This window comes from Salmo salar, chromosome ssa21 (genome assembly GCF_905237065.1).
Source record: "Salmo salar chromosome ssa21, Ssal_v3.1, whole genome shotgun sequence".
NCBI lineage: Eukaryota > Metazoa > Chordata > Actinopteri > Salmoniformes > Salmonidae > Salmo > Salmo salar.
The window spans coordinates 30,092,501-30,227,500 of NC_059462.1; the positions used below are offsets into that span (position 1 = coordinate 30,092,501).

The window sequence follows — 135,000 nt, forward strand, 5'->3', positions numbered from 1 at the left end:
CTGTGTGTTCCCCTGGGTGAGAGATATATCCATGTCTCCTCTAACCCTGTTAGGTAATGCACATACGGAAGCTGCTGGCCAAAATGGAGCGACCCAACGGGCTCTATCCCAACTATCTGAACCCTCGCACCGGTCGCTGGGGACAACGTAAGTACCTCGTCTCTCTCAACTTCAGATAATAACACTGACGTGTGTGTGGGTTGAGCTCAATTCACAATTTTGGAATTGACTCCCATTCAGCTCATGAGTTCAAATTTGAATTGAATTGGCCACACCCCACAGGATGTAGAATTTGAGTGACAGGAAGTAGAATTTAATTCAGTGCAATTCAAAGAAATTCCACTCAGCCATAGAACATGAGAGTTTCATTGAATCAGACCGGTCACACTTCCAGCTACCAAAACATATATAACTTTTCTCTAGAAACAATGTTCATATACTTTTTTAACTTTGTGCTTAGAATAGCCAATTATATTTCCACCAACCATTTCATTTGGCCTGAGGGTGAACTTGAGGTTTAAACTATTGCATTCTGGGGAATGTAGTATTTTCCCCATGTTGAACAATATGTATTAACTTATAATATTTGCATATAGGTTTTCATTTTAAGAGATGGTCCTGAAAATAAATAGTTTAAACAATATTTTATATGCATGTATATAACAACATGTTTTATGTACAAGATGTATATTTGTATAGACTACACCTAATATAAAATAGAAGAAGCGTTTGAATTTCGTTTAAGTTTACTGAATTCAATTCTATTTCCTTTCATTCAAATGCAGGTGCAATGGGTGCTAGGTTATGTAAATGAATGTGTGTGAGTAGTGTGTTGTTTTTTTCTTTAATAAATATGTATAATTAGAAGCTGTTGGCAGGCGGCCTCTTAACTAACTCTGTTTATTATCCTGAATGAGAGAGAGGTTTAATTACTGTCTCTGCCTCTCACTGCTCAACCTGACCCCCCCTCCCCCACACACACACACACACACACACACACACACACACACACACACAGAGCCCTACAGTGTCTACCCCTCTCCAATGTTGTTTGCGTCGTTTTTTGTTATTTCTCTCAATCTCTCCATCCCTCCATATGAGAATGAATTATTCATTGCAACTTCTCTCTCTCTTTTGCCAGGGGAATGCCAATTTTGCATAGAAAACATTTGACTTTGTGTCTGTGAGTCTCTTCAGCTCATCTCTCTCTCTCTCTCTGCACACTTTACTGCGAGTGTGTGTCTTTGCAGGAGACGGAAGGAGGATTGTCAGTCAAAATAATGAGCAGTGTGTGACTATGGATAATCACTAAGTAATCGTGTGCCATAAAGCTATACCTCTGTGTGTGAGACATGTGAATGTATGCGTTGTAGCCATATAGAAAGTGCCAGTGTAATATCAAAGAGATGTCTGTAGGTATTTGAAACCGACCCATAGAGAGAGTGACAGACATAAAGACAGACATACGAGTAGTGTTATCGTCATAAAGTCCCAGCTGTCAACTACTATAAAACTGTCTGTTCCAGCCGCACATTTGTTAGCATTAGCTCTCCCCTGACTAACATAACACACCGCTGAAACATCTGCTGAAGAGATGCCCATCTCACCACTACACGCCTCTCCCCAGTGCTGGACATGCTACAAGCCCAGCCAGCACATTTCACACAGCATTCATTTACCATTAGCCATAAGCATTTAGGCATTAGCACAAGCACTAGCTGTGGACTAGGACCACTAATGGCTCTAGCCCCACTGCTCTCAATGACTCCCTTGGCATTGGTTAGCATCGTTAGCTTCACTGTTGGTTAACACTGCTGAGTCATAAGCTGGCTAGCTCTGTTAGCGTCAGAGCATGGCTTTAGCCAGAGGGAGGCAACTACACAATAGTAAGTCATTGCTGGCTAACAAATGAAGCTAAACAGGGTCAGGCCTCATGGGGAAAACACAATAGTCCTTCTCGTGTCTTTACTCGACTTAAACTCTACCACATTGTTTTATACTGCGGATTCATGACTCAGGGTAGTCTGTGAGAGATTGTGCGTGCGTGCGTTTCGTGCGCGCGGGCCTACCCATCTGTGTCCTCTCACTGAGTGAGAGTTGGCACAGCCTCCAGCTCACTGTAATGTGGTGTCACTGTAACTAGGCCAGCTATAAAGGCTGAATCAACTTCTACTGGGACATTGGGGACATTAAGGAGTACATCAGAGAGAGAGTAAACAACCACAATCTTCTCTGCCATCACACTGTAAGGGGGACAAAGCGTCTCCATGTCGTTTTTTTCTGTAAATTAAAAACCCCTCTCTGAAGAATAGTACTGGCTCTGGTTAGGGTTTGGAAGAAAACATCCAATGAATAAATTATCATCTTCCCCCTTTTTGTCCCTCCAACTTTATTATTTTTCTCTCCCTCACTTTGTCCCTTTTTTCCCACCCTCTCATCTTTCTCCCGCATCCCTCTCTTTCTCCTCCTCTCTCTCTCTCCCCCCTTGTAGACCATACATCAGTAGGAGGTCTGGGGGACAGTTTCTATGAGTACCTGCTGAAGGCCTGGCTCATGTCAGACAAGACAGACACAGAGGCCCGCAAGACCTACGACGACGCCATTGAGGTACGCACCACCCTTACCTGGTCTCCATGGAGACAAGCCACCTTTTAAATGGTCTCCATGGAGATGGATCACCTTTACCTGGTCTCCATTAAGATGGCTTTGATTGACATACACACAGCTGTGTTTCAACTATCCTACCCTGAATTAGCAACTACCTTGCTCTATATCCTTATGACCAGATAGTTAGGATTGCTCCTCAACTCCTCAAAGTACTTTAACTGCAGTGTACTGGGCTCCATCTTTGCATTTTAATCAGTGAGCGATTTAACAGGAAGTAGATGCCTGGACTCTGTTGCCAGTTATTGACGTTGATTGATCAAGTACATTATGTGCCAGGGAAGAGGATGGATAGAAGATTCTGCTGCTGCTCTCAAGGACTGAAGCTGAGGACACTTAAACAGCTTTGTTCCTGTTCCCTCTACTGTGAGAGGGACTAACTACCTGTCCTCTATATTTCTCTCTCTCCTCCCTAAACCTACACACACCTACTCCTTCTACCATCACCACCACCCACACATCCTGCTCCCTAAACCTACACACACCTACTCCTTCTACCATCACCACAACCCACACAACCTGCTCCCTAAACCTACACACACCTACTCCTTCTACCATCACCACCACCCACACACCCTTCTCCCCAAACCCACACACACCTACTCCTTCTACCATCACCACAACCCACACACCCTGCTCCCTAAACCCACACACACCTACTCCTTCTACCATCACCACAACCCACACACCCTGCTCCCTAAACCCACACACACCTACTCCTTCTACCATCACCACCACACCCTGCTCCCTAAACCCACACACACCTACTCCTTCTACCATCACCACCACCCACACACCCTGCTCCCTAAACCCACACACACCTACTCCTTCTACCATCACCACCACCCACACACCCTGCTCCCTAAACCCACACACACCTACTCCTTCTACCATCACCACCACCCACACACCCTGCTCCCTAAACCCACACACACCTACTCCTTCTACCATCACCACCACACCCTGCTCCCTAAACCCACACACACCTACTCCTTTTACCATCACCACAACCCACACACCCTGCTCCCTAAACCCACACACACCTACTCCTTCTACCATCACCACCACCCACACACCCTGCTCCCTAAACCCACACACACCTACTCCTTCTACCATCACCACCACCCACACACTCTGCTCCCTAAACCCACACACACCTACTCCTTCTACCATCACCACCACCCACACACCCTGCTCCCTAAACCCACACACACCTACTCCTTCTACCATCACCACCCATATCCTTTCCGCATCTCCTTCCAGGCCATCGAGCGCCACCTGATCCGTAAGTCCAACGGCGGCCTGACGTTTATCGGGGAGTGGAAGAATGGCCACCTGGAGAGGAAGATGGGTCACCTGACCTGCTTCGCCGGGGGGATGTTCGCTCTGGGAGCCGACGGCTCACCTGACGACAAGGCTGGACACTACCTACAGCTGGGGGCTGAGATCGCACACACCTGCCACGAGTCCTACGACCGCACTGGTGAGATGGAGAAACACACACCTAAACTTATAGGGATATCAAATGAAGTTTAGGGATAAATGGTAACTTATTATAGGGTGGTTTGGTTGCCATGGATTTTAGTTGTCGCCAAATGAATATAAGCATGATGGTGAATCAGATTTTGTGTGAGCTTAAAATAATGATGTTGTTTTTTTTTTAAGCAAGGTTACCTGATCTTCCTGAAAGTGAAGTTTTAAAGTGATGATATTTCCTAGTTTTATCCGGCGGTCTCTTTTTATGAACTTGTGTTCTGTTCCCACACACAGTGACAAGGCGTGCAGAACAAATCTGTCTGCTTCTTGATCACCGAAATCGCTTCCCATTACATTCTAACTCCAAACATTTCATTGGCAGGAAATGTGTTGTGTACTTATTGCTCAACCAGGAAAATCAATGGATATAGAATCTATTTTGTATATATATCTATCCATCTCCCTCCCTCCCTCTCTCCATAGTGTTGAAGCTGGGCCCAGAGGCCTTTAAGTTTGACAGTGGTCTTGAAGCAGTGGCGGTGCGTCAGAATGAGAAATACTACATCCTGAGGCCAGAGGTCATCGAGACCTACTGGTACATGTGGAGGTTCACCCACGACCCCAAGTACAGGCAGTGGGGCTGGGAGGCAGCACAGGTGAGCCACTGGAAAATCACTCACTAGCAATTACTACTACCATATGTGACCGACCGGCTTGATCCAGTCTTATGTAGCAAAATTTGAAATGGTGTTTTTTACATTGAATAAAAGTAGAGACTCAGAGCTAGAAAATGAAATATCATACACTACAGTTGAGGAATACTGGTAAAGTCATTCTGCTTTGGAAGTTGATTAACTTGTAACCTCACTTTTGAGCAAATGGTCCTTGAATATTTTGGTTAATCTACTGGAATGCTCTTCTTTGTCTTCACCCATTCAGAATCGTTCACACCCTCTTAAGCCTTATCCCCACCCATCTCTTTAAGGATTCACATGTGAGGCCATGTACTAAGCAACCAAAGATTTCAAGACTAAAGACTGGTTTATACTACATCTATCGACAGTTGTCGCAGTGACATCATGAACATTCTACTGTCGTCCAACATCAAACTTGTCGTTATGAAAAAGTATGAACACAAAAACTACAGGCTGCATGACATCAGCAGCCTGGTGGTCCAAAACAGCATAACTAGTGTATTTTAACACCAATAAACCCCCACACCATCACACCTCCTCCTTCGTGCTTCACGGTGGGAACCACACATGCGGAGATCATCTGTTCACCTACTCTGCATCTCACAAAGACACAGTGGTTGGAACCAAAAATCTCAATTTTGAACTCAGACCAAAGGACAGATTTCCACCGGTCTAATGTCCATTGCTCGTGTTTCTTGGCCCAAGCAAGTCTCTTCTTCTTATTGGTGTCCTTTAGTAGTGGTTTCTTTGCAGCAATTCGACCATGAAGGCCTGATTCACACAGTCTCCTCTGAACAGTTGATGTTGAGATGTGTCTGTTGCTTGAACTCTGTGAAGCATTTATTTGGGCTGCAATTTCTGAGGCTGGTAACTCTAATGAACTTATCCTCTGCAGCAGAGGTCACTCTGGGTCTTCCTTTTTTTGTGGCGGTCCTCATGAGAGCCAGTTTTATCATAGCACTTGATAGTTTTTGCGACTGCACTTGAACGAACTTTCAAAGTTCTTTACATTTTCCAGATTGACTGACCTTCATGTCTTAAAGTAATGATGGACTGTCGTTTCTCTTTTCTTATTTGAGCTGTTCTTGACATAATATGGACTTGGTCTTTTACCAAATAGGGCTATATTCTGTATACCAACCCTATCTTGTCACAACACAACTGATTGGCTCAAACGCATGAAGAAGGAAAGAAATTCCACAAATTAACTTTTAACAAGGAACACCTATTAATTTAAATGCATTCCAGGTGACTACCTCATGAAGCTGGTTGAGTGTGCAAAGCTGTCATCAAGGCAAAGGGTGGCTACTTTGAAGAATCTCAAATCTATTTTGATTTGTTTTACACTTTTTTAAGTTATTACATTATTTCATAGTTTTGATGTCTTCACTATTCTTCTACAATGTAGAAAATAGTTTTTTTGAATGAGTAGGTGTGCACAAACTTTTGACTAGTACTGGATTTCAGTCTAGCAAACCAGGCAACTAAAAGCAACTTTCTAAACAATTTTTTGGTTAGTTTCTAGCTTGTTAGCTAACTAGCTAATGTTAAGTATGCTGGCTAGCCAGTTCAAATAATTACCATATCATATAGCTGACAATGTCTTCACTTTAGCTCATTTGTCTTCATTATTACAGGAAAATAAACTCACAACAAGATCATTATTTACAAGTTAATGGCGAGCCAATTATAGAAACTAACTTACGGTTGTGAGTGTGATGTAATAAAAGCAGGGCGTTCATATGTAGAATTTTAGAACTTGGACACTGTCTCATTGGCCTAACGTTATATCCTAACTTGACTTTGGTGCAGGTCATGTTCCTTCACATTACCATCTCTGGTAAACACATACTATATCAAATAAAATCAAAGTTAACTTGTCACATGCACAGGATACAGAAGGTGTAGTGAAATGGTTACTTGCACAGTGGAGTCTTTTGTTTTAGAGATGTAGCTAGCTAGCTAGCTAAACCATAATCCCACCGCATAACGTTACTACCCTGCATGAATCTGCAGGTAGCTAACCAACCAGGTTCAATGTTAGCTAGCTAGCTAACATTAGGCTATAAATAGCAATGCAAATGGCTCTGAGATTCAAATAATATTACTACACAGATTATACACATGACGTTAGCTAGCGAGCCAGTCAGCTAAATTTAGCTAGCGAGCCAGCAGGCTAAGCAGAAACTTAGTCTAGCTAGCTACATTTTCAGATATTCTGTCTTACCCGTATACATGGATGGACACTTCTCCCTCTCTGTCACGGATGCCATGGTTGCCCTTAGTTTGAAGATGTAATCTGGAGACAGGTGTTTTATATAACAGCCTTCTGTGTGTTCTCTTTTCGACTCCCTCTTCATATTTGCAATCAAACGCCAGAATTTTCTCCATCTCTTTTGCTATTGTACTCTAATGCCACCGGGTATTCCACTGATTTGAAAACTCGATCCTCCAGAAAGTGGAGAGCAACACTTTTGCAGTTCTCCTACGTGATATCTTTCAAAAAAGCCGCGTTAGAAAGGATTACCTACACATACTGACCAGCTCATGTTATAGACAGACGCATGCTACATGGCAGACCAATCCAAACTCATCGTCTTTTTCTGTGGCTAAATCAACTAGACTCGAAATGTAACAATTGTATTTGTATTTACAGATGACATACAAGTTTGTTATTAAGGCACATGAAAGTTCACATGTTCCAGAAGGCCTTTCTAGCCAAAAAAACACCTTTTGATTTAAAAAAAATCTTACGTTCAAATGCCTCTCCTGTGAGATAGTCACGTGCAACATACGCCTAGTTTCCTGAAACTAGTCACACGTTTCCATTATGCGTTTACCTATCCATCCATGCCCAATCCCTTATGAACCTGTAGCACCTAGCAGTACCTTCTCTGCTTGTCAGACGACTCAAACTGAATACTTCCGCTGCTCTATGTTCGCTACATACTTCAGTCTGAGACTGCCATCGTTGAAGTCATTTGTGGTAATGTCAAAATTAGGGGTGTTGTACAAACAAAAGTTAACAGCAACTGGATCATCTCTAACCAATCAGAGTAATCAAAGCCAATGACACATTTTGAAAAGGCCACTTTACCCACGTGTGTTCTGGCTCTGGCCCAACCCATCGGTTTCTAGGACCAATCATAATGGTTAGAATGTGTTTGTGTTCTAGAACTTGTCGGGGAGATACTCAGATCCAAACTAATTGCAGAGAAGAAACTAACGTCCGTGGGCCTGGCGTAACGTTTGGCCGGAGCAAGGAGTTTGGGTAGCCAGGCAACTTCTCTGCATCAGTGTAGATCTGAAAGAATTGGATAAGTGCGTCGACCCATTGCAACTGTAAAAGGAGAGCGGATCAGTGTGTGATCACACAACAGACTAATGCTACTTGAGAAAGGAGCATTTACTGTTCTCATCTTTTTTCTCTCTCCAGTTATCATCCTGTTTTTTTCATATCTGTTCCCTACTGAGGCTTTTATTTTCAAAGGTCAAATTGAAACACTCTTCTGCCTCCTTTCTCTCAATCCTCCTCTCAACCACTTTCACTCTGCTCTCTCGTTCTCTCTTTCTCTGGCTTCCCTCCACTCCCCCTCTCCCCCTCCTTGCCACCACTCACCCATCGCATCTCTCTCCCTCTTTTCTTCTGTCCGTCTTTCTTCCCTTCTCCTTATCTCCTCCTTTTCCTCCTCTCTATCTATTCCTGTGTGTGGAGTGTGTGCGCTGCCCTCTGGCTTTTGGTAATGTGTGTTTGTGTTGGTGCTCTTGAGAGCTGTTGTGGGTCTGAATGCAGCCTCCCTCAGCCTGAGTGATTGAGTGGAGATGGAGGGAGTGCACTTCTTAATTCTTCCACTACTGCTCCTCTGCACCAGACACTCCTCTTCCTTCCCTCTCCTCCTCTCTCTTACTCTTTCATTTTCACTTGCTCTCATTTTCTATTTGCTCTGTCTCTTTCTGCCTTCATCTTCTTTCTCTCTTTTGAACAGAACCTTAGCTTTGCTTTTCTTTGTGTCTATGGCACTCTCTCCCTCGCGCTCTGTTGCTTTCACCCTCTGTCATGCCCCTTTCTCTCCTTCTCTACCTCTCATAAAAAGCACCAGACAGGTTCTACACAGATTTTGATCTCCCTACCTTTCTCTTGTGCTACACTCTGCTCCTGGACGATCAGCTCATGTTTGATCACACACACACACACACACACACATTTTCCGTAACTACATGGAGTAGAAAACCTGGGCATGCCCCCTGGGATTTTTTGTTGTTGCAGAATGAGCTCTATTTTGGTGGCCTCTAGTACCTTCTAATGCCTTGATTCCATCCAAAATACACAGTTAAATTATTGAATACTTTACCTCCCAGATTGGTAATATTGCGTAGAAAGACATGACTTTACAATTAAAATTACTGAAAATGTATGAATTCAGTGTTTTAGTTTTGCATATTGTTGTGGCATAGGCCTATATAATCAGGACTATTTTCTCAGTAAGATAAACTTTTTTAACATTAAACCTCTCTTCTCTTGAGATTAAAGTCATATTTACAGTTTTGCTGCAAGATATAAATTGCCACATTGATGTTTGTTATTCAAATTATGCTCTGTGGACACTTAGGGTAAAGAAACCAATGTGTCATTTTGTAATTTGGGTGAATTATCCCTTTAACAGCTTGGCCTGTCAATCAATCACTGTGGGTAGGGTTGTCAGAGGAGGGGGCAGGATGTTTGTGAGTCACAGAGTTGGTAAGGTTTCAGACCTGTCAATCAAACACTGTGGGTGGGAATTTGAAGGAAGGCAGTAGATTAGTAATCTAGTCAGAAAAACAAGTCTAATCTACTAGCGGTGTAACGGTGCAGGTATTTGTACCAAACTGTTTGCTATGGGGACCTCGGTTCGGTCCACACTGTGAGCCCAAAATAATACAATACATAAATGTTAGAATAATTTGTATGTGTTAGAATATTGACTAAAGTGTTCCACTCTGAAATTGTAGGATAGTTGTGAAATGTTTGAGAATCATGAGAAGATAAAACCAGGATGTGGGTAGATCTGTTAGTATTGTAATACTATGATGTTATATTCTTTAGTAGGGATGTAAACAGAGTGAAGTTGTAGAGTAGATAATAGAAAATCATTAGAGGGTTTCAAACCAAGAGGGTCCCAACGGGGGAGGGGAGGTGAAAGCCTTGAAGAATGTGACAACATTTATGTTTCTTTGTGGTTAGTGGAAAAGTACTGGTTGTTTGAGCAGGGAGTGGTCTAAAGATAGGAATGTGTATGTGTATGTTAAAAGGACTGGGTCCTCATTTTAGACTTTAGAGCTCTCATGAATAAAGATCTGTGAACCTTTTTTATAAAATCTGAGACTTTGCCCAGTTATTAGTGAACCCAGGGTCTTACAAACCTCGGTGAATTGGTTAAAGATTAAATGCATTATTGGAATTGAAAATTCCCTTAACAATAAAACAAATATTTACAAAATAAAAACACTACACCTATATGCCATGTATTCGCTGCCTTATAGGCCTATGCCTCTTGAGTAAATCTGGGATGATGAAAAAAAAAAAAAATAATTCTGCCTATTCCGTTAAAACAACTCGAGTCTTTGCACATGTTGTAATCAAAATTCTAATCTTATTTGGTGCATTTCAAACTGTCCTTTTGTGAGGCGCAACCAGGAACTAGTTCTGTACGATGGCGAGTGGTGGATAAACCAGAATTGGAGGATCCTCCATCATTGTTTGGGAACATTTTGGCTTCCAACTAGATTACAACGGCGATGGACAGAGTTGTGGATAAAACGTTAACATTATGTCGCCACACTCAACGAGAATAGCCTATGCAGCTGCCAACACCTAAAATATTTTGACACATTTACACTAACATCACCCCAGTATACTGGAGCAAGATGGAAACGCAAAGAAACAACACCACAACATCGCCTCTCCTCTGCATTTAAGCAGCCTTAGGCAACTGATTCTAACCAGGGCAAAGAAATTATGAAAGCGATAGGTAGGCTATCTTTATATATACAGTACCGATCAAACGTTTGGACACACCTACTCATTCAAGGGTTTGTCTTTATTTGTACTATTTTCTACATTGTACAATAATAGTGAAGACATCAAAACTATGAAATAACACGCATGGAATCATGTAGTAACCAAAAAAGTGTTTAACAAATCAAATATATATTTTGATTCTTCGAAGTAGCCACCCTTTGCCTTGATGACAGCGTTGCACACTCTTGGCATTCTCTCAACCAGCTTCACCTGGAATGCTTTTCCAACAGTCTTGAAGGAGTTCCCACAAATTCTAAGCACTTGTCTGCTTTTCCTTCACTCTGCGGTCCATCTCAATTGGGTGGAGGTCGGGTGATTGTGGAGGTCGGGTGATTGTGGAGGTCGGGTGATTGTGGAGGTCGGGTGATTGTGGAGGTCGGGTGATTGTGGTCTGAATACTTTCCGTGTGTGTATGTATATATGTGTGTATATATATATATATGTATTAGTCAGCAGCAGGTCACAGTGAAATCAATATCAGGCACTGAGCAGGCTGTTTCTGAGTGGGTGGGGAGGGTGAGGGCTGGAGAGTGAGTAGTGGGGAGGGCCGGAGGGGTTGGGTTTGTGTTGAGAGCACTGGTTGAGAGAGCTCTGCAGGGGGCTGCTGAGTCTCGTGAGTGAGATGAGAGAGCAGCACAAGCACACATCGTGACAACCTTTTACCAGTTGTAGGTAGGCTATTTAGATTGTCATTATAGAGACATCTATTTCCAACCATTTTTCTATAAAACATATTAACGCATTAGAACTGATGCACATCAAGAAATGACGGAGACAAAGCACTGGAAACCCACTTTAGGTGCACTAGAGCACTTTAGATATATTTGCTTGGGGGTGGTTTTAAGTAAACGGTATTCTAATGTCGACTTTGATTATGGCAAACCATATCAAGCGAAGGGTTTTACGCATGCTCAGTTCTTGGGTCTCGAGCTCTGCGTGAGAGGAAATTTGAAATGAAAAGTTATGGATATCCCTCGTGTGCTTCTGTTATGGGGGGAAAGTCCACAATGAAACTGACATTAAATGTGGAGAATGATACATTTGCATCTGTTGGCTATCAAGTAGCCTATTAATTTCTATGCCATTGTAGGCTTCTGTAGCCTACCATTTGATACACTAAATATGTTGTAATTACAATATCGCTGGAGTCGTTGCAAATCAGTTTGTGCCACTTGTGTAGGCTACCTGGAACTGGCAAGTGGATTTAATAAATAGCCTAGAAATTCTGTTTATTGTTGTTGAAGCCTTGTCTTAGTATGCTATTATTAATGGCCATGTTTAGTTAATTAAATTGGAAGTTATCAATTGTGATCATGGTCACAGCTCTATCACAAATGTATCATTCTCCACATTTAATGTCAGTTTCGTTGTGGACTTTTCCCTGAAATGAGATTTAGGCCTATCAGGGGCTATTTAAGCTACCTGCATCTAGCTCAGAAAAAGTTGAATTACAATCATAAACCCAGATTGTAGTCAGTAGCCTATGCCTTTTGAAATGACAAGTCAATCTTGCAAATAGGCCATTTATAATGGTTTTAGTCTTGATATCTGGCACATAATAACAGCACAATTGCCAGAAAATAGGCTAACATTTTTCAGTGTTTCTTGAACAGATATTTCGAGATCCTCTGTCCAACTTTAATCACTCAAACTATCCTATCGGATTTATTTGTAGTTATGCAAATGCACAAACATTTTATTTACAATCATTGGATTGTTTAATAAGGGCAAATATATATTTTCTCTTGCTACATATTCAAATTCCTTTAACCAGTGGTGTATTGTACTTAAGAAAAAATACGTTTTGGTACTACTTACGTAGTTTTTTTGGGTATCTGTACTTTACTATGTATATTTTTGACTACTTTGACTTTTACTTCACTACATTCCTAAAGAAAAGAATGTACTTTTTACTCCATACATTTTCCCTGACACCTAAAAGTACTCGTTACATTTTGAATGCTTAGCAGGACATGAAAATGGTCCAATTCACACACTTATCAAGAGAACATCCCTGGTCATCCCTACTGCCTCTGATCGGGCGGACTCACTAAACACACATGCTTCATTTGTAAATGATGTCTGAGTGCTGGAGTGTGCCTCTGGCTTGCCGTAAATAAAATAAAAACAAGAAAATGGTGCCATCTGGTTTGCTTAATATAAGGAATTTGATATGATTTGTAATTTGACTTTTGATACTTAAGTATATTTTTGCTATTACATTTACTTTTGATACTTAAGTATATTTAAAACCAATACTTTCAGACTTTTTTACTCAGTAGAATTTTAAATTGGTGACTTTCACTTTTACTTGAGTCATTTTCTATTAAGGTAGCTTTACTTTTACTCAAGATTGACAATTGGGTACTTTTTTCACCACTGCCTTTAACCTCACGTTAAGCTCGCAATAATTTATATTTTTATGGAAAACCGAATTTTGCCTCTACGTCATTACAAGCTAGGTTGATATTCTCTCGATAATGTTATGGAAAAATGGTTTATTGAATAAATGTGGCAACTCCTTGCTTGCTGCGCACCCCAAAAAAATGGGCTAGTTTTCAGGCTTTGTGGACAGGTTTTGAATGGTCATTGGACTAGAAATTTCAGTTAGACCTGGCAACCCTGCTGACAAGTCACTTTAGCGGTCACTGGGAAGTCTCAACATGGGCTTTGAATCTTAGGAAAGTAAAAACAAGATGTTTGGACATATAACTAGATTTATGAATAGCAAAGGGATATAGGAGATTGACTTTATTAAGTCAGTTTGACACCTTTTGTAAACTGGTCAACACTGCTGTTTGGTCATCAATCAAACCACAGTAAATAGCCGATGTGCACCGGCTCCGCAGCTGGCTATAGCATAAGCCTATGAAACATACGAAAGAAAATAAATGAATGTGCCACAGAACAATAATTATGTTGATTTCAACTCATCTTTACCACTTACATGGAATAAGTAAATTCACTCACAGGAGACGATGAAGAAGCATCATGCTCACCTTCTTCTGTGAAAATAAATTTGATTGCAGCCAACCACAGCGCACAAAAATAAGAGGTACCGGGAGGTGGGACAGACAGCAGACTGACCAACCAGCAATGTTTCCTTGTCATCCCTCACTTTGTGACTGACAGGCGCATGTCTTATCAAATCAAAAGTGTATTTGTCACATGCACCGAATACAACAAGTTTAGACCTTACATTGAGATGCTTACTTACAAGCTCTTAACCAACAAAGCAGTTTTAAGAAACATAAATGTTAAGTAAAAATAGATATGTAAAAAAAACTATACTAATTAAAGAGCAGCAGTAAAATAACAGTAGCGGGGCTATATACTGGGGGTACAGAGTCAATGTGCGGGGGCACCGGTTAGTCGAGATAATATGTACATGTAGGTAGAGTTAAAGTGACTATGCTTAGATAATAAACCGAGAGTAAGCAGTGTAAAAGAGGGGGGCAATGCAAATAGTCTGGATAGCCATTTGATTAGCTGTTCAGGAGTCCTATGGCTTGGGGGTAGAAGCTGTTAAGAAGCCTTTTGGACCTAGACTTGAAGGTCCGGTACCGCTTCCCGTGCGGTAGTTGAGAGTGGCTGGAGTATTTGACAATTTTTTCTAACAACGCCTGTTATAGAGGTCCTGGATGGCAGGAAGCTTGGCCCCAGTGATGTACTGGGCCGTACGCACTACCCTCTGTAGTGCCTTGCGGTCAGAGGCCGAGCAGTTGCTATACCAGGCAGTGATGCAACCCGTCAGGATGCTCTCGATGGTGCAACTGTAGAACTTTTTGAGGATCTGAGGACCCATGCCAAATCTTTTCAGTCTCCTGAGGGGGAATAGGCTTTGTTGTGCCCTCTTCACGACTGTCTTGGTGTGTTTGGACCATGAGTTTGGTGATGTGGACACCAAGGAACTTGAAGCGCTCAACCTGCTCCACTACAGCCCCGTCAATGAGAATGGGGGCGTGCTCTGTCCTCCTTTTCCTGTAGTTTACAATCATCTCCTTTGTTTTGATCACGTTGAGGGAGAGGTTGTTATCTTGGCACCACACGGCCAGGTCTCTGACCTCCTCCCTATAGTCTGTCTCGTTGTCGGTGATCAGGCCTACCACTGTTGTGTCATCGGCAAACTTGATGATGGTGTTGGAGTCGTGCCTGGCCATGCAGTCATGAGTGAACAGGGAGTACAGGAGGGGACTGAGCACGCACCCCCGAGGGGCCCCTTGTTGAAGATCAGTGCGGCGGATGTGTTGTTACCTACCCTTACCACCTGGGGGCGGCCCATCAGGAAGTCCAGAATCCAGTTGCAGAGGGAGGTGTTTAATCCCAGGGTCCTTAGCTTAGTGATCACTAGAAGATGCATATCGTTCGTTCTAGCAGGAGACACCTATGTGGACTTTTCTGACTAGCGAATTAAACCGTGAAACGTAAATGAAAAGAAGCCTAGTTCATTTATGAAATGAAAAAAGTAGTCGGATGACAATTAGTCTGTTATCGGCTGTCTAGCCGACAGACAGCGCTCATGGAAAACACTGACTCACACACATACACACATACTCTTTTACCTTAGACTCTGGGTAGTAGCTCCTAGGCACCTTACCTTTCTAATTCCTAAACGTGACCATTAGTGAAATAAAATCTTAGATCAGTGTCTAGGGGATCCTTCATCCAACTTCCTATGAGCGTGTGTGAGTCATTTGTTTTGAGGTTAGTTGTGCCCAGCTGTTGTAGTGCACAGCCCTCAGAAATGAGCCCAGCAGAGAGAAGCTGTGTATACACACACACACACACACACACACACACACACACACACACACACACACACACACACATAGCCTTCTTCTCCAGGTAGAAGAGAAACAGACACAAACAATGCTTTATTAGCCCAGATGGTACTAGGAGTGGAGTCTAGTTCAGGTGTGCATGTATGGATGGATAATTTTGGTGTGTGTGTGTGTGTGTGTGTATAGGTGGTCTAGCCCAGTCCCGAAGTACAGATGGAGGTCTGGGACGCTGCAGTGTGTCTTCAGAAGGACACACATCGGATGCAGTGTTCCATGAAAAATATAAGAGTTCCAACCAATGTTCCTTCGAAGATGCGCGCGGGTGCGCAGCTCCCCTGAAGCACAAGATTAAACTTCACTCAACGTGGGAACTGTGGGAATTGTGATCGAATCAACGCAATATTAGCCACTTTCACTGCAACATACCGAAACAAAACTAACGATGCAAGAGATTTTGTTGTAGGCAGAACGCATCAGAGTAGGATTCTATTGCATTGACAGGCACGACTCTACACAGACCGGTCGGCCTATATGCAAATAGACCATTGCCACATATGGATATGTGCCATTCACTTTGAACTGGACTGTTTTTACAGCATGAGCGGTCGTGAGTAGATGCGCTTGTTTTGAGATCAAAGCAAGAGCTGCATGTAGTGACTTGTGCACATTTGTTAATATCCTTTGCTGGTTGGTGAGTTATTAGTCCAGTAATAGCTCATTTGTAGTCAGCAATAGGGGAGATTTGCTTCCTACAAGAGCACACAGCGTTAACATTTCTAGCCACCTTTGAAAAGCAAGTCAGGTAAAGAGCTTTTTTTGTCTTGAAGGGGCAGTGTTGCATTTTGAGACGGGCTTAAATAAGCTAAGTCACCAATAGGCAGAGGGTAGCAGCATTTGTCTGATTCTCTGTAATAACGGTATGGGAATAATAATGCATTTTATTTTATAAAGTGGTTTCTTGCATCAAAAATCGGTCACCTCGTCTGAAGGACAAGTGGATAAACAGGTTAATGGCATGTTTTTTTCAATTGAAATGTAGGCCTACATTGAACACCACACATTTGCTGCTGCTGTAGGCTCAATGATAGAACAGCTACTTCAATGTAAAAATGTTATACGATGCATTTTCTCCATTGTTTTTGATGGTAGGCCTACATTATCATTTAATAGCCACAGTAGCCTACTTGATCACTGTTAAAACTAACTCAAAGCAGTACAGCCTGTGTTCACAGTAAACACGCGCCTGAAGTTGCAGAGTATTTTCACAACGCTCAAGTTTGCGCTCAGCAGACCTGAAAGTTGCTCAGTAATTAAAAACATTTGTGGGAACATTGGTTCCTACTCCTTCAGAGGGATTCTGCTGACAGCTACTGACTAATAGAGGGACATTTAATAGAGAATGAGACAAGGACAGATTCAGAGTGAGAGAGAGGAGCAAACTCATCGTACTCTGTTTTGATCCACCATATTTTACACTTCCTTGAATTACGTGATAAGACGCAGAGGAGTGAAGAACAAGAGATTAAAAAGAAGATCGATAAAATCTGTCTGGACACTTTAAAATAGAAATACCCTGTGCCTTGTGAAGTCACAGACCCAGACATTAACTTCAAATCTAAATTAAAGGCATTGATTATATAGACTGGCGTGGTGATGGATAGAAAATGTCTCCTCCAACCTTCCCTTAAACAAAAAACGGCAATGGAATAAACATCTACCCATATCCTGACTTAACTCTTTAAACTTGTGGTATTGGCCTATATGGGTAGGGTTAAATTGAAATGTTTCTTACAGAAGAAATATGAAAGGCATATGCATAATCATGGTAGCAATTAAAAGGGAGCAGTTTCGATATTATGGAGAAAAAATATTAGAATAAAGGTGGACACAACCGTTCACCTGACACAATCCTAACATTACACTGTTGATTGGATGTGCTTTTTACATTTACTGTACTTTTCGCCCCATTTGTTGACAAAAATCTGTTAATACTCTGGATATATTCGTAAAATGATAGGGGCAGGTGAATTTTTTAAAATTTACATTTTTATTTCACCTTTATTTAATTTAACAAGGTAGGCCAGTTGAGAACAAGTTCTCATTTACAACTGCGACCTGGCCAAGATAAAGCAAAGCAGTGCAGATGATGATGTGCAAGTAGAAATACTGGGGTGCAAAAGAGCAAGAGGATAAGTAACAATATGGGGATGAGGTAGTTGGGTGTGCTATCTACAGATTGGCTGTGTACAGGTACAGTGATCGGTAAGCTGCTCTGACAGCTGATGCTTAAAGTTAGAGAGGGAGATATAAGACTCCAGCTTCAGTGATTTTTGCAATTCGTTCCAGTCATTGGCAGCAGAGAACTGGAAGGAAAGGCGGTGAAATATACCTTCTGGGGCGCTTGCTACGGGTGGGTGTTGCTAGGGTGACCAGTGAGCTGAGATAAGGCAGGGCTTTACCTAGCAAAGACTTATAGATGACCTGGAGCCAGTGGGTTTGGCGACGAATATGTAGTGAGGGCCAGCCAACTAGAGCATACAGGTCGCAGTGGTGGGTAGTATATGGGGCTTTGGTAACCAAACGGATGGCACTGAGTAGAGTGTTGGAGGCTATATTGTAAATGACATCTCCGAAGTCAAGGGTCGGTAGGATAGTCAGTTTTACGAGGGTATGTTTGGCAGCATGAGTGAAGGAGGCTTTGTTGCGAAATTCGGAAGCCAATTCTAGATTTAAATTTGGATTGGAGATGCTTAATGTGAGTCTGGAAGGAGAGTTTACAGTCTCGAAACCTAGGTATTTGTAGTTGTCCACATATTCTAAGTCAGAACCGTCCAGAGTAGTGATGCTTGTCGGGCAGGAGGGTGCGGGCAGCAATCGGTTGAAGAGCATGCACTTAATTTTACTAGCATTTAAAAGCAGTTGGAGGCCACGGAAGGAGTGTTGTAGAGCATTGACGCTCGTTTGGAGGTTTGTTAGCACAGTGTCCAAAGAAGGGCCAAATGTATACAGAATGGTGTTGTCTGCGTAGAGGTGGATCAGAGAATCACCAGCAGGAAGTACGACATCATTGATATATACAGAGAAAAGAGTCGGCCCGAGAATTGAACCCTGTAGCACCCACATAGAGACTGCCAGAGGTACGCACAACAGGCCCTCCGATTTGACACACTGAACTCTGTCTGAGTAGTAGTTGGTGAACCAGGCGACGCAGTCATTTGAGAAGCCAAGGCTATTGAATCTGCCGATAAGAATGCGGTGATTGACAGCCTTGGCCAGGTTGATGAAGACGGCTGCACAGTACTCTTTTAGCGGTTATGATATCGTTTAGGACCTTGAGCGTGGCTGAGGTGCACCCATGACCAGCTCGGAAACCAGATTGCATAGTGGAGAAGGTACGGTTGGATTCGAAATGGTCGGTGATCTGTTTGTTAACTTGGCTTTCGAAGATTTTAGAAAGGCAGGGCAGGATGGATATAGGTCTATAACAGTTTGGGTCTAGAGTGTCTCCCCCTTTGAAGAGGGGGATGACCGCGGCAGCTTTCCAATCTTTGGGGATCTCAGACGATACGAAAGAGAGGTTGAATAGGCTAGTAATAGGGGTTTCAACAATTTCGGCGGATAGTTTTAGAAAGAGAAGGTCCAGATTGTCTAGCCCAGGTGATTTGTAGGGATCCAGATATTGCCGCTCTTTCAGAACATCAGCTGTCTGGATTTGGGTGAAGGAGAAGCGTGGGTGGGGCTTGGGCATGTTGCTGCAGGGGGTGCTGAGATTTTGGCTGGGGTAGGGGTAGCCAGGTGGAAAGCATGGCCAGCCGTAGAAAAATGCTTATTGAAATGATCGATTATCGTAGCTTTATCGGTGATGACAGTGTTTCCTATCCTCAGTGCAGTGGGCAGCTGGGAGGAGGTGCTCTTATTCTCCATGGACTTTACAGTGTCCCAAAACTTTATGGAATTACTGCTACAGGATGCAAATTTCTGTAGCAATATACTGACTGAGTATAATGGTTCCTGACTTCCCTGAAAAGTTGCATATCGCGGGGACTATACGATGCTAATGCAGTACGCCACAGGATGTTTTTGTGCTGGTCAAGAGCAGTCAAGTCTTGGGTGAACTAAGGCTATATCTGTTCTTCGTTCTACATGTTTTGAATGGGGCATGCTTATTTAAGATGGTGAGGAAAGCACTTTTAAAGAGCAACCAGGCATCCTCTACTGACGGAATGAGGTCAATATCCTTCCAGGATATCCGGGCCAGGTCGATTAGAAAGGCCTGCTCGCTGAAGTGTTTTAGGGAGCGTTTGACAGTGATGAGGGGTGGTCGTTTGACCATGGACCCATGCAATGAGGTAGTGATCGCTAAGATCCTGGTTGAAGACAGCAGAAGTGTATTTAGTGGGCAAGTTGGTCAGGATGATATCTAAGAGGGTTCCCATGGTTACGGATTTAGGGTTGTACCTGGTAGGTTCCTTGATAATTTGTGTGAGATTGAGGGCATCTAGCTTAGATTGTAGGATGGCCGGGGTGTTAAGCATGTCCCAGTTTAGGTCACTTAACAGTATGAACTCTGAAGATAGATGGGGGTAATCAATTCACATATGGTGTCCAGGTCACAACTGGGGGCTGAAGGGGGTCTATAACAAGCGGCAACGGTGAGAGACTTTTTAAAAGTAGATGCTCGAATTGTTTGGGCACAGACCTGGATAGTATGACAGAACTCTGCAGGCTATCTCTGCAGTAGATTGCAACTCCACCCCCTTTGGCAGTTCTATCTTGTCAGAAAATGTTATAGTTAGCGCATGGGAATTTCAGGATTTTTGGTGGCCTTCCTAAGCCAGGATTCAGACACGGCTAGGACATCCGGGTTGGCGGAGTGTGCTAAAGCAGTGAATAAAACAAACTTAGGGAGCAGACTTCTAATGTTAACATGCACGAAACCAAGGCTTTTACGGTTACAGAAGTCAACAAATGAGAGCGCCTGGGGAATGGGAGTGGTGCTTGGGGCAGCGTGGGTTAACCTCTACATCACCAGAAGAACAGAGTAGGATAAGGGTACGGCTTAAAGCTATAAGAACTGGTCATCTAGTGCATTCGGAACAGAGAGTAAAAGGAGCAGATTTCTGGGCGCGGAAGAATAGATTCAAGGCATAATGTACAGACACGGGTATGGTAGGATGTGAGTACAGTGGATGTAAACCTAGGCATTGAGTGACGATGAAAGAGGTTTTGTCTCTAGAGGAACAATTTAAGCAAGGTGATGTCATCGCATGTGTGGGGGGGTTGGAACAAAAGGGCTAGCTAAGGCATATTGAGCAGGGCTGGAGGATCTACAGTGATATAAGACAGTCACTAACCAAAACAACAATAGACAAGGCATATTGACATTAGGGAGAGGCATGTGTAGCCGAATGATCATAGGGTCCAGTGAGTAGCTAGGCGAGCTGGAGATACGGCAATTCAGACAGCTAGCAGGCCGGGGCTAGCAGGATAGCAGATGGGCCTCCGGGGGACGTCGCAACGGAAGAGCCTTTTATGTCGGCAGACCAGTAGTGATGCATCGGCGGGGCTCCGTGTCAGCAGTAAAAGGGTCCAGGCCAATTGGCAAAATAGGTATTGTAGCCCAAGAATTGGCTGATGGACTTCTTCAGCTAGCTGGGAGATGGGCTTAGCTCCAGGCTAGCTCCAGGCTAACTGGTGCTTGCTTCGGGACAGAGATGTTAGCCAGGAGTAGCCACTCGGATAGCAGCTAGCTAACTGCAATGATCTGGTGTAAAGCTTCAGAGCTTGCGGGGGGAATTCGGAGAAATGGTAGAGAAAAATCAGTCCGATATGCTCTGGGTTTATATTGCGCTGTGCAGACTGGCAGGTATTGACCGGGCTGAGGCTGGCTGATGTCCTAGTTAATGGTGACCGCTAGCTGTGGCTAACTGACTACTAGCTAGTAGCTACTTAGCTGGCTTGCTTCTGATGGGGGTTCCGGTTCTAAAGTGTAGAAAATAGCAGATCCGTACCACATTGGGTGAGGCGGGTTGCAGGAGAATTTGTTCAGTCCGTAGAAGGAAATTGAGATTAAAAATATATACGAAGAAAACGATATATACACGGGATGGGACAAGACAAAACAGACGTCTGACTGCTACGCCATCTTGGAACATAAGACAGAGTTTGAGTCAGTGGACTAACTGGTGTCTCCAAGTGGCCACACACCTCTCCAAAGTGGGCACAGTTCCTAAGTCATTTCATTGCACTTTTATGACTCAAAGAAGAGTACAGTCTTTGTGTTTTCACAAGGCAATTCAGAGAAATTGTAGTTTTGGTGCCCATAGAAAGGAGTCAACAGTGCATTCAGGTACATGTTCCACAGCTAATTTTCTTCACAATAGACAAACATTAGGCTCATTCTGTTCAGAACAACCCAGGGTATGACGCCATGTCATCTTTTAACTGTGCATCAAACATAGTGATCATAAACGTTGACACTGTTTCTGACATGAGTTTTATGATATGGAAATGTGAAATGCACATTTGGACCCATGAGTTCATTGCTTGCTTGTATGACATCAAAAATCTAAATACATTGTCATCTTAATTTACAGCGTTTCCCTCACTCAGACAACAAAACGTGCAAATGCTGCCCAATTAGCTGCAGGGATGGGGGCAACTTCTTGTCGTGTGCGGTGCTCAAGTTCGGAACGTTTGTCAGTCAAAACCCATACAGCGCTGTGAAGCACAGAGCCTGATGTAATTTATAGCATGTTACTGTACAGCCATTGTGTTCCAATTTAGGCACTTATCAGTGCCAAATCTGCCATTTTCAACCCATATATAGGTTAGAGTGTAAAGGGCTAATGTATGGTGATTAACAGTGCTGCTCTGTCACCCCCTCCAGGCTATAGATAAGTACTGCAGGGTCAGCGGGGGGTTCTCCGGGGTCAAGGACGTCTACTCATCCAACCCAACCTACGACGACGTTCAGCAGAGCTTCTTCCTGGCCGAGACGCTCAAGTAAGTCCTCAGCCATTTTGAATCAAGACTGCCCACCCAATAGCTCTCGGGTTGGCCAGCCCCTGTTCTAGGGTGATATTACACTGGTTGTTGTTTTAGGATGAGGTGGAGTGGATGGGGCAGCTCCCCTGTGTCCTGTTCATTCACTTCCAATTAGTTTGAGATGGGGATGCACTGGAACTGTGTGCTCTACTACCCTCTGCTGGTGACTGTTTATTGCTGTTCACATTGTCTCACCTGTACCATACAAATAGCACTGATGAACAGAATAGAGCAGCTGAATATTGTCTGCTCTCTCCCTCCTCCTTGTCTTTCTACCTCGCCCTCCCTCTATCTTGTCCAGGTATCTGTACCTGTTGTTCTCCAGTGATGACCTGATGCCTTTGGAGAGCTGGGTGTTCAACACGGAGGCCCACCCTCTGCCGGTACTGCACCTGGCCAACCTCACCCTCCCAGGGAGCCAGGCCCAGCGGTAGAGACCAAGGGTCCTCCAGGGGACCAATGCCTCCCTGCCTCCATCTCTCCCTCTCACTACTACAGACTGCAGAAGGAGAGAGCTCAGACCATTGTAGAGTGGAGGGGACTGGAACAATAGCCTCTCTCTCGCTCCCTTTCTTATTCTTTAATTCTCTCGCTCTCACTTTCTATAGCTCTCTCTGGCTCTCTGCTGATCAGAAGGACGGTGGGTGCGTTCAGCTTTTGTGGTTGCCCTCGTAATGTGACTTTTTTGTCAGGAGGCTTGATTTGTTTTGACCAAACTGTCTCATAACGGACGCACACAGGGGCGAGAGAGGGTGTATGGAGTCTGAACGAACAAACAGACACTCTTCTCTGAAGGGATATGTAGATCCCAGACAGAGTCAGACTGACAGTAAAACTGAAGACTATGCGATCAGTGGGGTTTGTTGATTGTTTTTTTTTTTTTCATTCTATCTTTTGGACGCTGATTGGCGGGGACACAACAATGTGACCCTCCTGGTCCGTCTGCCATTTTCTGTTTACTGTCTTGACCTGGAACTGTATCAGTGTTGCTTTGTGGATAGGAGCAACGGCTTAATGCGTCCCCCTCTGGCACCTTTCTAAAGTGGGCCGGTGAAATGGAATTGATATCCCTTGCGTTCTCTATGCTACATTCTGCCATTTCTGTTCTTTCTCTCTGTTTATCATTCTCTCTTTCCATCTCTCATCATTAGCAGGTGACATACTGTAGCTTAGCCTGGCCTCAAATCATTTTGTTGCTGCTATTCAACCGATGCTGCTTCTCTCTCTCCTCTCAACCTTGTCTTATCACTCCATTCCACCTCCATCTTCTCTTTCTTGTCATATTTCTTCACTTCTCCAGTCACTCCTCTCGCCTGGTCAATTTCTGTTCCTGTCTTTCCATAAATCACTAACACTCCACAGGCAAATTGGACAGGTCTTGATTTGGCCGTGATTCTTGTCTGCTGATAAAATGGCCCCCGTGGATAAATTGTTATGCACTTTGTTGTTTGGATTACCGAGAGGGAAAAGGGAGTGGAGTTACAGCACTGTAGGAGCTGAAGACACAAAGCCCTCCATTTATTATCTCTGTGTCTTTGACTCCTTTTAAAATGACTGACATGGAGCCATATTGTTGCTCTAACACTACTATAGCCTGGAGTTTTTCCCGTTCAGGAACAACTCCCCACCCTACTGATAGGGTTCTACCTAAACATATTAGGACTTGGGCTCCATCACCTGTGCAGTGAGTATGTTGAATGTTATGCCATTCATTCTCTATGGGCTGTGTTCTTAATGGACCTTTTGTGTTTCATATGAATGTTGTTTCTGCAACAGTAGATGGAACAGAAGGAACTCTGCTGTGTTCAGTGAGGAATCTGTGATTGGTGCATTGGAGTGGATGGGGATATACTTTAGGTTTAGGGAACTGAAGGTAACACTGGGAAATAGAAATGTACCCTGGAAGAAATACCATTTTTGTTGGAAGTATCAATTAATTTAAAGCCTTATCAAGAGTTGCTATGTGTGATGCCTTTGGCCAATACTTTTTTTATTTATTTTTATTTTACAAAATGTTATTCATACACAAGCTCATACACCACAAGCTCATACACCAGTCTGCTAGAAACCCAGCTGTCGCTCTAGCAGACCCATGATGATGAAGGAATAGTGATGATGATAATGTTGGGATTGGGCTGATTACAGAACCACTCACCTTGCCAATCAATAAAGCCATACTATATTTGTGTTGCTGCTTAGCTAATTGGTTGGTTTCAGTCACAATTTCTCATGTCTTGAGTACCACCTCCTGTACAACACTTGTCTCACTCTATTCCTTTTTCCTCTGTCACACCCTTTCTACTCATTCCTATCCCTCCAGCTTCTATTCCTCTCTTTCTCCCCTGCTATTGCTCCCTCTGTCCCCATCTGTCAGCAGCTCAGTGTCTCCCTCCTCGTGGTGGTGGCAGTAGCAGCAGCCTACTGGGGTAGAATGGTATGAAGTATGTTTATCACCTCCACCTCACTCTCTGACATCCTCACTCTGACATCATCACTGCTTCCTGTCTGGGGAGAAAGCCCAGGCGTTCTTTGGCACTGTCAGTCGCCGGGAGGATGTTGATTTTGAAAAAAGTGTTCCGTATTTGTATTTTTACTGAACAAAAAAAGACCTGTAAATATGTTTAAAATGAGACAATAAAGATGTTATGAAAAGTGAACAGAATAACTAAAATGGTGTCTTGGTAATGTGTGTTTCCTGTTGTTCGCTCTGTTTCCTTATCTAATGCATTTACTTGCAGGATTTAGCTTGCGGTGCTCAGCACCTTTTTACCATACCTTTTTATAGAATGTTTATAGAAGGTGAAGTCAAGTCTTCTCTTTCAGCTCCTGTCCTGAGGGGGGCAGTCTTGCTTAATATCCAAAATACAAACATCAATTCAACAGCTAGTAAGGCTTAACAATAACGTTTCATTGATTTCAAAGATTTTAAGATTCTATTCGAGACTTTGAACACCCAAACTGTGATCGGACACTTGGCAGGGATGATTTGTGTTATAATCCCAGTATCTAAAGACTAAAGTTTACTGTGCTGTCCCTCATATGTGGTACTGCCTGGGATGGGAATTACCGGAATTGCAAAGAGGATTCCTGCGCACTTTATCTTTGCATGTGTCGTTGATTGTCTGTTTACGTTTCAATCTAGGACCTTTCTGCCCCAGTCAGTCTGCTGTGCCCTGCTCTCCATAATGTTATCTGAGTATGAAGCCGTTAACAGTTACAGGGAGCAGCAGGTCATAGTCCTGGCATGGAGCCTCTGCCCACAACACCACAGCATGGCACACTACGCTCTCTCCCTGTCATAACGCTGTTAATAGAAGACAAAACAGCATGTCAGTGCAGAGATATTATTTTTTCACAGTTTTGTGTTTTGTTTCTGTTCATCTAAGTGATTTGATCAGTTCAGTAATGTTTCTTCCATCTGTCCAAATTGGGATGGCGGCCTCTCCTGCTCGCATCCACCCCTCATTTCTCAGTCTGTCATCAGTTGGCGTGACAATGGGCTGACAGGTCAGGATGGCTAGGCAGAGAGCAGGGCCTGACCCTTGGACATCCATCTGACCTGAGGAGAACCCTTGTGTCATATGGTTTCCAGATAACGATCTTCAGACATACAGGCCGCATCTTAATAGTCTAAAATGGCTTCCTCTTCATCTGCACGGATCTGAAATCACAGGATAGGTGAAAGCACTATGGTGTTTGCATACTGGTGATTTTCTTCCACCTTTCCAGGTCTTTCAGATCACTGCAGTTCAAGGAAAATAGATAAATAGAAGAAACAAGCCACTTAAGACTTGAGATGCACTGATGTACTGGTCCAGATGGCCAGAAAGAGAACTGGCAATAATGCAGCATAGCAAAACACATGAGTAAATTTAAGCCTTGTCTGTTTCTAGAAAGCCTTTCAATTACATTATAAGGATATATCTGACTGTGCTCTTGAAGAAGGGACTAGTTGGATGTGGGTAATAAAGAAGCTTAGGAAAATATTTGGGCATAGATTTCTATTGCTGGTTATGTGTGCACTGGTTGCTCCTCTAAATGTCATTATTAGTTGACTTCAAAAGTTTATGTTGTATATGAACTGGCAAAATGTCCTGTTCCTGTTGGCTCATTCATCTGCACACACCCTGGAGTGGAACAGAGTTGAGTGTATATGTGTGTGTAGAGGAACAGGACAGGTGTGTCGAAGATGCAACTCTGCCAAGGTTACAGTGATCTGAATGGGTAAATACAGACTTGATGTCCCAAGCAAATAACTTTCACTTTTCACATACACAGTACCAAGGATTCGAGGCTCTTAGCTAGACAATGAAGCCTTGAAATAATGATGAAGATCCCTACTATCCCGGCCCTTATGGAGTGGCAGCACAAGAGCTGATTTCCGTACCTTTGGAATATTTCTTGGTAACAATGTTAAATAAAAATGTGGGTTATTGAGCCAACAATAATGGCCGCTGCACGCGTAAGCAGACTAGGATCCAATTGGTCGGCCCCTGTGGATTTCTTGTCTATTGCTAGCACAGCATCCAGGACTTATTTTTATGTAAATAGCCTAAAAGAAAAGCTTAGACTATAATTTCTCTGATCATTCAGCGCGTTTCCCCTATCATTATCCAGCCCAATATCATTGTGAATAGACTTAGAAGCATTTCACTGTAAGGTCTACACCTGTTGTATTCGGCGCATGTGACAAATAAAATTTGACTTGATTTGAAGTTATTTCAAAGAGATAGCCCGCTGAAATAAAATGGTGATTAAATGCATCAATGATATCATTTTTTTCCGTAATGAGGTCAGTGTCTGAATTAATTTGTCGTGGCAGAGAGGAGGAAGTAGAACCCTTCAGGGATCAGGGATAGCTGAAATACAATCCAAGGTCACAAAAATAAAGATAATGTCAAAAAGCCTGTTCACTGAAGTTCCTCTTTGTGATGACACGGGGCTTAGATTTTTGTATTCTCACATCTCTAACACAAACATCTGGGCAATGGTCACTCATGTCATGGGCAAATACACCAGCAGAAACTGGTGTATTCGTTAAAATAAGATCAATCAGATTTGACTTTGAAGGATCTCTAGGGTTGGGCCGTGTAGGCTTAGTCACCAGCTGGGTTAGATTTAGATCATTACACATGTTTTTTAGATTGTCTGAAGCCTGCATTTCCCAATCATAATTTAGGTCGCCCAGGATAAATTCTGATTTAGTAAAAGAAGACAACAAACTAGTTAACTGCTTGAGTGCACCAAGGTTAGCTGAGGGAAGACAGTAGACCCCTATAACAGTTATGGTACATTTTTCCCCAGACAAAGTCTTAAAGATAGTAGCTCAAATTCTTTGTCAAGGGAAATGGATTTCAGTAAAGAGACAGAGAAATTATTTTTTATAAAAATGGCCATTCCACCACCTCTACCCTGTCTGTCAGCTCTGAACACATGATAACCCTCAATATTAATATCAGAGTACAGAATGATTCAAGCTTCAGTCAATACCAGAATAGCCAGATTTGTCTGCATAGCCCAGATCTTTTTAACGATTTTTAAAGTCACATGGAAACTCCAACTCAAACAAGCTACGTTCAATAGGTGGTTGCAGGCCCTGTCTGATGGTTGATATTGATATAGTTGGTATGGCTATAAGATTGCATAGAACTGCACCATTTGGTCTATCCTTATTAGCAATAGAGGAAGGATAAGAAATTGGAATTACTTTTCCAAGGTTAACACCATAGGGCCTGAGGCCGCAGCCAATGTCAAAATTAGGAACACTCAGAGTAACCAATGATGGAATGATATAAACTGACTTACATGGGCTTTGGATGCTATCATGCAACAACCCAAGCCCTCTCCGTGCTTTGAAAACCGAGGGGATATTCAAGTTTAAGGAATTCATATTTGAACTAAAAGCACTGTGTGAGCAGACCACAGTGGGCTTCTCTTTTGAGCTAACAATAGGATATCTAAGGGTGCAGTTCAAACGAATGGGTACAAGGTTACAACTGACAACACCCCTGGCAGTATAGACAACAGTACGACGAGAAAACTTAGAGTGGATGGGAGATATTACCTGAGTGGGACATGGTCTGTCTCTGAGCCAATATCTTAACGCAGCCTTGAAATATGAAGAGAGGGTCCAGGCTCCTAGATGGTTTGGGTGGAGTCCATCATCTCTGTAGGGACGGCACGCAGCCTGGGAGACAGTGCTGTCAGGCATCATTCAGGGCTTAAATGCCCCGCATACACTTTAGATGATGTTTCAATACACCCAGTCACTACAAAGACACAGGTGTCCTTCCTAACTCAGTTGCCGGAGAGGAAGGAAACCGCACAGGGATTTCACCATGAGACCAATGGTGACTTTAAAACTGTTGCAGAGTTTATTGGCTGTGATAGGAGAAAATTGAGGATGGATCAACAACATTGTAGTTACTCCACAATACTAACCCAATTGACAGAGTGAAAAGAAGGAAGCTTGTACAGAATAAAAATATTCAAAAATATGCTATGCAATTAACTTTTTGTCCTGAATATAAAGTGTTACGTTTGGGGCAAATCCAATACAACACATTACTGAGTATCACTCTGCATATTTTCAAGCATAGTGGTGGCTGCATAATTTTATGGATATGCCTGTAATTGTTAAAACCTCTCTGGGATAGGTGGGACGCTAGCGGGACACGCTATTCAACAGCCAATGAAATAGCATGGCGCGAAATACAAAACAGCAAAAATCTCATAATTTCATTTTCTCAAACAATCAACTATTTTACACCATTTTAAAGATAAGACTCTTGTTAATCTAACCACATTGTCCGATTTCAAAAAGGCTTTACTGCGAAAGCATAAAATTACATTATGTTGGGACATAAACTTCACAAGAAAAACCACACAGCCATTTTCCGAGCAAAGACATGCATCACAAAAACCAAAAGTACAGCTAAAATATTCACTAACCTTTGATGATCTTCATCAGATGGCACTCATAGGACTTCATGTTATAAAATACATGTATGTTTTGCTCGATAAAGTTCATATTTATATCCAAAAACAGCATTTTACATTGGCGCGTGATGTTCAGAAAATGTATTCCCACCAAAACCGCCGGTGAATGAGCACATCAATTTACAAAAATACTCATCATAAACGTTGATAAAATTTACAACAGTTATTGAAAGAATTATAGATATACTTCTCCTTAATGCAACCGCTGTGTCAGATTTTAAAATAGCTTTACGGAGAAAGCACATTTTTCAATATTCTGAGTACAGACCTCAGCCATCAAAGCAAGCTATACAGATACCCGCCAAGTTCTGGGATCAACTAAACTCAGAATTAGTATTATAAATATTCTCTTATCTTTGCTGATCTTCGTCAGAATGCACTCCGAGGACTCCTACTTCCACAATAAATGTTTGTTTTGTTCGAAATACTCCATATTTATGTCCAAATTCCTCCGTTTTGTTCGTGCGTTCAGTTCACTATCCAAAGGCATAACGCGCGAGCGTAAATCAGGACACGAAAAGTCAAAATGTTCCATTACCGGTCATAGAAACATGTCAAACGTTGTTTATAATCAATCCTTAGGGTCTTTTTAACATAAATGTCGATAATATTCCAACCGGACAATAGCGTATTCATTCAAGAAGAAAAAGAAGGCACTGCGCATTCACGGGCTCGCGCATACCCAAGCCCTTTGTCCATAGGCAGTCCACTCATTGACTGAGCTACTATTCTCTGCCCAGTAACAGGAGAAGGAGGAAACAAGTTTCTAAAGGCTGTTGACAGCCTTAGGAAGTGCAACGTGACCCCACAGACACTGTAGTTTCGATAGGGATTCAAAAGAAGAACTACAATTCTCAGATTTCCCACTTCCTGGTTGGATTTTTCTCCAGTTTTTGCCTGCCATATGAGTTCTGTTATACTCACAGACATCATTCAAACCGTTTTAGAAACTTCAGAGTGTTTTCTATCCAAATCTAATAATAATATGCAAATATTTGACTCTGGGCCCGAGAATTAGGTAGTTTACTCTGGGCATGCTTTTCATCCGAAATCGAAAATACTGCCCCCTATACCCTAAAAAGTTAAGGACTCAGGAGTTTTTCAGGATCTAAAAGAAACGGAATGGAGCTAAGCACAGGCAAAATCCTAGAGGAAAACCTGGTTCAGTCTGCTTTCCACCAGACACTGGGAGATGAATTCCCCTTTCAGCAGGATAATAACCTAAAACACAAGGCCAAATCTACACTGGAGTTGCTTACCAAGAAGAAATTTAATGTTCCTGAGTAGCCAAGTTACTTTTTTCACTTAAATTTACTTGAAAATATATGTCAAAACCTGAAAAAGGTTGTCTAGCAATGAACAACAACCAATTTGACAGAGCTTGAAGAATTGTGAAAATAATAATGGTAAAATGTGCACAATCCAGGTGTGGAAAGCTCTTAGAGACCCAGAAACACTCACAGCTGTAATTGCTCCTAAAGGTGCTTCTACAAAATATTGACTATGGGGTGTGAATACTTAAGTTTGAATACAAAGGTTTGTACACACCTACTCATTCCAGAGTTTTTCTTTATTTTTACTATGTTCTACATTGTAGAGTAAAAATGAAGACATCAAAACTATGAAATAATAATATGGAATCATGTAGTAACCAAAAAAGTACTTAAAAGTGTTCAACTTTTATATTTTAGATTCTTCAAAGTAGCCACCCTTTGCCTTGATAGCATTGCACACTCTTGGCATTCTCTCAACCAGCTTCATGAGGTTGTCACATGGAATGCATTTCAATTAACAGGTGTGGAATTTCTTTCCTTCTTATTGTGTTTGAGCCAATCAGTTGTGTTGTGACAAGGTAGGGTTGGTATACAGAAGATAGCCCTATTTTGTAAAAGACCAAGTACTGTATGTAAATGATATGTTTCTGTATTTTATTTTCAATTCATTTGCAAAAATTCTAAAAACATATTTTCACCTTGTCATTATGGGGTATTGTGTGTAGATGGGTGAAAGAAAACATCAATTTAATCACTTTTGAATTTGGGCTGTAACACAACAAAATGTGGAACAAGTCAAGGGGTTTGAATACTTTCTGAAGGCACTGTATGCCTTTAGTTTTCCATGTGGACCAATTCATCAGTGTATTCTGAAACGCTATCCAATGATTGTTCAATAGTGTTGTGTTTTTTGGGAGTGACATTGGTTCTTGTAGAATCTGTTTCATTTTCCTTCATATTGATATATTTTTCTGAACTATCAAGTTCTTAATGTTCTTAGCTTTACAGTATCCTTTGAAAAAATACACATGAAAAGATTCTAGCAGTGAGCATGTGCATCTTCAATATTTACCCATATATCCTCTTTAGTTCATTTAACACTATGTCTCAAGTAAAAGCCTTGGGTGCCCATTTGATACAATTTAAAGTCCAGGAGTTTAAACTCACCTTCAGACTTAAGGAGATATAAAACTTCCCTTTTTATTTTGTGAGTTTTATTTGCCCATATAAAGTCTGTTATGGCAGAGTGTACCTTTTAAAGAATGTCTTCAGTGGGGTAATTGGTACTACCGAGAATAAATACAAAAACTTTGGGAGCCATGCCATTCTGAAGAGGTTTATTCTACCTGTAAGATTTATGGGAAGACAGTACCATTTAAATAGATCTGCTTTCATATTGTTGAGTAATGGGATAAAGTTATCTTTATATGTTTGTTGTCACTTATTAAGCTTCCTAAGTATTTGATCTTTTTTTGTGGTCCACTTAAAGGATTTCTGTAGATCATTAATATTATTTTTATTTTTCCTATTGCCATTATTGCATTTTTTCCAGAAAAATTTTAGATATTTTGGAATATTCCGATTTTTTTTTTTTTGCAAGTGTCACGGGCTGGCTCGAGGAACAGGAGAGGTAGAGTCAGGTGCAGGAGACAGAGAGAGTTCGTGACCACACTTCTTTATTGGAAGCACTGTACGTGGTCGACAAAGTATAGGGGCGCAGCCCTGAAAGATTCTGCGGTGGTGTACACAAACAAAATAAACCACTGGCAGAAGGAAAAACTCAGTACACGTTCTTTTCGAACGCAAAAAACCCGGACAAGCAACACAATCACGTACAACCACATACATCCTACGCTAACCTAAATAACCCCCCCTTACTAATGACTAACCCAAAACAGGTGCGTGCCTACCTAGACCTAACCAAACGAAAGTGAAACAAAAAGGGATCGATGGTAGCTAGTAGGCCGGCGACGACGACCGCCGAGCTCCGCCCGGCCGAGGAGGGGCGCCACCATCCGTCACTGTCGTGACAGCAAGGGTGGCATTGAGTTTTCAATATTGGTCAAGATTATCAGGAGATCATCTGCAATTAAGTTTATATTTGTATTAAATGTATTATTTCAGCTGGAAAGTTGAAGGCGTCCAAAGTTTTGAATTGGAAACTACAGGCATTATTTATAAATTAATATTGTGTTTTTTAGCGTATTGTATTATACTGAAACATGTTATTGTATTTGTTTGTAAATGTCTATTTTTAATAACCTTTGTTTGGTTCATATGTATTAAGACTTTTGCCGTTCTGTTGCTTATGAGCTTTGTTATTATTTGATTCTCACAATTTATTAAACTTATGGGTCTGTAATCAGCAGGGTGCTCTCCAGAATTTTCTGGTTTTAATATAACTGAAATAACTGTTTGATACATGAACTAGGAAGTACTGAATTGAGTGACGTGTGTGTTGTCATTTGTGTAAATAGGGGTGCTACTTTGTCGCAAAATGTTAAATAAAATTCTATGGGAAAGCTATCTGTACCTGCTGTTTTTCTCACCATAAATGTTTTAACAGTGTCTAATATTTCTTTGGGTGATTTCCATTTTTAGTGATGATTTATTTTGTCTGCTGATAGTTGCTTCAGGGTTGTTGAGTCTAAGAAGACTGTAGGATCAGTACAACTGTTTAATTGATATCGATTTTCATAGAAGCTTTAAAAATAGTCATTAATAACGTTGTTATTTCTAATTAAAGCATTTGTATCTTTATCTTTTAAAATTATAACTGGTTTGGCGTGTATTCATTTTGTAAGGGCTGCGAGACGTTTACCAGGTTTATTTGCCATTAAATAGTATGCTTTATTTGAGTTTAACCTGTAGTTGTTGGCTCTCTTAAAAGTAAAAGATCATATTCCTGCTAAAGTTCAGACATTTTATAGCTTGTAAAGATTTTTTACAGGCTTTTTCTAAGATAGTGATTTATTTATTTATTTATTTTTATTTTTATTTCAAATTCAAATGTAATTTTTGATCGAGTATGAGATGATAATTTCCTTAATGCCGCCTTAAATGCATCAAAAATTATGTCTGGGCTGGCTTTTCTCTGTCTACATTTGTAATGGTAAAGGTTGTTATTTGCGTACAATGCATTTGGAAAGTATTCAAACCCCTTGACTTTTTCCACATTTGAACTACAGCCTTATTCTAAAATGGATGAAAAGTTTTTTTTCCCTCAATCTACACACAATACCCCATAAAGACAAAGCAAAAACAGGCTTTTAGACATTTTTGCAAATGTATTACAAATAAAAAACTGAAATATTACATATTCATAAGTATTCAAACCCTTTAGTCAGTACTTTGTTGAAGCACCTTTGGCAGCGATTTCAGCCTTGAGTCTTCAAGGGTATGACGCTACAAGCATGGCACACTTGTATTTGGGGAGTTTCTCCCATTCATCTCTGCAGATCCTCTCAAGTTCTGTCAGGTTGGACGAGGAGCTTTGCTGCACAGCTATTTTCAGGTCTCTCCAGAGATGTTCGATTGGGTTCAAGTCTGGGCTCTGGCTGGGCCACTCAAGGACATTCAGAGACTTGTCCTGAAGCCACTCCTGCATTGTCTTGGCTGTGTGCTTAGGGTCATTGTCCTGTTGGAAGGTGAACCTTCGCCCCAGTCTGAGGTCCATGAGAAGGTTTTCATCAAGGATCTCTCTGTACTTTGCTCTGTTCATCTTTCCCTCGATCCTGACTAATCTCCTAGTCCCTGCCGCTGAAAAACATCCCCACAGCATGATGCTGCCACCACCATGCTTCACCGTAGGGATGGTGCCAGGTTTCCTCCAGACGTGACACTTGACATTCAGGCCAAATAGTTCAATCTTGGTTTCATCAGACCAGAGAATCTTGTTTCTCATGGTCTGAGAGTCTTTAGGTGCCTTTTGGCAAACTTCAAGCGGGCTGTCATGTGCCTTTTAATGAGGAGTGGTTTCCGTCTGGCCACTCTACCATAAAGGCCTGATTGGTGGAGTGTTGCAGAGATGTTTGTCCTTAGGGAAAGGTTCTCCCATCTCCACAGATGAACTCTGGAGCTCTATCAGAGTGACCATCAGGTTCTTGGTCACCTCCCTGATCAAGGCCCTTCTCCCCCGGTTGCTCAGTTTGGACGGGCGGACAGTTCTAGGAAGAGTTTTAGTGGTTCTAAACTTCTTCCATCTAAGAATGATGGAGCCCACTGTATTCTTAGGGACATTCAATGCTCCAGAAAAGTTCCCTTCTCCAGATCTGTGCCTCGACACAATCCTGTCTCGGAGCTCTACAGACAATTTCTTTGACCTCATGGCTTGGTTTTTGCTCTGACATGCACTGTCAACTGTGGGACCTTATATAGACAGGTGTGCGCCTTTCCAAATCATGTCCAATCAATTGAATTTACCACAGGTGGACCCCAATCAAGTTGTAGATCAATGGAAACAGGATGCACCTGAGCTTAATTTTGAGTCTCATAGCAAAGGTTCTGAATACTTATATAAATAAGTTATTTCTGTTTTTTTATTTTAATACATTTATAAAAAAATCTAAAAAACTGTTTTCACTTTGTCTTTATGGGGTATTGCGTACAGATTGTTTAGATTTTTTTATCCATTTAAGAATAAGGCTGTACTGTAACAAAATGTGGAAAAAGTGAAGGGGTCTGAATACTTAACTAATGCACTGTATATATTACATTTAGGGTATTCTGTCACTAAGTGCATTTTCTGTTGGTGTAATTAAGCATGATACAGGAGAATGAGCCGATATCACTATGTCATAGATTTTTTTAACCCAGTAAATTGTTGAGTGCATTTTTGGAAATAAAAATGTAGACAATTATTGAATAGCTTTTCTTACTTTGAGAAAAAAAGGAGTAGTCTTTTGTAGTTGGGAATAGTAATCTCCAGGTTTCTTGTAAATTATTTGTAGATATGACCTTTTTCAGCTTCTTTGGAGGCTCCTTGAATTTGCCTTTTTTTATTACTATGTCTGTCTAACTTGCCGAATGTGTGATTTAGGTTGCCTGCTAAAATAATAGTTCCTGTCTGGATTTGATCTAATATAGCTTGAATTATATCTAAAAACACCAAAATTGCCCCTGGGGCGATATACAATGAAATCAATGTGTATTTTTGCATTATGTAAATTACAATTTAACATTAGAAAACTGAATTTTTGGTCTGTGTGCTGGGCTATAAGGGAAAAGGTGTATTGTTATTTATCAGGATACCTACCCGTCTGCTGTTACTACAGTAGCTAGCAGCATAGGCCTCTCCAACCCAGTTCTTCTTTAAATATTCAATTTCTCCTTTTTTGAAATGTAACTCTTGCAGGAAACCACATCTGCTGACAATCTCTTTAAATGTTCAAGAACAATATGTTTTCTTTTGACATCATGGAGCCTGTGCACATTCCATGTAATTGGATTTTGTTGGTCTTTACTTGTATAGAATCAAAGTTAACCTTGTCTGTTCCATCTATTGTTGAAGAACCAGATAAAACATTTTAGCAGACATGTCACATAAGACTGTGGACGTTCCATGTAATGGGAGAGTCATAGTATTGTTCATATATTTTTTTAAGATCACACTGACTATCACCGGTTTCACTCAATGCAATGCCCCCAGCTTGTTCAGAGGATGGAGGATAGTGCTCCTCTCTCTGTTGCAATACCACTGAATGGAAAACATACTATTGCGCTACATCAAGTATGTGCAACTCCAGTCCTTGGGGGCCTGATTGGTGTCACACTTTTGCCTCAGACACTGCGCTGTTACTGTATAGACATGTTTACAATTAATATTATTTATGCCTAGTAATGTCTTCCATCATTAACATGTGGGCTGTCTAAAACATGTTAAGTGTTTTAGTGTCTGAGAGATATTTGGGAAACACTGATGGATTGGGCATGTAGTTCCTGCTGTGTTTATGTTATTAGTCATCCTAGTGTTTCATCTGGCCTCAGTCTCCTACAAAAGCGTCTGGTTATGTTAGGAAAGGGGATCCAAAATGAAGGAGAGCAGGAGGGAGAGAGGGATATAGTGAGAAAATGTGGTAGAAAAGAACAGGGATAAGATGGATGGGAGATGGAGGCAAAGGGTATATGGGCAGGGAGAAAGAAACGGAAGGGATAAAGATCAAGGATGGAGCATCTTTCTCTCATGTGGAAAAACTGACCCTCTCTCTTTTAAACAGCTTGGTGAGGTTACTGGAAAACGAGATAATCCAATAGGTCTAGTAACACACAGACGCGTCCCCATAAAGTTGGTAACACTCAAATGAAGTCCCCATAAAGTTGGTAACACTCAAATGAAGTCCCCATAAAGTTGGTAACACTCAAATGAAGTCCCCATAAAGTTGGTAACACTCAAATGAAGTCCCCATAAAGTTGGTAACACTCAAATGAAGTCCCCATAAAGTTGGTAACACTCAAATGAAGTCCCCATAAAGTTGGTAACACTCAAATGAAGTCCCCATAAAGTTGGTAACACTCAAATGAAGTCCCCATAAGGCGAAAGTTTATGGGTCCATGTTTGCTTTGTGATTATCATTTAGAAAGTGTCAACCTCTGCTCTCCCAAATTAAGAGTCGGGACTGGGGACTGATCCCTTTTCAGTTGTGGCTTAAGTTAGGTTAAAACGGGTTTTGCTAGAAAGTCTGATTTTCTTTACCTCATGGGTCAGAAAAATAACTTCAAAATATTTACATGGGTCCCTCCCAATGCAACGGGGATTGGAAACCACTGTCATCGCAGACAAATGAACATTGAGGCTCGCGTTAGGTGACTTTTCACACCAGTGATAACAAGAGGATCCTTTCAGTAAAAGACAACATTCACCCACAAACGGATGCACCACTTTCAAGTCAGCCCCTTCCCAACAGACCAATGCACCTCTTTCAACTCAGACCCCTCACTTTCATTCAACACCCCATTAAGTTCAGTTCAGGGGGAAGCCTTACAGCCTACACTCAGCTCAGCCCTGCAATTGCACAGCACTGTAAGTATGTTGACCCCTGGATTACCTCATGGCTCTGTAACCTCAGCCTCTGCACTTTCTTAACTTGGCTCCGTCTTCATGGAGAGTGACAGACACATTTATTTTCAGCTGTGCTCTATTAAACAGTAATTGCTGAGCAAGGAGAGGGTCTATAGCAGTCAGAAGGCACTTCAGCGGAGCCTGATGAACATGTTGTCTCTGACCTAGTCAGTGTTAAATGTCACTGAGGGATCCCACTACAGAATGTCCTATACTGTATGTTCCATTAGAAAACCAAGAGAGTAGTATTATTAACACATAGAATTAGTTAGTTCCAGAATCCAAATCAACTAATTCAAAATACAGCACTTCTTCTCAGGTCGAGCTTTATTTGAAAGCACTTTATCTCAATGCACTGTACTTAGAGAAGATGAAAGTGAAAATGCCTGCCCTCTTCAACAAGACCCGTTCTGAATCCGTAGCCCATAACCCGCCGGCTTTAGATCTGAAACGCAGCCCAGGGCTTTTTCCGTTATGCAGATTGGAATCCTCAGGAAGAGGCTCCCTGCATCACGCCTGTGTGTCTGTGGGAGGATCCTCTCCAGAGGGCTACCTGAAGATGTTTTTTTTTTTACTGCCACTGAGAATCAATAGGACCTGGGGGTTGCTGATGATGTCAGAGGAAGTGCTGAGTTATCAATGTGATACTGCATGAGTCATGCTGCAGAGAGACAACATTTGCATGGACATCGGCAAACGTACTGGAGTGTTTAATGTGTTAATGGCAGGTGTGTGTGTGTGTGTGTGTGTGTGTGTGTGTGTGTGTGTGTGTGTGTGTGTGTGTGTGTGTGTGTGTGTGTGTGTGTGTGTGTGTGTGTGTGTGTGTGTGTGTGTGTGTGTGTGTGTGTGTGTGTGTGTGTGTGTGTATATACTTACTGGTTTGATTCCCACCGTAATAAAGAGTGTGTGTACTGTGCAGCAGAGTGTTTGTGTGGGTTTAATTGCTGCTGTGCGTGTCTGTTCATGTGTGTACATGCATGCGTGTGTTTAATGTGTTAATGGCCCCTGCCTACCCATCCGTGGCATGGACAGTGAGTCACATCCCCTTGGCACAGGACCCAACAGCAGCAGGTGGCACTGCTTCTACCTCTCAGCACTGTTTCTATCGCTCAGCACTGTTTCTATCTCTCAACACTGTTTCTATCTCTCAGCACTGTTTCTACCTCTCAGCACTGTTTCTACCTCTCAGCACTGTTTCTATCTCTCAACACTGTTTCTATCTCTCAGCACTGTTTCTACCTCTCAGCACTGTTTCTATCTCTCAACACTGTTTCTATCTCTCAACACTGTTTCTATCTCTCAGCACTGTTTCTATCTCTCAGCACTGTTTCTACCTCTCAGCACTGTTTCTACCTCTCAACACTGTTTCTACCTCTCAACACTGTTTCTATCTCTCAGCACTGTTTCTACCTCTCAGCACTGTTTCTACCTCTCAGCACTGTTTCTATCTCTCAACACTGTTTCTATCTCTCAGCACTGTTTCTATCTCTCAGCACTGTTTCTACCTCTCAGCACTGTTTCTATCTCTCAACACTGTTTCTATCTCTCAGGACTGTTTCTATCTCTCAGCACTGTTTCTACCTCTCAGCACTGTTTCTACCTCTCAACACTGTTTCTACCTCTCAACACTGTTTCTACCTCTCAACACTGTTTCTATCTCTCAGCACTGTTTCTACCTCTCAGCACTGTTTCTACCTCCCACTGTTTCTACCTCTCAGCACTGTTTCTATCACTCAGCACTGTTTCTACCTCTCAGCACTGTTTCTGCCTCTCAGCACTGTTTCTACCTTTCAGCACTGTTTCTACCTCAACACACACTCACGTCTCTTGCCCCACACAAACCTCTTGCTATACACACAATCCTCTCATCACACACTCCTGCTACATACACTCCTCATGCCATACACACACATTCACACATTCATCCTGCTACACACACTCCTGCACTGCTTGTATGTGTATGTGTAGGGCTCCCAATTGGGGCAGCGGTCTAAGGCACTGCATCTCAGTGCTAGAGGCGTCACTACAGACCCTGGTTCGATTCCAGGCTGAATCACAACCAGCCGTGGTTGGGAGTCCCATAGGGCGGCGCACAATTGTCCCAGTGTCGTCTGGGTTAGGCCGTCATTGTAAATAAGAATTTGTTCTTAACTGACTTTCCTAATTAAATAAAGGTGTGTGTGTGTGTGTGTGTGTGTGTGTGTGTGTGTGTGTGTGTGTGTGTGTGTGTGTGTGTGTGTGTGTGTGTGTGTGTGTGTGTGTGTGTGTGTGTGTGTGTGTGTGTGTGTGTGTGTGTGTGTGTGTGTGTGGTCCCAAGTGAAAAGAACCCAGTGCAAAATTGATGTGAAACTCCAGAGAGAAAAGAAACACAAATCTTCTTAAGCTGCGGGGAACAACACTGTTACTTACAGCACCTCACCCTCAAGCTGCTGCACAATGTGAAGATCCTGCTTCAGAGAAACTACACTTTAAGAAACCACTTAGCACTGCCAGTACCTGCAGAGAAAGTGTGTAGATGTAGGCCTACTGTATAGTAGAATTAATTTTCCTATTGGGCAACAATTCAAATCAAATTGTTAGAAGATAAGAAAGAAAAACAGAGGAATAGACAGTAGGATATCTTATTAGTCACTTTGTGTTACCACTTCTTCCAGTAACAAAGAGATAAATGCGTCAGTGTGTGTGCAACCCATGCATTACTGAAATGTACTGTAGTCATACCATAGACGTGTAATGATAGTGTACATCTATTTTTGTATTTTTTCAGTTGAGTCTTTCCCTTAGTCTTTCCTTCAGTTGAGTCTTTCTCTTAGTCTTTCCTTCAGTTGAGTCTTTCCCTTAGTCTTTCCTTCAGTTGAGTCTTTCCCTTAGTCTTTCCTTCAGTTGAGTCTTTCCCTTAGTCTTTCCTTCAGTTGAGTCTTTCCCTTAGTCTTTCCTTCAGTTGAGTCTTTCTCTTAGTCTTTCCTTCAGTTGAGTCTTTCTCTTAGTCTTTCCTTCAGTTGAGTCTTTCCCTTAGTCTTTCCTTCAGTTGAGTCTTTCCCTTAGTCTTTCCTTCAGTTGAGTCTTTCCCTTAGTCTTTCCTTCAGTTGAGTCTTTCCCTTAGTCTTTCCTTCAGTTGAGTCTTTCCCTTAGTCTTTCCTTCAGTTGAGTCTTTCTCTTAGTCTTTCCTTCAGTTGAGTCTTTCCCTTAGTCTTTCCTTCAGTTGAGTCTTTCCCTTAGTCTTTCCTTCAGTTGAGTCTTTCTCTTAGTCTTTCCTTCAGTTGAGTCTTTCTCTTAGTCTTTCCTTCAGTTGAGTCTTTCTCTTAGTCTTTCCTTCAGTTGAGTCTTTCTCTTAGTCTTTCCTTCAGTTGAGTCTTTCCCTTAGTCTTTCCTTCAGTTGAGTCTTTCTCTTAGTCTTTCCTTCAGTTGAGTCTTTCTCTTAGTCTTTCCTCAGTTGAGTCTTTTCCTTAAATGTTTTTGTACAGTTCATGTGCCACGTTTGACTGTGTGTAATAGCTCTGTTCTGTTCTGTCGTGAGTCACTCCTACTGTCAAACAGATTTCAGTATAATATGCAGCGTGGCTGTGAGCCCTTGGCTGCCGTCTTCAGCACATAATCGCCTCATTCGCTTTCTTTGGAAATTTCTCTCAGTTGTAACATTAATGCTTTGGCAAAATGTACTCAATGTTTGTCTCTTCTCTCTCTCTCTTCCTCTATCTGTCTCTCTCTATATATATTTTCTCTCATTCCCTCTGTCCCCCCTGAAACTCCTTGTAAGAGAGAGGAAAAGAGAGGAAGAGAGGGCGAGAGAGAGAGAGAGAGAGAGAGAGAGAGCGAGAGAGAGAGAGAGAGACGGGAATTCCCCTGGTTTCACATCTCATGGCCCATCAGTTCTCCTTCTGACTGTTGGCTGTGAGTCTGCAGATTCACCAGATGAGGGGGACTGTTCTACTCCATTGACTAATGTTCTACTGCGTTTCCCACCCCGAAGGTTAACCCCTGCATCAGCCCAATCTCACCCACACACACACACACACAACTGAAAACCAAGTTTATTATTTGTTTCCTTACGTTGAATTTCCCCTCCCCTGTCACACATTATGATGTATCAAAACCAAAAGTTCTATGGAAAGTGCATCATGAGATCAGTATGTTAAGTTGGAACCTACCCTGAAGCAGGCTCCTACATACAGCTTTTCTCAGAGGTCTTTCTATTGACCTAGAAGGGCCAATAGCTATCCAGCTGCAGCTTGAGGTCACGTTTCCTGCAAAACACAACAGGCTGTTCTTTGTGGCTTAAAGTTGAACCTGCCCTTTTCACAGGATTCCAACTCTTCCATGAAAAATTAAAGGATGCAGCTGTTAATTTTTTTGATATATGCTGTTTTCAAAATACATAGTTACCAGTTATGAAAAAGTAAGTTTGGTGGCTAGGCTTGCAGCGTTGGGGGAGGGGGGGGGGGGGGGTAGATTATGCAGAAGAACAAGCTATATTTGAAAGCCCATACAGAGCTTTCGGAAAGTATTTAGACTCCTTGACTTTTTCCACATGTTGTTGCGTTACAGCCTTATTCTAATGTGGATTCAAATGTTTATTTTTTTTCTCATAATTTTTCTGATCTACACACTATACCCCATAATGGCAGAGAAAAAACTGTTTTTGTAGAAATGTTTGCAAATGTATTACAAATAAAAAAAATTAAATACACATTTACATAAGAATTAAGACCATTTACTCAGTACTTTGTTGAAGCACCTTTGGCAGCAATTACAGCCTCCAGTCTTCTTGGGTATGACGCTACAAGCTTGGCACACCTGTATTTGGGGAGTTTCTTTCATTCTTCTCTGCAGATCCTCTCAAGCTCTGTCAGGTTGGACGAGGAGCTTTGCTGCACAGCTATTTTCAGGTCTCTCCAGAGATGTTCGCTAGGGTTCAAGTCCGGGCTCTGGCTGGGCCCCTCAAGGACATTCAGAAACTTGTCCAGAAGACACTCCTGTGTTGTCTTGGCTGTGTGCTTAGGGTCGTTGTCCCTTTGGAAGGTGAACCTTCGCCGCAGTCTGAGGTCTTGAGCGCTCTGGAGCAGGTTTTCATCAAGGATCTCTCTGTACTTTGCTCCGTTCATCTTTCCCTCAATCTTGACTAGTCTCCCAGTCCCTGCCGCTGAAAAACATCCCCACAGCATGATGCTGCCACCACCATGGTTCACCTTAGGGATGGTGCCAGGTTTCCTCCAGACGTGACGCTTGGCATCCGGCTAAAGAGTTCAATCTTGGATTCATCAGACTAAAGACTCTTGTTTCTCATGGTCTGAGAGTCCTTTAGGTGCCTTTTGGCAAACTCCAAGCGGGCTGTCATGTGCCTTTTACTGAGGAGTGTCTTCTGTCTGGCCACTCTACCATAAAGGCCTGATTGGTGGAGTGCTGCAGAGATGGTTGTCCTTCTGGAAGGTTCTCCCATCTGTACAGAGGAACTCTGGAGCTCTGTCAGAGTGACCATCGGGTTCTTGGTCACCTCCCTGACCAAGGACCTTCCCCCCGAACGTCTTCCATTTAAGAATGATGGAGGCCACTGTGTTCTTGGGGACCTTTAATGCTGCATACATTTTTTGGTACCCTTCCCCAGATCTGTGCCTCAACACAATCCTGTCTCAGCGCTCTACGGACAATTCCTTTGACCTCATGGCTTGGTTTTTGCTCTGACATACACTGCCAACTGTGGGACCTTATATAGACAGGTGTGCCTTTCCAAATCATGTCCAATCTATTGAATTTACCACAGGTGGACTCCAATCAAGTTGTAGAAACGTCTCAAGGATGATCAATGGAAACAGGATGCACCTGAGCTCAATTTCGAGTCTCATAGCAAAGGGTCTGAATACTTATGTAAATAAGGTATTTCTAAAAACCTGTTTTCGCTTTGTCATTATGGGATATTGTGCGTAGATTGATGAGGAAAACGATGTATTTAATCCATTTTAGTATAAGGCTGTAACTTTTCAAATAGATTACCAAAGCAACAAGGTTTGAGAGTCTTCACTAATTGCAAATCCATGCCCTGCTAATCATTTCCGTAAAACATAACAGTTCAAAAAGCAAAAACTGAGTTGTGTTTAGGAGATTAGATTGCAGCAAAAGTATCACATCTCTGTTAAATGTGTTAAATTTGTTTGTCAACCGGGAAACCACATCATCCAATGACAGCATTCGAATGAAGGCAGGCAGCAGACGCTTCTGGTAACCTGGCAACACAAAAACCTCTCTAGCCAATCAATGGCTTCGCTCAGCGCATTAATATAATGAAATAGAAAGACAAGCTATCTAGTTGTTAGAAAATTCCAAGTCTGTCAGTGCTGTAGAATTAAGAAGTTCGATTAAAGGTAAATATTTTGTATTCACATTTTTATTGACTCATCTGAATCTCGTTAGGTTTTTGTGAATAGGGAACGTGTTTTAAAGTGCTGGGCTGGGGATGGTGTAGTGCGACGTGGAGGGCTGTTCAGCCAGTTGCTCTTCGGCATATAAGAAGAAGGCGTTTGTTTTAGTAGATGCGCACTTACAGGCACTGACATTTTAGTGTAAGTCTCACGAGTGGATTTATGGATGTGTCTGCACGTTTCCTCCGCTAACATTTTCTAATTGTGCAATTTGAATGCCTTGAGAGGATACCTTCATAACCGTATGTATAATTTTCATATCAGCTCATTCTGTGTGCACTTTTGACTACAACCCTTTTCATCTAGGTAGTTGATGCGATTTACCAAACGTTTTGATTTGCCTGTTTGTGAGATGTAAACTTTAGCTAGGCTCGCCAGCAGTTCACTTCTTACCTGTTTAAAAAAAGCAAGCAAACAAAAAACAATTTTGGTTTAGGTATCAATTTTACACGCTGTAGTTTCCTATCTTGTGTAACCCTTTCGCGTCGTTTGCTGTGGCCATCTAACGAATTGGTGAAATGCTTTTTAGAAATAGTTACTGTACTTGCACGAACTTGTTCTGTCGGCTTCCACATTCAACCAGTTTTCACGGGCGCGTGCTGTAAAATGTGGAATTAGCCAGTTAGCTAGGCCGATTTAATTGAAGTGTTGCTGTTATTCATGCATGTGTTATTTCCCCAAATGTAAATGTTTCACACATGTATAACAAAAAAATAATCTTCCCCCTTGAAATGAAATGTTAAGTTGTTAGGTAGCTAGTTAAAATATTTATATTTTTTTAAGTATTGTTTGATTAGGAAAAAAATAAATAATTTAGAGCACGATGTTTGTGACATCCAAATGATTGCTCTCGAGCACCTTTCTATTTTACTCTGCAGCATAGTTCTCGATTGAAAACGTTCTCACTCTGTTCTAGAAGTTCAGGAGGCATCATAGTAGCTAGTGATCAAAGGCTGGAATTCCAGTGCATTCTGTTTTGGCATCTCCTCACAGACATGCCATGCATGTTCTGTGGGGTCAGAAACGACTGTTATTTTTGGTACTCATAAACTAATATTTAATTTGTTTCTGTCCTAGTTAATTTAAAGACAATTAGAAGATGGCTAACAAGGCAGAGTCCACAATGAGCACTACCACTAGTGAGAGTGTGTCCCACAGTGTGCTGAGCTGGGACCAGGTGAGCCGTCTCAATGAGGTCCTGACAGCAGTGGTGCCGGTCCACGGCCGAGGGAACTTCCCAACCCTGGAGGTGCGGCTGAAAGACATTGTTCAGATGGTGCGCACCCGTCTGGAGCTAAGGGGAATTAAAGTGAAAGATGTTCGTCTGAACGGCTCTACAGCCAGCCATGTGCTGGTGCAGGACATTGGCTGGAGCTACAAGGACCTGGACATCATCTTCAGGGTGGACCTGCCCCTGGAGTCAGGGTTCCAGTTGGTCAAAGATGTGGTGCTGGGCACTCTGCTAGACTTCCTCCCTGAGGGGGTGAACAAGGAGAAGATCACCCCCATGACCCTAAAGGAGGTTTATGTTCAGAAGCTGGTCAAGGTGTATACAGAGCAGGACCGCTGGAGCCTCATCTCCCTCTCCAACAACAACGGGCGCAACGTGGAGCTGAAGTTTGTGGACTCTATCCGCCGGCAGTTTGAGTTCAGCGTGGATTCGTTCCAGATCGTGTTGGACTCGCTGCTCTCCTTTTACGACTTCTCGCCGGAGAACCCTATGTCTAGCCACTTCCACCCCACTGTGGTGGGTGAGAGCGTGTACGGGGACTTTGGCGCGTCTCTGGACCACCTCATGAACAAACTGATCGCCACCAAGCGGCCGGAGGAGATCCGTGGCGGTGGCCTTCTCAAGTACTGCAACCTACTGGTGAGAGCCTTCCGACCCACCTCGGAGGAGGAGTTCAAGGGCCTGGAGCGTTATATGTGCTCCCGCTTCTTCATCGACTTCCCCGATATTGGTGAGCAGCAACGGAAGCTGGAGGCCTACCTGCAGAGCCACTTTGTGGGTGAGGAAAAGAGCAAGTATGACTACCTCATGATCCTGCGGCGCGTGGTCAACGAGAGCACGGTGTGCCTCATGGGCCACGAGAGGCGGCAGACCCTCAACCTCATCTCGCTGACTGCCTTCAGGGTGCTGGCTGAGCAGAACGCCATCCCAGACGCCTCCAGTGTCACCTGCTACTACCAGCCGGCGCCCTACGTCCGAGACCACAACTTCAGCAACTACTACGTTGCCTCGTGTAACCAGAATATTCCAACATGGCTGCCATGTAACTGAGAGACCCATATAACACGAAGACTGCTGCTTTGAGAAAAGGGGGGGGGAAAGTCAGATGTGCCAAAAAAATAGAAATTAGGCCATAACTGGCATTTCGCTCTGTAGTCATAAAGGATATATTTAAATGGCCAAGTGTTTTAGTTTTGATTTTGGTCTCCCTACTCCTTTCTCATTCCTTATCTACAGAGGTGTCAAGATCATTGGATCCAAAGTGATATTTTTTTAAGTGTTATTTTGATTATATTTTTTTGCCTTTTCTCAGATTGTAATGTTTTTGTTTGTTTCCCCTAATGAGAAAATTGGTTTCAAATTAACGTCCTGATTCAAGAATGAGTGTTCTACTTGGTGCCCACATGTTAAGTGTATTTGGTCCATCTTCAAAGAAAGGGAAACAAATATTTAGAAGTTTATTTGGGTTTTGCTCCTGTGTGTATTGAAGAAAAAAAAGAGAAAAAAAACGTAGACAATTGTCGTTAAAAAAAAAGATATAAAAAGTGTGTAAAAAAATTAAAAAAAAATATGGTTAACTAAAGAGATGTGAAGCACAAGGTGTAAAAGGTAATCCTGAGATGACATCAATGTTTAGTTCACTGATGAGCAGTATGGGTTTGCTCATCAGTGTTTTGAGGAATTTTCTATTAGTGAGATGAGATGACTGTCCCCATCTTTAGAAGGCATCCAAGTTAAAAGGGAGGCAGAGGAATGGCTCATTTTGTTTTTAAATCAAAGGTGTAAAAAAGGAAAGGTAATCTGACCGACTATCACTAGCACAGTGCTGCCAGGTTGCCTGTGCTGTGTAGACTTTGTAGAGAAAAATGTGTTTTATTTTTTGCTGTGACTAGCCTCCTTCCTAAATCTGTTCAGCCAATACTATGTATAAACAATTGTTCATACTATGTAGGGTGCATCTCAATAGTGTTAAGTGGCTTCCTCTCCTTAGTATCCTCTCCTCCATGCAACAGGTCAAATAGAAATGTAGACTGCCTATCCAAACCTTTCACCTGTTTGTGGTAATGCTTGAAAGGAGCCTAGCAAAGGAAGCCATGACTGAGTATTGAAACGCGCACCATACAGTAACTCTTTGGGCCTTTTTGCTCACCGATCGTGGCTAATGTATGTTGTGGGGAGTTGCTTTTCTTTTAAACCTCTTCCAAAACATTGGTGCAGCAGTGACCACTCGGATGTCAGAGTTTACGGTCCATGTGGTGGGGTCTGTACTGTAAGCTCATTCGGAGAACAGGACAGGGCCTTCACCTCCCTCTTTCTGGAGTCTAGTCTGAGAGTCAGGGAGAGACTGTCCTTTCCCTTAAAAGGAGCCCCACTTGGCGAGGCCCTGGAACCCCTTGCAGGCCTTCCTTTGCAGGCAGTGGCCTGAAATGGGATCCCAGTCTGGTGCAAGCCAGCCAATAGCTGTAACGGCAGCCAATAATTAAAGTGGGGAGGGAGTGTAAGGTAGAGGGTGGCGGGGTTGTGCCAGTGTGTGACGGCAACCTTATGCGTGGGGGCTGACTCACTTCCCTCCACCCCCTAAGGGTTTGCAGGGGGCAGATGTGAACCCTTTTCTGGTCATGGGAGGCTAGTGGAGCACTGCTGCCTGCCTGGCACATTCAACGAAATGTAAGTGTCTGGAATTCCGTTCCCATTTTGGACCTCACGTGTCTTGATTTACGTGGCAGAAGTTGTACTCTGATCTGACAGGCATCCGAGTACCCCCTCCCACCCTAATTAAACTTTTTAAAACCCATTTAGAAATTGCACCCCCCCCCATCTCCCTTTCTACTGACCTGACAATTTTAATTTCCAGTCTAGTGAGCCAACTGTTCGCCTTAAGTATTTCTGTCCAACCAAACCCAGGGACTTATTTTTGGACCTAGAAGGCAACACGGCTTTCACTGATGGATGAGCAGCAGTGACTCAACCGTTTGCCCTCCTGCCCCCCCCCACCACCACCACCTGGGGTTGGCTCTCCAACACAGAAATGCTAAATTGCTCTTGAACTCCCTGTGTAAGTGCCAGCAGCCTGCTCCCTGTCCCTCTACTCTGCTTACACTCCCTAGGTGCCAGCTGCTGCTCGATCAACTTGTGCAAACTAACATGCACATCCAGATAAGAGCTAGGATGTGGTTATCTGCCCCGTTCACAGGCCTGGGGAAGGGGGGTCGGCATGGTCTCTTGAGCGGGTCACACCCATGGGTCGGGGCACGTTGAGCTGGCTCAGCAGCCCAAACTAAACGTGGACACTGCTTTTAGTCCAAGGGCCACCCACTAATAAAGGCTTCAGAAAAGGCATTACGTGACCCAGGAAACAAAACTGCAAAGTTTCAACATCATCATGTAGACAATTATATGAACACATTCATTAAATATTATAAATCAATGGTACAATTTCAATCAGCTCATTATGATTAATTTCCCCCAGCAACAGAGGTTGCCATGTTAGTAGTTACACACTTTCTGTTGTCCATGCTTGCAGAAAGCAATGTACGGACCTGAGGAATCACGAAATAATACGAGAAACTCTTCTTTATGTAGCTGTTGGGACCTTGAATGTTTTGAGAGCTGTGTTGGCTTGCAAATGTGCTGTCTTTAGTTTGGCTGGCAGGCAAAAGCAATGATGGCCCTTGTAAGCTGTATATCTTACATTAACTGAGAACCACTGTACATCTTACATTAACTGAGAACCACTGTACATGGTTAAAACACATTTCCTAGTTTTGCGGTTCATCTGGATCAGTGAAGGACCGGTAACATGCTGCTTGAGCCTATGCAAGGACAAACACTGAACTCATGAATAGTTCTGTGTGCAACAAAAGTAACCAACATGCTTTTTATTATTTTTAATTTGTTTTTTTATAAATAACAAATGAATGCAAGTTTTGAACCGGTGTTCATATTCATAACATTATCTACGTAATGTTTTTTTTTTTAATTTTGCCATCTTGTGTGCTGGGTCACGGAACAGCAATTTATTTTGTGGGTGGCAATGGGACAATTTTAACCTGGGCTAGCTTCAGCTTAGCCACCATGTGGGCACATTCGGTGTGGACCAAAGTCTGAACCAGCAACTAAGCACTTAAGTGCCTTTACATTTGGTGGGATATTTTTTTTTTGTGGGTGGGAGAAGAGAGAATTAGTTAAGAGCTGAATAGTTGCTACTAGTTACCCTCAAATTGTTTGTCATTTGCGTTTGGTTGAATTCTATTTTGCGTTTATGGTTTGAGACACCGCCATTGAATTATGTATGTAGACTTTTTTTTTATTTTTTTTTTTTTTGTGTTTTTCTTCCTAAGCCCAACCCCCAAACCATACTTTGAAACTTTAGCTGTCTAGTCATTCCAGTAATTATTTGTCATGCTCTGTCTGCATTTCTTTATTTTTTTGCCCCCACCTCCCTCCCCTTCAATTTATCCAAACCAAAGCCACACCCGCAGCTAGTGCAATGACAAGCCATACCTAATAACTGTCTGACGTCAAATGACTTGTACACCCCACTCAATGGAAGCACTTTAGAGGCCTTGTCTTACTCCATACCCAGCTAGCGGAGAGTGTACATAAGCTATGGAGGAGACTGTATGTTGGAGGTGAGCTGGTTCTCAGGGAGGTTAAATGTGTTTGAAGGGCTGTTTCAGACTTTTGAAGGCTGGGGTGTAAAGTTTTTGAACCTTGGAACGTTTTTGTTTTTGAATTGTGCTCCCATCTTGGCCACCAGATTCCTATACTTGGTATTTGTCTCCCTCTCTGGTGTATGTTAGAGAAGACTTCTCATCTGTCTCTGCGCTGAGACCATTTTTAATTTGTGAAAGCTTGTTGCGTTTGGAGCCCATGGTCTTTAATCTTGGTTCTGATGAGTCACTGTTTTTCCCCACAACATTACTTCATAATTCAGGTGAATTATTCAGGTGGAGAGGAGCTGTCAGTCATTCCCACAAATGTTTACCACCATGCAAAGTGATGACTCAATTGATCTTTGAGCCAGAACCAGTAGCTCTCCAGAACCAGGGTTGTAGACCCACTGATATTGAATTTGTGTAAATTCTGTGTCTGTGTCCCTTACCCTGCCTGAATGTGTTATGGTTATTGTGGTCTCTGTCTCTATCCTAACTGGGAATGTGTGCCTATTTATCAATTGTAAACCGAGATGAGTGTTATGTATGATCCCCTAGATAAGAATGGGTGTGACCAGGCTTGGCTATATAATATATTGCTGCCCGTATTTGGGGTCGTATGTTTCATGGATAGTGCAATGGATGTTTCCCCCATTTTTTAAAATTTTATTTTTATTTTTATTATTTGTCCTATTTTTGCCCCTCTTTTGTCTGCTGTAATTCCATGTGATTTTTGTGTTATGGTCCCCTCCATTGTCAATTGTCTGGATTTTGGGGGGGTTTGGGTGTTTTTTGTTTTGTTTTGTTTTTTCCTAAAAGAGCAAGTCTTATCTTTTTGGAAAGTGACGATCCCTTTTTGAAGCTCTTTGCTATTTTTGCATTAAGAGTTGTGGAATTTTACAGCAGATATGTTTTTTTGTGTGTACGAGGATGCCTGTGTGGATGTGAGTTAAGTTAAAAAATATGAAATTCTTGCACATTTTATTTTTTGAAATGGTTAATGGCAAAGAGCTGTCAGCTTTCTGATTATGACATTGATGATATCATTATACTATTTCATTTCAGCACTTTTACCTTTTAGTTTTCCTTTTGGATAGAAATGTACATCAGGAAAATGTGTTTGAAGAGGGGAAAAACAACATTTAAATAAAGTATTGAATCCCAAATGTTGTCAGAGTAATGGTGTTGCTATTCTGTTAATTCTTACCATTTTTAAATGTGTTTAGGTTTTAAAACATTTGGTTGCAGGTGTGTCAGTGGGTACATTGTGTGCATGGCTTTGCCTTAGTGAGCACTAGTACAATAGTTAAGCTAATTTGTTCCTCAACTTAATGTGTAGTAAATCTGTCTTAAACTTTTTTTTATTAGACTAAAGCAACTTGGTCAATAACCTCAAGCCTGTTTTTATTTATTTCTAATTTCGATCACAATAAGGAAATGGTTACAAACACTCAGTTCAGCAATTACAGGCTTAGGACTTATTCCCAACTCATTTTGATGCGGTCTGTTCCATGTAATGAAAATATTGACCCTGCCAAGTTTTCTAATGGGTGGTACATTGTTTTCCCAACATGCTGCATTGGACCACTTGGAAGCATCGGGGCCAATGGCTAACTATCCATTAGAATTCACTTCACTGTTCTATCTGAGAGCAGATCAGACAAAAATCTGGATGCTGGTGAGATTTTGGTATTCTAGTGCTTTCATACCTTGAAGTGTAAACCTGATCAATCACACACTTACCTTTTTTTTTAGGTTGAAGAACTGGGTAAAAAGTGTTCAAACTATCTATCCATACGTAATGCTGGAAACCTCAAGCGTAGACACTGAATCACACCCTGCTGCCATTAATAAAAAGGTGACTTATCTGCTGGGAATTACTCATGGTGTAACTTAAGTGATGCTGCTGTGTCCCCCGCACAATCTCTTAACCACTTTTTCCACTGCCGTCAATGTGCAGTCATTGCTGTTAACCCAATGCACTCGCACTGTCTTTCTGTATAATTTAAACTGTCTTCCTCTGACTTTATTGAATTGATGGCATAACCGTCTCCCGTACATCATTCAAGTCTAGGTTGAAAACGAAAGGTGACCGGGAATCTGCCATTCGGGCTCCTAGACTTTAGAATGGTCAGCCAGAGGACATCAGGCTTGCAGATTCAGTGCCTCTTAATTCCCTGCTGGACACTTTTATTTTTTTATTTTTTATAAATATGCTTTTAATGTATGATCTTAATTACTAATCTTTTTATTCTCCCACCTGTCTTTGCTTCTTTATAATGTGATGCGCTTTGTTACTTGTATTGAAAGCTCTATGCAAATAGTTAAATGTAACTCAGACTCCACTTGCATATGATATCTATCAATATGCTGATGGCACTGTGACATCCCTGCCGTGCGATCTGAGCAATACAGAATAGACTTACTTAGCCATTAAAGCCATGTGGGGGACCGATGTTTTTTTTTTTTTTTTTTTTAAATGGCCTCTACTGTCACTGAATTCCAAAGCACACTTCTGTCAGATGTGGCCCTTTCTGGGTGTAGATCGTGGCTTCTCACTCTCTCCTACATCCAGGTACTGTTATCTCAGGTCGTAAATTCCTGGCGGAGACTCTCCCGCTTTTCATGCAGAGAGAGCGACCACAGAGTGAACAAGGGATTTCACTTGGCTCCTAAATCCCCAAAATGGGAGTTTTAAACTATGTCCACCTTTGAGTGTGTGGGAAAGGTCCGTGGACACTTAAGGGACAGTTATGTTGAGTGTGTTTCATTTTGTGACCTCATGAAGGACAGGAAACACACAACTATATCTCTGAATGTGTACATTTCTCAATTTTGCATCTAATTCCTGTATAAAATGAATGAGTAAAGATGAAAATATTTGTTAAATAATGTGATGTTAACCTTTAATTTTGAGAGAATTATATTCCAGGTAAAGTTTAACTAGTCAGCGGCCACGCCCCCAGACATGATCTGGCGTCATAGAACCGCCTTTTCTATTGTTACGAATAAAACCCCCTCCTAAGGAAATCCTCTTCAGACCACGCATACCTCGGTGTAAGCTGAGGTGGCACAGATTTGAGTACCAAGACTAATCAAACCCACAGCGGGAGCTGTGATTGCAAATAGTTGAGTACCAAAACTATACTACGTGGAGCATTGGTTACACGGCTGGAAATTGTTAAACTTTGAGACTATCAATCCCTACAGCATAAGAGCAAATCTTCGATATGAAGTACTAGTCTGCAGCTAGAAATTACGTAAATCGAGGACGAGAATACAGACAACCGCCGAAACATCTATTCTATGAGAACATTTCTGAATGGTACTCTGAAGTATCCATTCTAACCAAGAAATACTTTGATCTTCAGGGAAACAGAAAGACAGACTCGAACTGACTCTCCAGCAGACGGACTGACAATTCCAACAGAAAAGACAATATATGGGCGTAAATATATTGATTGCAATTATTCCCGAATGAGTGAGCGTTCATGTGCAAAGGATTAGCATTTCAATGAATACAATTATCCACTGTGTAGTGAAGCCATTTTGTCTTTCCCACTTCTTTCTCAGTCCACACCCCCTTCCCTTTGTCCACCAAGCCGTCATATTGGTTTAGCCCACTAGGGGATCTTCCCTATCATTGTTAGTAACCAATATCTACTGTTTGTTTGTTTATGCATTTCTGTGATTATTTAGTTAGTAAATAAATGATTAAGCCAATTGATGTACGGATGATTTATAGTAAAGTCTGGGTTTGTGCAGATAACCAACAGTTTACGACATTCAGATGAGACTGACGTGAAGTAAAGAATAATTCATTAATAAAAGACCAATTGATCAGATATTAAAATATCTGAAGTTTTATATTTGGAAAATTATAACTTTGTAATCTGAAGATTTTCCGTGGTGCCCCGACTTCCTCATTAATTAAATTTACATGATTAGTTTAATCACGTAATAATAATTAGAGAATTGATTTGGTAAAATAACAGTCTTCACCTTTAATGATGCCAAAGACATGACACTTCACTCTGTCGGTGTCCTCAGTATAACAGCATGCTCTAAAGGCTTCCTCGGCTACAGGATGGTAAATCTCTCGTTTCCTGTGGGCATCAGTGGCCACATGGAGGGTGGGCACAATGCATCCCTCCCAGGTCCCTGTCCAGCCCAATAGACAATCACCATCTGAAACCCACACACAAAAACAGCCCAGTGTATGGCCAGGCCAAACAATGCTTGATTTCTGGAATACTGCAGATAGAAATATGCAGAGAGACAATGAAAATGCAGCATGCAGCAGAATGCTTAGAGAGGGAGGAAAGGGGCGAGAGAGACCCCATCGGGACAAGGCCACAATGAACCCGACTGTCCTCTCTCACACACACATACCGTTGTGGTAATTTATCCTAAAAGATACAGAAGGGTTCCCCAACTGGTGTCCGGTGGGTGGTTTTATTTGGCCCCCCCAAATTTTCTGAGCAAAAAATACATACTTAAAATGTTTTCAAATATTACAATTTTACTGTTGAACATAAGACTTTAAAAACACCAGGAAATCCGTTTCAAATTATTTTAATTTTAGAAATCTGTCCCCAAGTATTCCCATAAAGATGTGATCGTATACAAATGTAAGCAAATTTTGAAATGAATGTTTTAGTCAAATATCAGTTCGGGCTTCTGTGGTCAATTTGACTTTTTAAAATTATGTTCCGTCCCCCAGACCATCCGCTCAAGAAAATCGGCCCACAGCTGAATCAAGTTGATGATCTCTACAATATCTCCCCCTTCTCTGCTCTACTTGGTTTGTATCTGAGGTCTCTGGGCCAAATGCCACTAATTAGCTCTGTGGTTGATTAAGGTTGATGTAACTCACATGTACAACCCAAAAATGTGTTGATCAAGGTGATCTATAGCACCGATCACATCTGTTTTAAAGGGTGTGATGACATGACTGATTGTGTGTTTGTTGTGCTTGATACAGACTGGGACCACATGTTAGTGAACCCTCCACTCCTGGGCCTGTCCACATAGTAGGCTGAAAGTCAGGAGAAGTTCAGAGAAGGGGGAAGAGTTTCTAGGTAACACAGCCTCAGCTCCACAAGCAGTGCTGGGGGCAATGTAATACCTAGTCAATTTTACAACTGAATGCATTCAACTGAAATGTGTTGTCTTCTCTATAAAGCAGTGTAAAACAGAGATCCACTCAGTGTGTTAGTGTGTGTAAAACGGGGAAGAAATAAAACGTGACACCTCATCGCAATGAGTCCTGGGTCAGCATGACTGTGCAACACCCTGAGGCATCCTCCTGACTCTGCAGGCCTGAGTCATGGCATGTGGCGCTAACTTCTGAGAAATGTAGCAGTTTGAGCAAACTGTCCCTCCCGTTCAGGAAATAGATAAGCTGCACAAACATCCCCCATTTCCCCCCAGCAACAGCCCTAAAGCAAGGAGTGCCATTTATAACAGGAGACATACTCAAGGTCCTGAGAAAGAGGTGTGGGGAGGGGGGGTTCGCCGGAGGCAGATACCAATGTGGTTGAAACGGAGAGAGCAAAACAGAGAGTGAGAGAATAGAGTGGCCTGCATGCACTACTGCATGTTTCCGGTGGAGACATTTCTCAGAAGCACCTCTATATCACCATTTGACCCCCTTCCCTAACTTCCAGTTATGTGTGTGAACTTCCAGTTATGAAATATTGAAATCAGATTAGATACTTTTGAAAAACTAGATATTACTTATTGGATTACTTTGAAATCCAGAAAAGATGCAAAAAATACATTGACACCTTTGTGTTTTCTCAATGGAATTCAATTCAGCATTGAAAAAAGGTGCAAGTTTAAGTTTGTTCCACCTGAGTGAGTCTGACCACAAGACAGAGACCACTGATAACACACAATGCTTTTGATGGATCCTTTGTCTTCTAATGCCACTTAAGGGAAAAGTAATCCAAAAGTAACAAAGTAATCAGATTACGTTACTGAGTTTGGATAATCCAAAAGTTACATTTTCGGACAGGTAACTAGTAACTGTAATGGATTACATTTAGAAAGTAACCTACCCAACCCTGAAACTCAGCATATGTCGGCTCAATCGGAAATGACTTAATATCTATTGCCCAATCTGTAACACTTCAACGATACAGATTGAATAGAGCCCTAAAACCATAATAATTTGGAGAGACTGTATTAATAATGTAGGCATTAGCTGTGCAGCTCCCAGAGGGCAATTCTAGGAGACTCCAGGATTGACCCTTTTGACTCATAACATACTGTTTTCATCTGCTGTTGCCTAGTCAGTTTATCCCTACCTATAGTATGAGTACATATCTACCTCAATTACTTCGTACCTCTGCACATCGCCTCAGTACTGGTACCCAGTGTAGCCTTAGGCTACATGTTTTACAATCACATGCAGGGTCACTCGTAGGTCTTATGTGTTCTGTGTACTAAATAAGTGTGGTTTGATGGTGATCTGTTCAGACTATTTTCCTAAGTGTGTGTAACTGTAATTAATTACTGATATGGACAGTATATATATATATATATATATATATATATATATATAAAAATCAATCAATCAATCATCTGGAAGTCAGGTTTCTGTGGAGGAGTCTGCATTAATTCCACACCAAAGGAAGAGATGTAAGATGTATTGAACTCAAGCACATGGTGATCATTGACAACCTTAATCATCCACATAAGAGTGCCCATTGGGACTGAAGTCCTTTACTACTCAACAGCTACATAGAAAATGAAATGGGCAGCACTCCAAAGGAAGCCTTCTTCATCCTCCAGTGTATCAAAATCAGTGGAACTGAAAGCCAGAAACAGAACACACTAAAAGAGCGTGTCTCTCTTAATCGCTGTTGGTGTAGCAGTGTTGATCCTTCTGCCTAACCTCTCTCTCACCCATTCCTCTGTGGAGAGCAGAGCGAAAGGTGGCCAGGTGTGTGTGTTGCTTTGTCCACCACACCATTGTACCCAACTAATCCCTCCTTCACAACAGGAAGTCCGTGAATGATGGATTTACCCCGCTCTTCATCCCATCCCATCCCTCGCTCATTTCAGCTTTGTCCAGAGTTTTAATCCGGCTTTGATTAATAAATGGATAACAAAAAAAAAGACAAGATAAAGGTGATGGATGGATGGAGGGTTAGGGACAGGGCAGGTGGAGGGAAAGGGGAAAGGGAGAAAAGAGGAAAATAGAGTAGCACGGACAGGTTTTAGTCAGTGAGACCACTTCACAGCTTCCTGGAAGACAAGTGTAATGGAAAAAACGATTCTGTGTGAAACACCTGCTGTTTATCCCTCCACTGCTTATCTGTTGTTTTCTCCCGCCCTTACAGTAATGTTGGGCCATGGCACAGATGTTTCCATATGTTCAACGTGGACTTTAATCATTACAATTCATATATTAGAGTACAGTATGTTCATACATGTACATATTCTCAAACTGGATTAGACTAAACAACAACCCTACACTGAAAAAACAATCATGGCAAAGTCTTTTGAATTTTCCTTGTGATTAATGTGATTTGTTAGTGAGCTTACAAGTTAGGGTGAGATAAGAAGGAAGTGGTAATAAAAGTTCACAAAAACAATGTAAAACAAAAACACACCCTCACAATATCGGTAAGCAGCAGATACAATTTCAAACAGCACAAGGTCAGCATAAATCAGAATGGTACGACTGTTTATTTGCATGTCTTTACCTCAAAATGAAAAACTCTACATCATTAACATGGCACGGAATGTATTGGGATGCAGCTCAAATCTCTGATTACATCTTCTCTCTAATAGACCACTAAAACAACACTAACTACAGCTGATACATGTCTCAGGAAAGCTTGTGCGGTAATTGACAGAAGAGCAAGGCTGGCATACAGTGAAAACAATCACAACGTAATAGAGGAGGTAACAAAGGAGAAATCAAGTTAAACATACTTATAAAGAAACTGACCGCATGGTAAAATTAAACATACTTATAAAGAAACTGACCACATGGTAAAATTAAACATACTTATAAAGAAACTGACCACATGGTAAAATTAAACATACTTATAAAGAAACTGACCACATGGTAAAATTAAACATACTTATAAAGAAACTGACCACATGGTAAAATTAAACATACTTATAAAGAAACTGACCACATGGTAAAATTAAACATACTTATAAAGAAACTGACCACATGGTAAAATTAAACATACTTATAAAGAAACTGACCACATGGTAAAATTAAACATACTTATGAAGAAACTGACCGCATGGTAAAATTAAACATACTTATAAAGAAACTGACCACATGGTAAAATTAAACATACTTATGAAGAAACTGACCGCATGGTGAACACAATCATTAGTTCATTTTGGTATTCAGAAATCCAAAATCATGCATTGACGTCACTAGGAGATTTGTGCAAAATAAATTCTAGATACAAGATGTTTAAAGTTAGGAATGCAATAATAGTGCAGCATCCTAACATCTGACGTATAACTTTAACTGTGATAATGGGGATTGGAAGATGCAGCATCCCATGGTATAAATTCAATGTAAAGAAAAATAGGAACCGTTTGGTTCTTCATGAAAAAAAAACATTCTTACACACAGTACTGCGCTAAGTACACTCCAGAAACAAACTATCTGCCTGTGTTTTCAAAAGAATGCTAGTATTTCATATTTTATCAAACGCTCTTAATCAGTTCAACAATTAACTTCTATGGTATTTAATGAATGTTCTTTGACAGAAGCAGTAGAACTGTGTTTATGGTTTCATTGTTTCAAGTGACACACACACACACACACACACACACACACACACACACACACACACCTCTGCCATTAACACATTAAACACTACAGTACGTTTACCTAAAAACAGATTCACATTTAAACAGCTTGTGAACATATACAACCTCCAAAACCTACCACTCGGTGAAGTTTTGCAAAAATAAAAAATGTGAAACATAACATGAGCGATATCACTCTCACGCACACAGGAGGGCAGGTTTTTAAGATAGGCCAGCGGAGTGTCCTGGGATAGGTTGGCGAGTTCACACAGGCTTCGTCACAAAGAGATCCATCCTTCTATCCGTCTGTCATTTGATTGCATCACACTGCTAAAAAAACATAATCTTAGGTTCATCAGTATCCAGGTTTTTCAGTGTCAGCATCCGGTATACTGTCCTTGTGAGGTCCCAGACAAAGCCCACTAAGGCCCTGGGTGGCTTATAGTCTGGTCAGGGAGCTAAACCACAGAGGTCCTGCTGGTCAGAACATGGAAGTGGAGCCAGTCATGTGACTGTAGATGTAGTTATGCTGCGTTCATTACCAAGTGTGAAAGTGTTAATTACCAGTTGAATGCACTCACATGCTTTGAACTCAAGTCTTAATGAATATATTCTTTCTACAGCTTATCAGTGTACACCCCATATATTCACCTTGTTGATGATGCTTATTATGCATTATGGTTGACCAAAAGATTACATGTAACAAACATTTCATTAAATTGGAAACAATTAAATATATACAGTACCAGTCAAGAATTTGGACACACCTACTCATTCAAGGGTTTTTCTACATTTGTACTATTTTCTACATAATAGAATAATAGTGAAGACAAACTATGAAATAACAAATGGAATCGGGTAGTAACCAAAGAAAGTGTTAAACAAATCAAAACAGATGCTATTTTAGATTCTTCAAAGTAGCCACCCTTTGCCTTGATAACAACTTTGCACACTTTTGGCATTCTTTCAACCAGCTTCACCTGGAATGCTTTTCCAACAGTCTTGAAGGAGTTCCCACATATGCTGAGCACTTGTTGGCTGCTTTTCCTTCACTCTGCAGTCCAACTCATCCCAAACCATCTCAATTGGGTTGAGGTCGGGTGATTGTGGAGGCCAGGTCGTCTGATGCAGCACACCATCACTCCCCTTGGTCAAATAGCCCTTACACAGCCTGGAGGTGTGTTGGGTCATTGTCCTGTTGAAAAACAAATGATAGTCCCACTAAGTGCAAACCAGATGGGATGGCGTATCGCTGCAGAATGCTGTGGTAGCCATGCTGGTTAAGTGTGCCTTGAATTCTAAATAAATCACCGACAGTGTCACCAGCAAAGCACCATCACACCTCCTCCTCCTCCATGGTTCACGGTGGGAAATACACATGTGGAGATCACCCGTTCACCTACTTTGCATCTCACATAGACACTGCGGTTGGAACCAACCCTTTGGACTCATCAGACCAAAGGACGTATTTCCACCGGTCTAATGTCCATTGCTTGTGTTTTTTGGCCCAAGCAAGTCTTATTGGTGTCCTTTAGTAGTGGTTTCTTTGCAGCATTTAAACCATGAAGGCCTGATTCATGCAGTCTCCTCTGAACAGTTGATGTTGAGATGTCTGTTACTTGAACAATGTGAAGCATTTATTTGGGCTGAAATCTGAGGTGCAGTTAATTGCCGATTTCTGAGGCTGGTAACTAAATGAACTTATCCTCTGCAGCAGAGGTAACTCTGGGCCTTCCTTTCCTGTGGCGGTCCTCATGAGAGCCAGTTTCATAACGCTTGGTAGTTTTTGCGACTGCACTTTAAGAAACTTTCAAAGTTCATGAAATTTTCCGTATTGACTGACCTTCATGGTCTTTAAAGTAATGATGGACTGTCGTTTCTCTATGCTTATTTTAGCTGTTCTTGCCATAATATGGACTTGGTCTTCTGTATACCAACCCTACTGTACCTTGTCATAACACAACTGATTGGCTCAAATGCATTAACTTTTAACAAGGCACACCTGTTAATTGAAATGCATTCCAGGTGACTACCTCATGAAGCTGTTTGAGAGAATGCCAAGAGTTTGCAAAGCTGTCATCAAGGCAAAGGGTTGCTACTTTGAAGAATCTCAAATATATTTTGATTTGTTTAACACTTTTTTTTGATTCCATGTGTTATTTCATAGTTTTGGTGTTTCCACTATTATTCTACAATGTAAAAAAGTGTTTTTTTTTATTAAAAAAAATGGAACGAGTGTGTCCAAACTTTTGACTGTTACTGTGAAATTAATTTAAACAATGTATGTTGATGCTAATATTATGTACAATATCTAATTATGTTGGCATATGATAACAATAGCCTAATATATTCATGCTGTAAACTATCTTAACAGTTTCACTCAATTAATTCAAATCAACCTAATAATCATGACACACCCCTCACTGTTGTCATTGGGTGCACCGTTTGTCGACATAAGGGTAATGTCATGAATGCTTGAACCAGGTTAAGGCGGCACAGGGATGCCGAAACGTTGGTGGTTTACCCAATAAATTACTGGGAGTTCATAGTGTGCAACTCTATTTTTATAGCAAACCAGCTGCATCAACCATAAATTAAAAGTACAGCTATTATGCTCGTAAACAAATGATAGTGTTAACAAACCATATTAATATATTGCTTTATTGTTGCATTTATCTACTGAAAATGATGTGGTTGGAGCGCAGGGGTGATAGACAAGGTTCCCACTAGTAATTACCAGTTGGAGGGGCGTTCAAGTGGATTTTTCCCAGTCGTATGTGGTAAAAACCTCCTTCCCACTTGGATATGAACACAGAATGAGTCTCAGGGTGTTTCTCAATATGCATACTACCGTGCTCCACTCTCTCACTGAGTACGTTCTTGTGAGGACGAGAGTGTGGACTATGCATAAAACATCACATCTGAGAAGCACTCGCACTCCCCCTACTGTATTACCTCACGCTTAACCTCCCCAGTCACTAAACCTTCTTCCAGCCACAATGGCAACAAGACAAAACAAGATATTCACAAAGCAAACATTTACTTCATAATTATCAGCTAGATATGAGAATCGTAAATGTAGCTAACCAGATAGGTCATTTTTGCCTGTTAAACTAAAAATAATATTTTGCAAGATGTAAATTATTCGTAGCGATCTGGCTGGCTAACAGTGGTAGCTAGCCAGTTAGCCCTATTGACTTATGTGCTACGGTACGTAGGCAGTTAAACATGCCAAAATTAACACAGCATGTATATATTAACATATAATGATAAAGTATTGTAGTCAGGAAACATTTGAGATGTGAATAGGCAACATTTCATGCCTTAGTCGGAGTGTATTTTCTCTGCTTCAGCTAAAATAATGGCCACCAATGATTTCAGGAAATTCTCCATTTCTAACGTTCTTGCGTCATATTTCCTTGCATACTTTCCATTGAAGCTAGCATCGATGCATACTTCAAAATATGTACAAAACGGAGTGTGCATTCAAGGAGTGCCCTCGGTGCGCTGTTTCGCATACTTTGATTTGGACTTCGACCCTCCCGTGCGCCTATTTGCGTGCTCGGAATATGGAAGTATGCATTTTGAGAAACACCCTCTGAGTCTCTCTCTGTCGGAGTTCTGATTGGTTCACACCTAAAACACACACGGACAAACACATACAGGTCGTGTCATTACAATGAGGCTATAAACATTGCTTGACATTTTACTATCAGGTTACACACTGCACTGTGTGTATATAGTAGTAGTCAGTGGAGAGCATTTTTACTGCGAAAATCCAGAGATGTTAACAAAAAAGGCAATGAAAGCAGAAGTGAAAGATCAAATGAAAGATATTAAAGAGTGATTGTATAATTCTCTCATTCATTTGTAGGCCTGGTTTGCCTCTGAGTTGAGTAGAGCACACAAACCTGAGTGTATATACAGTTGAAGTCAGAAGTTTACACACACCTTAGCCAAATACATTTAAACTCAGTTTGTCACAATTCCTGACATTTAATCCTAGTAAAAATTCACTGTCTTCAGTCAGTTAGGATCACCACTTTATTTTAAGAATAATTGTAGAGAGAATGATTTATTTCAGTTTTTATTTCTATCATCACATTCCCAGTAGGTCAGAAGTTTACATACACTCAATTAGTATTTGGTAGCATTGCCTTTAAATTGTTGAACTTGGGTCAAACATTTTGGGTAGCCTTCCACAAGCTTCCCACAATAAGTTGGGGGAATATTGGCCCATTCCCTCTGACAGAGCTGGTGTAACCGAGTCAGGTTTGTAGGCCTCCTTGCTCAAACATGCTTTTTCAGTTCTGCCCAGAAATGTTCTACAGGATTGAGGTCAGGGCTTTGTGATGGCCACTCCAATACCTTGACTTTGTTGTCCTTAAGCCATTTTGCCACAACTTTGGAAGTATGCTTGGGGTCATTGTCCATTTGGAAGACCCATTTGCGACCAAGCTTTAACTTCCTGACTGATGTCTTGAGATGTTGCTTCAATATATCCACATAATTTCCATCCTCATGAAGCCATCTATTTTGTGAAGTGCACCAGTCCCTCCTGCAGCAAAGCACCCCAACAACATGATGCTGCCACCCCCGTGCTTCACGGTTGGGATGGTGTTCTTCGGCTTGCAAGTCTCCCCATTTTTCCTCCAGACATAATTATGGGCAAACAGTTCTATTTTTGATTCATCAGACCAGAGGACATTTCTCCAAAAAGTACGATCTTTGTCTCCATGCGCAGTTGCAAACCGTAGTCTGGCTTTTACATGGCGGTTTTGGAGCAGTGGCTTCTTCCTTGCTGAGAGGCCTTTCAGGTTATGGCGATATAGGACTTGTTTCACTGTGGATATAGATGCTTTTGTACCCATTTCCTCCAGCGTCTTCACAAGGTCCTTTGTTGTTGTTCTGGGATTGATTTGCACTTTTCGCACCAAAGTACGTTCATCTCTAGGAGACAGAACGCGTCTCCTTCCTGAGCGGTATGACAGCTGCGTGGTCCCATGGTGTTTATACTTGCGTAATATTGTTTGTACAGATGAACGTGGTACCTTTAGGCATTTGGAAATTGCTCCCAAGGAGGAACCAGACTTGTGGAGGTCTACAATTTTTTTTGAGGTCTTGGCTGATTTCACAATGTCACGCAAAGAGGCACTGAGTTTGAAGGTAGGCCTTGAAATACATCCACAGGTACACCTCCAATTGACTCAATTAGCCTATCAGAAGCTTCTAAAGCCATGACATTTTCTGGAATTTTCCAAGCTGTTTAAAGGCACAGTCAACTTAGTGTATGTAAACTTCTGACCCAGTGGAATTGTAATTCAGTGAATTGTAAGTGAAATAATCTGTCTGTGAACAATTATTGGAAAAATGACTTGTGTCATGCACAAAGTAGATGTCCTAACCGACTTGCCAAAACTATAGTGTGTTAACAAGAAATTTGTGGAGTGGTTGAAAAACGAGTTTTAATGACTCCAACCTAAGTGTAGGTAAACTTCCGACTTCAACTGTACACAAACTGGCATATTTCAACTAAATGTCTCTGGATAGGAATGCCTACTGAGTAGACAACCCTGAAGTCATTAAAAATGGCAGCGTTTGCTGGTACATTATTGTAATGTCCAATGTTTTGGATGCAACTCAGTACATCTCACTATTCCAGTTTTTCCCCATAGAAAGTGGTAAGCAGGCCATCGTACAGTAATACTCATGACTTCCTCTGGGCAGTTCAATTCGCTGTGTCGACTATTTCCTCATGAGGTAATTTCTCTCTGTTCACAGCCTTGTGGCTAAACCCTCATGGGACCAACGCTTGGACTGAAAATTGAAAGATTATTTAAAACTATTGTTCTGCATGGAAAGCTACCGCTCTGCAGGGAAAGCTAACGGGCTAGGGCTAACACCAGCCGCTCTGCAGGGAAAGCTACCACCCTGCAGGGAAAGCTACCACCCTGCAGGGAAAGCTACCACCCTGCAGGGAAAGCTACCACCCTGCAGGGAAAGCTACCACCCTGCAGGGAAAGCTACCACCCTGCAGGGAAAGCTACCACCCTGCAGGGAAAGCTACCACCCTGCAGGGAAAGCTACCACCCTGCAGGGAAAGCTACCACCCTGCAGGGAAAGCTACCACCCTGCAGGGAAAGCTACCACCCTGCAGGGAAAGCTACCACCCTGCAGGGAAAGCTACCACTCTGCAGGGAAAGCTAACAGGCTAGGGCTAACACAAGTAATCACCTCCCAGTCTTAGAAACATTACAAATAAAACGCATCCAGCTTCTAGAATTGTCATTTCTACAGGTGATCCTAGCAAGTGTTTGTTCATAAGATGCTACCTCCAACATTGATTCGATCTGCTGTTTCAGAGTAGGAGTGGCATGACCCTTCCAAATTCTAAGGATCACTCTAGCTGCTGTAACGATACCAACAGTGATCAGTGCAAATTCCTAATTTGTTACATTAGGTAACTCTGTTCTATTGCCGAAAATACATTCTCGGGGGAAACTGGAATTGTTAACCCCAACCATTCCTCCAGATATTTCAAAACATCCTTCCAGAAAGGTAGAACTAATGTTCATTCCCATATTGCGTGTAAAAATGTCCCAGTGTCTTTGACATTTCCAACACAGAGAATTGTTGGTCAGCCCCATCTTATGAAGCCTTGTTGGGGTCTAATAAAACCTATGTAGTATCTTACATTGAGTAAGTTTCCCCCTGGCTTCCCTTATGTTCCTCCCTGAGCTGGACAAGATCTTCAACCAAGTATCATCCTCAATTTCACACTTTAGGTCAATTTGATATATTGTTCTGAGGTGTTTACAGTCTTTACTCTGCAGATGACTAAATATTGAGTAGAAAATGGCTGCTTTATGTTTGGGTAATTCCAAATTCTCAGCTATTAGGTTCTTTCCTGGATTTCATTGATAGCCGGTTAACAAACATTCTCTCAATTGTAAATATTTCCATAAATGTCCCCCGTCTCCAACATCCTATTTTTGTACCAAAATCGGAGTAGGACATTAAAACATCTTCCCTGTACAGATCACCTATAGTATGAATTCCGTTCATTAGCCACTGTTTCCAGTTCACAGCCTTCTTTCCTATCCATAGCCTAGGATTGTGCCACAATGATGAGTATCCTTGTTTTAGATGTGAAATTCCACATATCTTGTGTACTGTTCCTACACCTCTGAGTGTAACAAAATTGGGTTGAGAGTTTCAATAGACCTCTCCCCTCTAAAACTATGTGACAGAGTATCAACAGAAGTGAAAGGATAACTTAGAACAGGAACTATTGTTATCCAATCCAAGCCAGCATCCCTTTGCCCCAAAGCTTCGCCAATTTAGCCATTTCAAATGATAAATTGTACAATTTAACATCTGGTAAAGCCAAGCCTCCTACATCCCTTGGTGAGCATATTTTCTTCATATTAATCCTGTGTTTTTCCCTATCCCACAAAGTATTTAGTTAATTTGTCATGTTGTTCGGTCTGGAATATTCATAGGTAACATTGCAGAGATATATACAATTGTGGGACCCAAACCATTTTAATCACGTTGATCTTTCCCCATAAAGAAAGTTACCTTTACCCATTTTTCTAAATTGGTCTTAATCTTGAATCGTAGTGGCTCAAAATGTTTGTCTCTTCACTTGGTCCAAATTTGAGCTCAACTTCATGCCCAAATATTTAATCCCAGTAGGAACCCATTTGAAATTAAATAGGGTAACGGTTCCAGAGTAACATATGGCATTAATTGGCATTGCTTCCGACTAACTGCAAGATGGTGCTGTCCGAGATGGTCGCTTCGCTTTGAGTCCTTAGGAAATTATACAGCATTTTTTTTTTTTTATGTATTATTTTTTACATTGTTACTCCAGGAAATATTAAGTCTTATTACTACATACAGACAAACTGAGCAACAGCACCTCTTCAACCTCAGGAGGCTGAAGAAATGTGGCTTGTCACCCAAAACCCTGACAAACTTTTACAGATGCACAATCGAGAACATCCTGTCGGGCTGTATCACAGCCTGGTACGGCAACTGCACCGCCCTCAACCGCAAGGCTCTCCAGAGGGTGGTGCGGTCTGCACAACGCATCACCGGAGGCAAACTACCTGTCCTCCATGACACCTACAGCACCCGATGTCACAGGAAGGCCAAAAAGATCATCAAGGACAACCATCCAAGCCACTGCCTGTTCACACCGCTATCATCCAGAAGGCGAGTTCAGTACAGGTGCATCAAAGCTGGGACCGAGGGACTGAAAAACAGCTTCTATCTCAAGGCCATCAGACTGTTAAACAGCCATCACTAACACAGAGGCTGCTCCCTACATTGAGACCCAATCAGTGGCCACTTTAATAAATGGATCACTAGTCACTTTAAACAATGCCACTTTAATAATGATGTTCACATATCTTACCTTACTCATATCCTATGTATATACTGTATTTTATACCATCTATTGCACATGCCGCTCGGCCATCGCTCATCCATATATTTCTATGTACACATTCGCATTCACCCCTTTAGATTTGTGTGTATTAGGTAGTTGTTGGGAAATTGTTAGATATTACTGCACTGTCGGAACTAGAAGCACAAGCATTTCGCTACTCTCGCATTAACCTCTGCTAACCATGTGTATGTGGTCGATAAAATTAGATTTGATTTATTCCAATTGATTTTGTAGCCTGCCATACTAGAATATGATTCAATACAAGTAAGTAATTGTGGTACAGACTGAAGAGGATCAGAGACCAGCAGTAGAATATCATCTGCATACATAAGCAGCTTGTATTCTTTTCCTCCTCAATGTACACCCCTTATTTCTGGATCTGTTCTTATCATTGTCGCAAGAGGCTCTAAAACTATGGTGAACAGGAGAGGGGAGAGCGAGCAACACTGCCTTGTGCCTCTAGAAAGACAAAAAAAGGAGACATAATTCCATTTGTGAGTACTGATGCTTTAGGATTAGAATAGAGGACCCTATCCATTTACAAGTCAGGTCCAGAACCACATTTTTCTAGGGTTCTTAAGAGAAAAGCCCACTCTACCCTAAAAAATGCCTTCTCAGAATCTAAGGAGACAGCAGCGATAAGAACTATATTTGATCGGTTTAACCAAATGAGATTTAAGAGCCTCCTCATATTATCAGTTGAGGTCCGGTTCTTGATAAATCCTACTTGGTCACTATGTATAATATTAGGTAGTGCCTTCTCTAAGCGTATCGTAAGGGTCTTCGTAAGAATCTTACAATCTACATTAAGGAGGCTGATAGCTCTAAAATTCCCAGGTTCTGTAGTATCTCTATCCTTTTTAGGAATCAGCGATATCAAAGCCTCATTAAAAGGTGTCCGGAAGGGAGACATTTTTAAATGCCTCCTAGAAAAACCACTATCAATACAGGTTTAAGAATGTCAATATACTTTTTATAATATTCTTTCATAGATAAAAATGGCAGCTCTAACATCCTGTTATTGAACAAATGATGCTTTATTACCAAAGCGGTATTGAAAACACATCGTTCGTGGCCAGTGTTTGCTTGTTTGCAGACTTTTATACAGCTTTGACAGTGCTACTGTATCTTTTTTGACACGCAAAGACCCAAATGGCATTCCATAGTATGTATGTCGTGAAGCTAATAGCAGTGGCGCTATTGCTGTGTGACTCCGGTAGGGCCACATCTGAAAAATAGTGCACTTGGTAGTGTGTACCGGCGTTCGACCAGTCGGCAAAAGCCAACATCACCCACGACAGAACGGTTGATTCTCAAGGGAAATGAACTCCATTATCTTGGCTTTAATGGATTTCGGCCTTTGAGTTGTCGTCTCGCTGAAATGTTCTTACCCTTTCAAATGACTGCTTGATCCACACAGCAGACATTGTGGGCTAAGTTAGGAACGCTGTGTTGCACGTGTAGCGCAAGTTTAGGTGGCGTCATTACGTCATGTACCGACGTTATATAGGTGTGCATGTCAGCTTTGACATCTGTTTTGCACGTCGGCGTTAAACTAGACATCGGCCGATACCGATGTTGGCATTTTTAGTTAATATTGTCCGATATGTTCACCGATATATCGTGCATCCCTAATATAAATCTTCATAAAAACATTGAAATACACCGTTTCTCTCTTTGGATGAGGTCACCATCTTATTGCCCTTCTTAATTGATGGAATTATGGTAGAAGTGTTCAGCATTTTTAGTTGTCTTACTAGTAGCCTGCCTATCGTCTCACCTCCCTCATAAAAACTTGTTAAAAAAGTATAAAAACAGTACATATTCTGCCTTTCTGTTATCCATTTCATGCAACTGAAATTTAAATTTGAGCATCTAATATATGCTTTATAGGTTTCCCATACTGTGAAACTCTTTTCAGTTGAGCCTATGTTGACCTAAAAAAAAGGATTTAAGATCATCTGCTAGTGATTGGATACACATCTCATCTTGTAATAGCATGGTGTATATCAATATGTAACTCTACTACAGCATCCTCTATGAGGGCAATGGGTCCAATCTTGCAATGAATCATGTTATTAACCATGAAATTAGATAAAGAAATCTATTCTAGTGTGTGTCTTATGACAGTGGGAGAAAAATAGGTATATTCTCTATCATTAGGATGGACTAATCTCCATATGTCTGTAAGGCCCATATCTTCTCGCATATGTATTGCAAGTCTATCCTTTTGCGTGGAGTTACTTGTAAAATGTACTTCTATCAATCATATTGTCCATCACTTGGTTGAAGTCTCCAGCAAGGACGATCTGCCCCTCCATATTTCCCAGTATAACGTTGACCTCGTATCAGTGTCCTCATTGTTGAGAGCATATATGCTGCATAACACTACATTAATCCCATTTATAAAGAGACTCAACGCAGATAAGCCTGCCAAACTCGTCAGAGTGTTGCTTCAATTTTAAGTATTTTGTTTATCAGAATAATCACCCCATTGTGTTTGGAATTAAATGAGCTATGATAAACTTCTGCAACTCAGCCTCCTCTAAATTTCAGTGCCTCTATCTGTTAAATGCGATTCCTGTATGAACACAATATTTGCCTGTTTCGATTTTAAAATGTCAATCTTTTTCCTCTTCACTTGGTTACCACAACCATTTATATTCCAATAGATTATGTTTACGTAACCATTAGCCATATTTGTGCTGAGTAGTTGTAGCCTGTGAGTGTGAAGTGTCCCATTTAACACACGTATATAAAACATTTCACAATATATGCTCCAGCTGTACAATAAAACAGTGTAAATAAACGTAGAAAACCAATCCCAAAATAAAACATAGCAACAAGGAACGTAACTTTGCTTCTTGATGATAGATAAGATAACCTGCAGTCTCAACTCAAAATTCCTTATGGTCCGTGAGGCGCTTGAAAGGCTAAATTAGCAACACTCCCCAGAGTCCCGCAAACACATAGGCTACCTTCATTTGTATAGTAAACAGCATACAATTCAACTTGTATTTTACTTCGTCTCGTCTTCTTTATCTGGGCTAAACACCTTGCACTAGCAAGAATCTCTGCCTCCACGTTGTCCTTGAAAATAATTTTCTTTCCCTTCCAAGAAAAGAGCAGGGTCGCTGGGAATGCCAGTGTGTGCCTGACGTTCTTCTCATGGTTGTTTCTTTACCATTGCAAACGTCTTCCTCTTTATTGCCAGTTCCTTGGACAAGTCCGGGTAAATAAGACAGCCGGCGACCTACACACTGAAAGCCACCCTTTTCTTTCGCCGCTTTAAGTACCTCGTCCCGGGCTGTAAATCGTAGGAAGCGGATGAGAACCGTTCTCGGGGGCCTATTCTCGTCAGGCATGGTTAAACTGCGATGGGTTCTTTCAAGTCATCAAATCCAAATGCGATGATTTTCTGCACACACAAGATTAGTCCACCGCCAACCGCACTCCCCTCTTTCAGATTAACCAACATCACCGTATTTCTCCTACTTCTGTTCAAGTTCTTCGACACAATTCCACAATATATCCAGCTTTTTCTCGTGATTCTCACTACCCTTCTCCAGACGGGAGATGGCATCCTCCACTGTCAAAATCCATCCCTCTGCCCCATCCATCCTCTCTTGAATCGCATCAACTTTTTCCTCTAGCTCGGAAGTTGTTTTTATCGTGCGTTTATCCATGTCTTGGTGGGGGGGATTCGGGAGGACTTGCTGTTTGTTTGCTAGCCGATGTGGCCTTCTGTGAATAGGCTTGAGGTTTTTAGCGTGTATTGACATTCCAATAACGCCACCTTAGCGAGATGTTTCAAAATGTGAATTGTCTTCATATTAAACTGTACTTCAAGTCAATATATTAAGACAAAAATGAAAGTGTATCCTTCTTTTTTGGCGGTCTTACGTGACTCCTGCCTCCATCATTCTTAAATGGAAGAAGTTTGGAACCACCAAGACTCTTCCTAGAGCTGGCTGCCCAGCAAAACTGAACAATCGGGGAAGAAGGGCCTTGGTCAGGAAGGTGACCAAGAACCAGATGGTCACTCTGACAGAGCTCCAGAGTTCCTCTGTGGAGATGGGGGAATCATCCAGAAGGACAACCATCTCTGCCGCACTCTACCAACCAGACGGAAACCACTCCTCAGTAAAAAAGCACATGACCTCCCGCTTCGAGTTTGCCAAAAAGGCACCTAAAGGACTCAGAACATGAGAAAATGATTCTCTAGTCTGATGAAACCAATATTGAACGCTTTGGCCTGAATGCCAAGCAGTCACGTCTGGAGGAAACCTGGCACCATCCCTACGGTGAAGCATGGGTGACAGCATCATGCTGTGGGGATATTTTTCAGCTGCAGGGACTGGGAGACTAGATTAGTCAGGATCGGGGGAAAGATGAAAGGAGCAAAGTACACAGAGATCCTTGATAAAGTCCTGAGCGCTCTGGAGCAGGTTATCAGACTGGGTCGAAGGTTCACCTTCCAAAAGGACAACGACCCTAAGCACACAGTCAAGACAACGCACGAGTGGCTTCGGGACAAGCCTCTGAATGTCCTTGAGTGGCCCAGCCAGAGCCCGGACTTGAACCTGTTCGAACATCTCTGGAGAGACCTGAAAATAGATGTGCAGAGATGCTCCCCATCCAACCTGACACAGCTTGAGAGGATCTGCAGAGAAGAATGAAAGAAACTCCCCAAATACAGGTGTGCCAAGCTTGTTGCGTCATACCCAAGAAACTCAAGGCTGAAATCACTGCCAAAGTACTGAGTAAAAGGTCTGAATAGTTATGTAAATGTAATATTTTAGTTTATATATATATATACATACACACACACACACACACTGCTCAAAAAATAAAGGGAACACTTAAACAACACAATGTAACTCCAAGTCAATCACACTTCTGTGAAATCAAACTGTCCACTTAGGAAGCAACACTGATTGACAATAAATTTCACATGCTGTTGTGCAAATGGAATAGACAACAGGTGGAAATTATAGGCAATTAGCAAGACACCCCCAATAAAGGAGTGGTTCTGCAGGTGGGGACCACAGACCACTTCTCAGTTCCTATGCTTCCTGGCTGATGTTTTGGTCACTTTTGAATGCTGGCGGTGCTTTCACACTAGTGGTAGCATGAGACGGAGTCTACAACCCACACAAGTGGCTCAGGTAGTGCAGCTCATCCAGGATGGCACATCAATGCGAGCTGTGGCAAGAAGGTTTGCTGTGTCTGTCAGCGTAGTGTCCAAAGCATGGAGGGACTACCAGGAGACATGCCAGTACATCAGGAGACGTGGAGGAGGCCGTAGGAGGGCAACAACCCAGCAGCAGGACCGCTACCTCCGCCTTTGTGCAAGGAGGAGCAGGGGAAGCACTGCCAGAGCCCTGCAAAATGACCTCCAGCAGGCCACAAATGTGCATGTGTCTGCTCAAACGGTCAGAAACAGACTACATGAGGGTGGTATGAGGGCCCGACGTCCACAGGTGGGGGTTGTGCTTACAGCCCAACACCGTGCAGGACGTTTGGCATTTGCCAGAGAACACCAAGATTGGCAAATTCGCCACTGGCGCCCTGTGCTCTTCACAGATGAAAGCAGGTTCACACTGAGCACGTGACAGACGTGGCAGAGTCTGGAGACGCCGTGGAGAACGTTCTGCTGCCTGCAACATCCTCCAGCATGACCGGTTTGGTGGTGGGTCAGTCATGGTGTGGGGTGGCATTTCTTTGGGGGGGCCGCACAGCCCTCCATGTGCTCGCCAGAGGTAGCCTGACTGCCATTAGGTACCGAGATGAGATCCTCAGACCCCTTGTGAGACCATATGCTGGTGCGGTTGGCCCTGGATTCCTCCTAATGCAAGACAATGCTAGACCTCATGTGGCTGGAGTGTGTCAGCAGTTCCTGCAAGAGGAAGGCATTGATGCTATGGACTGGCCCGCCCGTTCCCCAGACCTGAATCCAATTGAGCACATCTGGGACATCATGTCTCGCTCCATCCACCAACGCCACATTGCACCACAGACTGTCCAGGAGTTGGCGGAGGCTTTAGTCCAGGTCTGGGAGGAGATCCCTCAGGAGACCATCCGCCACCTCATCAGGAGCATGCCCAGGTGTTGTAGGGAGGTCATACAGGCACGTGGAGGCCACACAAACTACTGAGCCTCATTTTGACTTATTTTAAGGACATTACATCAAAGTTGGATCAGCCTGTAGTGTGGTTTTCCACTTTAATTTTGAGTGTGACTCCAAATCCAGACCTCCATGGGTTGACAAATTGGATTTCCATTGATTATTTTCGTGTGATTTTGTTGTCAGCACATTCAACTATGTAAGGAAAAAAGTATTTAATAAGATTATTTCTTTCATTCAGATCTAGGATGTGTTCTTTAAGTGTTCCCTTTATTTTTTTGAGCAGTATATTTTCTAAAATGTATAGAAACCAATTTTTGCTTCGTCATTATTGGGTATTGTGTGTAGATTAGTGAGGGAAAACAAATATTTAATCCATTTTAGAATAAGGCTGTAATGTAACAAAATGTGGAGTCAAGGGGTTTGAATACTTTCCGAATGTATATGCCATATCAATTAATAAGACTGATAGAACAGATCAGAATGTTTAGCTTTAAATGTTGCTAAACTATTATTTCTTCACATTTTAGGCGCAGCAATGAACACATAGCAGTAGGCCTACGCATGAATGTTCCAAAATTCAATTGCGGGAAAACACCATTCTAAAATACGCACCGCACATGCGAGTGGTTTCATGGCCAGAGATGGAAATATCAGCTAGAAATGTTGAAAGAAGGGGGATTTAAAGATGCAACAACTATCGTGGGTTGCTAAAATGACTAGGATAATGCCTTTGGCTGCTAGACAATGAAAGTTTAAAGAAAACCAATAGAACAGGAGAACACATGAGTAAGTCTAAAAAAAAAACATTGCTACTTTGAAGCAAGGTAATGCCTCATAATATGAAGTAAAATGTCCAGGTGTCAAACAATGAAGCAACAGGAAAAATACAGGGATGCTAATAATAGGCCTAAATGTCTTCTGGTAGATGGAAAGGCTTTCCCAAAAACCTTCTCTATTAAAACCTGTTGGGGCTAGGGGGCAGTATTGAGAATTTTGAAAAAAATATGCGCCCATTTTTAACTGCCTTCTACACCAACTCAGAAGCTAGAATATGCATATTATTGTTCAGGTTTGGATAGAAAACACTCTGAATTTTCTAAAACTGTTTGAATGGTGTCTGTAAGTATAACAGAACTCATATGGCAGTCAAAACCCTGAGACAAATTCTGACAGGAAGTGGATACATGATGTGTTGAATTACCTTTAAGCCTATGCCATTGAAACACACAGGGGCTTATTAATCTTTGAGCACTTCCTATGGCTTCCACTAGATGTCACCAGTCTTTACAAAGTGTTTTGAGTCTTATACTGTGAGATCTGACCGAACAAGAGCCTTGGAACGGTGGTGGCCGATTAGACTCTGGCGCGCGAGTTCATGTTGGGTACTCTCGTTCCAATACGTTTTAAAAGAGAATGCAATCGTCCGCCTTGAATATTACTCATGTTCTGGGTAAAAAAGGCACTAATGATTTATGCTATACAACGTTTGACATGTTTGAACGAACGTAAATATTTTTTCCCCCCTCGTTTATGAAGACCAGTCCGGCGGGCATAGATCATGTGCTAACAACACGGAGCTTTTTGGACATAAATTATGAGCTTTATCGAACAAAACTACATTTGTTATGGACCTGGGATTCCTGGAAGTGACATCTGATGAAGAGAATCAAAGGTAATGGATTATTTACATAGTATTTTCGATTTTAGATCTCTCCAACATGGCGGTTAGTCTGTATCGCAAAGCGTATTTTTCTGGGCGCAGTGCTCAGATTATTGCAAAGTGTGATTTCCCAGTAAGGTTATTTTGAAATCTGGCAATCCGGTTGCGTTCAAGAGATGTAAATCTATAATTCTTTGAATGACAATATAATATTTTACCAATGTTTTCGAATAGTAATTATTTAATTTGTTGTGCTGCTTGACTGGCGGTTATTGGAGGGAAACGATTTCCTCAACATCAACGCCATAGTAAAACGCTGTTTTTGGATATAAATATGAACTTGATAGAACAAAAAATGCATGTATTGTCTAACATAATGTCCTAGGAGTGTCATCTGATGGAGATTGTCAAAGGTTAGTGCATAATTTTAGCTGGTTTTCTGCTTTTGGTGACGCCTGTCTTTGAATTGACAAAACATTACACACAGCTATTGTCAATGTACTCTCCTAACATAATCTAACTTTATGCTTTTGCCGTAAAGCCTTTTTGAAATCGGACAACGTGGTTAGATTAAGGAGATGTTTATCTTTCAAAGGGTGTAAGATAGTTGTATGTTTGAGAAATTTGAATTATGACATTTAATTGTTTTCAAATTTGGCGCTCTTGATATTTCACCTGTTGTTGATAGGGTGTACCAGGGGTGGGACGCTTGCGTCCCACATAGCCCATAGAGGTTAAAATGTTAACTAGCTACAAAGTAGACTATGGCTATCTGCCAGAATATTATGATAATTAGCATCAATCCAGTGGCCATTTCATTTGCAAACTTCTCATGTACAACAGAAATACTGCTAACCAAACAGTGCAATGTGCCTGCACAGAGTTAAAAGGCAACTACACTCAAATCAACATTAGATTTTTTCCCCAGACCTCAAATGTGGTCTCCTGATATGGTTCAAGCATTGTTATGGCATTAGAATATACAATTATATTGTATTTACATTTAAAAAAAAGGGACTTTCAGAGGGAAATCTGAAACCTGTAAATTTCTGACTCAGTTGACAGTCTCATTTATCAGTTTCAATAGTAGGCCAACCATTAGCCTACTTGCCCAGTACAGCTTGGGTTGGCCTGACTGTGAAAGACCAATATGGAATTTATGATTTTAGGTCATTCAGAGTGTATAAATCACCGTTTCTCATAGAATTTTTCACATAGGGCACCTTTCCTTCACTGGGCGGGCCGTTTTAGCAATTTTTTTGCATAATTAGAGTATACCCACTTCTCCAGGAACCACTATCAGCGCAAAAGCTTACAAATGAACCAACTCCACAAACTAACGAGTCACCCAGAGCCAGTAAGGAGTTATTGCATCATTTCCCCTCTCTCTGCTTCATCTCAATACAAGATAAAAAAATATATTTAAAGAGCTATTGTGTAACACTCATTCCTTTTCAGTTCTGCTTTTCCTTTCCATCTGATTTAGGGTGATAACTCCAGCTGACAAATTGAGTTTTAAGTAGAACACAGACCTGTGTAAGTTTTCTAAACAGGCATATCAAGTGTTTACATCAGCGGAGGTATTTTAGCGACTGAACAGTAACTTTGAAATAACCCAGAATAAATGACTAAAATAAAGAAATCGCTTCACCATTTCCTGGTTGCTAAAATTTTAATAGTTTCCCTAATTTCAGTTTGTGACAAACCAGCAAGTATAGTGTAGAAAATCATTGTGCCATCTAAACCGCTGTGAAATATACAGTACCAGTCAAAGGTTTGGACACACCTACTCATTCAACGGTTTTTCTTTACATTTACTATTTTCTACATTGTAGAATAATAGTTAAGACATCAAAATTATGAAAGAACACATATGGAATCACGTAGTAACCAAATAACTGTTAAACAAATAAAAATATATTTGAGATTCTTCAAAGTAGCAACCCTTTGCTTTGTGGTCAGCTTTGCACACTCTTTGGTAAAAGACCAAGTCCATATTATGGCAAGAACAGCTCAAATAAGCAAAGAGAAATGACAGTCCATCATTACTTTAAGACATGAAGGTCAGTCAATCCGGAAAATTTCAAGAACTTGAAAGCTGTGCAGTCGCAAAAACCATCAAGCGCTATGATGAAACTGGCTCTCATGAGGACCGCCACAGGAAAGGAGACCCAGAGTTTCCTATGCTGCAGAGGACAAGTTCATTAGAGTTACCAGCCTCAGAAATTGCAGCCCAAAATAAATGCTTCAGAGATCAAGTAACAGACAAATCTCAACATCAACTGTTCAGAGGAGAGTGCGTGAATCAGGCCTTCATGGTTGAATTGCTCCAAAGAAACCACTACTAAATGACACCAATACAGTGAGGGAAAAAAGTATTTGATCCCCTGCTGATTTTGTACATTTGCCCACTGACGAAGAAATGATCAGTCTATAATTTTAATAGGTTTATTTGAACAGTGAGAGACAGAATAACAACAAAAAAATCAAGAAAAACACGTCAAAAATGTTATAAAATGATTTGCATTTTAATGAGGGAAATAAGTATTTGACCCCCTCTCAATCAGAAAGATTTCTGGATCCCAGGTGTCTTTTATACAGGTAACAAGCTGAGATTAGGAGCACACTCTTAAAGGGAGTGCTCCTAATCTCACCTTGTTACCTGTATAAAAGACACCTGTCCAAAGAAGCAATCAATCAATCGGATTCCAAACTCTCCACCATGGCCAAGACCAAAGAGGCTGGAATGGGCTACAAGACCATCGCCAAGCAGCTTGGTGAGAAGGTGACAACAGTTGGTGCGATTATTCACAAATGGAAGAAACACAAAAGAACTGTCAATCTCCCTCGGCCTGGGGCTCCATGCAAGATCTCACCTCGTGGAGTTGCAATGATCATGAGAACGGTGAGGAATCAGCCCAGAACTACACGGGAGTATCTTGTCAATGATCAAGGCAGCTGGGACCATATTCACCAAGAAAACAATTGGTAACACACTACGCCGTGAAGGACTGAAATCCTGCAGCGCCCGTAAGGTCCCCCTGCTCAAGAAAGCACATATACATGCCCGTCTGAAGTTTGCCAATGAACATCTGAATGATTCAGATGACAACTGGGTGAAAATGTTGTGGTCAGATGAGACCAAAATGGAGCTCTTTGGCATCAACTCGCCATGTTTGGAGGAGGAGGAATGCTGCCTATGAACCCAAGAACACCATCCCCACCATCAAACATTATGCTTTGTGGGTGTTTTTCTGCTAAAGGGACAGGACAACTTCACCGCATCAAAGGGACGATGGACGTGGCCATGTACCGTCAAATCTTGGGTGAGAACCCCCCTTTCCCTCAGCCAGGGCATTGAAAATGGGTCGTGGATGGGTATTCCAGCATGACAATGGCCCAAAACACACAGCCAAGGCAACAAAGGAGTGGCTCGAGAAGAAGCACATTAAGGTCCTGGAGTGGCCTAGCCAGTCTCCAGACCTTAATCCCATAGAAAATATGTGGAGGGAGCTGAAGGTTCGAGTTGCCAAACGTCAGCCTCGAAACCTTAATGACTTGGAGAAGATCTGCACAGAGGAGTGGGACAAGATCCCTCCTGAGATGTATGCAAACCTGGTGGCCAACTACAAGAAACGTCTGACCTCTGATTGCCACCAAGTTCATGTTTTGCAGAGGGGTAAAATACTTATTTCACTAATTAAAATGCAAATCATTTTATAACATTCGTTTTTCTGGATTTTTTCGTTGTTATTCCATCTCGCACTGTTCAAATAAACCTACCATTAAAATTATAGACTGATCATTTCTTTGTCAGTGGGCAAACTTACAAAATCAGCAGGGGATCAAGTACTTTTTTCCCCCTCACTGTAATAAGAAGACACTTGCTTGGGCCAAGAAACATGAGCAGTGGAAATCAGTCCTTTGGTCTGATGAGTTCAAATGTGATATTTTTGGTTCCAACCGCTGTGTCTTTGTGAGACGCAGAGTAGGTGAACGGATGATCTCCGCATGTGTGGTTCCCACCGTGAAGCATGGAGGTGTGAAGGTGCTGTGCTGGTGATACTGTTTGTGATTTACTTAAACAGCATGGCCATCCCAGCATTCTGCAGCGATACGCCATCCCAGCATTCTGCAGCGATACGCCATCCCAGCATTCTGCAGCGATACGCCATCCCAGCATTCTGCAGCGATACGCCATCCCAGCATTCTGCAGCGATACGCCATCCCAGCATTCTGCAGCGATACGCCATCCCAGCATTCTGCAGCGATACGCCATCCCAGCATTCTGCAGCGATACGCCATCCCATCTGGTTTGCGCTTAATGGGACCATCATTTGTTTTTCAACAGAACAATGACCCAACACACCTCCAGGAACATGTGTTAGGGCTATTTGACCAAGAAGGAGAGCTTCATTAGATGCCCTGGCCTCCACAATCACCCCACCTCAACCCAGTTGAGATGGTTTGGACTGCAGAGTGAAGGAAAAGCAGCTAACAAGTGCTCAGCAAGACTGTTGCAAGTGCTCAGCAAGACTCCTTCAAGACTGTTGGAAAAGCATTCCAGGTGAAGCTGGTTGAGAGAATGCCAAGCTGTCATCAAGGCAAAGGGTGGCTATCTGAAGAACCTCAAATATATTTTGATTTCTCACTTTTATGGTTACTACATGATTCCATATGTGTTATTTCATAGATTTGAGGTCTTCACTATTATTCTACAATGTAGAAAATAGTAAAAAAGAAAAGAAAAACCATTGAATGAGTAGGTGTCCAAACTTTTGACTGATACTGTATTTTCCAAAACCAAAAATATTGTATTTTCAGCTGGTGTACAAAACCGAAAGTAGAAGAAGGAAAAATGAAATTTAAACACAGGATGTATAGAAATAGTGCAAATAGAACAGATCTACCGCTTCCTAGACTTGCTTTTGATGAGAATGACAGATCTATAAGTCACATTTCTATGTGAAATTGGTTGGGTCGCGCAAAAAGTACAATATTGCAGCTTTAACATTCAACTACATAACAATTCCGGTTTTATCAAGTTCATCAAATGTCTTGGTATTTGCTGAACAGTTTGCTGGTTATTTTTCGTTTTGCAGACAATTCGGTCCTTTGAACAAACCAACAAAAATAGTCTGAAGGTACATGTTACATTTTAAACCGTAACACACACACGCAACACTTATAATCTGATACAATGTGGGAATATACCCACAGCTCAATGCATGAGAGAGTGTGTGTGTGTGTGTGTGTAGCCCTGCAGATGTAGGTCAGCAAGGTTGGTAAACTAGACAGAGAGAATGGTGTGTGTAGGGCCTCACCCGTGCATCGTACTCCAAGACAAAGGGAGGAATGTCTATCTGTTCAGGCAGGATACAAGTGAACAGCTGCTGGAGGGTCTCTACATGATGGACCTTCTGCTTCATCCCTGACACACTGAACGTAGTGAAGAACCAGGTGGACACCTGACACACAAGAGAAATTAACATGATACGATACATTAAGAAAAACTGGTGAAAGTGGGAGGGATTACAATTTAACCTGCCCTGAAGGTTCAATTGTAATACTTGTTTATAACACAGATGTGTTTTGGCTGAAGCCTTCCACTGTGTTTAAGTGGTAATCTATTGAGAGGAATTTACTTCTCCCTAAAACCCACTTATTAGGTTTGATTGAGTAAGGCCAATAGACTTCACTCTCCTCTTCAGTATGCAAGTGTGTGCTTTGCTTCCCATTCCAAACCATTTAAATCCATTTTCAGCATTCATTCTAATGACCCCCAGAACAATGCCAGGCCCGTCTCTCATACACACCTCAGAGTCAAGTTACCTCGGCGCTCATGATCCTTTAAATTGACCAATTAGTATATTGCTAAACTGTGAGCCTTCTCCCATCTAAAGGGCTGATTCAACTCAGTAACTATGCAGATGAGACCAGAGGTTGAAGCTTGAACAGGGTAATGTGTCAGGGAGGCTCACAGCCAAAATAAGTCTTGGTGAAACTGCAGAACAGTAGTGGGGTGGTGTGTGTGCGCGTGTGAATAGAGCCCTGCTGATCTTGGTCAGAAAAGGTTGTAAACTAAGAGGGCATAAAACAGTCAATTCAGAAAGTAAACCAAATTCCAAGTCCAAATTTTCCTCATTGAAAATCATTTTTATTTCAGTGTACCTGAATTCACTGGAATTGACCCCAACCCTGGTATATACTGTACATATCCTAATAATGCCAAGTAGTAGAAATACACCTAACAAGTGTTTGGGAAGCAGTAAAACAGGGGTACTGTTGACTTTACCTTGGAGCGAAAAGAGGGGTGTACAAAGTAGAAAGCCCTCAAGTTATTCTTAAACCTGGAATACAAAACAAAGCAAAAGCCATTTACTGACATGTCACTATTGGCTAGCATATTAAATATTTATAATTATTATGATTTATTATTGCCCTTGAGAAAAAAACAGCAATATCAAAAATATGCCTGGAAAGAAGACTTAAGCACAGGAAGCATAGAAATAGTGCACATAGAACATATCTACTGCTTCTTAGACTTGCTTGCAATGAGAATGACAGATCTATAAGTCACATTTCTATGTGAATTTGGTTTGGTCGCCCAAAACGTTACGCATTGCAGCTTTAACATTCAACTACATAGCAATTCCAGTTTCATCACCCATTTTAACTGCCATCAAGTTCTTCAAGCGGCTTAGGTTTACTCAAAACTATTTCCAGAACAGTTTGCTGGTTATTTTTCTTTTTGCAGACAATTGGGTCCTTTGAACAAACCAAAGAGAGATTTTTTTTTAAATGACCACATATATGGTGTTGTCTGGGCAAGTGGTTTGCTGATGTCAACGTTGTGAACAGAGTGCCCTATGGTGGCTTTGGGGCATAAGCTACAGACAATGAACATAATTGCAATTTCAATGCACAGAGATACCGTGACAAGATCCTGAGGCACATTATCATGCCATTCATCCACCGCCATCACCTCATGTTTCAGCATTATAATGCACCGCCCCATGTCGCAAGGATCTGGAAGCTGAAAATGTCCCAGTTCTTCTATGGCCTGCATACTCACCAGACATGTCACCCATTGAGCCTGTTTGGGATGCTCTGGATCGACGTGTAAAACAGCATGTTCCAGTTCAAGCCAATATCCAGCAACTTCGCACAGCCATTGAAGAGGCGTGGGACAACATTCCACAATCAACAGCAGGGGGTTGACAGCACACCCGGTTGTAAATCAAGGACAGAACATTCAGCATCTCCCTCTCCAATGTTCACCACAGGAATGTGCCTTTGTTTCACAGATATTTTCCCGCCGAAACTCTAACACGTTCTAAAGCGAATACTGGAACAATATTTTTAACATAGAACGTGGGGAATGGTCGAAGGTGACCTAAAAGAACACGGATGTCGGTTTGTTTGTTATTTTGTTATGTCATGAAAAATGTTAAAGGAAATACTGTAACAAAGTATACACACTATATGTGTGAAGTGTCCTTCCGATGCGTTGTGCACGAAATATGAAAAATTATGAAAGTGTTTTTGTTAAGAGAGGTTTGTGATTTTAGAAACTATAAGAGGATTTTTTTTATAACTTTGTACAAGTAAGTAGTCACTTCCCCCTTGAGTGAGGTCAGAGAGCGTGAGTTGAGGCAGAGTTGCCAAAAAAAAAAGCCACATCTCAGACTGGCCAATAAAAATAAAAGATTAATATGAGAAATAGAACAGACACTGAACAGAGGAACTCTGCCTAGAAGGCCAGCATCCCAGAGTCACCTCTTCACTGTTGACGTTGAGACTGGTGTTTTGCGGGTACCATTTAATGAAGCTGCCAGTTGAGGACGTGTGAGGCGTCTGTTTCTAAAACTATACACTGATGTACTTGTCCTCTTGCTCAGTTGTGCACCGGGGCCTCCCACTACTCTTTCTATTCTGGTTAGAGCCAGATAAAAAATAAAAAAAGATAGTCGGTTGTAGAATCTCTCAATGACTACAACAACAACTAGCTTCAAAGACTATAATCTCACATTGTTCACGAAAGAGGAAGTTGTGTAGTACGACCACTGCTGAGAAGTTGGAGTACTGTGGGTGGTGTTGCCTTATCTATGGCTGTGGGGTTGAGGTGAGAAGGCTTCTGGTTTTCATTTGCAGGACGTGGTTTTCAGCTCTAGAGCAGTGTGAATGTGTCAGACAGGGGGAAAAGTATTTAGTAGTTGACCTCATCTTAGACTGTAATAGATGTACTAAAGCAGAGGGTACGCATGGTTATGGTATATAGTGTTGACATTGGCACTGCTAAGTTAAAATGTATGGTGCTTTGTGACATCTTGAAACAGAAGAGGGGAGATTAGAAGTCACAGAACCTGATGCCGTTTTCTTCAATTGCACATGAAGTTCATTCATGGCCGATTGTTGTCAGCAACAAGCTGTTTGATCAGTGAAGTTTGTAGAGTTGGCCAGAAATGCAAATGTTTTCGGAATGTTAGTGTCTTTGATTTGGACTGTGTCACCGCCAATATCTCATTTTCTGGGAACCTTCTCAGAGCGTTGGGAAGCCGTTCCAAAACAGACTCCAGGTTTCCAAAACGTACGTGTACCCAAAAGCTATCCCGTTTCAGTTATCGGAAAATAAGCAATGTCTCCTTGGTTTCATGGTAGCTTGAACATTATGTTTGGATCAAATTTTATACGGCACATCGGCTGAATACAACAGTGAAATGCTTACTTACAAGCCCTTAACCAACAACGCAGTTAAGAAAATAAAATAGAGTTAAGAAAATATTTACTAAATATTTTTTTTTTAAGTAACACAATAACGAGGCTATATACAGGGGGTACCGGTACCGAGTCAATGTGTGGGTTAGTCAAGGTAATTTGTACATGTAGGTAGGGGTAAAGTGACTATGTATTAAAAATAAACAGCGAGTAGCAGCAGTGTTAAAAACAAAGGGTGGGGGTCAATGCAAATAGATGCTATACAAAAAGGTGATAAACCAGAACTGTTCAGTGAAAATCAACTATTACTGGAGGATGAGCCAACTGTACACTCTAAAGAACAAACTACAGCTGATAGTTCATAGGGGTTAAAGATCACAGGGAGAACGGTTTCATCTTACGCATTCAGATTTGATTCACTTGTCGTATCTGGTAACCAACAGTCTGTAATATACCTTTTCTCCCTCCCTCTCTCCTAAAATCAGTCAAATATGTGGTGTGCGTCTTACTTGGCGTCTACAATCTCATGAAGCTTCTTAAGGAATTCAGAGTCCAGATGGTTGTGTTCTCCGGTCAGTGTGTGAAAGTAAACCATCACATACTCCTTCACTGTGATGTGGTCCATGACATGGATGAAGTACAGCAGGGCCTGTAGTGGAGTAATACACACACGGTGGAGAGGTCAAGGCTTGTTCACAGAGCAACAATATTGATTTATTTTCTATTGTGCCACTAAAACGGTGATGTTCATGATGTTGCCTCCAAATGAAGCCTGGTACCTTTTCCATGTCGATGAGGGTGACTGGAATATTTCTGCCTACAAGAACCATCACTGTCCTGCCACACATGTCAACGCCTGTGGAAACACACACACACACACACACACACACACACACACACACACACACACACACACACACACACACACACACACACACACAACTTAAAGATAAGCCCAGCAGCCCGCCAGTGTTACGACACTGCCTCCTAGAGGAGGCATGGAACAATTACACTCTGAAATAGGAGGGTGTCACAAGCCTCACTATATTATATCTATGGCTGAAAAATAAGTATAAAAAGAGATCCAAAGAACTAAATGAAACTAAATTAACGAGTTTGAGGAAAAAGAAAGCAAGAGAAAGAGGGGGAGCAAGAGAATGAGGGAAAGAAAGATGTCCTGCCATGACAGAGGCCGTTTCATTACTGGCCATTTTTTATCCTGAGAAGTAAAAATGATAAAACTGATTATTTCACCCCCGGATGCTGTTTTCAATGAGCTGGAAAAAGGATTTCACATACAGACACACACTGAACTCACCAGTTTGATATAAGGCTTTCAGTGCTGCTATGTCAGACAAGTCCTCTGCTCTGGCTCGACATAACCAGCGGTTATAACTGCAACAACAGGAGAGGTTATAACACATTACGGAAACACTGTACTGGCTTAGGGTGTACTGTAAATGTTGGTAAAACTAGGGTATAGGATGCATGGTAGGGACGTAGTGTACAAGTTGTGTAACACACTTTCTCTGGTGCTGTTTCTGCATGGTTGCATCAGACAGCTGGCCCTGCAGGATTAGTTTGCGCTGTTTGTCCACGTCTCCCTCCATCCGGGAAAACGCATGAGTCCCCACCTGGCCCAGGTCTGAGTCCAGAGTCTCCGCCTCAGAGTCAACTAAACAGCACACACACACAGATACAACAATCTATGAAAATGACTTTCAACTCTAAAAGAAAATACACTCTCCCTAAATGTTATATCAACAAATATCCTATTTTTAAACCATTGCTGTGAAATGTCTGTGTGTGTGTTTATTGTCGTTGGGCCTGACTCACACCTCTAGGTCTGGAGTTTATAATCTAGGGCTGAGCCCCATATGGACAACAGTCATCCAAGGAGAGGCAATATTAAGGCATCAAAGCGGACACATGGCTAAAGTGAGTAACTAAAGTAACTAAATATAATATACCAGTCCAGTATATTCATATACAGTGGGGAGAACAAGTATTTGATAACCTGCAAAATCGGCAGTGTTTCCTATTTACAAAGCATGTAGAGGTCTGTAATTTTTATCATAGGTACACTTCAACTGTGAGAGACGGAATCTAAAACAAAAATCCAGAAAAATCACATTGTATGATTGTTAAGTAATTAATTTGCATTTTATTGCATGAAAGTATTTGATCACCTACCAACCAGTAAGAATTACAGCTCTCACAGACCTGTTAGTTTTTCTTTAAGAAGCCCTCCTGTTCTCCACTCATTTCCTGTATTAACTGCACCCGTTTGAACTCTTTATCTGTATAAAAGACACCTGTCCACACACAAACAGACTCCAACCTCTCCACAATGGCCAAGACCAGAGAGCTGTGTAAGGACATCAGGGATAAAATTGTAGACCTGCACAAGGCTGGGATGGGCTACAGGACAATAGGCAAGCAGCTTGGTGAGAAGGCAACAACTGTTGGCGCAATTATTAGAAAATGGAAGAAGTTCAAGATGACGGTCAATCACCCTCGGTCTGGGGCTCCATGCAAGATCTCACCTCGTGGGGCATCAATGATCATGAGGAAGGTGAGGGATCAGCCCAGAACTACACGGCAGGACCTGGTCAATGACCTGAAGAGAGCTGGGACCACAGTCTCAAAGAAAACCATTAGTAACACACTACGCCGTCATGGATTAAAATCCTGCAGCGCACGCAAGGTCCCCCTGCTCAAGCCAGCGCATGTCCAGGCCCGTCTGAAGTTTGCCAATGACCATCTGGATGATCCAGAGGAGGAATGGGAGAAGGTCATGTGGTCTGATGAGACAAAAATAGAGCTTTTTGGTCTAAACTCCACTCGCCGTGTTTGGAGGAAGGATGAGTACAACCCCAAGAACACCATCCCAACAGTGGAGCATGGAGGTGGAAACATCACTCTTTGGGGATGTTTTTCTGCAAAGGGGACAGGACGACTGCACCGTATTAAGGGGAGGATGGATGGGGCCATGTATCGCGAGATCTTGGCCAACAACCTCCTTCCCTCAGTAAGAGCATTGAAGATGGGTCGTGGCTGGGTCTTCCAGCATGACAACGACCCGAAACACTCAGCCAGGGCAACTAAGGAGTGGCTCCGTAAGAAGCATCTCAAGGTCCTGGAGTGGCCTAGCCAGTCTCCAGACTTGAACCCAATAGAAAATCTTTGGAGGGAGCTGAAAGTCCGTATTGCCCAGCGACAGCCCCGAAACCTGAAGGATCTGGAGAAGGTCTGTATGGAGGAGTGGGCCAAAATCCCTGCTGCAGTGTGTGCAAACCTGGTCAAGAACTACAGGAAACGTATGATCTCTGTAATTGCAAACAAAGGTTTCTGTACCAAATATTAAGTTCTGCTTTTCTGATGTATCAAATACTTATGTCATGCAATAAAATGCAAATTAATTACTTAAAAATCATACAATGTGATTTTCTGGATTTTTGTTTTACATTCCATTCCGTCTCTCACAGTTGAAGTGTACCTATAACAATTACAGACCTCTACATGCTTTGTAAGTAGGAAAACCTGCAAAATCGGCAGTGTATCAAATACTTGTTCTCCCCACTGTACATCAACACATCTAGACAAAACTACAACACAACCTTACGGGACGAGAAACCTTTTCAACACTCAGGAAAATATCTGAACACAGGAGGGAGGCCATATTGCATTCCTTTATTGAAGACACAGGTAACTGCCAAAATGAGGGAAACACCAACATAAAGTGTCTTAACAAGGCATTGGTCCACCACAAGCCAGAACAGCTTCAATGCACCTTGGCATAGATTCTACAAGCATCTGGAACTATATTAGAGGGATGTGACACGGTTTTTCCATGAGATATTCCATCATTTGGTGTTTTGTTGATGGTGATGGAAAACGCTGTCTCAGTTGCTGCTCCAGAATCTCCCATAAGTGTTCAACTGGGTTGAGATCTGGTGACTGAGATGGCCATGGCATGTGGTTTACATCGTTTTCATGCTCATCAAACCATTCAGTGACTACTCAGGCCCTGTGTATAGGGGCATTGTCATCCTATGGGGGCATAGCCATGGTAGCCAAAATAATGGCCTGCCCAGCATTTTCATACCCTAAATATGATGGGATGTTAATTTCTCCAGAACCACACCTGTGTGGAAGCACCTGCTTTCAATATACTTTGTATCGCTCATTTACTTAAGTGTTTTCATTATTTTTTCTGTTACCTGTACATCCTCCTCTCTGCCATCAGAGCACCTGTCAGGGCAGCGCTCAGTGGAAAAGATGAACCAACAGAAAGACATGTTTCATTTAACAATTAGGCTCCTAATGCCTTCCACACTGATGTAAGGTCTGTCTGTGTCTGTCTGTCTGTCGTGTGTGGGTGTGTGTTCCACCACTGGCCGAGGGTATGACTGAGATGTTCCACTAACTCGACTATGAAAGATCATCCTGCATTCTTCTCCCATGTCCACTGAGTGCGTCTCCATGGATACAAATGACCTGGTTTTAAACCAGGCAGTACTGGCCAGGACTGTGCTGTTCAGACTCCAGGAAATACAGCTGCTGCTTAGAGATGAAAACTGCCGGTGGAGGCAGGTCTATTATCACCATGTATTCATACAATGTATCACCTACATGGAATGTAGGTTGTTCAGGGCCTAAAATGAACACCCGCCAAATGCGGCTAGATTTTGCAATTGGCGGGTAAGATGTTTATTTCATCAGCCACGTTGGCGGGTGGTCAGGGCTCCACAGTGTGCATTTCACTTGCATTTGAAAATAAAAAGAGTTAGAAGTCAAGCATGAGCACATTTCGAGCTAAAAACAAAATTCTACAGTAGCTGTTTTTGAAGTGTTTATCTTTTTGTTTCATAGCTGGTACCTAATCACACAAAGACCTATGAATCCTATTATATATAACCCACCTCGCGCAATGAGCATAAACACTGCCTGGCTGGGGAGCTGTGCGTACTGATTGAAGTGAAGATTCATTTTTTCGAAATTCTACTAAAGTGAGCGTTTTCTCCTTGTGTTTCTTAGCTATTTACAATGTTTTGTTCACAAGCTAGATAGTTTAATGTTTGAGTATAGTAGCATGTCTTCGCTGAAGCAGTCAGATTCTCATATGTCACAGTCACACTGTCAGCTCCAGCCGCTCCAAGTTCCGTCACCTCCTGCCCTTAAAAGGGCAGCTGAACATTTGGCTCATCTATTTTGATTAAAAGATTTGGGTCACCTTTTTGGGGTAAAAATGTAGCAATATACCAGATCACTTCTTGCTAGTAATACATATATTGCTTTAGAAACATTACAAAGCACGCTCATCCGTTTTTTTGTTTATGGTGTAATTATGTCGGGAAAAATATTTTGTCTGATAAAAAATGTTACAAAAAAAAATCTACCAGCCAATCAGATTTTTTATCTACCTGCCACAGTGGCTGGTGGATCAAAAAGTTTGTTTCAGGTCCTGATGTTGTGGCTTCAATATGGTTACCATAGCAACAATGCACTACAGCTCAGAGATGGGTCACATCTAGGGGGTTGTGGGAAATGTATTCTTACCTTCCAGACAGCCTGGTTTCTCGGCGATGCGGATCTGTCTCTCTGGGACTACAGGCTCGCCTTCTGAGTTCCCGATGTCAGCCGGGATTAGGGGCAGGCTGGCACGCTCCTCTTCCTCAGAACGAGGGTAGTAGAGAGGCAGCAGCTTCCTGTATGTGGGCTGAGACACACACAAAACTATGTTAACCACACAGATATTAGATGCCACACACCCACGCATGCTTTCTAACACAAAAACCGTCACACACATCCTCCGTTTCCAATCACTATGTGCATTTTCCCTCTTATCGGTGAATTACACTGTGTGTTTGCCATCTTAGACATGAATAATTACCTCAAACTGAAACATTCATGTTATATTAGAAATATTTAATGTTCTATGAAAAGCAAATTAGTGAGGAATCACAAAAAACACAGCTTCGAAACACAGCTTAAATACTCCAAACATTCCCCTTAAGTTGAATTTCACGCCAGAAAAAAAATGTCCTTAGAACAAGCCAGTGCAATTATGTGCATGTAAACCTAAGCATGTGTACACATCACAGGAACTCCTGACCATGCAGAAGAGAAAATAACACACCTCCTCCATGTCTGTCACAGCGAACACCACTGTCTCTATGCTCTCTCCATAGTTCTCCAGAAACCTGCGGACCGTTCCTGCAAACATACACACAGTTATATACACTGTAACAGACAACAGATATGCTAGCTGATGTGTAGTGAGCATTCCGGCAGAAAATGGTAGCTTTGTATCACCCAAGTGGGTGCTATACATTGGTGGTGGGATAGGGGAGTTTCCCCCTTACAATGTAAAGCGCTTTTAGCACCTACTGTATTTGTAAAGGTGCTATATAAACGCAATAAATTATTATTGCACACACCTTCATATGTTTCATATAGGTCAGGGGTCATGGATGAGTTACTGAACATCATGCCAGTGTGAATAGTTGACAGCCACATGTTAACTACATGAAATTGTGACAGTGTACTGTACGCTAATGTATAAGAGATCATTAACTTAGTGAATGTGTGCTGTGCGTGTCTTACTGAAGGCAATGTGTGTAGCGTCCTCCAGTGGGTATCCTCTCTTAGTTGTGCTGACCACACAGACGGCCACAGACGCCATAGCCTGCTCTCTGCAGAGACACACAAACAGCTCACACAAAAACATACTAACAGTAGCCACACCACAAACCCCATTCAATTCACAGTGCAGTACACACCACAAACAGAGTAAAGTGGTTTATGTACATATTACCTTGCCTGTAACCCTGCACATTGACTCTGTACTGGTAACCCCCTGTATATAGCTGCGTTATGTTATTGTGTGTAACTTCTGCATTTAAAAAAATAAATGTCAAACATTTTCTTACTAAAAAAAAAATGCATTGTTGGTTAAGTAAGCATTACACCTGCTGTATTCAGTGCATGTGACAAAAAAGTGATTTGAGAAAGATGGTGACTGAGATGGCCATGGCATATGGTTTACCTTGTTTTCATGATCATCAAACCACTCAGTGACTACTCAGGCCCTGTGTATAGAGGCATGAGGCTGTAAGGGAGCACCTCACGCTACACACAGACCTGTGTGGTATTGTGGGGAGAGAACACTTCCCTCGTATGTAAACAAGCTGTGATCTTCGTATGTAAACAAGCTGTGATCTAATCAACATGCCTGCCGTCCCAGTCACACCTAGCGGACTGCAGTTAGCCAAATGAACACGAGGGAGCAGGCCTCGTCGAACAATGTGTTGTACTTATGCATCAGTCAAACTGATGTGGACAAATGAATTAAAGCTGCAATATGTAACTATTTGGGTGACCTGAACAAATTCACATAGAAAAGTGTATGATAGATCTGTCACTCTCATTGAAAGCACGTCTAAGAAGTCGTAGATCTGTTCTATGTGCACTATTCTATGCTTCCCGTTCTCATGTTTCGTTTTTGCGTCTTACTTTTGGTTTTGTACACCAGCTTCAAACAGCTGAAAATACAATATTTTTGGCTATGGAAAATATATTGCACAGTGGTTTAGATGGTACAATGATTCTCTACACTATACTTGCTTGTTTTGTAGCAAACTGAAATTAGGCAAACTATTCTAATTTTTTCAACCAGGAAATGGCAGAACTATTTCTGCATAGTGCATCTTTAATGTCTTACCTGGCGAGCTGCATGACGTTCCTATAGCAGTTGTACAGCGAGTTCTCTGCAGCAGTCCTGTACTTGGTTTTGTACTTGGGGCCCACCGTGTGGATGATAAAGCGCGCCGCCAGGTTAAAGCCTTTGGTCATCTTTGCCTCGCCTGTCCGACATCCTGTAGATAAACACATACATACCGGTAATCTGGATAAGAGCGTCTGCTAAATGACGTAAATGTAAATGGTAATACAAGAGTATATCAAGATCCCACAAAGAACACAGCCTTGAAGGGGATTTACATAGCAACAAGACCCAATGGACACAAACCAACACTTCTCCCTTTTCTAAAATATGCATTTTATATAAAAACCTGTCTGTAATGTGTTTGCCTCCACAGTGCTCACATTATGTTAACACATGACATTCACTTTCACAGCTTAACACAAGATCATGATCAGTAGACACAAACCAACAGAAGTTTTACTTGGACAACAAAAATAAGCATTCTGATTGATCAAGTTGAGAAAGTGTTTTGAAACGGATGTGGTACTTTCTTTCTCATGTTTCGTGCCCACTGAGTGCAAACCAGGCATGTTGTCATTAACTTGATGAGTTAGTGGTGCCCCCTACCTTTCAGTTTGAGCATCTCGTCTCGAAGTTCAGGCCCAGCGTATGTGTGGATGCTCTCAGAGATAGGGTTCTTGTCCGTCAGAGTCTCATTACTTGTGTTGACGATCGCTGTGCAGTTCAGCAGGGCAACGTCGCCATTACTGAGAGATGACAGCGGAAAGAAAGAGGGTCAGATGTCTTAACTCTGTATTGGCCATACTCAAGCTCCATCTCATATCTCCCTTTGACATCAAAAAAGAAACTGTACTATGAAACAAAGATAAGTTACATAAACAATGAAGGCTTTGGATTACCTTCAAAACAATTTTGGGCAAAAAGGCAAACTGATCCATATTCCCTCTGATATTGCCAACTACTTGAATTACTTTTTCATTGGCAAGATTGTTTTTGGCATGTCATGCCTACGTTTGCCAAACTCTGTTCCTTCAAATTCATGTATAACTGACCAAAAAATAAAAAGACAAACATTGTAATTTTGAATTCTTTAAAGGGAGTGTGGAAGAGGTGAGAAATTGCTGTCCAGGAGATAGATATCTATCTATAAAAAGAATCTCTATATACACACACACTAAAACATTTTATGTAATACATTTAGGAATGAAAAACTTAAACCTCTAAAACCAGATACAAAGTACGTAGAAAAGATAATGGCCACATTTTTTATAACAATCTTTGAGAAATAATAATCACCCCAAAAATAATAATATGTTTGAGCAAAAGAACACAGCATTAGCCATTGCATAATGCATAGAAATTAAGAAGAAGATTGTGGAAGCTGTTTTGTTAGACTTAAGTGCAGCTTTTGACATTATCAAAACTGCTGGAAAAGCATACAGTACCAGTCAAAAATGTGGACACACCTACTCATTCAAGCATTTCTTTATTTTACTATTTTCTACATTGTAGAATTCAAATCATAGTTGCACACCTCATGTAGCCGAGCCCATAGGCCTATATGTTTTGTTAAGGTTTGTTAAAGTGGCCAAATAACTTCTTAAAACTAAGCACATTAACCCGCTTTACAACGGGTGCAGAGCCTAACTGCCATACATAAGCAGCGCGTGAGTTTTAAGTTTGGGGAAGATCATTTTCACTATAAAAATTCACCTTCATAATAAAAGCATTACATGCATAAATCACATTTACAGTCACGTTTGAGAATGGTGTTTTCCCGCTAATGGAACATTCACGCTAATAGCCTACTGCCATGTGAGCATTGCTGCACTTATAATGTGAAGAAATAGCCTTATAGTTTATCAAATTTTAAGCTAAACGTTCTGATCGGTTGTGTCAGCCTCATTGCATTATTTTTTTTTTTTTTTTTATGCTAGTGGTTGTATTAATTTGGGCTCCATCTCATCCCACAACCAGACTATGTTTGGAATATTTCTTTCTAGATAGAATAGGACAACTTTTGTACTATGGGGGATAGTAGACCGACATATTCTAGTGCTTTAGCTGTTCGTTAGGCCTACTCATCTTGTTGGCTGACAAAGTACATTTGGACAGTTCTTCCAATATCTTTAATATGCGCCTCAGAATTGGTTATGGACGTGAGCAGTTGCGTAGCAGATATGTCGGTCTTCACTTGTAGCCTGTGAAAAAGACCTGATCATGTGACGGAGAGCCATGTGAGTGAGGTGCTTCGGAGCATGTAGCTGGGAGAAGGGAATTTTAATGATTATATTCAGCCCAAGGGCACAATGGCCAATGGCTGCAAAAGGCATTGTTTTTTTTTGCCGGCATTACTGCCACACAAAAGGGGATGCCGCCAGGAAATTCGAGGCATTATCAAGTGCATGTCAAATATTGTGGATGAGAAATTGATGAAGTGTGTACAGCCTGCACAAAGAAAACAAAGCAGAGCTCATACCTTTCATGCAACTTTTTTCAAATCACCGTTAGAGTCGCATCATGCAGCCCTAGAATGTATTCAAAATATATAGCCCTAAAGTTACATAAATAACTAAATTAAGCATATAGGAGTACCTGTTTCTTTGTTAAGCACTCAACACAGAATGTGCACTCCCTCAAATCATTTAAAGAAAATATCCTTACTATTTAGCTATGTTCAATTGTATTCTTCATTCTATAAAATGACACAGAAGTCTAAGCAAATCTTGTCTACTAAATCAACTAGTGTAGCCCATAGCCATAGCCAGATCAGGGCTTAACATAAGGACAGAGTATGCTATTCTGTTCTTCTGAAATAGACTACATTTTCTTCATACCATGTTTCTTTATAACTGTCTAATAAAAAAGATGAGCTGGCGCACACCCAGAAAAATGATTTTGTGTGGAGGTGTTGACTAAAGGCGAATAAACTATAAAGATAAAGAGAGTTGCACACTCCATATATAAACTCCCGGTAATTTATTTACCCAATAAATTACTGGGAGTTTATATATGAGTGTGCGACTCTGTCTAAAATAAATAATGGATTTATTGTGAAAGTGTAGGCTATATTACATGGATTTATTACACTTTTTAAAATGTAGATGTTCCAAAGGTCTGCATCAGTGGCTTGTAGGCTATGTGTGGAAGCCAGGAGATGCTAAATCTGTGTATGTTAATTAACGGTCAATTACCATAAGACCGGAAGTTATTTGCTTGAAAATCACCGGCTGACAAAATGTCATGACCGCCACAGCCCTAAGTGTTCCGTATCAAGAGATTGACTGCATCACTTCTTGTCTTTGTGAGAGGTATTGACATGTTGAAAGCACTGAACTCATGCTAGCAGTAAAATCTGATTTTTTAAAAACACCACCTCACAGAACACGGACTGTGACGAGAGACACACACACATTCCAACAAACTCTACACACACTGTAATATTGTACATTTTATATTGTATGATGTATTGTTTTATTTAAGATGTAGGCTATTGTTTTAAAATGATGTATTGCTTTATTCCTGTTTGGACCCCAGGAAGAGTAGCCGCTCCCATGGCAGCAGCTAATGGGGAACCTAATAAATACATCAATGTCTGCGTTTTCACAGGCAGCCCAATTCTGATATTTTTCCCCCACTAATTCATCTTTTGACCAATCACATCAGATCTTTTCACATCAGATATTTTTCAGAACTGATCTGATTGGTAAAAAGACCAATTACTAAAAAAATATCAGAATTGGTCTGCCTGTGTAAACGCAGCCTATGTAATACAACAGTTTAAGTTAGCCTACATGTGTGTTTAAAGTTAGGATCCAGCCCATAGGGCTTTGTCCAGCTGTAGAAGGGTAACTACTCAAGCAGCGTGACGGTACTGGGTCATATGACATCCTAAGGCAGGGCTAGCCAACCGGTTCCTGAAGAGCTACAGTCCTGTAGGTTCACTCCAACCCTAATCTAGCACACCTGATTCTAATGATTAGCTTGTTGATAAGCTGAATCAGGTTAGTTAAAATTGGGCTGGAGCAAAAACCTACAAGCCTGTAGCTCTCCAGGAACTGGGTTGGAGAGACTCTCTCAATGACTATGAAAAATAATAAAACTTCAAAAACCTTTATTTTGGATGTCAAATCAGTAGGCAGCTGGGCTACTTAAGTTTATGTATTCACAAGCAAAGCACACACGATCAAGTTTACGTTGAAACATGTCGGTTTCACTTCACTAAAATGCTTGAGGTAGCAAAACAAGCTATGGAAAAATAATAATTGCGTCCTCACTTCCTTGGCAAATTACTGCAGTGCTACTTCAAAAAGGTTGGATGTGAATGAGCTAAGTTTCTTAGGGCTTGTTGTACACACTTGTGGTTAAAGGAGAAGTGCACAGCCTCGTTTTTCCATCAACGCTCTCGGTCCAATCACAGTTATGCCAAGACAGCAAGAACCACTGTCTGGAATGTGTTTCATATGACACTCGTTCTACAACACCTTGCTAGCTACATTATTTGATCATGCTAGCGAGTAGCTAGTGTAACCAACTATCAGCAACAACACCAGGCACAGTCTCACGTTTGACAGCCCGCAGTACTTGTAGCTAGCGTTGGATGTAATCCATATCCTGGCAATCTGATTGTTAAACAGAAGCCCATTTTCACTAGAGTAGCTATTTCCCAAGCAATATGTGCAGTGCACATCAAGCTACAGTGTCGTCTGGGAAATTAGTTTTTCTCATTTTCAACTATTCAATTAGTCCTCCTAAGACACTTCTCCACCCACCCAGGGCACTGGGCCACGCAAAACTAACTCCCCCAATCTTTTCCGTGAAAACAGTGCCACCACATGTTAATAGGCAAAAAGGGGCATTCATTTTGTAATCCAATCCCTCAAGTAAGTAATGATGCAGTCAATTACCAAACTCTTGTTTTGGACAAGTGACTTTATGACCATACTTATTCTATTTACACTTTGTAGTCTATTGAGACACTATAATACATGTTACTGACTTATCGATTCAGACTCATATCGATGCCACATAGGCCATTTTCAAAAGGAGAAGTTGGTTTTCAAGGGCAGTTGACCTTTAACGTTTTAAGCAGGTGACACTTGTGGTGATCCTTGCTCAAAGGGAGTGCAAGTAAATCAAGACACTGTGTCAACTCCTGAAAACTAAGACAAAACTGGAGCAGAAAATATCTTTTCCTAAGACCTGTGTAAAAAGGCCCAAGTTCAGTCCAGGGATCTGTTCCTTTAACTGCAGCAGGAATGTGAGGAGGGATTGGGGCAGCCTGGGTACAAATGTCTTACTGAGAGACTCCTACCAGTGGAACTTCTGAACACGTGCTCAGCCTCCACAACAAAGAGGATTTATAAGGTAAGGGCTAGAATGATGGGGTGGGAGAGAGAAAGAGAGTGTGTTTATTGAGGGGGGTGATCCACAGTGGTGCAAGAACAGGATAACAAGGCACAAGAAGCCAGGGCTACAACTTGAGAGACCTTATAGCCGTCAACAAACGCATTTGATATGAGTGAGAGAAAAGGAGAGAAACCCCAAGAGGGAAAAAGAAAGAGAGCAAAAGAGACCAAGAGATAGAGAAGTGGTATTAGAGGTCCAGTGTGTATGTGTGTGACTCACTAGAGCACTATTTTCCTGTTGATGTCCTCTCTGTAGGGGAAGGGGGATAGGAAGGCCTGCTGGCTGACCAGGCTGTCGTTGTACTCCTCCTCCTCTCCCTCAGGGTCCGGCTGCCGCTCCCAGGTGGACAGAGTCTGGACCTCCACAAACTGAGAGCGTGCTCCCAGAGGATCCATTCCTGCACTGCACCTCAATGCTCGACACTGCAAACAAAGCCAGAGAAAGACTTTATAGTGTATTTTCAGTGTCCATATCCAGGAGCCAAATAGGAAGGGAGATACCTAGTCAGTTGTACAAGTGGCGCAGCAGTCTAAGGCACTGCATCTCATTGCTAGATACGTCACTATAGACACCCTGGTTCGAATCCAGGCTGTATCACAACCGGCTGTGACTTCCGAGTTCCATAGGGCGGCGCACAATTGGCCCGGGTTTGGCCGGTGTAGGCCGTCATTGTAAATAAGTGTTCTTAACGGACTTGCCTAGTTAAATAAAAAGGTTCAATTTAAAAGTTAAAAAAAACTACTTCAAATCAGCATCTATGACAAGGACCAACAGACAGTCACAATTGGTGATTACATGTGTGTTTCAGTGTTCATAATTAAGTAGGCTTGGCAATATAAAAACCCATTTTGTAAAGCAAAAGCATTTTAGCACAATCAAAGAAAGGCTTTGACTGACAGTTTAAAAATAACTTCCAGTGTCTAGAGTCAAGACAGTAACAAACCATCCAGTTTTCAGTACTTCTAACCTCTAGTATACAGCCTGAAAATTAAGCCTCACATAATGAATGCACTTGTGTGAGGTTAGGTGGCAGTTAAAGAAAATTGGGTGAAACAGGCAAGCAAGGTCTGGCTCCGTTTTTTCCAGACACTACAGCTATTTAAGATTGTGTTCGAGACTACCAGTTAACTACATACCATGTCAACACCTATGACTGAGGGCCTCTGTCGAACATTAGATTGGCCGCTTTCTAGAACTGTTCCGTTTTGGAGCGTATGGCACGAGAGGGGAGGACATTACTGTGAAGTGAACCTAAACAGACAGGGAATTCAAAAGCACCACAAGGACGTATCGAAATGCAGAATGAAAATAAACATAACAAGTTAGTCTAGATTTTTGTTGACTGCAGTATGGTCAAATACACTTGACGAACAATACTAGTCTTCCCACATTTCCCACCGCGTTTTTGCTTTTTCGACTACTCATATTATGGTATTACCATTTGTATGGTTAAATATGGGAAAACATCAAATTATGAAAAAACGAAATGTCATAGTCACCAACCATGGAGCTCGAGCTCAGCTGACCATCACATTCCCAGTGTAGCGTTTGCTTTCTTATTACTTTGATTCGCAAATGATCTGCTAACACGGCAGAAAATAGTAGCATGCCGGAAAGGAATGTAAAGATGTGTGTATATATATATATATATCAGGAAGCTACAGGAGAAAATGTTACACCTACCCGTTTTCCTTTGTCCACGAATCTATTAGTTGTCGACTCCGAGCAGGACGGAATTACAAAAAGCGAAGAATACAGGGGGTGTTCGTGATGTTTTTACCATCACAAACATGGCAAAATTCGATTTGATAAAGCCAATTCCCATCGTACTGTCACGTTTACTACAGTTCGGTGAGTTCCTGATCAGCTGATTCGCGACAGAGAGGAAGCGAGAGGGTTCACTCTGCCCAAAATCTGTCCACTAAAACAAGACCGCGAAGTAGTGATTGACGCACGTCGGATGAATCGTGTGGTGAATGAAGAAAAAGTTAAGTCCATCTGTGCTTTTGTTTTTTGAGCCCGAGTGGCGCAACGGTCTAAGGCACTACATTTCAGTGCTAGAAGCGTCATTACAGACACCCTGGTTCGAATCCAGGCTGTATCACAACTGGCCGTGATTGGGAGTTCCATAGGATGGTGCACAATTGGCCCAACGTCGTCTGGGTTTGGCCAGTCATTGTAAATAACTGGCCAAATAAATAAGAATTTGTTCTTAACTGACTTGCCTAGTTAAATAAGGTTTTTAAAAATATATATATTTGTAAAGCTTTCAAGTGTTTGCAGAAGGGAGAAGACGAGATGTCCAAGTTGTGGAAAAGATCATATAATGTGTTATTAAAGTGATGAAAATGTTGCAATTGTGGTGGGAACCATGAAGCCACATCATTCGAATGTCCTAACCCATCTGGACAAGAGGAATACCTATGTAAGAATGCTGTTCGTCGACTACAGCTCAGCATTTAACATCATAGTACCCTCCAAACTCGTCATTAAGCTCTCGACCCTGGGTCTCGACCCCACCCTGTGCAACTGGGTCCTGGACTTTCTGACAGGACGCCCCAGGTGGTGAGGGTAGGAAACAATCTCCACCCCGCTGATACTCAACACTGGGACCCGACAAGGGTGTGTTCTCAGCCCTGTCCTGTACACCCTGTTCACCCATGACTGCGTGGCCATGCACGCCTCCAACTCAATCATCAAGTTTGCAGACAACACTACAGTGGTAGGCTTGATTACCAACAACGACGAGAAGACCTACAGGGAGGAGGTGAGGGCCCTCAGAGTGTGGTGTCAGGAAAATAACCTCACACTCAAAGTCAGCAAAACAAAGGAGATGATCGTGGACTTCAGGAAACAGCAGAGGGAGCACCCCCCCATCCACATCAACAGGACAGTAGTGGAGAAGGTGGAGAGTTTTAAGTTCCTCGGCGTACACACCACGGACAAACTGAAATGGTCCACCCACACAGACAGCGTGGTGAAGAAGGCGCAACAGCACCTCTTCAACCTCAGGAGGCTGAAGAAATTTGGCTAGTCACCAAAAACACTCAAACTTTTCCAGATGCACAATCGAGAGCATCCTGTCGGGCTGTATCACCGCCTGGTACGGCAACTGCTCCGCCCACAAGCGTAAAGCTCTCCAGAGGGTAGTGAGATCTGCACAACGCATCACCGGGGGCAAACTACCTGCCCTCCAGGACACCTACACCACTGATGTCACAAGAAGGCCAAAAAGATCATCAAGGACAACAACCACCCGAGCCACTGCCTGTTCACCACGCTATCATCCAGAAGGCGAGGTCAGTACAGGTGCATCAAAGCTGGGACCGAGTGACTGAAAAACAGCTTCTATCTCAAGGCCATCAGACTGTTAAACAGCCATCACTAACATTGAGTGGCTGCTGCCAACATACTGACTCAAATCTCTAGCCACTTAAATAATAAAAAATTGGATGTAATAAATGTATCACTCGTCACTTTAAACAATGCCACTTTATATAATGTTTACATACCCTACCTTACTCATCTCATATGCATATACTGTACTCTATACCATCTACTGCATCTTGCCTATGCCGTTCGGCCATCGCTCATCCATATATTTATATGTACATATTCTTATTCATTCCTTTGTTGTGAAATTGTTAGATTACTTGTTAGATATTACTGCATGGTCGGAAGTAGAAGCACAAGCATTTCGCTACACTCGCATTAACATCTGCTAACCATGTGTATGTGACCAATAACATTTGATTTGAATGGCGAAAGAAAATGAGGTGGCCAAAGTCAGGTATGTCCAGAGCATTTCATATGCAGCAGCTGTTAAAATGATTGAGGATTTGAATGGTTAACCTGAAGAGTCCATGGTGGTAGATAGATCTTCACTGCAGGCTGCAGGGGTTGCCTTTCACCAGCAGGATTCTGACATTTTAAAGGTTAAGAAGGTGGACTTTGTGGCCTTTATAGCTATGGTGATAAATGGAACTGCCAAGGTGGAGAGAAGGTCCAGGAAGATAGAAATCATTGTGGATGAGGCGGAGTGGTTTCTGGGTCTGAAAGATTTCTCGGTGAAGGAGTTACATGGAATATTGTCACAAGCCGTACCACCCTCTCAGGCCCTAGAGCCTGAGAAGAGAGATATGGAGATTTGAAAGAAGGAAGTAGTGGGAGTTTTGTTTAGTTTTGTCAATGTACTATTTTTATTTGGGTGGATTATGTTAATTTCCCTATTACATATGGATTTTCTTTTTACCTTGTTTTAGTTTCAACCCGTCCAATTGGTAGCGGTAATACACATTTTTGGGGTTATAGTCCGCCATAAAACCCACAGAAGAAGAAGATCGCGAGGTGAGGAATTTTTCTATGGAGGTCAATGAGAGAATGTCGAATTTGGTTTAAAAAAAGATGTATTGCTTATTTGCTACATGAGGCTTACTTGATTGAATAGAAGTTTCGTAATGGTTAGGTTGTCATGAATACATTGATAAACATGGATGCACGTGGCATTTTCTCAACTTTACTTTTTCCACATTTTGTTGTGTTACAGCCTGAATTCAAAATTGAATAAATATTTTGTTTCCTCACCCATCTACACACAATACCCTATAATGACAAAGTGAAAACATGTTTTTAGAAATTTGTGCAAATTTGTTGAAAATGAAATAAAAAATGATCTCATTTATATAAGTATTCACACCCCTGAGTCAATACTTTGTAGAAGCACCTTTGGCAGCAATTACAGATGTGAGTCTTTCTGGGTAAGTGTCTCAGGGCTTTCCACACCTGGATTCTACAACCTTTCCCAATTATTATTTTCAAAATTCTTCAAGCTCTGTCAAATTGATTGTTGATCATTGCTAGACAACCATTTTCAGGTATTGCCATAGATTTTCAAGTGGATTTAATTAATCCTATCACGTTCAACTATGTAACCATTGGCCTCATGGTGAAATCCCTAGCGGTTTCCCTCCTCTCCGGCAACTAAGTTAGGAAGGATGCCTGTATCTTTGTAGTCACAGCGAGGCATTGGAAAAAAGAAAACCTCCCCGGTCTTTGTGATTGAATCTGTATATGAAATTCACTGCTTGACTGAGGGACCTTACAGATAATTGTATGTGTGGGGTATAGACATTATGTAGTCATTCAAAAATCATGTTAAACATTAGTGTGAGTCTATGCAACTTATTATGTGATTTTTTTTTTTTTTAGCACATTTTTACTCCTGAACTTATTTAGGCTTGCCATAACAAAGGGGTTGAATACTTATTGACTCAAGACATTTCATCTTTTCGTTTTTAATTAATTTGTAAAATTCAAGTGGTGTGAATACTTTCTGAAGGCATTGTATATCTGCCCCCTCACTGGCTAGAATCACAGAGTTTCTAAACCCAGAGGTGCATCATTGCGAGACTAAAAGCCAATTTATACTTGATCCAAAATGTGTTTGGAGGCTCTGTATGGAGGGTGTGACGCAATTGCGGAGCCGCCGGGGGAATGCAGAGGCCAAAATGAGGTCCATACCGCATTTTGTAACAATGCGCAGGGCTCCGTATAGCTCTGCATTGACATGATTGGTTGACGGTAGGTGGGGTCAGGAGATCCTGTATAAACACAAACTAACTTCCTTGACAACTTCCTTCACAACAGTGTGATCTGAGGGCCCATGACAAATATTTTCAGCATCCTGAAGGGGAAGAAGCGTTGTTGTGTCCTCTTCACTAATTTATTGATGTGTGTGAACCATGATACTGTAGATCCTTAGTGATGTGGACAGCGAGGAACTTGAAGCTCTCGACCCGCTCCACTAGATCCCCGTCGATGTGAATGGGGGCATGCTCGCCCCTCTGTTTTCTATAGTCCACGTTCAGCTCCTTTGTCTTGCTGACGTTGAAGGAGAGGTTGTTATCCTGGCACCACATTGCCAGGTCTCTGACCTCCTCCCTATAAGCTGTCTCATCGTCGTCGGTGAACAGGCCTACCACCGTTGTGTCGTCGGCAAACTTAATGATGGTGTTGGAATCGTGAGCCGCCACGCAGTGGTGGGTGAACAGGGAATACAGGAGGGGACTAAGCATGCACCCCTGAGGGGTCCCCGTGTTAAGAGTCAGTGTGGCAGATGTGTTGTTGCCTACCCTCACCACCTGGGGGCGGCCCATCAGGAAGTCCAGGATCTAGTTGCAGAGGGAGGGGTTCAGTCCCAGGGTCCTTAGCTTAGTGATGAGCTTGGAGGACACTATGGTGTTGAACACTGAGCTGTAGTCAATGAACAGCATTCTCACATAGGTGTTCCTCTTGTCCAGGTGGGAAAGGGCAGTGTGGAGTGCAATAGAGATTGCGTCATCTGTGGATCTGTTGGGGCGGGATGCGAGTTGGAGTGGGCCCAGGGTGTCTGGGATGATGGTGTTGATGTGAGCCATGACCAACCTTTCAAAGCATTTCATGGCTACAGATGTTGTAGGATTAGCTGTAACTGCAATTTTTTCTCTCCGCCCCATGGCAAAATGTGTAGAATTGTAGAAAACTTGCTATAAACTCTATGGAAGCCCAATAATCCATCCCACCAAAACAGGCTGAAATTTCAAACAGCTCTTACACTAAACGTAATATTCACAATTTCATTCATTTTTTTTACATTTTAGTCATTTAGCAGACGCTCTTATCCAGAGCGATTTACAGTAGTGAATGCATACATTTCATACATTTTTTTCTTTTTTCCTGTGCTGGCCCCCCGTGGGAATCGAACCCACAACCCTGGGGTTGCAAACACCATGCTCTACCAACTGAGCTACAGGGAAGGCTGTATTCCAACCTCATAGTGTGGAAATACACTGCTCAAAAAAATAAAGGGAACACTTAAACAACACAATGTAACTCCAAGTCAATCACACTTCTGTGAAATCAAACTGTCCACTTAGGAAGCAACACTGATTGACAATACATTTCACATGCTGTTGTGCAAATGGAATAGACAACAGGTGGAAATTATAGGCAATTAGCAAGACACCCCCAATAAAGGAGTGGTTCTGCAGGTGGGGACCACAGACCACTTTTCAGTTCCTATGCTTCCTGGCTGATGTTTTGGTCACTTTTGAATGCTGGCGGTGCTTTCACTCTAGTGGTAGCATGAGACGGAGTCTACAACCCACACAAGTGGCTCAGGTAGTGCAGCTCATCCAGGATGGCACATCAATGCGAGCTGTGGCAAGAAGGTTTGCTGTGTCTGTCAGCGTAGTGTCCAGAGCATGGAGGCGCTACCAGGAGACAGGCCAGTACATCAGGAGACGTGGAGGAGGCCGTAGGAGGGCAACAACCCAGCAGCAGGACCGCTACCTCCGCCTTTGTGCAAGGAGGAGCAGGAGAAGCACTGCCAGAGCCCTGCAAAATGACCTCCAGCAGGCCACAAATGTGCATGTGTCTGCTCAAACGGTCAGAAACAGACTCCATGAGGGTGGTATGAGGGCCCGACGTCCACAGGTGGGGGTTGTGCTTACAGCCCAACACTGTGCAGGACGTTTGGCATTTGCCAGAGAACACCAAGATTGGCAAATTCGCCACTGGCGCCCTGTGCTCTTCACAGATGAAAGCAGGTTCACACTGAGCACATGTGACAGACGTGACAGAGTCTGGAGACGCCGTGGAGAACGTTCTGCTGCCTGCAACATCCTCCAGCATGACCAGTTTGGCGGTGGGTCAGTCATGGTGTGGGGTGGCATTTCTTTGGGGGGCCGCACAGCCCTCCATGTGCTCGCCAGAGGTAGCCTGACTGCCATTAGGTACCGAGATGAGATCCTCAGACCCCTTGTGAGACCATATGCTGGTGCGGTTGGCCCTGGGTTCCTCCTAATGCAAGACAATGCTAGACCTCATGTGGCTGGAGTGTGTCAGCAGTTCCTGCAAGAGGAAGGCATTGATGCTATGGACTGGCCCGCCCGTTCCCCAGACCTGAATCCAATTGAGCACATCTGGGACATCATGTCTCGCTCCATCCACCAACGCCACGTTGCACCAGAGACTGTCCAGGAGTTGGCGGATGCTTTAGTCCAGGTCTGGGAGGAGATCCCTCAGGAGACCATCCGCCACCTCATCAGGAGCATGCCCAGGCATTGTAGGGAGGTCATACAGGCACGTGGAGGCCACACACACTACTGAGCCTCATTTTCACTTGTTTTAAGGACATTACATCAAAGTTGGATCAGCCTGTAGTGTGGTTTTCCACTTTAATTTTGAGTGTGACTCCAAATCCAGACCTCCATGGGTTGATAAATTGGATTTCCATTGATTATTTCTGTGTGATTTTGTTGTCAGCACATTCAACTATGTAAAGAAAAAAGTATTTAATAAGATTATTTCTTTCATTCAGATCTAGGATGTGTTGTTTAAGTGTTCCCTTTATTTTTTTGAGCTGTATATAAAACACAGGAGTATCACGTTGTTGATTACACTGGGCCTTTAAAACAGCAACATTTTCACTATTCCCCATTACAAAATGTGGAGAATTGTAGGACATTTACTATAAAACTTGTCTCACCACCATCACGGGGGGCACTGAAATGTTTTGCCGCGAGTTGAGAGGACCCCAAACCAAATCTTGCTTCATACTGTACTGTCTTTGCTAGAATTGTCCCACCAGATCTCGCCTCCTCCCGCCTGTCTTCCATCTTTGAGGACATGTATTTCCATTGTTAGAGCGGTCACTCGACTGTCTTGTCAATATGAAATAAAATCTTTGTTCACGACAAATAACACACCTATCCCTCCGTAGAAGACGCACACAAAGATAAATCACAACATTTGTGTAATATGCATAGGCTAATGCAACTCAGAGGAGCGGTTGGAATTGTATGTAAATCCTCGAGAGAGTTTTATATATTGTCGGTAAATTTAGGCATTCAGATATGGTCAAATATATGGCTGAGGAGATATTTTCTGTAAATCAACAACACAATACCCATTATACAGACTAAAGTAATGGATACATATAAAAATCCATGTGATTGATCATTAGTTTTATATATTGCAATTGAACACAACCATAAGTACAATACTCAGGTAACATTTTTTTTTATATATACGCATTCTCGTATCTGCCTTTCTGAAATTTGAGAGACATCAATGTGTGCGTATGTGTTTGTGTTCGACCAACTGTGTTTGATTAGTAGGGTCTTCCTCGTGTGCCTGGAAGTCAGAAAACATCACTGGCTGGATGCCTCAATCTAGGAATTAGCAACTTTATTCAAGTAAGATAAACAATTGGGAAAAGTATACATCATACATTTGTAAACGAAATGTTTATCAATCAGTCACAAAACATGTTTTGCTTGTTTTACTGTGTAATTTAGTTGGTTTAGCGATGCTGTGGAACACCACGTGGGCCTAACGTTAAAGCTAGCGACATAGCGAAGGTTAGCCAGCTACTGCAGCGGAACTTGGCTATGGTCACTGGATCTCGCTAAGTGTTCGAACAAATGTAGTTCTCAGAATTGACTTAGCTAACTATTACAGTAGTACTAGTAACTGTTGTATACATTGTTTTGTATGTTGTTGCTATAATGTAGCCTGGTCCCAGATCTGTGTGTGCTCTTGCCTAACGGTAACGTTACTCATTTGCTGTCCTTGGCAATGGTCTCACATGGTCACTGGATCTCACCAGGTCTTCTAACAAATGTAGTTGTCAGAATTGACTTAGCTTGCTAACTATTACAGTGCTACTAGTAACTGTTGTATCCATTGTTTTGTAGCTATAATGTAGCCTGGTCCCAGATCTGTTTGTGCTCTTGCCTAACGTTACTCCTTGTCAAGCCAAACAGGACAATTCCATAAGGAGTTTTTAGCAAGGGGCAGAAACAGATTGGCACCCAGACTTGCTATAATGCACATTGTACACTTGTCTCAGCGTTTAGCCTACATAATGCTGATACACTTGCCCTTCTGTAATGCATTGAAGCCAGAAGGGCTAGCTGATGCTCCAGTTGTCATTCCATGTCTGTTCTCCAGTCCATCATCATATGATATTCATCATCACTGTCTCATCCTCCCTAGCCTGTGATATCGCCCTGATCTTGTGACCATGGGGTTGACCAAGCAGTACCTGCGCTATGCTGCCAGCGCCGTGTTCGGAGTAATTGGGAGCCAGAAGGCCAACGTGGCCTTTGTCACCATGCGAGGAGGGGAGAGAGGACGCTTTGTGGCTGTGGCTGCCTGCGAGCATGTCTTCATATGGGACGTGCGTAAAGCAGAGAAGGTGAGAGACTTGGGAGGATCTATTCATGTAGGGTTGACTCAGTGGATTTGTCAGTAGGCTACTGCTGCTGTCATAGCCGATATCAGGGTCATCATTGCTGACAGTGCTCTTATAATTGGGTCTGAAATGTCCTAACCCATGGCTGTCGATAACTCAAATAAGATGACTTGGCCAGTGATACCAAGTTGTAACTGTATATATCACCAGTATTTCCTCATAGTGAGAGATGACATATTAGGTCAGCTGTCTTCCTTAGAAACTGTCCTCTTGTCTGTCCCAGGTTCTGATTCTCAAGGGGAACAAGCACGAGGTGACGTACCTCTGCCCCTCCCCCGATGGCGTCCATGTTGCCGTGGGTTACGAGGACGGGGCTGTGCGCATCTTCAGCCTATTGAACGGCGAGAGCAACGTGTCCTTCAACGGGCACAAGTCCGCAGTCACTGTGATCCGCTACGACACTCTCGGTTCTCGGCTGGTGACCGGATCCAAGGTAAGAACAGAACTATGCTGCCGTAGAGATGGCAGAGTCCCCAAGGATGTCGACTGTCCTGACGTCATGGTCAAGCTAAGGCGTTTGCATTTAAAATATGGTTAGTAATATGCCTATTATTATCTCTCTTCTTTTCAGGACACGGATGTGATTGTGTGGGATGTGATCAACGAGTGTGGTCTGTACCGACTGAAAGGACACAAAGACGCTGTCACACAGGCCCTGTTCCTCAAAGACAAGAACCTCCTGGTCACCAGGTAGTACATCACTCATATGTAGGTCTCTGACTTTCTGTCTTGGCCCCTGGTACTGTTAAGGCGTCGGCATACTCCCTTAAAGGTGCTGAACAGTCATTCTGAAAAGTACTTTTTCTCCCATGGCTAACTACCAGGAAGTTTGAAAAGGCAGGCTGATTGGGCAGGGAGCTTATAGTCATGAGCTCGCCTTGACTGACAGGTCTTTGAAACGCCTATGTCGAGGAACTTGGATGCAGTGTTGCAGTAAAATCATCTCAAGCTAATTTGGTGATACATAAAGCAACTCAAACAACATTGAAATTGAATCAATGATATCACTTATTTTTTTTATACATCTCCCATTTGGCATGTCTCTTGTAATGCGGTTCACAGCAGCGCTGATGGATGTGTTGACATGACAACTGCTTCAGAGTTGTGAATGACCTTTTGTTCCATGCTGGCTGAATATCATGTTACCATTGGTGTATTAAAATGAGAGTTAAGGTGATGTCACCTTGTCCCCTTAATAATGAATCCAAGTTTTTGACATGAGGGAGGGGACCAGTAACTTTATGATCAAACTTTATCAATGAAGAAGCAAGTCATGTTTCATACTTTGGTTAGGTTTCCTTCAAATATCTTCAAATTTAATGAAACATTTTTTTTGGACTGTTCATGACCTTAAAAGACCGCCGCTTGAAATTCTTATGACGTTTTTGCAGAGGAGATCTTAGTTGCGTAATTTTACGTCTAACTAAGATGTTTGGTGCAGTATTTCTCAAGTGAAAAAATGTGCATGAGAACACTTTATTGAAGAATCCCTACTGTTGACCAATCACCAACGAAGGGGCGTAGCCTTCGGCTACCGACTTTGCCTTGCCTCGAGAAAAAAATGTTGTTTGCTCGAACAGCTGAAAAAACCCTTGCCGAAGACCAAAACTAACAAAAACATTCGGACGCCTTTAGTGTTCTAGCGTTGAAAGACGAGGAGCGCAGGTTGGATACCAGCTAGGGAAAGTTACACCCCCCCCCCCCCGATGTCTGAATGGTCTTTCTGATGTTTTCTCCAGCTCCAAGGACAGCTTTGTAAAGTGGTGGGACCTTGACACCCAGCACTGCTTTAAGACCATGCTGGGACATCGCAGTGAGGTGAGTGCTTCCTGCCTATCTTAACATTTGATTGTCACGTGTTGTTGACATTGGATGGTGTACTAAGAGGTGATTGGATCTCTTGTCTCATTAGTTAGTCATTTTGAGGGAGACTTATCTGATTGGATCACCTTGGTTGTGTGTGTGTCAGGTGTGGGGCATGGCACTGCTGAACCAAGAGAGTAGATTGATAACAGGCTCAGCTGACAGTGAGCTCCGGGCCTGGGACATCAACTACCTAGAGGAGGTAAGCACAGAGGAGCTACAATGAGCCTTCTAAACACACAACTACATATTTTGGACAATAATGAAAAAGTCAAAAATAGCTTATCTGAATAAAATGCTAGTTAAGTCCTTCATTCTCTCTCTCGGTTTGTCCGTCGTTCAGGGCAGAGAGGCTGGTGAACCGAAGGAGAAGAAAGGCAAAAGCCTACTTGATGATGATGATGATGAGGAGGAAGTTGTGGACGAGAGCCCTGAGGAGGTAGGACGGACCATGATCCTCTACAGGGCAAAACACCACAATTGGTTACCTGCAGCACAAGTTAATCAGTTCATCTAGAAAATAACTCTGAAGAAGTATAGTAGCTAGTAATGAATGGCATATGTAACGGTAGCTAACACTGTTCCGTACAGATTTTGTGTACCGCTGCATTCAAACGAGGCTGTGATGAAACTAATGGGACTGAGTGACTGTTGGCATCAAAATCCGGGGTTTAAACTACGTTTCTATTCAAGCATTGATTGACATGGTAATAGACCAATAGTTTATGAGAAAAGTTGGAAAAAAACGGACCCCTCTGATGCTGTAGGATACATTGTGACGTATCACGATGTATTGTACGACACGCATTAAGCAACACGTGTGCCGTACAGCCTTTCCACCAGGGGTAGCACTTCTCTCGCAGATTAAAACAAGGAAAGGGGGATGGATACCTAGTCAATTGTACAACTGAATGTATTCATTGTTTGCGTCATCACTGCAAGCCATCATGACTCAAAAGCCGCTGTTTACTTCTGAAGATAACTTTAGCGTCGCTCTGAAAATCCGATTCAAATTCGTCATAAACCTTCAAATAGGTATGTGATGACACATTATATAAATTCTTTATAGTGTTTTATTACAATTTTAGAGGTGATCAGTTGGACAAATCGGGTGAAAAAAGCCGTTTCCCCATACGACATATTTCCCCCTTTCACTATTACTCAGTAGCCTTCACTTCCCCACCCGCCATTTTTAAAAAGCCCCAACGGAGCTCCATTGCCTTCTTCAATCATGCAGAGACGGGCAGCATAAAGATCTCGTCTTTGATTTGGCTGGAAAGAGGAGAAATTGTGCCTTACAATGGTATTCATATTACAGTTGACCTGTAAGTATATATATTTTTGGGGCGCTAAAATACGGTCATGTGTACGGACCACTGTCAAGTACGGAAGTTTAATTGTTGCTGTCTAATAGCATGTGTATCTGAAATCTGTATGTGTTTCATACTTTTCCCTTGCCCTCTGTCTCTCTCTCTCTCTCTCACACACACAGAGGATCCTGAGTTGTAAGAAAGCTGGCTCTTTGCTGAGAGAGGCCAGGGACAGGGTGGTCTCCATGACTACCGATGCCAAGGCCAAGGTCCTGGCGTGCCATGTAAGTGTTGACCTTTGACTTTTTAATGTTGGTACAGTCTTACTTACCCTCCAGTCATATTGATTTATTGTCATACATTTCTCAGATCACTAATGTAATGTGTATTCTTCCCTCTGATCTTTCCTCCTTTTCCCCATCCTTCTCTCGCAGGGCTCAGACACAGTGCTGGAGGTGTTCAGTGTGCTGCCGGAGGACGAGGTGGAGAGGGTGATGGCCAAGAAGCTGAAGAGAGCCAAGAAGAAGGCCAGGTATGTTGCACACAGTAGAGATCACACTGTCACCTCAGCCACGGCAGGGACCAGTCTGCAGATAGCCCAAGTTGGGCCAGACAGATACTGCAAAGCCTTCAGAGATGATTTGAAAGAATAAAACGTGTGCAATCTAATTCCAATCAAACAAAATACTTCCAATGTTTATGAATACAGTTATGTTGATGAAATTGGTGAAATGTAAAGATGAGGTGCTGCTGCCCCCTGGTGTAGAGATGCGCAGAATGCAGAGGACGCCCCAGAGCCTGTGGTGGAGAGGAATCTGGCAAATGAGATTGTGAGACTAACCAACATCAAGGCCTCCGCCAATATCAGGTACACAGCAACACACACACGCGCACTCTCTCACACACACACACTCAATCAATCAACCAACCAACGTTTTGTGTCACGCATATCCCAGATGGGTGGACTGCCTGATGTGTGCGGGTGGGGAGTTGAAGATAGCCATGCTGCTCCAGAACAACACAGTGGAGACCTATAGCCTCAAGACGACTGACAAGAACCCCACGGGCACTAAGACCTCCCGGCTCACCCTGGGAGGCCACCGCACCGATGCCCGCACGCTGGCCTTCAGCTCAGACAACATCGCTATCCTCTCCGCCTCTGGGGACACCGTCAAAGTCTGGAACAGGTGGGAAAGTCAGGTCACACAGGACTGACCTGACTGTGTGGATCACTGTACAAGTTAAATCTAGTTCACTAAGCTGACTTTCCAGCATCTTTTAAAGGTGACACCTAGACACATACTATATTATGAGCAGTTTTATACATTCTGATTGGGTGTCTAACGGGAAGTCTCTCCCACGTCACAGGTCTACCCTGCAGGTGATTCGCACCATGGCGTGTGAGTACGCCCTCTGCTCCCTGTTTGTCCCTGGAGACAGGCAGATTATCCTAGGAACCAAGGTAACACGCATGCACACACTAACGTACACCAAACTACTGTAGATGTGTGTTATCCAGTATTAAACTATTGTGTGTAACCCAGGCTAACCTTCTCTCTATCAGAGTGGTAAGATTCAGATCTTTGACCTGGCATCAGGAACCCTTATGGAGACTGTCGACGCCCATAACGGAGCTCTGTGGTCCCTCTGTCTGTCTCCTGATCAGGTACTGTCTGTATCTGCCTCTCTGTCCATGTTGAACATCATCCACCATACATGTAGTGTTTTCATGGGTCTCAGCTTCTAAAGTGCCAATCTCCATTACAACTCCATAGGCCCCTTATCTGTAGACAAAAGACCATAAAATAGTATAATTTCTATTTTTAAACATTCCCATTTGCTCTGACTGTTTATTTGACTGTAATTATGTGATTTCCTCAGAGGGGGATAGTGACTGGCGGGACTGACAAGAGAGTGAAGTTCTGGGAGTTTGAGCTGATTATGGACAAAGACGCTGCACAGAAGTAAGCCAAGCTTTATTCCTTCTGTTTCACATAGTGTCAATAACACTTAGAATGCGGTTTCATACCAGAGGCAACTGGTTTTATGCCCAGTCAGGCTGCATGCTTTTATCAAGTGAGCACTTGACTGGAGTTTCTGTTTACTCTGCTCTAATTGTTTGTGTTGCAGGAGGCTGACGGTGAAACACATGCGTACACTGCAGCTGGATGAGGATGTGTTGTGTGTGAAATATTCTCCTGACCAGAGACTGTTGGCTGTCTCCCTGCTGGACTGCACCGTCAAGGTCTTCTACACAGACACACTCAAGTTCTTCTTGTCTCTGTATGGACACAAGCTGCCTGTGCTCTGCCTGGACATCTCTCATGTGAGTACCGGTACTCATCCTAGCAACCCCAAACGAAAAGCGAATGTAATGAGTGACAGTAGATGAATATGGAATGTGCATACTTGTGTGTGTTGGTTAAAGTTGCTGCGTGTATGTTTTCAATCTGTCTTGTCTCTGAATGTTACTTGTCCATCTCTCAGGACAGTGCCTTGATAGCAACTGGCTCTGCAGACAGAAACGTCAAGATCTGGGGTCTGGACTTTGGGGACTGTCACAGATCTATGTTTGCCCACGATGACAGGTACAGAAAAAATACGACATATATATACACACACAGTTGCAAGAAAAAGTATGTGAACCCTTTGGAATTACCTGGATTTCTACATAAATTTGTCAAAAGAATTTGATCTGATCTTCCTCTTAAGTCACAACAATAGACAAACACAGTGTGCTTCAACAAATACCACACCAATTATTGTATTGTCTATATTGAATACATCACTTAAACATTCACAGTGTAGGTTGGAAAAAGTATTTGAACCCATTGGCTAATGACCAAAAAGCTAATTGGAGTCAGGACCTGGAGTCCAATCAATGAGACAAGATTCGAGTTGTTGGTTAGAGCTGCCCTGCAATATAAAAAACACTCACAAAATCTGAGTTTGCTATTCACGTGAAGCATTGCCTGATGTGAACCATGTCTTGAACAAAAAAGATCTCAGAAGACCTACGATTAAGAATTGTTGACTTGCATAAAGCTGGAAAGGGTTACAAAAGTATCTCTAAAAGCCTTGATGTTCATCAGTCCACCGTAAGATAAATTGAGAAAGTTCAGCACTGTTGCTGCTCTCCCTAGGAGTGGCCGTCCTGCAAAGATGACTGCAAGAGCACAGCACAGAATGCTCAATGAGGTTAAGAAGAATCCTAGAGTGTCAGCTAAAGACTTACAGAAATCTCTGGAACATGCTAACATCTCTTTGACGAGTCTATGATATGTAAAACACTAAACAAGAATGGTGCTCATGGGAGTGCACCACTGAAGAAGCAACTGCTGTCCAAAAAAACATTGCTGCACGTCTGAAGTTTGCAAAAGAGCACCTGGATGTTCCATAGCACTACTGGCAAAATATTCTGTGGATGGATGAATCTACAGTTGAGTTGTTTGGAAGGAACACACAATACTGTGTGGAGGAAAAAAAGGCTCAGCACACCAACATCAAAACCTCATCCCAACTGTAAAGTATGGTGGAGGAGCATCATGGTCTGGGGCTACTTTGCTGTCTCAGGGCCTGAACAGCTTGCTATCATTGACGGAAAAGTGAATTCCCATGTTTATCAAGACATTTTGCCGGAGAATGTAAGGTGATCTGTCCGCCAATTGAAGCTCTGTCTTAGGTCATTTAGGATCACCACTTTATTTTAAGAATGTGAAATGTCAGAATAATAGTAGCGAGAATTATTTATTTCAGCTTTTATTTCTTTCACCACATTCCCAGTGGGTCAGAGGTTTACATGCACTCAATTAGTATTTGGTAGCATTGCCTTAAACATTTTAAACTTGGGTCAAACGTTTCGGGTAGCCTTCCACAAGCTTCCCACAATAAGTTGGGTGAATTTTGGCCAATTGCTCCTGACAGAGCTGGTGCAACTGAGTCAGGTTTGTAGGCCTCCTTGCTCGCACACGCTATTTCAGTTCTGGCCAGAAATTTTCTATAGAATTGAGGTCAGGGCTTTGTGATGGCCACTCCAATACCTTGACTTTGTTGTCCTTAAGCCATTTTGCCACAACTTTGGAAGTATGCTTGGGCTCATTGTCCATTTGGAAGACCCATTTGCGACCAAGCTTTAACTTCCTGACTGATGTCTTGAGATGTTGCTTCAATGTATCCACATAATTTTCCATCCTCATGATGCCATATATTTTGTGACGTGCACCTGTCCCTCCTGCAGCAAGCACCCCAACAACATGATGCTGCCACCCCCGTGCTTCACGGTTGGGATGGTGTTCTTGCAAGCCTCCTCCTTTTTCCTCCAAACATAACGATGGTCATTATGGCCAAACAGTTCTATTTTTGTTTTATCAGACCAGAGGACATTTCTCCCAAAAGTACGATCTTTGTCCCCATGTGCAGTTGCAAACCATAGTCTGGCTTTTTTATGCCGGTGTTGAGCAGTGGCTTTTTCCTTGCTGAGTGGCCTTTCAGGTTATGTCGATATAGGACTCGTTTTACTGTGGATATGGATACTTTTGTACCAGTTTCCTCCAGCATCTTCACAAGGTCCTTTGCTGTTGTTCTGGGATTGATTTGCACTTTTCGCACCAAAGTACGTTCATCTCTAGGAAACAGAACGCGTCTCCTTCCTGAGCGGTATGACGGCTGTGTGGTCCCATGGTGTTTATACTTGCGTACTATTGTTTGTACAGATGAAGGTGGTACCCTTCAGGCATTTGGAAATTGCTCCCAAGGATGAACCAGACTTGTGGAGGTCTACAATGTTTTTTCTGAGGTCTAGGCTGATTTCTTTTGGTTTCCCATGATCTCAAGCAGAGAGGCACTGAGTTTGAAGGTAGGCCTTGAAATGCATCCACAGGTACACCTCCAATGGACTCAAATGATGTCAAGTGATGTCAATTAGCCTATCAGAAGCTTCTAAAGCCATTACATCATTTTCTGGAACTTTCCAAGCTGTTTAAAGGCACAGTCAACTTAGCATATGTAAACTTCCGACCCACTGGAATTGTGATACAGTGAAATAATCTGTCTGTAAACAAGTGTTGTAAAAAGTATTTGTGTCATGCACAAAGCAGATGTCCTAACCAACTTGCCAAAGCTATAGTTTTAACAAAAAATGTGTGGAGTGGTTGAAAAATGAGTTTTAATGACTCCAACCTAAGTGTATGTAAACTTCCGACTTAAACTGTATAAGTGTAAGTAATAAACTCAGGGAAAAAATCAACGTCCTCTCACTGTCAACTGCGTTTATTTTCAGCAAACTTAATATTTGTATGAACATAACAAAATTAAACAACTGAGACATAAACTCAACAAGTTCCACAGGGGTCAAATTCAAAAGTAACAGTCAGTATCTGGTGTGGCCACCAGCTGCATTAAGTACTGCAGTGCATCTCCTCATGGACTGCACCAGATTTGCCAGTTCTTGCTGTGAGATGTTACCCCACTCTTCCACCAAGTGACCTGCAAGTTCCTGGATATTTCTGGGGGGGAATGGCCCTAGCCCTCACCCTCCGATCCAAAAGGTCCCAGACGTGCTCAATGGGATTGAGATCCGGGCTCTTCGCTGGCCATGGCAGCACACTGACATTCCTGTCTTGCAGGAAATCACGCGCTGGTGGCATTGTCATGCTGGAAGGTCATGTCAGGATGAGCCTGCAGGAAGGGTACCACATGAGGGAGGAGGATGTCTTCCCTGTAACGCACAGCGTTGAGAATTCCTGCAATGACAACAAGCTCAGTCTGATGATGCTGTGACACACCGCCCAGACCATGACGGACCCTCCACCTCCAAATCGATCCCGCTCCAGAGTACATGCCTCGGTGTAACGCTCATTCCTTCGACAATAAACCCGAATCCAACCATCACCCCTGGTGAGACAAAACTGCGACTCGTCAGTGAAGAGCACTTTTTGCCAGTCCTGTCTGGTCCTGCGACGGGGGGTTTGTGCCCATCGGCGACGTTGTTGCCGATGATGTAAGGAAGGTCCTCACTAGACAACAGGCCTACAAGCCCTCAGTCCAGCCTCTCTCAGCCTATTGGGGACAGTCTGAGCACTGATGGAGGGATTGTGCGTTCCTGGTGTAACTCAGGCAGTTGTTGTTGCCATCCTGTACCTGTCCCGCAGGTGTGATGCTCAGATGTACCGATCCTATGCAGGTGTTACATGTGGTCTGCCACTGCGAGGACGATCAGCTGTTCGTCCTGTCTCCCTGTAGTGCTGTCTTAGGTGTCTCACAGTACGGACATTGCAATTTATTGCCCTGGCCACATCTGCAGTCCTCATGCCTCCTTGCAGCATGCCTAAGGCACGTTCACGCAGTTGAGCAGGGACCCTGGGCATCTTTCTTTTGGTGTTTTTAGTCAGTAGAAAGGCCTCTTTCGCGTCTTAAGTTTTCATAACTGTGACCTTAATTGCCTACCGTCTGTAAGCTGTTAGTGTCTTAACGACCATTCCACAGGTGTATGTTCATTAATTGTTTATGGTTCATTGAACAGGAAACAGTGTTTTAAACCCTTTACAATGAAGATCTGTGAAGTTATTTGGATTTTTACAAATTATCTTTGAAAGACAGGGTCCTGAATAAGGGCCGTTTTCTTTTTGTTGTTGAGTTTTATATATATTAATATGAATATAGAATATACTGCAAGAACACATCATCCTAAGCTGTCAGCCATATGGTCAGTGTGGAAGCTTGACCAACGGTCTTGAATGATATAATTTAATAGATGTTGGCTCCACTCTCCCCATTTCCAGTAAAATATTTCATTTAATCTCCAGTTTCAGAAACACTGTCCTTGTTAGCTGCCTCTGACCGATGACATCACCCCATCTGCTCTTTCATGTCGCCATTTTTTTCTCTCTTTTCTCAGCGTCATGTTCCTTCAGTTTGTCCCCAAAACCCATCTGTTCTTCACAGCGGGGAAGGACAAGAAGATAAAACAGTGGGACGCAGACAAATTTGAGCACATCCAGACCTTAGAGGTGACATTCACTCCCGTGCTGTTAGCTACATTTCCCATATAGAGATGAGGTCTAGAATTCATGATAACATTTTGGGGAATATTGATAAGTGACATAACCAATTACCTAAATGCTCTTTTTTTTCCCATTGGAGGAATTACATTTCCCTTCCTTAATTGACTAAATTGAAAATGGATTTGACCCCACCCCTAGTGTTGACCTTTAACCGCTGACCCATGTGTGTGACGTGCTATCCTCAGGGTCACCATCGGGAGGTTTGGTGTCTGGCCATCAGTCCTAACGGGGACCACATTGTGTCCTCGTCCCACGACAAGTCCCTGAGGCTCTGGGAGAGGACCAGAGAACCCATCATCCTGGAGGAAGAGAGGGAGATGGTGGGTAGTGGTACCCCAGAAACATGCTTTCTCTGTGGGTAAAAGGGAAGGGAGATAGTGGACACCAATCAGGTTTTATCTTGAACTTTTTCACCCTCTCAAATGTTTTTCTTTAGGAGAGAGAGGCTGAGTTTGAGGAGGGCATGGCCAAAGGGGATGAGCCTGTGGTAAGTGCTGACTTTATTTCAAACCAGTGGAAATGAAATTGTTTGTTTTCTCAGTGTCGTTCAGTCTCGTTGATGTCTGGTGTGTCTCACAGGTTCCAGGAGAGATCAAAGATGCAGAGGCAGCACCAGCGGCGAAGAAAACCATAGAGACAGTCAAAGCTGTAAGTCTCCATGTCAAGTAACTAGACTGCAGAGATGGAGAGGTTGTGTGTGTGTGTGCACGTTCGGATAGGTACGTGTGTAGTTTGTAATGGCCGGTGTGTGTGTGTGTCTCTTCAGGCTGAGCGTGTCATGGAGGCTCTGGAGCTGTACAGATCAGAGAGCAGGAAAATGGAGGAGCATCAGATAGCCTGCCAGTCAGCTGGAAAACAGTTGTCTCCACCTAAGGCCAATCCTGTCCTTGTGGCCTTTGGAAACGTTTCTGTAAGTTTTCTTTTTTTAATTCCATCTGAAATGATCATACTACATACATAGCCCAGGGTACTAGTTCTGATCCTCACTAATCTATCATGTTAACTTAGTAACCACGTCCTCCTGCCTCTCTTGCAGCCGTCTCGCTACGTCTTGGACGTAATAAAGAAGGTCCGGTCCAGTGAGCTGGAGGTGTCTCTGCTGGTCCTGCCGTTCCCCTACATTCCAGACCTGCTGTCTCTCTTCAACTGCTATGTCCAGGACGGCCTGGAGGTGGAGCTAGTGTGCCGTTGTCTCTTCTTCCTGCTCAGGTATGCTAGCCTCGGACGCCAGGCTTCTCAAGTAGTGTGAAAACCTGGAGAAGTTGTTCTCAGGAGGAGGTGGAGTCTAGATTCAAACTAGTGACGCGTTGCCACTTATCAAACCAATCAACTATTTTGAATGGGTGGAGCTCCAAAAATATGTGCTGTTTCTGAATAATTTTCTGGCTTGCAACAAGCTAGCTACCATTAAGAGAAAAAAAATGGCACTGCATAGGCTAATAAATCTTTGTCTGACACACGGTAGGAAAAGAGGCACAAACAAAATGGGGAAAACAAGGAAATGTCTCTCCTGAAAAGAAACGTCTTTTCTACTCCGAGCCAATAAAATGTGAGCGTTAACAACCAGCGCTTCCTTTCAATCGCAAAATCCAATTCTAAAGTTCTCCAGACTTACAATAGTCGAGTCAACACGACGAGATTTGGAAGGATGACCCCTTGAGACTTATGGTTATGCTAACAAACAACCTCACACCAATCATAAGTGTTTTTTACTCAGTTTGTGTGTTTCTCACATATGCAAACAACCTCACACAAGTGTGTGTCTGGTGTCTCTAAGGTACCTGAAGTGTGAGCGTGAGTAGATGAGCCTAAAGTAGTGTGTCAGTTTTCACTGTGCTTGTCCTTGTCTCTCCAGAATCCACTTTGGCCAGATCTCCAGTAACCAGATGCTGCTGACCGTCATAGACGAGCTGAGAATCAACACCATCTCTAAAGTCAGAGAGATCAGGGTGAGTCTAATCGGAAAATATAGAAAATGTACTCTAAAGGCTAATGATCCTCAAGTCATATAAAACTGTATCTCTTCTTCTGCTCCAGGATGTTCTGGGATTCAACAGTGCTGGTCTCCAGTTCCTCCAGAGGGAGGTCGAGAGCAAAGAGGAGGTCATGTTTTTCGCAGACGCCACCGGTCTCCTTAAAGAGAAGAGGAGGAAGAGGAAGAAGAGAGAGAGAGCTATTCTCACTATTGCCTGAATCACCACAGGATTTTATATATATACACCCCACATCATGACCAGTAGGCTACTGCAGGGGTGGCCTTAAGCAGAGAGATTTACGCTGTTAGTTTTATATCTGAACTGTTATAGGATCCTGATAGGACATAACACTGTGTTATTCAATGACATGCTTCATTTCCCAAATAAACTGTGTCTGAGTTACTCATGTTGAGCCTCACTCCCTCAGGTTTTACAGAAGGCCTGTGAATGAATAAATCCACTGCTCCCTAACTCAAGTCCAAAGGACGTACTGTATGTATACACAGCAGATCCCTCTGCAACCACAGGCTCGTATAAAACACATTCATATAAAACTCCTTCTTTAATAGTTACATTTCGAGTTGGACTTTTCCCTCCCTGGTTGGTCTTAGCTTCCTGTCACATGGGGTTTGGACAGGTATGATTTAGGCCTGTTTCTCTGGGTCTTCCTGTAACACAGCCTAGGGGAGTGATTCATGGCTGGATCAGGGCCAAACCGGACTGAAGTGGGCTTCAGGGGGGGGGTGGGTGTCAGATCAGTCACAGGCCACCAAGACTACTGCTCCCAAAGAGCACACAGGACAGAACTAGATTCAGTCAGCTACTGGGAACCCCTCCTCCCTCTCCACAGTTATTTTTATACTGCCATCAGTGGGAGAAAGAGGCAGATTCAGCTTTATTTCACTGCTCTTGTAACCCAGGCTGAATTTACGGGGTCTATACCTCGTGTACGTAGACTACATATTTCAAGGAGACTAGCAAGACTAGAGTATAGTACCCAGATCTGCCATCTCAGTTTTCAGCGCCAAATTTTGCTGAAAGATGGACTGCTTGCATTTTCCCACCCAACCCTGAATGTTAATCCTGTAACAGCAGTGTTTCACACCTACATCAAACACGTTTTGTGTGTTTATATCCTGACCGCAGGGTGCCATGAATTAATGAAATGGACACCTTAAAAAACCTCCCTCTGTTCACTTTTTAATCTCAGTCAGACAAAAAACAAATTTACTCTGTATTTATAAGGCTGTAAAAAGGGACGGCAACTCTTTACGAGGCTGGATTTGGCTCTTTAAGCCATAAATGTCACACCTACCAAAATTAAAAATTCTTCAGAAAAAACCTGACTCAGACACACACACACAAACCCAACAGCAATAGATTCCAAAAATTCATCTCAAATCTAAATGGCATTCGAATGCATAATTTATTATTAAAACAGAATGAAAACTTTTAGATACAGTATTTAGCAAACATGACCCCAAAATTACCCCAAGTTACTTTTCAGTGAAACTATGAACTCAATTTAACCGTGCCTTATTCAGTACAGCCTCCAGCACACTTTTCCAGTTTAATGTGTGTAATGTCTTTCTCTGCCTCAAACAATATCTAAAAGTGAGGGATTTCATAGCAATATTTCCCTGGTGTTTTGTCAACCTGTCATATTCTGGCTGTTAACCGAACACACAGTGAGTGAAATGTTTATGATGTTTCCTCCCTCCATCTCAGTCATCTGCACTGTGGCTACAGCTACTCATGGACCCCGAGTTTATTATTCATTTCAGCTTCATAGCTTTTCACAGACAACAGGCCAGTGTACCTGGGAGAAATGGTGGTGGGTTCCATAGCTGTGACTGTTCCTGAAAATGACAGACTCTTGGCTCTTCAGATGAGTAAACTGTCAAGAGAGAAATTTAGAATAAGCGCTTACCTCTAGTAGTCCTATTTAAAAGGTGTTCCTGGATAAATTACTATGGATTGACAAATCCAGTTTCAAGATTAGTGTTTATAAGAGAATGGAATAACTATCAAAAAGTAAGCTATAAGTACACAGGTCAGGTAGAAAGCAGATATGTATCTATTGTAATTGCTGCGTTCATGCAGAAGACCCCTCCCATATGTACAAAAGTGTTGAGGCTGTACAGATAATATGATGACATGCTGTATCAGGTGTGCCAAGTACAATGTTTTCCAAAATAGTCAGCCGTGGCACACTGTTGGATTGGAGCGAGAGAGAAAATAGTAGTTTTTTTCTTCAGTGGTGTATTGGCTTAGACAGTCAACAAGCTCCCGCAGTCTCACGGCAGAATTAAATGTACATTCATGTTTCTCAAATTTCGAAGGTGTTCCAAATGTCAAAATTCAAATTGTTTAAGGTTAAGTTTAGGCATTAATGCTGAAATCTTAAGGTTAGGCATTAACTCCGAAGGGTTAAGGTTTGGGATAGGCTCAAAACAAAAATCTCAAAAATAACTTTCCATCACTGGTTTCTAACAGGCCTCTAATGCACCAGAGGCATTAAAATCCACATTTTTAAGGTTATGGTAAAATTGAGGCATTAACTCCGAAGAGTTAAGGTTTGGGATAGGCTTAATCCAAAAATCTCAAAAACAACATTCAATCATTGGATTCGAACATGCAACCTTTTGCACGCCATATGGTGAGGCAGACACTCACTGTTGGCCCTAGTGGCTGGTTTCTATCTCCTGACCATCTCCCAATGTCTAATACTGACTTGTGTCACGGGTGACCTAGCTGAGACAGTAGGCTACACTACTGAACTTGACCACTGGGTGGAAGGCTTACCTTTCCCAAAACACTTGGCGGCAGCCACATATGGCATCCATGTGAATCTAAAGGCCCCTATCCAAGTGTAGATTACAGCCCTAGCACCTGTTCTGCTGTTCAGCTCATAATGGTTAAGGTTAGGACAGGGTCCAACACTGACTGACCACTGATCCAAACCCTACGTCAATACAGCATCGTCATCACATTAGTTGCATACCACAGCATGGAGGTGACCGACCCCAAATAATCCATTATCCATAGTGTTCAAGTTCAAACAGAACATGACCCATATCTTTCACATAGATTTATATGTCTTCTAGTATTACAGTGTCAGTGTGACATTTCTTTGGCCTCTGTTTGGATGCTTTTGCTTAGCAACCGCAAACAAGTCTGAGAAGTTGTTCAGATGAGCTATGAGCAACACCTGCTGAACTAGAGGACGTGTTCAATTTTTCGAACAGATTGAAACAGTGAACAGTAAGTTAACAATTAGTCAGTTAGTCAGTGAGTGAATCATTTCAAAAGTCATTTACTCTAGTGAGACGTGTTAGGTTAAATCTGCATCCAGCACTCTAGCTGAATAAGCCTGCAGCTACCTGAGTAAGATATGGGGTGGCATGATCGGTCCGAGGAGACCCTGAGTCATAACCTGGTTGCTATGGGAGCGCGGCAAGAGACGGTGAGGGTTTGGTGGTCGTCCAGTCAGGGTCTAAGTGATGAGGTGGCAGAACGCTCAGTCATGCCCAGCTCTGACCACCTCTCTCTGGGGTAGTTACCATATGAACGCTCCCTTTATCTGCCTCTGCCCTTCTACTCTATTTACCTCTTCTTTTTATTTTGTTTCTATTTGAATTTTTTATTCACTGTGGCGTTATTTTTCTGAATAACCCCGTATGGTTAGTGTGTCTTGCATTCTTTCTGTTCTATCTCCCACCACATTCATAAAGCTACAGCAGTCATGTGGATGAACCATGATTTCCATCTAATTATTTCAACATTTGAAAAAGTAGATGGAAATATTTTATAATAGGATTCCCATTTCTTCATTATCCATTCCAGCAGTGTTCCATAGAGAGTTATGGCTGTTATACTGCAGCCCGAGGAGGTGAAAGTGGTGGCGCTCCCTCCACAGAGGCAGTCAGTCACACATGTCGAGTGGGTCAGCAGCACGCCTCCACTCATCTGGGCGGAAGAGAGGAACATGGTTTAATAGTCTGGAGAGATCAGGGGAGAGGAAACCATTTCTCCCCCTGCCCCACACCGGGGTCAACCCTCCCTGGGCCCTTATGAAGCCCCCCATACGGACACGCACACGGACATGGACACGCACACACAAACAAATACAGAAACAGACACACATCCATCCCATTATCTGAAAACAGACATACAAACGCACACACACTTTCACCTTTCAAGAGCTCTCCCCAGAAATCCACATAGCTGATGTAATTAGTCATTTTAGAGCCCTGCACTTCATATTACTACCCATAAACAGACATTCAATACTTTCCTTTGAGAGCCCTGTTTATCCTAGAGTTTTATAGTCCATGCTGGACCTCTCCGTGTTTATTCTCTAGAACAATAATGCCACTATACTCCACTGCTGGAATGCAATTAATTTGTCCAATTAAACACAGAAAATAAATACAAACCCATTAGACTAGCTCTGCTCCGAAAACACTTGAACAACGGCACTCTGCCTGAGGTTTTATGGAGTAGGTTTTAAAGCAGCAGGGCTGATGGATGAAATGACATGGAATGAGATGTTTGTCAAAGGTTTAATCAGTTATTATCTAAATATACTTTGACATAAATCTGGATTACACACAAGTAGTGGGGACTTAGTTTGTGAAAGGAAAAACACTGTGGAAACTAATGGAATATATACACTTTCACAAAGTAGCTACTGAGCACAATATCTTTGTCAAATGGATAAATGGATATAGTAGACCGTATTATGCTACAAACCATGAAGTAGCTTAAATACACAAAGCATGTATTGCAATGAGCATCATTAAAGCTAAAGCAATGAGCATCATTAAAGCATTAGGAGGGGGCATACAGTGCCTTTTCGGAAGGTATTCAGACCCCTTGACTTTTTCCACATTTTGGTAGATTACAGCCTTATTCTAAAATTGATTAAATGTTTTTTTTTTCAATTTTTCAATCTACACACAATACCCCATAATGACAAAGAAAAAACAGGATTTTAGAAATATTTGCTAATTTATTAAAAATAAAAAACAGAAATATCACATTTACATAAGTATTCAGACCCTTTACTCAGTACTTTGTTGAAGAACCTTTGGCAGCGATTACAGCCTCAAATCTTATTGGTTATGACGCTACAAGCCTGGCACACCTATATTTGGGGAGTTTCTTTTATTCTTCTCTGAAGATCCTCTCAAGCTCTGTCAGGTTGGATTGGGAGCGTTGCTGCACAGCTATTTTCAGGTCTCTCCAGAGATGTTCGATCAGTTCTGAGCTCTGGCCAGGCCACTCAAGGCCATTCAGAGACTTGTCCCAAAGTCACTCCTGCGTTGTCTTGGCTGTGTGCTTAGGGTCGTTGTCCTGTTGGAAGGTCAACTTTCGTCCCAATCTGAGGTCATGAGCGCTCTGGAGCAGGTATGCATCAAGGATCTCTCTGTACTTTTCTCTGTTCATCTTTGCCTCGATCCGGACTAGTCTCCCAGTCCCTGCCGCTGAAAAACATCCCCACAGCATGATGCTGCCACCACCATGCTTCACCGTAGGGATAGTGCCAAGTTTCCTCCAGATGTGACGCGTGGCATTCATGCCAAAGAGTTTAATCTTGGTTTCATCATACCAGAAAATCTTGTTTCTCATGGTCTGAGAGTCTTTAGGTGCCTTTTGGCAAATTCCAAGTGGACTGTCATTTGCCAGTCAACAGGTGGACTACAATCAATTTGTAGAAACATCTCAAGGGTGATCAATGGAAATAGGATGCATCTGAGGTCAATTTAGAGTCACATAGTAAAGGTTCTGAATACTTATGTAAATAAGCTATTTCTATTGCAAAATTGTCTAAAAACCTGCTTTCACTTTGTCATTATGTGGTATAGTGTGTAGATTGCTGAGTATTTAAAAAAATGTTATCCATTTTAGAATATGACTGTAACGTAACAAAATGTGGATAAAGTCAAGTGGTCTGAATGCATTCCGAAAGCACTGTATTTCACAGAAATGATACTCATTTAAATGTAAATGGTCTCAACAAACAATGTATTTCCTACATAGAACTATGTACAAAGTAATGCAAACAACTGTGCTAGAAATTACAATGTCCAAACAAATAATCAATCTAAGCTCTAAAAAGGCTGAAACTAATTTGTGGGATGTTTTCCTGGGGAGTGGAGTGTAGAGTGCAGTGCGTCTGTCATTGTGATGAAGTTGCTACCGTCACATTGGGAGTGAATCTCATAGGAGGCTGGACAGAGGGCCCACAATCCCCCAGACAGACAGACAATTTCCTGTGTTAGAAAAGCCTGGCTGCATAGCTCTATAAACGCAGCGCGCCAGGAACCAGTACGTATAGGACCAAACCACAAACACATAGCAACGATGACATACTGGTTTATATAGAGTTTACATCAAAGAATCCCTAAAACCTGTACCCACATCATAAATATTGCACTGTACAGACTCACACTCACAAACACACTGTTGTGCACCCTGCTGTCCTTACCTCGTAGGTCAAAAGTTTCATTTTGAGTTGCATGATTGAGTCAGCCTGAATACTGGAATGTTTCTCTATAGTACATGTACGTAGTTCTTCCCTTACCTTAATTTGACCAATTGGTCCCGAGTGGCGCAGCGGTCTAAGACACTACATCTCAGTGCTAGAGGCGTCACTACAGACCCTGGTTTGATTCCAGGCTGTATCACAACTGGCCGTGATTGGGAGTCCCATAGGGCAGCGCACAATTGGCCCAGCGTCATCCGGGTTAGGGTTTGGCCGGGGTAGGCAGTCATTGTAAATAAGAATTTGTCCTTAACTGACTGGCCTAGTTAAATAAATGTTAATTAAAAATATATATACTGTAAGGCCTAACTGCAGGTGTGTTGAACATATTGTATGGGCTAGGAGAAGATAACTACCCACATCAGTTAATGTCAGCAGCATAGGAGGACTGGAGAGATAATTGGTGATCTACCCCTCGACACACAAACAATTAACACACATTGAGGATGTCTAACTACCCAAACATCCTTTAGTGTAGCGAGAGAGATGGCATGGATGCTCTATTCCAGTGGGCATATCTCGGTTTGACCTAACATTGAATCAAGGTGTCAAAACTAGCTACAAAGTCGAGCAAACATGGAATAATCAGACGGAATCAGAAGCTATTCCAAAAATGCCTGTGAGTAATGAGTGCAGAGTGAACCATGTCAAAGTGTGTCAAAATAGCCCAAGAGGGAAAAGGGGTTGAACCTTTAAAGGGAAAGAGTGGCTCATTTAAAGGGGAACATGTGGAATCTGTGTCTAACATGTCAGGATAGCCTTTAGGGATGAGAAATTGAAGCCTGACGTGGGCACGGCTATTCCCTTTAAAGCTTATTTCCTAAAAAAGAGAGAGGAAAATAAAATAAATGTCTAAAAGGAGGGTAAGGATGGCCTGTCAAAGATCCCCACCCCCCCAGACCACCCAGAAACAGGGTCGAACTGTCAGTCAACCAGGAACAAACATGCTCTTTAGTCCTTTATTACCACCGTGAAACTGATAAATACAATATAGTAATTATCTGGGAAAGCCGATGCATATGGGGCAAAGTTAACAGATACTTTCATGAGCTAGTGAGACTCATACGAAACACTGTGTATTAAAGCACTTTAGTAACAACGCATCGTAAAAACCATTGGAATCGAGTTGTTTTACATCTTTGCTATGTTATACATTGGGTAGATTCAGACTCTCTAGCAGGTCTACTGTCAGCAAAGGTAAATGTAGGCAGATTGCATGTAGAGGGGACAATAAAGCTAGTATATTCACTCTTTCCATATTTCAGAGTTGAGTAGCTAATATTTATCCTAATGACTGGCTGCCAGCCTGTTGGATTATTGCCCGCTCACTACGATCACTGATCCAAACAAACACACACATAATGCACACAAGCACACAGACACACTCGTATCCAGAGGTCAGATGAGGGTGCAAAGTGTATGTCCCCTGTGTGTGTGTTGGACCCAGTCATCTGTCAGCAGGCAGGTTTGGGCTCTGAGCTCAGGGTAATCCTGGTGTCAGTGACCAGACCTCTGACCGGACCGGGCAGCCAACACCAGCTTGGTCACACGCACGCACGCACACACACACGCACACACACACCACCAAAACACGCAGTCTAATCCTCGTCTAACCCCCCCCCCCCCCACCTCACCTCATGCTGGACACCATGATTCACAAAGGTCGAGATTTCAGCCCCCCTCTTTCCAAAGCCCCCCCAGAACAAAGAGAGAGAGTCACTGACTGCTTCATATTAGTGTTTAATTAAGTTAAAAGACCTCTCCTTTCTCTGCCGCACTGGTCTCTCCACAGACCAATAACCCAATTGAAGTCGTCTATTCTTTCATGGCTCTGAGCAGGCATTCCAATGGGCTGGGATCACCGCCCTGCTGTCCGCCCCGTCGTGTAGCTCCAGCTACACAGCTAGGGCCTTGTGGTTGCCTCTGGCCATGGCTGATCTCTCACTCGTGATTAATTCAATAAAACCATTAAGCGGTTCACTCCCTCCCTCTCTCCCTCCCTCTCTCCCTCCCCTCCTCTCTAACCTCGCACTCCATCCCTGACTAGCCCCCAGGCGTGCTCACACTGACAGATCTCTGCTTAGCACCTTCATACATTGCAGATAACCTTTTTAGCACCGGCCGGCTAAACAGAGTCAGGCCTGATCTCCAGAGGTTGGTGCTAGCTGTAGAGGGATGGATGGAGGGGAGGGAAGGAAGGAAAACAGATTAAATCTCTTTGAAAGTACTCTCCCTTTGGATGTTTTATCGATGGTGGAGCAAAAAATGGTGTTTTCAGCTGTTCGGAAGATAAGTGCCATGTGTGAGATCATTAGATATGTGTTTTCCTGGTCTTTAGGCTTTTCCCTTCTTCTCCTCTCTATTCCTCTGTTCATTTTACTAACATTTTCAGCTGCTCTCAAGTAACATTTTATCTGGCTAACTTGTGGCAGGGCCATAAATCTATCTAAAGCACACAGTGACTCCCACGCTTCGATTACACCGCTTTGGCAGCACTTTTTATTTCATACCCAAATTACTGTGACAAAAAAATCTGTAAAACGATATAAATCCTTAATTTATCATGCACTACTACTGTTATAGTCCATTCAAAGTCTATGTTGATTTAAGCTCTTCGTATTTCATCTGGGTTTAGCCAAGTAGTTAAGAAGAATTATTAACACATAACCACACCTTTGAAGGTTATGTTTGTCCCTTCTATCATTTTTGTATAATTTTTTATATTTTTTTACAAATAAATGAGTTTCCCTTCTATTTAGCAAAGGTTAAATCAAAGGTTGGAAATGAGGTGATCATAGATAAGACAGGTCTTGAATAGAGTTGGTCTGGGGTGTTAAGGACTGCTCTCTCTCTCCCTCTCTGGTGAGGTTTTCAGAGTGTTGGTGAAGTGAGGGCAGAGAGGTCTGGCCTGGGCAGAGTGCCACAAAGCAGTGGGGGCCTCATTCTGAAGCTGCCTCACACACTGCCTGAGTAGAATATAAATTACACCCGAGGTGAATAACAGCCCATATCATATGAGAGCGTTGTGTTCGAATTGTAAAAATTAAGTGTGGGTGACACCACCGCTGCTTTCGGTTCCTCTCTCTGCACACTTGTGACATTCCCATTTTTTGGGGGGTAAGAGTATCTTTTAACACTCCAGAGACTCTAGCAATGGATACATCCACCCACCATCACATCAATGATAGTAGGTAGAGAGACATAGAGAGATAGAAAGAGAGAGGGAGTAGAAGACAGGTTGTCCAGCCGTAATGAGCGACAGTAACTCATGTCAGAGCTGGGCTGTGAGTTATGACCTTTTTAGTCAGGATGGGGTTAATGTTTTCACTTCCAATGGCCTGACGCCCTACCTAAGGAGTGCGTGGACAGCTTGATGCGTCTGCGCCAGAATTTATAACCGCGATCATTGTCTCTGTTATTTTTGCCCTCTGAACTCTCCGCCCTGACACTCGTCTGCCTTTGCAGCCGTCTCTCGCATGGTGTACTCCGAAAGTGCCAGATCCCTTTAGCCATGTTTCAGCGTGGCGGTAAATCTGGCAGGCTGGAGCCATAGTTGCCAGAGTGGGAGGACAGGGGGAGAATGGAGATGGGGTAAAGGTGGTAGGATATATGGAGGGGGAGACGAGGTGAGGGTGGTAGGATATATGGAGGGGGAGACGAGGTGAGGGTGGTAGGACAGGGGAGAGTGGAGACGAGGTGAGGGTGGTAGGACAGGGGGGGAGTGCAGACGAGGTGAGGGTGGGAGGACAGGGGGAGAGTGAAGAAGAGGTGAGGGTGGGAGGACAGGGGGAGAGTGCAGACGAGGTGAGGGTGGGAGGACAGGGGGAGTGTGCAGAAGAGGTGAGGGTGGGAGGACGGGGGAGAGTGAAGAAGAGGTGAGGGTGGGAGGACAGGGGGAGAGTGCAGACGAGGTGAGGGTGGTAGGACGGGGGAGAGTGGTGACGGGGTGAGGGTGGTAGGACGGGGGAGAGTGGAGACGAGGTGAGGGTGATAGGACGGGGGAGAGTGGAGACGAGGTGAGGGGTGGTAGGACGGGGGAGAGTGGAGACGAGGTGAGGGGTGGGAGGACAGGGGGAGAGTGCAGACGAGGTGAGGGTGGGAGGACAGGGGGAGAGTGGAGACGAGGTGAGGGTGGTAGGACGGGGGAGAGTGGAGACGAGGTGAGGGTGGGAGGACAGGGGGAGAGTGCAGACGAGGTGAGGGTGGGAGGACGGGGGAGAGTGGAGACGAGGTGAGGGTGGTAGGACGGGGGAGAGTGGAGACGAGGTGAGGGTGGTAGGACGGGGGAGAGTGCAGACGAGGTGACGGTGGGAGGACAGGGGGAGAGTGCAGACGAGGTGAGGGTGGGAGGACAGGGGGAGAGTGGTGACGGGGTGACCACGGGTGGCCCTTGGCTGACCTTTGGGTTTTGAGTGACAGACAACCCTCTGACTCCTGCTCTTGTCACCAGGTGTGAGTTTCTGCATTTCAGTTGACTTGAGGAGCTGAATAGTCAGTAATTTCAGCTTTGACTAATTACTTGCCCGTGTGTCTTTTTGGACTTGTTTTTGTCACCCACAGTCACAAGCCTCAGTGTCGGACATTTTGTTTCAGAGACATTTTCCATTAGTTGTCAGCCTGTCAACGTGGCTTGGAACTCAGCAGCCTTCCAAATTTAGACAGAAATGCTGATCTCCCCACCCAAGTAAATAAGATCAGTGATGTCATGATATGTTGTTGACTACTGTCTGCAGTATTATTCTTGGTTGTTCAGATCCTCACTGTGAGTCCAATCTCCCAGTGTAGTGTGTGTAGTATTTTGCAGTGTGCTATGTGTGCCAAATGTGTGTGCGTGCTTGTGTGTGTGTGTTTGTGTGTGTGTGGTGCTGGGGGACCCACAGTGCTGCCTGTGCTGTGGTCTCATGGTGTGGATAGGTCCCTCAGGGCCTCTAAACTCCCAGACCCCAGCAACCCGAATCCCAGCACACATGTTCGGCCCAAGCCTATAAAACACACATATTAAGCACCTGATAATTCAGAGAAAAGTGAGGGAAAAGCATTGGAATGCGCATCGAAGGCCCCGTCTTGTTTATACACACCACTTTACAAGAGCCTGTCGCTACTGCTGAGTCGGCAGGCCAAGAGAGGTACACTGAGGTAAAAAGGTTCAAGGAGACTGCCTTCTGCCATGACTCTCCCTCCTCTCTCTGCTTCTCTTCATCCCTTCATTCCTTTGAGGGTGAAAGGGCAGTCCTCTAGGTGCCCAGTGCTGAGCCCATAAATTGATGTTGGTGTGCCCTGACCAGCCTGCCAGGCCGATGTGTCAGCAAAGGACAGGGCTACTACGTGTTTATGTGTGTGTATGTAAGGTGTGTGTGTGTGTTTGTGTGTAACGAGGGCGAAGGAACACTGAGAAATAAGTAGGGCAGGAGAGAGGAACATGGAGGAGAGAAGAGGGGAGAGTGAGAGAGGGAGGAGGACAGGGAGGACTGGAGAAGTGAGGAGAGGGTCATAAATTAATCAAGAGGTCGTGGTGTGGTGGAGTGGTTTTGAAGAGAGGGGAGAAAAAAAGCCTTGGAAATTCGCTGACAAGATTAATATGCAGTTGATGGGAAGGTTTTCACGACAGGGTGCCAACAAATAAACACAATTCAGGGATGCCACGTCCCTCATGGGGTGGGCTCTATGAACGGACACCACCGTTCCCCAAATTCCAGGAAGGCGATCCGGTGTCAGGTGGTCCCAGCCGCTTGCCCTCAAGGGACGGAAAGGTTATCCTGTTCTCCGAGAAACCGGGAGATCTCGGCACGATAAGGTTCACTGAGACAGCTGTGGACTAATCTCCAATCCATGCCAGCCGTAATATGGTACAGATCACACTCGGCTATCCGATAGCAGTGTGAAAATGAGCCAACTCATTTAAGATACGTTTTAATCCATTTTCTTACCGCAACTTGTGTGTTACAACATCACAATGTTTTCACACCCAGAACCACTATGCTGGAATAGATGTATTTCTGTAAACTTTAATTTGATTTGACCTTTGGTCTTTAAAGAAGGGTGAAGTGGCATGCGTAGGCCTCAGAGGGTTCACTGCGGCTGTGTTTCTGTTTCAGTTGGTGTTTTGGGTCACTTTAATGATGTGGTAGTCATCGCTGGGCTCATGGCAGGACCCTGATCAGAGGCTGGCTAACTGGGGCCGTGCTGGATCCCTGCACCGGGCTCTATGAAAAGTCACAAATGGGATCATTCCTGTGCCATTTTTTACTACCCAGAAGCCACCAGACTGAGTGAGGTGTGTTCCTCTCCGGATCCCCAACTGAGCCACTTTTAAAACCTAGTAGCCACCGCTAAGCTCAACCATCCAGACCCCCAAAGCCAGGATGCCAACTAATCTAGCACGAGATCACAATGTGAAATCACCCTTCCTTTGGCAAGAAGGAATGATGACATCTGAATGTGACACCCTGATTCTCCAAAGTAGCCTTATAGTACCTATGACAGTGGATCTCTAACAGCGCTGTTGGTGAGAATAAATACATCCTAAGTAACAAATGGTTCCTGCCCTTTACAGGAAGTGGATTGAGGAAGTGGATTGAGAGAGATATTTTAGGGTTGTTCCAAACCAACTGGAGGCTCTAATTTGAGAAACAGAGGTAGCAGAACTTGACCCTGGCAAAGTTTCCTCCAGAGACCTTGAGTACCCTGCTGTATCAGTTCTTACTGTTCTCCGCGTTGGAAAGGTTTATCGTCCCGTCCTAGCTATTAGTATCTCTGCATGGGCTGGGCTTACTTGGAATTGATAATTTAAATAACATGTAACAGATTGTGAATGACGTGTAACAAATGACTAGTAACATGTAACAAATTATTATTGACATGTAACACATGTTTAAATCTCTTCTATCTTTATCAATTCCGATGAGACGATGGCTGCTGAGTCATTAGCCTCACAGCAGCACTCTGAGAAACTCAACACTCCCCAACATTCTCCTGAGCACACAAAGCCCCTCAAACACCCACTTTCACCCAGCCTCCCAGTCACCCAGTCAGCCAGCCTTCTTCTCTCTTTTCTTATCCTGTTCTCCTCACTCTTCTCCGAGCCTTCGCACTGTTGCGTCTTCTCTTTTATTTTCTCACTATCCCCCTCTCTTCTCTCTTCTTCTTTCCACTGGGTTTCTCAGCCAAACCCTTGACAGGTAACAATCATCATCAGGCCTCAGCCCAGAGAGGGGCCTGGTGGGAAAATAAGGAGCTTCTGATGTCACGGCTACAGAGTTACGCAGAGAGATGTAAATGAGCTGTCGTTCAGGCTGACCACTCTGTGCACGATCCAAATAACCCACAGCAGGACCCCTCCCGCCCGCTGACCCCCTGTCGTCCCCCCGGCCCCCTCCACAGCCATGGACCCCCATGCTGTCTTTGAGCTGACACATGCCGTGTGTCTCAGCACGGAGGAAGTGTGGAGGACACACCTGCTGCAGCACACAGGCCTTAGCTGCTAACCGCTGACACACTGACGGTTCACAGAGGCCCTTTGTCGAACAGAGAAATTAACACTGACGATCGCTCATTAGAGTCCCATTGTAGCATTAGCACTTTGTCCTCCATTAAGGATCGCCATGGCAACACACTGAGTTTCTTAATGTACTGTAGGGCAGGGTGCTAATGCTACTTTGGCTGAAATGGCCTGGCTGTGTGAAAAATATGCTCCTGGCTGTCTGACTATCACCCAAACTTTGTAGCCAATCAGCTTGCATGTAGCAAATGAACACATTTATATAGACACATAGAAACTAAGTCTGAGAGAGGTATATTGGTATATATATATATATATGTGTGTGTGTGGGGGGGGGATAATGTTCAGCACTGGTTTCAAGGTCACTGGCCCATGTCTCTCCCCCTCCTTCCCCCTGCAGGGGGATTGTAATAGCTCTGATGACAGACATGTCTGACCAGCTGGGACAGTTTAACCCCTGTGCAGAACAGGTCCCTCACACACATACACACACCCTTATAAATACACATTCAAAGTAAATAGAGATCCCCGAGCCCCGGTAAATAAAGGCAAGAAAATAAGGATTGTTATTGTTGAATATGGTAAGGCTGTCTGGTCCATTAACATTTTAAATTCTTATACTGGACGCACAGACTCATGGGAGGGTATTCCTCTGACAAAACAGTTTGTCCAGAATTTAGCTGAATGACTGGTGTCTCATACATTGTAAGACGAGCGTATAATTTCGGCGCGGTCATATGCTAAATTCCACTTAACTCACGACACCTGGCTGTTGACAGTCAAAGCTCTCGCCATTTTAATTGGACATGCCTCCAGCAGATCAAAGTTAACCCCTCCGACATGACGCACGTATACCGATTCATCTAGTGAAACAATGTGCTGTGACCTGATGTATCTATAGCCCTGTTTATACCTTGTTCTAACATGCATCCTTCATCCTGATATTGTCCTGTTCTTGTATGATTACCCTTATAATATCTGATCACAGTCAGATTACAATGCATATTTTATTTGTCTACAGCTGTCTAAATATGTGGGCACAATCAGAATGTGGACAAGATCAGGACAAAGGACACATGCTAGCACCAGGTATAAACAGGGATACTGTCACGCGGAGCAGAACAGGTGAACCCAAGAGCAGACTCAGATGTGGAGACTGGGATGAGGTAACCAAGGTTTTTATTGAAACACAGGGGGAAGA

At 42.6% G+C, this 135,000-nt stretch overlaps 5 protein-coding genes across 12 annotated transcripts in view; 3 read left to right on the forward strand and 2 right to left on the reverse strand.

Annotated features, from left to right (window-relative positions):
• The window catches only part of LOC106582087 (mannosyl-oligosaccharide 1,2-alpha-mannosidase IB), a 140,862-nt gene extending 115,479 nt beyond the window's left edge, over positions 1 to 25,383 (forward strand). For both annotated transcript variants that reach the window (XM_014164819.2, XM_014164820.2), the window contains exons 10-15: positions 54 to 147; positions 2,492 to 2,607; positions 3,928 to 4,147; positions 4,624 to 4,796; positions 22,564 to 22,679; positions 23,023 to 25,383. In XM_014164819.2, the coding sequence (XP_014020294.1) occupies positions 54 to 147; positions 2,492 to 2,607; positions 3,928 to 4,147; positions 4,624 to 4,796; positions 22,564 to 22,679; positions 23,023 to 23,155 (852 nt within the window). In that variant the 3' untranslated portion in view covers positions 23,156 to 25,383. The remainder of the gene's footprint in view (positions 1 to 53; positions 148 to 2,491; positions 2,608 to 3,927; positions 4,148 to 4,623; positions 4,797 to 22,563; positions 22,680 to 23,022) is intronic.
• An 18,905-nt stretch (positions 25,384 to 44,288) lies between these two features.
• On the forward strand, positions 44,289 to 51,746 carry LOC106582085 (terminal nucleotidyltransferase 5C). 3 transcript variants are annotated; one of them, XM_014164817.2, is made up of 2 exons: positions 44,289 to 44,407; positions 45,542 to 51,746. In XM_014164817.2, exon 2 carries the CDS (start codon positions 45,564 to 45,566, stop codon positions 46,743 to 46,745), a length of 1,182 nt encoding a protein of 393 aa, XP_014020292.1. In that variant the 5' UTR covers positions 44,289 to 44,407; positions 45,542 to 45,563; the 3' UTR covers positions 46,746 to 51,746. The 3 variants fall into 3 exon arrangements, with proteins under 3 accessions (XP_014020292.1, XP_014020291.1, XP_014020293.1); XM_014164816.2 differs by lacking the exon at positions 44,289 to 44,407 and adding an exon at positions 44,479 to 44,706; XM_014164818.2 differs by lacking the exon at positions 44,289 to 44,407 and adding an exon at positions 44,479 to 44,605.
• Positions 51,747 to 54,334: 2,588 nt separating this feature from the next.
• Positions 54,335 to 99,304, reverse strand: LOC106582084 (ganglioside-induced differentiation-associated protein 2). 5 transcript variants are annotated; one of them, XR_006761193.1, is made up of 15 exons: positions 98,748 to 98,854; positions 97,464 to 97,666; positions 92,442 to 92,581; positions 91,833 to 91,986; positions 90,716 to 90,804; positions 90,249 to 90,325; positions 89,669 to 89,828; positions 85,631 to 85,781; positions 85,425 to 85,501; positions 84,886 to 84,962; positions 84,616 to 84,755; positions 81,684 to 81,738; positions 80,713 to 80,856; positions 61,881 to 62,779; positions 58,030 to 59,473 (listed from the first exon to the last, which is right to left on the reverse strand). XR_006761193.1 is itself a non-coding variant. In XM_014164815.2 (14 exons), exons 2-14 carry the CDS (start codon positions 97,637 to 97,639, stop codon positions 54,431 to 54,433), a joined length of 1,548 nt encoding a protein of 515 aa, XP_014020290.1. In that variant the 5' UTR covers positions 97,640 to 97,666; positions 98,928 to 99,304; the 3' UTR covers positions 54,335 to 54,430. The 5 variants fall into 5 exon arrangements, 4 of the variants coding, with proteins under 4 accessions (XP_014020290.1, XP_014020286.1, XP_014020288.2 ...); XM_014164815.2 differs by lacking the exons at positions 58,030 to 59,473; positions 61,881 to 62,779; positions 98,748 to 98,854 and adding exons at positions 54,335 to 54,538; positions 98,928 to 99,304; XM_014164811.2 differs by lacking the exons at positions 58,030 to 59,473; positions 61,881 to 62,779 and adding an exon at positions 54,335 to 54,538 and having other exon boundaries at positions 98,748 to 98,855.
• A 7,074-nt stretch (positions 99,305 to 106,378) lies between these two features.
• Positions 106,379 to 120,153, forward strand: wdr3 (WD repeat domain 3). Its single transcript, XM_014164810.2, has 24 exons — positions 106,379 to 106,480; positions 107,283 to 107,484; positions 107,765 to 107,974; positions 108,113 to 108,231; positions 109,281 to 109,359; positions 109,511 to 109,606; positions 109,748 to 109,843; positions 110,897 to 110,998; positions 111,149 to 111,246; positions 111,481 to 111,582; positions 111,671 to 111,901; positions 112,083 to 112,176; positions 112,279 to 112,380; positions 112,596 to 112,678; positions 112,845 to 113,040; positions 113,202 to 113,302; positions 117,610 to 117,721; positions 117,961 to 118,095; positions 118,212 to 118,262; positions 118,355 to 118,423; positions 118,542 to 118,685; positions 118,812 to 118,984; positions 119,631 to 119,724; positions 119,813 to 120,153. The coding sequence occupies exons 2-24, from the start codon at positions 107,311 to 107,313 to the stop codon at positions 119,966 to 119,968; spliced, it is 2,817 nt and encodes a 938-aa protein (XP_014020285.2). The 5' UTR covers positions 106,379 to 106,480; positions 107,283 to 107,310; the 3' UTR covers positions 119,969 to 120,153.
• Positions 120,154 to 129,817: 9,664 nt separating this feature from the next.
• LOC123729590 (extensin-like) lies at positions 129,818 to 133,716 on the reverse strand. The gene is made up of 2 exons (XM_045704894.1): positions 133,652 to 133,716; positions 129,818 to 130,700 (listed from the first exon to the last, which is right to left on the reverse strand). Exons 1-2 carry the CDS (start codon positions 133,714 to 133,716, stop codon positions 129,818 to 129,820), a joined length of 948 nt encoding a protein of 315 aa, XP_045560850.1.
• Positions 133,717 to 135,000: the final 1,284 nt, after the last annotated feature.

Coding starts and splice junctions, on each gene's coding strand:
- LOC106582085 (XM_014164817.2), top strand. CDS start 45,564: ATGGCTAACAAGGCAGAGTCCACAATGAGCACTACCACTAGTGAGAGT.
- LOC106582084 (XM_014164811.2), bottom strand. CDS start 98,852: ATGCTACTATTTTCTGCCGTGTTAGCAGATCATTTGCGAATCAAAGTA. Junction 90,805..91,832: donor AACGTCATGCAGCTCGCCAG/GTAAGACATTAA, acceptor GTGTCTCTGCAG/AGAGCAGGCTATGGCGTCTG. Junction 84,756..84,885: donor CCCTCATCGACATGGAAAAG/GTACCAGGCTTC, acceptor ACTCCACTACAG/GCCCTGCTGTACTTCATCCA.
- wdr3 (XM_014164810.2), top strand. CDS start 107,311: ATGGGGTTGACCAAGCAGTACCTGCGCTATGCTGCCAGCGCCGTGTTC. Junction 117,722..117,960: donor AGCACATCCAGACCTTAGAG/GTGACATTCACT, acceptor TGCTATCCTCAG/GGTCACCATCGGGAGGTTTG. Junction 118,985..119,630: donor TGTCTCTTCTTCCTGCTCAG/GTATGCTAGCCT, acceptor TTGTCTCTCCAG/AATCCACTTTGGCCAGATCT.
- LOC123729590 (XM_045704894.1), bottom strand. CDS start 133,716: ATGTGTCAGCTCAAAGACAGCATGGGGGTCCATGGCTGTGGAGGGGGC. Junction 130,701..133,651: donor GGCCGGGGGGACGACAGGGG/GTCAGCGGGCGG, acceptor CAAAACCCAAAG/GTCAGCCAAGGGCCACCCGT.